This window comes from Neoarius graeffei, chromosome 26 (genome assembly GCF_027579695.1).
Source record: "Neoarius graeffei isolate fNeoGra1 chromosome 26, fNeoGra1.pri, whole genome shotgun sequence".
Taxonomy (NCBI): Eukaryota; Metazoa; Chordata; class Actinopteri; order Siluriformes; family Ariidae; genus Neoarius; species Neoarius graeffei.
Window position 1 is genome coordinate 225,476 of NC_083594.1, and position 114,525 is coordinate 340,000.

The following is a 114,525-nucleotide window of genomic DNA, read 5'->3' on the forward strand; positions in this document are numbered from 1 at the left end:
TGATATGTCATCTATGTTCTATTCTGAATAAAATATGGAATTTTGAAACTTCCACATCATTGCATTCTGTTTTTATTTACAATTTGTACTTTGTCCCAACTTTTTTGGAATCGGGGTTGTACCTTCATGATTGTTTATTTATGATGCAACACACAGTGTGAAGATTTTCTCCTGTTTGCTCGAAGGAGTTTTGGAAGTGTTCTTACATTCAGCTTCAGGAGCTCTTACAGACTACAATTACAACTGTAGTGAACAAACCCAAAGATAATGCAAAAGAGTTTGTACAAGAAGCTCATGAACTATAAACAGGATAAAGTTCACATTCGTGCTGCTGTTAATGAAAAGTATTCCATCAGAATTAAAGATCCTTAGTTCTGTCAGGTTTAGTGTCAGTTCGTGTGTTTGAGTGATGAGGACAGAAGGTGATGATGAGTTTTGTGACATTCCTCAGTTCCTCTGGGGCTCTGCAGTGGAAGCTGATTTCCCATAATCCTCTTCCTCCAGAGACATGGATGACGAACATAAAAAGATGTGAGAGGAGGAACAGGAGGGGTGTGAGTCGAAACTAAGAGCTGAATGAGAAATGTTGAAACTGAGTGCTGAAGTGGAACGACATCGTCACACTGTGAGTGTTTATTAGTGTTTATTACACACTTATTCCTCTTTACTCTGATTATGAGTCTGTAGAACTGTTTTGTGGTAAATCAGAATTAGACTGGTGTTTATACAGGGACAGTTTATGATAAATATGAGAATCTTCTGTGTGCTGAGTTTCATCATCTGTGATGTTTCTGTGCATGGCGTTTGTGGCATTCGCTCAGAATGATGGGGTTGAGTTCAGAGAGACAGCAACTTCACTGTGTTGAACTCCAGCATGAATAATAATTAATAATAAATAAAAATTAATAATTAATAATGACATAATAATTAATAATTTTACTGCAGCCAGTCCTGACTGTAACGCTCCATAATCACCATGGAAACACAACCTGATTTTACTAATTAATATTTAAAGGGGAGCAGAGGGCAATATATAGAGTAAATATAACAATAAAACACACATTAATGAACATTATTCAAGACTTACAAAAGTTTTTTGTTCTAAGGTTGGAAAGTTATAGACCCCTTTCACATGACGTCACCGCGCCGCGAGATTTTGTTAAGCGCCATATTGGAAGACCAAGTACATGCACTCACAATATAAAACAAAGTACGAGCGAGAGTAAAGTGACATGATGGATGATAATTCGGGTTATGTGAGTACATTACCAGTTGCAGAAAGGGCATGGTATGTGGAGAAACTGGCTGTGATTGATGGGTTTGACCCATATGATAAGACTCAGAAAAAATTATGTGAATCCAAGCACACAGTTTAACGCAAAAGTTCGTTTATATCCCGACCTTGTCAGCTGTCAGATTTATGTTAATGGACCCGGTAAGCTGGTAAATAATATATATTTTTTTTCTTTACCAAATTCTAAGAGAAAACGAGAGCGCCCGAAAGGGAAAACCGAGCTGAGCCGCCTCACAGCTGTAATGCAAATTGCTTTCCTCCTCGGTATACAAGTGCGCTTCCATGGCAGGGAAAAAGAAACTACATTCTGCCGCCTATGTCATCCCCTATTTAAACAAATAGGAGTCATTCAGGATTCAGCCATGTTTTTGCTCCGTGTTTTTACTCGACCAAAGTTATACAGTATTATGAGCTTTAAATTGCATAAATAAAACCATTTGGTGAAACTTTGAAGAAGAGATTGTACCGGTTTAAAGTTTTTACCTAACGTTTTCATGTCGACTCCAATTAATACACTAGTAGAATCGATGACTAGTTTAGTAGGCCAAAACTTTTTTCAATTTTTGACTGTACCAGCCTGAAAAAACTTGCGACAGTCAAATGGAAAAAAAGCAAGCTGGTCATGTTGTACTGGACTAATCTATGACTGATGAGTATAGTAAGTGATACTAGTACTGATACAATAAAACAGACGACTGTAATCTGGTAGGCAGCACGATTGATGTTATTTCTCCGTGTCAGATACATAAGGAGGACCGGACACCAATTCTGCCATCTGTTTGCTACCCAGACATTGTAAACTATTTGTTGTTTACACCCAGTGCCTACACTGCTGATGACTTGAAAGCCTACAAAGGCCTACAGGCTTACAATTATGTTGTTAGTGGCTTGGTTCGTGATATTACAGCTGTTATTAAGAATAACCTACACATAGTTATGGCCAAGGTAATCTTGTTGATATTTATCTTTTAATAATATATCTTTTCAGTTGAAAAATTAATACTTTTTGTTACTATTAAGGTATCCATAATTTAGGTTAATTTATCCAAATTATACATATGTATTTATGATATATGCCTACACAACAACTATGTTTTATTTATATAATAGGAGGGAGAGCAAGCCCCAAACCATCCTAAATTATTATTATTATTATTATTATTATTATTAAATTGTAGAAGTCTGGGAGGCTTGCTCCTCATACAGTTATCAACTTGAGGCCACTTTAGCATGTTTTAAATCTGAATTTCTTGCGTTTGCTTACCTCAAAGTGTCCGCAAATCATGCACAGACTTATCCATTATATCCACAGTTTTTTGCCAAGTCTCACACAGGTTTCTTTCAAGTCTACTGTTGGGCCAATAAATCATAAATAAAACAGCTCAGATTTGTTTGTTTAAGTCGTTTGCCACTCCACTTTATTCTCGTGGGTTCACATACCGCTGCCGTTATTTCCCCCTAATCACAAGTTTGTTGGTCTTCCAAAATGGCGCAGGGTCTGTTTACTTCCAGTTTTGGGTGACGTCAGTGAAAGGGGTCTATAGTGTTTTGAAAGTAGCTCGAGCAAACTATTTCCGCAGTTTGAACAGCCCGCCATGATATTAATTTTATCCAATCAGAATGCATGTTCATTTTCTCTGTGTAACACTCATGACGTATGTATGTGCCCAGTTGTGTTGGCTCATTGAGGTTGGGAATAGCACGTGTGAATCGGAAAGTAGGATGAATTGTAAGTGATCGGCTACACAATGCCACAGTGTGTTGCTTTCGGGTGTAATAACAGGACCGATGGAAAGCAGAACGATCCTCCAGACGTGTCTTTTCACTCGTTTCCGCTGAAAAACACCAAGCGAGTTCGAGCTTTCTTCTCTTCTTTCGTCATCACCGGAGTCGAGAGTACCTCTCCTAGGTTCAAACTGGTACCCTTCTAAGCCATAGCCTGCTTGCAGTGTGTCTTGCGGGATCTCTTCGTATGATTCGACAGAGCTGTCGCTTTCACTTGATGCGCCCGATGCCATGATTACACGCTTCTCTCCTAGTGCAGTGGGTAGGGCTGACGTCACGGTCTTTTAAAAATGGCGACTCTTGTGCCGTTTAGCGTACCGACTATTATATTTACAATTACCAAGATATTTCGTTGTTTTCTAGTATATAAATTTGATAGAATACTTAAGAATACGTTACTTTGTCACATCAGCAACTGTATATATTATATTTGGTAACCCTTTAAGTCCGATTTAAATCACATTAAACTATCAGTAAACTGATCAGTTCCAGCAGCGACACACCACGACGTTACACCATGAAACAGAAAGTTTTAGTTTTAATTTAAATTAAGTAAATAAACAAATAAATAAATAAAGGACATTTTATAGAAACGTGTGTGAGGTGAAGTTTCCCTGTGGTGATAATCAGCTCATGTCAGATCTGTCGTTTATTTCATCTCCTTGTGTGTGATATAAACTGGTGCAGCAAGTGAAGGTCACTTCTGGCTCCTGCGTGTCTCCAGAATTCACTGAACGTCAGTCTGCATAACAACAAACCACGCCCACAGGGACTTTGCTTCTCGATGGAGGAAGTCAGAGATATTTCCCAAAAAATTGTGTGAATCTCTGTGTGTGTGTGTGTGTGTGTGTGTGTTTTTCTTTCTTACTGCTGTATAAATGATAAAAACTGGAGATGTGGCTGCTGATAACATCACTGTAATGGTGCTGCTGTCCAATCACATGCTCCCTTTGACATCATACACTCTTGTTCTTTCACACCACACTCCTGAGCATCACACACTACTTTATTTTAGTGTGTGTGTGTTCCTCTTTAGAGACTCTGCTGACGCGGTGAGTGGAAAATAAAGTGTTTGTCCATTAGTTTGAAGGTCATCGGGGAGGAGACGCACCATGGCACCACAACACGGAAAAAAACTGAACACACACATCAGTGTGGACACATGGAGGTCCACCATCAAACTGTACGCGCGCACACACACACACACACACACACACACACACACACACACACACAACAGCATGATTTTTATGAGTCACAGTTTAGTACAGTACCCCTCCTGAAACACAATGGGTGTGCGCGTGTGTGTGTGTGTGTGAGAGAGAGAGAGAGAGAGAGAGAGAGAGAGAGAGACTCAAACACAGGACAGAAATCTTCTCTCTGCTCACTTTTTCTGAGTCTCTCCATTTGTCTCTCTCTGCCTCTCTCACGCTCTGTGTGCGTGCGTGCGTGTGTGTGTGTGTGTGTGTGTGTGTGTGTAAAATGGCTGAATTAGTGAATGTGAAAAAAAATCACTCCTGCACTCTCCCATCTGTAGGTAAGGTGCGCACACACACACACACACACACACACACACACACACACACACACACTATGTTTAGGCTATGTGTTTTGTGGTGTAGGCTGAAGCAGATGGTGCAGCAGTTGGAGGCCAGTGATGTGGACTTTGAGGAGCTGAAGAGGAACCTGGAGTTTACTGCCTCATTACTGCATGCACTTCACACTGACAGAACACAGTAACACACACACACACACGCACACACACACACACACACACACACACACACACACACACACACACACACACACACACCATTTATTATTACAGTGCACTTACTACAGGCTTCACACTCTATGTGTGTGTGTGTGTGTGTGTGTGTGTGAGGACTTCCTTCGATGCTGATGACGACCTGCAGCTTCGCTCTGATGTTGTTCCTGTGGAGGTTCGTGATTGGCTCGCAGCCACATTCACTCAAAGAGTCCAGCCAATCAGCCGGCAGCTGGAGGAAAAGCCAAGATTCCGCAGCATTGTTCGTGCAGTGCAGGCCGGAATATTCGTGGAAAGGTGAGACACAACAAGCACGCGGATGCACGCACACACACACACACACACACACACACACACACACACAATGTGTAAGTACATTTAAACAGCAGGTACAAATCAAACTCAGGAATAAAGATGTCAGGATTACAAATTCAGGATTGAGATTATTACATCACAAATTCTTCTTCAGAATGATTCCATCGTTTCCGGCAGCATCTCACCCGGATATCCACGTCCCGTCTGTTCACTCGTCTCTCTCCAGTCCCTTCACTGAGTGTCCCCTCTGTTCACTTGTCTCTCTCCAGTCTCATCACCGAGTGTCCCCTCTGTCCACTCATCTCTGTCCAGTCTTCACTGAGTGTCTCCTCTGGTTACTCGTCTCGCTCCAGTCCCTTCACTGAGTGTCCCCTCTGTTCACTCATCTCTCTCCAGTCCCTTCACTGAATGTCCCCTCTGTTCACTCATCTCTCTCCAGTCCATTCACTGAGTGTCTCCTCTGGTTACTCGTCTCGCTCCAGTCCCTTCACTGAGTGTCCCCTCTGTTCACTCATCTCTCTCCAGTACCTTCACTGAATGTCCCCTCTGTTCACTCATCTCTCTCCAGTCCATTCACTGAGTGTCTCCTCTGGTTACTCATCTCTCTCCAGTCCCTTCACTGAGTGTCCCCTCTGTTCACTTGTCTCTCTCCAGTCTCATCACAGAGTGTCCCCTCTGTCCACTCGTCTCTGTCCAGTCTCTTCACTGAATGTCCCCTCTGTTCATTCATCTCTCTCCAGTCTCTTCACTGAGTGTCTCCTCTGGTTACTCATCTCTGTCCAGTATCTTCACTGAATGTCCCCTCTGTTCACTCATCTCTCTCCAGTCCCTTCACTGAATGTCCCCTCTGTTCACTCATCTCTCTCCAGTCCATTCACTGAGTGTCTTCTCTGGTTACTCGTCTCTCTCCAGTCCCTTCACTGAGTGTCCCCTCTGTTCACTCATCTCTCTCCAGTCCATTCACTGAGTGTCCCCTCTGGTTACTCATCTCTCTCCAGTCTCTTCACAGAGTGCCCCCTCTGTCCACTCATCTCTCTTCAGTCTCTGCACCGAGTGTCCTCTCTGTTTACTCGTTTCTGTCTAGTCTCTTCACTGAGTGTCCCATCTGTTCAGTTGTCTCGCTCCAGTCTCTTCACTGAGTGTCTCCTCTGGTTACTCTTTTCTGTCCAGTCTCTTCACTGAATGTCCACTCTGTTCACTCGTTTCTGTACAGTCTCTTCACTGAGTGTCCCCTCTGTTTACTCATCTCTCTCCAGTCCCTTCACTGAGTGTCCCCTCTGTTCACTCATCTCTCTCCAGTCCATTCACTGAGTGTCCCCTCTGTTCACTCGTCTCCCAGCAGTTCCTTCATTGAGTGTCCCCTCTGTTCACTCATCTCTCTCCAATCACTTCACTGAGTGCTCCCTCTTTTCACTCGTGTCTCTCCAGTCTGTTCACTGAGTGTCTCCTCTGTTCACTCATCTCTCTCCAGTCCCTTCACTGAGTGTCTCCTTTGTTTACTCGTCTCTCTCCAGTCCCTTCACTGAGTGTCCCCTCTGTTCACTCGTCTCTCTGCAGTCCCTTCACTGAGTGTCTCCTTTGTTTACTCGTCTCTCTGCAGTCCCTTCACTGAGTGTCTCCTTTGTTTACTCGTCTCTCTCCAGTCCCTTCACTGAGTGTCTCCTTTGTTTACTCGTCTCTCTCCAGTCCCTTCACTGAGTGTCCCCTCTGTTCACTCATCTCTCTCCAGTCCCTTCACTGAGTGTCCCCTCTGTTCACTCATCTCTCTCCAGTCCCTTCACTGAGTGTCCCATCTGTTCACTCATCTCTCTCCAGTCCCTTCACTGAGTGTCCCCTCTGTTCACTCATCTCTCTCCAGTCCCTTCACTGAGTGTCCCCTCTGTTCACTCATCTCTCTCCAGTCCCTTCACTGAGTGTCCCATCTGTTCACTCATCTCTCTCCAGTCCCTTCACTGAGTGTCCCCTCTGTTCACTCATCTCTCTCCAGTCCCTTCACTGAGTGTCCCCTCTGTTCACTCATCTCTCTCCAGTCCCTTCACTGAGTGTCTCCTTTGTTTACTCGTCTCTCTCCAGTCCCTTCACTGAGTGTCTCCTCTGGTTACTCATCTCTCTCCAGTCTCTTCACAGAGTGCCCCCTCTGTCCACTCATCTCTCTTCAGTCTCTGCACTGAGTGTCCTCTCTGTTTACTCGTTTCTGTCTAGTCTCTTCACTGAGTGTCCCATCTGTTCAGTTGTCTCACTCCAGTCTCTTCACTGAGTGTCTCCTCTGGTTACTCTTTTCTGTCCAGTCTCTTCACTGAATGTCCACTCTCTTCACTTGTTTCTGTACAGTCCCTTCACTGAGTGTCCCGTCTGTTCACTCGTTTTGCTCCAGTCTCTTCACTGAGTATCTCCTCTGTTCACTCATCTCTCTCCAGTCCCTTCACTGAGTGTCCCCTCTGTTCACTCGTCTCCCAGCAGTTCCTTCATTGAGTGTCCCCTTTGTTCACTCATCTCTCTCCAATCACTTCACTGAGTGCTCCCTCTTTTCACTCATGTCTCTCCAGTCTGTTCACTGAGTGTCTCCTCTGTTCACTTGTCTCTCTCCAGTCCCTGCACTGAGTGTCCCCTCTGTTCACTCGTCTCTCTCCAGTCCATTCACTGAGTGTCCCATCTGTTCATGCATCTCTCTCCAGTCCCTTCACTGAATGTCCCCTCTGTTCACTCATCTCTCTCCAGTCTCTTCACAGAGTGTCCCCTCTGTTTACTCGCCTCTCTCCAGTCCATTCACTGAGTATCCCCTCTGTTCAGTTGTCTCACTCCAGTCTCTTCACTGAGTGTCTCCTCTGTTTAGTCTTCTCTGTCCAGTTTCTTCACTGAGTGTCCCCTCTGTTCACTCTTCTCTCTCCAGTCCATTCATTGAGTGTTCCCTCTGTTCACTCATCTCTCTCTCCAGTCCCTTCACGGAGTGTCACCTCTGTTCACTCATCTCTCTCTCCAGTCCCTTCACTGAGTGTCCCCCTGTTTACTCCATTCATTGAGTGTCCCCTCTGTTCATTCGTCTCTCTCCAGTCCCTTCACTGAGTGTTCTCTCTGTTCATTCGTCTCTCTCTCCAGTCTCTTCACTGATTGTCCCCTCTGTCTACTCATCTCTCTCCACTCCATTCACTGAGTGTCTCCTCTGGTTACTTGTCTCTGTCCAGTCTCTTCACTGAATGTCCCCTCTGTTCATTCATCTCTCTCCAGTCCCTTCACTGAGTGTCCTCTCTGTTCAATTGTCTCTCTCCAGTCTCTTCACTGAGTGTCCCCTCTGTCCACTCAGCTCTCTCCAGTCTCTTCACTAAGTGTCCTCTCTGTCCACTTGTCTCTCTCTAGTCCATTCACTAAGTGTCTTCTCTGGTTACTTGTCTCTGTCCATTCCCTTCACTGAGAGTCCCCTCTGGCCACTCATCTCTCTCCAGTCTCTTCACTGAATGTCCTCTCTGTCCACTTGTCTCTCTCCAGTCCATTCACTGAGTGTCCCCTCTGTCCACTCATCTCTCTTCAGTCTCTTCACTGAGTGTCCCCTCTGTTCACTTGTCTCCCTCCAGTCCATTCATTGAGTGTTCCCTCTTTTCACTCATCTCTCTCCAGTCCCTTCACTGACTGTTCTCTCTGTTCATTCATCTCTGTCCAGTCTCTTCACTGAGTGCCCCCTCTGTTCATTCATTTCTGTCCAGTCTCTTCACTGAGTGTCCTCTCTGTACACTCGTTTCTGTCCAGTCACTTCACTGAGTGTCCCCTTTGTTCACTCATCTCTCTCCAGTCCCTTCCTTCAGTGACCCCTCTTTTCACTCGTCTCTGTACAGTCTCCTCACTGACTGGACCCTTTGTTTACTCTTCTCTGTCCAGTCTCTTCACTGAGTGTCCCTTCTGTTCACTCATCTCTCTACACTTTTTTCACTGAGTGTCCACTCTGTCCACTCGTCTCTCTCCAGTCCCTTCATTGAGTGTCCCTTCTGTTCACTCGTCTCTCTCCAGTCTCTTCACTGAGTGTCCCTTCTGTTCACTCGTCTCTCTCCAGTCTCTTCACTGAGTGTCCCCTCTGTTCACTCATCTCTCTCCAGTCCCTTCACTGAGTGTCCCCTCTGTTCACTCATCTCTCTCCAGTCCCTTCACTGAGTGTCCCCTCTGTTCACTTGTCTCTCTCCAGTCCCTTCACTGAGTGTCCCCTCTGTTCACTTGTCTCTCTCCAGTCCCTTCACTGAGTGTCCCCTCTGTTCACTCGTCTCTCTCCAGTCTCTCCCCTCAGTGTCCCCTCTGTTCACTCATCTCTCTCCAGTCTCTTCACTGAGTGTCCCCTCTGTTCATTCATCTCTCTCCATCCGTTCCCTCAGTGTCCCTTCCCTCAGGGTCCCCATTGCTCATTTGTTTCTCTCCAGTCTCTTCCCTAAGTGTCCCTTCCCATGGTGTCCCCTCTGTTCTGTTGCTAATGTACATATAATACTTTTTAAGGGTAATTTTCCTCCCGTCAGTGGCTGTGTCCCAAACCACAATATGCTAAAGACAGGTCACAGTTGTGCATTTTATAGACTGCATAGATTCTTTTGGAAACGGTAATCTAAGTGGATACACTGTGTGCAGGAACTGTTGTTGGATTGGTTCCATTGGCGTTGTGGGCGGGTACTGTGTTATGATTGGTTACAGGAGTATGCTGTTACAGTAAACATTAAGTATGATGCAGTGTTGTAGATTATATTTTCTATATGTTGTATCTTATATGAAGATTATTAATGTGTGTAATGTTCTCTTGTTGTGTATGTGTAGGATGTTCCGGAAAGCATACTCAGCCGCGATCCCAGACCAACCTGCTGGCGTGCTCAACTTTTTAAGGGTAATGTTCCTCTTTACATCCAGAACGTTACACACAGTGCAGTGTCAAGTGTTGACTGTGTGTTAATAATGTGTTGATTGTGTGTGTTGATTGTGTGTGTTGATTGTGTTTTACTCCTCAGGATTTGGACAAGTGGAGTTTTGATGTGTTTGCTCTGGATGCTTGCAGTTCCGGCCACTCACTAAAAACGCTCTTCATTGAGCTGATCATCAAACACCAACTGAACAGCAGATTTAAGGTACAACACTAAACACACTAAACACACTAATCACTCAACACTGAACACATTAATCACCAAACACACTAATCACTAAAACACTGAACATACCAAATACTACACACTAAACACACTAATCACTACTAAACACTGAACAAACTAAATGTCAGGGTGCAGACACTTACGGATGCAGGTGCAAGGGAGAGCGGGTGCATCACAAACTGGAAACCAAATCCAAATCGGTAAAGAGAAGACATAGTCAGGGTCGGGCGATGTACGAAGAGTTTATTAGAGGTCAGGCGAGAGTGCAGAGTCAGAAAATTAATGGAATGCAGGGTCAAAGTCACAGGAAGTCAGGAACTATAATCCAAGCCTTGGTACGATCAGGCACAAGGACACAGAACGATCCTTCACACGCTGAGTGAGTGTTTGCTGAGGGGTGATTACTGGGAAGATGAGAAATGGGTGCACTTCCTAATATTCTGGAGAGCCCCTCCCTCACTGTGGCACTTGGGAAATGTAGTCCGAGTGAGTACGCAGGCACTTATGGATGGATGTACAGCGGAAGACAGCTTTAGAAAAGTGAACCAAGCCAAATTGAGAGACAGGAATCAAGGTCAGTAAACACGCTAGGGTCAGGCGATTGGCAAACAGAATATCAGAGGTAAACAGAGATCGAGGAAACGAGAAACACTAGCAAAGGTCAGAATGGTAGAAAGGCAGTCAGAGAGATAACAAGGCTTGGTATGATCGGTGAACCAGAACGATACTTTGCACTGAGTGCTTGTGTGACTGGTGTTTATATGCAGGGGCAGGTGATGAGGAAATGGATGTCAGCTGTGTGTTAGAAGGCGGGAGACAGAGGGCGCTGTGTGTTCTGGGAGTTGTAGTTTGAGCTGTCCATGTTTGTAGTCAGCTCTTCACCAGCGGGTTTACTGACAGTCTGGAGTGGCCATGTATGGATACGGCTCCAAACTCTGATTTTCTAACCCGCTGACACTAAACACACGAAACAATAAACACACTAATCACTAAACACTGAACACACTAATCACCCATCACTAAACCCTGAACACACTAATCACTCATTACTAAAACACTAAACACACTAAAACCTGTGTAAGTGTGTGTGTGTGTGTGTTTCCAGGTGCCAATCTCTTGTTTAATGTCATTCCTGTTTGAGTTGGAACGCGGTTACAGCAAACACACAAATGTGTATCACAATCACATACACGCTGCTGACGTCACACACACACTGCACTGTCTACTGCTGCGCACTGGAGTACTGGTACTTGTTTCTCTCTCTCTCTTTAAATTCAGAAAGTTTTAATTTCATGTGAACAGTGAATGCCCTATTGACCTGCTGTTTGTATGTAATTCCACAATGTGGGGGTTTATAAGTAAATAGTGTGTGTGTGTGTGTGTGTGTGCGCGCAGTACTGGTTGACAGAGTTGGAGGTGTTGGCCTGTCTGTTTGCAGCAGCAATTCATGATTATGAACACGCAGGAAACACCAACAACTTCCACATACACACGCGGTGCGTAACATGGTGTGTATCAGCTGCTAAAAGAAGTGTGATATTATAATCACACACTTTGTGTGTGTGTGTGTGTGTGTGTGTGTGTGTAGTTCTGAATTGGCAATGATCTATAACGATCGCTCGGTGCAGGAGAGTCACCACATCAGTGCCGCATTCCGCCTCCTGCAGGATGAAAACACAAATATCTTCACGAACCTGACACGCCCTGAATGGTTGTGAGTCTCTCTCTCTCTCACACACACACACACACACACACACACACACACACACACACACACACACCTCTGATTCTGAGCCAGACAGTTCTGTGTTGATTATGTTATCTGTATATTCTGTGTGTGTGTGTGTGTGTGTGTGTCAGTGAGCTGCGGTCTCTGGTGATAGAGATGGTGTTGGGTACAGACATGTCCTCTCATGTTCTGCAGGTCAAAGCCATGAGGACATGTTTACAGGAAAATGAGAGGTAAACACTCAGTAACACACATCAGTAATAATAATCACATGGCACTGCTGAGTTCTGGACTCTGATTGGTCAGAAGGTGTTAATTAATTCTCTCTAACAACAGCTCTGACAGTAGTGTAGGTTTATATTAACGCTCTTGTCCTGATACGTTATTGTTTCTATAGTAACGGCTCATTCAGGGCATGTCCAGCAGATGCTCTGTAATCGCTGATGTGGTGAAGTTCTGTGTCAGGAGAAATGTGTGTGTATATCACATCTCCGGAAGGAGTCTGCAGTGTCAGTGCTGTGTAACAGTCAGAGGTGAAGTCGGAACTGTAAGGTTTCTGACAGAGGAGTTTGCACTTCTTTACAGTTTCTCAGGAAAACGAAAAGCTGTGATTGTTTTTTTCTCTTATTAACTCTAAGAGAGAGTAAAGAGTTTAGAGGGGGAATGAGTGTTTATCGCTGCTATAACGTCAGTGACAAACTCATCTCACCAACGTTCCACAACATGAAACACACCCCTGTTGTTCTTGCCATCGTTAATGCATTTTGTAAATGCTACTATAGTCGAGATATCTCTCTGAATGATTTCTGGGAAGATTTTTGAGACATGATTAGACCATGTAGCAGATGATATGCCTTTACTCCTGTGACACTCAGCAGCCCTGAGACTTTCCTACCGTCTTCAGCGTGGTTATACAGGAAATACTGTTCGACTCATTCTGTGGAAGTGTCCCATTCTTCCACTGTCAAAGCATCCATGAGACCAACACTACAGGCCATGCTTTCATTTTCTTCATCGTCTCTTTTTCACGTTTTCCTTCACTGTAGCCTTCTCACTGCTCCACTGTTCCTGTCCTTCTGTTGAAGTTCTCCAGCTCGACTTCAGCACGTCCGGCCCATGTGGGAAAAGCAAACAGTCTTTGACTAATTTTTCACTGAAATTCAGTTCTCTTGTGTTTTTACACACACACACACACACACACACACACACACACACACACACACACACACAGAGGAATAAAGTTTACTGACTTTTCTGTGCTTCATTCATTCAATCATTATTTTTGAAGGTATCTTTGCTCTACATGCCTAAGATTTTACACACACACACACATACATACATACATACATACATACATGTGTGTGTGTGTGTTAATCAGCATTGATAAACCGAAGGCGTTGTCTCTGATTCTGCACGCGGCTGATATCAGTCATCCTGCTAAATCCTGGAGTTTACACTCACGCTGGACCTCCAGACTGATGGAGGAGTTTTTCACACAGGTATGTGTACACACACACACACACACACACACACACAGATTACAGCACAATCATCACACACAACAGCAACAACAACAATAATAATAATAATAATAATAATAATAATAAGTGCAGGTGTATCTCCACCATATCATCAAACATTAATATGTTTGTTTATCATCTAAAAGTTAATTTTGTTTATTCCTCAAATTAAAATATGGTTTTGTTTGTTTGTGTGTGTGTGTGTGTGTGTGTGTGTGTGTGTGTGTGTGTGTATTTTGCAGGGAGATAAAGAAGCTGAACTGGGTTTGATGATCTCACCTCTGTGTGACAGACAGAACACACCTGTGGTTCAGTCTCAGATCGGTGAGACACCTCACTACATTCTCACACATACACACACACACACACACACACACACAAAACATCTCAAATACAACAGGTGAACAAAGCAATTTAAACACACACACACACACACACACACACACACACACACACACACACACACACACAGGGTCAAAACACAACAGCTGAGCCAACAACCTGAGTGGCCATGTTGCAAATTCAAGGGTCGGGACTATATGTATTGGGGTGGAGTGTATGTTTAAGGAGTAGGATTGTAAGTTTAAAGGGTGGTACTGTACATCTTAGGGGTGGTGTGTATGTTTAAAGGGTGGGACTGTGTTCAGGGGTGGGGCAGTATATTCAAGGGCGGGGCTGTATAGGAAGAGAGATGATTAATATTAAATAGTAATGTTAATTGATTAATGTAATAAATTATATGCTAATTGATGATTAATGTTAAATACATAAGTGACTGCGATGTTTTTGCATCTTTAAGCCTTTATCGAGTTCATCGTGGAGCCGACGTTTTCATTAATCAGTGACATGTCAGAGAAAATCGTCATCCCTCTGATCCAGGACACAACTGATCCATCACCAACCTGCAGCAGATACCGGTGTGTGTTACTGCTTCTGTATCCACTCAACTAAGGTCATACCATGTGGGCTTTGAACCCTGGTTTCTCACGCTCAAGGTCGAGAACTCAACCCAGGGAGACAGGGAGGGACCCAAGTGCAGAGCAAGCAAAAGGCCCAAGGATTAACTAAAAGTCTGAACTGAGACTATAAAGAATAATCTCATCTCATTATCTGTAGCCGCTTTATCCTGTTCTACAGGGTCGCAGGCGAGCTGGAGCCTATCCCAGCTGACTACGGGCGAAAGGCGGGGTTCACCCTGGACAAGTCGCCAGGTCATCACAGGGCTGACACATAGACACAGACAACCATTCACACTCACATTCACACCTACGCTCAATTTAGAGTCACCAGTTAACCTAACCTGCATGTCTTTGGACTGTGGGGGAAACCGGAGCACCCGGAGGAAACCCACGCGGACACGGGGAGAACATGCAAACTCCACAGAGAAAGGCCCTCGCCGGCCACGGGGCTCGAACCCGGACCTTCTTGCTGTGAGGCGACAGCGCTAACCACTACACCACCATACTGCCCATAAAGAATAATATTTTAAAAAATATATATATATATATATATATATATATATATATATATATATATATATATATATATATATATTACATGGCCAAAATTATATGGACACCTGTCCATCACACCCAGATGTGTTTTTTTACCCAAACTGTTCCAACAAAGTCTGAAGCACACAGTCATGTAGAACGTCTCTGTAGCTTTACAGTTCACTGGAAAAAAAGAGACCCGAACCTGTTCCATCATGATGATGCTCCTGTGAACAAAGCAAGCTCCATGAAGATATGGTGTGTTAATCATAGGTGGTGCCAAGGAGGGGCTTGGGGGTACTGTAGTTACCCCGAGGATAGCCATAGCACCCCCTTAGTAACCCCAAGAAATTTATGTAGTTTATTTAGAATTTTTAATGTGTGAATACTATAATTTATAATTTGAAACATAAATAAATACATTAATAAAACAAACTGATTATTTTTAGACTAAAAATCATGAATCTAACAGATGATCTGATTCAACCAATGGGTGCAGCATTCAGTGAACATCTGACCTTTCATGGCTTGTTAGCTGGAGCACAAATTTTCTTTTTAAATTTAGCATTAGTGAAATCATAATGGTTCATTTTTTCTACTTCATAAACGTCCACACATGGAGACTTAATCAACAGATGTATTGTTTTGAAGATGTCAAATGGTAAGTGCATGATTTTTTTTCCCCTCTGTTCCCAATTATAAATTTAATGAATCTGATAGTTGAGGCACAAATTCTGACTCTATATAGTCATCTCTATGCAACTCTCATTCAGATAACTTTAGGGTTAGTTCACTTTGGAGTGAAACGTCATTGATTCATTGGTTGAGGTGTTGGTGACTGACAGCATGAGTTTGTGATTTCATAATCTGAGGCTGAAATGTGCACAAATCCTCGTACGTCTGCTGCCGGTGTGCATGCCCTGGCCGTGGATTAACTGTGTGAAATGGTTTATTCAGGGGTGTGTTTACGTTGACGGATTCACAAACCTTACAGCCATACCCCATGAGCCGAGTATCTCACCTTGTGTTTAATACAGACACAAATTTTAATGGGCTCTTTCTCGGCCCATGGTACAACTTTCCAACTAGTTTAATGAAAACTTGGCTGGTAGTTTTTGCATAAACTTGCTTACGGAAAGACAAACAAACAAAAACAATCCGAAGGCATAAGCTCCTCAGCTGAGGTAATTCAACTGTGGAAACCAGCATATTAACAGGAAATCTTAATTTTCAACTCACCCTCACTGAAAATTCAAGCAACCTCAAAGCACCAGCAAAAGAACATCTTTGGTGCTGCTCCTGGTGTGAAGGTTGGCGTGAAGAACTCGAGTGTCCTGCACAGACCCTGAATTTAACCGCACTGTACACCTTTGGGATGAACTGGAACACCGACTGCACCCCAGCCCTCCTCACCCAACATTAGTATCTGATCTCACTAATGCTCCTGTAGCTGAATGAACACATCCCCAGTCACGCCCCGAAATCTAGTGGAAAGCTTTCCCAGGAGCTCATTATAACAGGAAAAAGGAATAAATCTGGAATGAGACATATCAACAGTGGGTGTGATGGTCAGGGGTGCACATACTTTAGGTCACATAGTGCACTTAAGCTGAGAGATTAGGAGGCTCAAGAGCTGAATAGAGAAGCGAGAGAAATTACCAGGACACACCCAGGAGAACATTACCACAGTTTACTGAGAACTCAGCACCAACAAACAGCAGCGCTGCCTGAAGACTGAGCGCCTGCAGAGCTCACTTTACACGGATTCAGGTCCAGGTGGAGCTGATTACCACTAATTATAATTAATGGTGCTCTCTGTCTCCCTCTGGTGGCCAAAACCTGTCTAACAATGTATCTGGTTGCTCTCTGCCTCCCTCTAGTGACTGTACGAGGTTGAGCCAGCGTTCCTCTGAGACCCCGTTCACACTGAAAACCGCTTATTTTCAGTTATTATGCTGTAATGAGATCATGTGAGAATGGGAGCAAACCAGTAAAGTTGAAACGTCTATCCCCTGGTGACCGAGTAACATTAATTATCATTTCACACAAGTGGGAACTGGAACCATGGGATTGATGTGTTGTGATGGTTGTGATGTTGCTGGCGGTGATGGAAATGATGATGCAGTGATACTGACACCGACACAATCAGAATACTCATAAACTGACTGGTGGGAAAATTCCTTGATGCAGGGTGAATGAGGAAAGTGGGACCTGAGTGGCTGGTGAATGACTTTTGTTTCACTGCATTGTTTTGTCAGGGGAAAAAAAAAAAATCAGTATCCAAATTAGACAGCAGTTATCAACCCCAACCCTCAGCTTATTACTGTGTATGTGTTCTCTGAGATGAGCTTCCCAAATCAAAACTACGCGCTGAAACGGTAAGGCATTTGCCAGCCAACGAGATACCATTTTCCTCATGAATATTCATGTGTTTCCCTGAAACGCTATAAGAATTTTGCAACAAGCAGCAAATAAAAAAAAAGGCAATAAAACATTGGCAGATATGGCTTGAAATTGGAATGAATTATACATCATATCCGGTCTCGCATATTTTACACATTTCATGGAGGTTTGTGCTCCACAGCATCACATTAAATACAGTCAGGTGGGAAAACACCACACCCACTTTACTGTTACGGAAGAAAGACTGAGTGAATGAGAGTGAAACTGTTGTATTTCCCAGACAGCAAGCGACAACGTCTGAATGCCGACTTGTTGCACACACTAGCAGTGTTTCAGATAAATCCTCAGGGTTCTGTGTTGAAACGATGAGTCACAGCCGATAGTGTTAGCTGGATTAGCTAGACAGCGGCTAAGAGTCCATTCGCTTTTACGAACGAATGCTAGTAACACACTCTGAACTAGCTTACAAGCTAGCTAAACACGTGCACAACTTACAAAAGAAACTTTGAGTAGAAATGTCTCTCGTTGCTCGGGTTCCCTTTTGAGTCTGGTTCCTCTCGAGGTTTCTTCCTCATGTCGTCTGAGGGAGTTTTTCCTTGCCACCGTCGCCACAGGCTTGCTCATTGGGGATAGATTAGGGATAAAATTAGCTCATGTTTTAAGTCGCTCAAATTCTGTAAAGCTGCTTTGCGACAATGTTTATTGTTAAAAGCGCGATACAAATAAACTTGACTTATCTATAACATTGTTTTTACCTCAAACATTAACAGGTTTCATACGTGAGAAAGGCTTTTTTTCATTTATGTTCATTACAGAAATGTGCATATGTGTGTTTGCAGAGGACTACAGTGGACTGTGGCGGACCTCATTAGCTTTAGATCCATGTGGATGAGACACACTGAAGAGAACAAGAGCAGGTGGAGAAACAAAATGAAGAATGGTAACACTAATATATAAAAAGAATACAGTACACACACACAGTACAACCCCAATTCCAAAAAAGTTGGGACACTCTGTAAAACATCAGTAAAATCAGAATGCGATAATTTGCAAAATCATGGAAACCCTATATTGCATTGAAAATAGTACAAAGACAACATATCAAATATTGAAACAGAAATTTTATTGCTTTTTGAAAAATATATGCTCATTTTGAATTTGATGTCAGCAACACATTTCAGAAAACTTGGAACAGGGACAACAAAAGACTGGAAAAGTTGTGTAATGCTAAAAAAAAAAGTAATTAGGTTAATTGGCAACAGGTCAGTAAGATGATTGGGTATAAAAAGAGCATCCCAGAGAGCCGGAGTCTCTCAGAAGTAAAGATGGGGCGGGGTTCACCGCTCTGTAAAAGACTGCTTGGGCAAACAGTACAACAATTTAAGAATAATGTTCCTCAATGTAAAATTGCAAAGAATTTGGGGATCACATCATCTATGGTCCATAATATCATTAAAAGATTCAGAGAATCTGGAGAAATCTCTGTATGCAAGAGACAAGGCTGAAAACTGACGTTGGATGCCTGTGATCTTCAGGCCCTCAGGAGACACTGCATTAAAAGCAGACATGTGTCTGTAGTAGAAATCACTGTATGGGCTCAGGAACACTTCAGAAAACCATCGTCTGTGAAAACACTTCATTTCTGCATCCACACATGCAAGTTAAAACTAGATATAAACAATATCCAGAACCCCCGCCCCCTTCTCTGGGCCCGAGCTCTTTTACGATGGACTGAGGTGAAGTGGAAAATTGTCCCGAGGTCTGACGAATCAAAATCTGAAATTCTTTTTAGAAATCTTGGACATCACGTCCTTCAGGCTAAAGAGGAGAGGGACCATCCGGCTTGTTATCAGTGCACAGTTCAAAAGCAGCATCTGTGATGGTATGAGGGGGCGTTAATGTACGTGACATTGGGTAGCTTGCACATCTTGGAAGGCATCATGAATGCTGAATGATATAAACATGTTTCAGAGCAACATGCTGCCATCCAGACCAAATATTTTTCAGGGAAGGCCTTCCTTCTTTCAGCAAGACAACGCCAAACCGCTTTCTGCACATATTACAACTGCATGGTTCTGTAGTAAGAGAGTCCGGGTGCTAAACTGGCCTACTGCAATCCAGACCCGTCTCCCATTTAAAACATTTGGCGCATTATGAAGCTCAAAATATGGCAAAGGAGACCTGAACTGCTGAGCAACTGAATTTGTGTATCGTGCAAAAATGGGACAACATTTCTCTTTCAAAACTACAGCAATTGCTCTCCTCAGTTCCCAAATGTTTACAGAGTGTTGTTAAAAGTAGAGGTGATGCAACACAGTGGTAAACACGCCCCTGTCCCAGCTTTTCTGAAACGTGTTGCTGACATCAAATTCAAAATGAGCAGATATTTTTCAAAAAACAATAAAATTTCTCAATTTCAACATGTGATCTGCTGTCTTTGTACTATTTTCAAAGAAATATAGGGTTTCCATGATTTGCAAATTATCACATTTTTGTTTTTATTTACAGTTTACACAGTGTCCCAACTTTTTTTGGAATTGGGGTTGTATATAAACACTGATATAAAACAGAATTAGAAATCACTGATTTCTGATTTGGAACAGAAAAAAGAAATTAATTCTACAGATTTTGTACAGGGCGGCACGGTGGTGTAGTGGTTAGCGCTGTCGCCTCACAGCAAGAAGGTCCGGGTTCGAGCCCCGTGGCCGGCGAGGGCCTTTCTGTGTGGAGTTTGCATGTTCTCCCCGTGTCCGCGTGGGTTTCCTCCGGGTGCTCCGGTTTCCCCCACAGTCCAAAGACATGCAGGTTAGGTTAACTGGTGACTCTAAATTGAGCGTAGGTGTGAATGTGAGTGTGAATGGTTGTCTGTGTCTATGTGTCAGCCCTGTGATGACCTGGCGACTTGTCCAGGGTGAACCCCGCCTTTCGCCCGTAGTCAGCTGGGATAGGCTCCAGCTCGCCTGCGACCCTGTAGAACAGGATAAAGCGGCTACAGATAATGAGATGAGATGAGATTTTGTACATAATCTCTCTGTCTGTCTGCAGATGTGTTTGATTTCAGAGATGAGTCTGAAACACAGACAGAACAAGAAACTGCATGAAAAGAGCATTAAATGAGTGCAGGAAGGAAGATGAAGAAGAGGAGGAAGATGAAGAGGTTGATCTGTGACCTGAATGTGGTACTGCAGCTGTAATGCAGAATTAATTCTACACATTTTTGAGTTTATTATTTTAAATACACACCTCACTGTTTAATCCACACTGTATATAATTTATAACACTGCCATAAACACACACACACACAGGATTATGTTTCAACCAGGATGTAAAGGTTCATTAATAAAATAAAATTAAGTCTGTTATGTACGAAGCCGTTAATGTGATGAAGTCACACTGCAAACTCTCAGCATGTTTTGCGTTTTATGGTCGTGTGCAGTATTGATGAGGAGTTAATTATAATTATAAATATAATGACAGTGACCCTATGAGCTTAACTGCGTACTTTAGTAGTGTAGCAGGAGCAGAGCCTTTTTTTTTCTTCAAAATAATGTGACCTTCCCAGGAATGAGCTGCTTCTTTCAACCTCTATTATTTTATTAAGGTGTGTGTTTCAGTCAAACACATGCACTGTTGTTTCACACACGCACGCACGCACACACACACACACACACACACACACACACACACACACACACACACACCACAGAGGAAATGTGATTATTAAAGTGATTAACAAGTTTGGTGCTCAGAATGTGAACAGAGAAAAGAGATGAAAACGAGTGAAAGGAACAAGAGAAAGAAGTTTAGTTTAAAAGCTTCATCACAATTTGGCACTACAGGGAGGGTGATGTGGGTGGGCTGATACTCATGAAGTTATTACAGCTGTAGGTGACAGCCCCACCCACTCCAATAACCCCACCCCTTGTTTTTAATTCTCCTATTGTGTTTATTTAATTAACATTAATATTTAGTGAATAAAGTGGACAGAATGTCATCTGAATCCATCTGTTTATCCTTCGTCATCATCAGTGTTTTATTTCATTCTTCTGATCTGTTCCTGATGCAGACGAGGATGAACCTGAACACAGGGACAGGAACCGCTCTCAATTAAAAACTCCATATTAATAAAGGAATAATAATATTAATAATGTGCATGTGTGTTTACCTGTGTGTGTGTGCTGTGTTGATATCTGCGTGTCAGATTTGTCCTGAGAATTACAGGCTTCAATTTTTGCAGCGTCTGATAAACTCTCTTTTGAAAACGCTGTCAGGAAAAACAACCAACTGTCAGATAAGTTCTAATAAAAGTTAAATCACACAAATCAAACAGGAATCAAAATCCAATTTCTCTCTCACACACACACACACACACACACACACACACACACACACACACAATGTGCAAACCACACACAAATCATACGCTAATAACAAACACTAATCTCACATGTGAACAACACACCCTAATCACACACTAACACATGCAAATCACACCCTCAAAATACACACACTAATCACACACACTACTCATATTTTGATAACACACACTAATAACACTCTAAACACATACCAATATCCCATACTCATCACACACTGCATTACCCATCAGAATCTAAATACACTCCCCATGCTCTGTCACTAACCCTAACCTGTTGTTTCACACACACACACACACACACACACACACACACACACACACACACACAGATGAAATGTGCTAACCCATCACACACCATTATGCACTCATAACACACTGTTATACACTCATCACACACTGTCATACACTGTTATACACTCATCACACACCATTACACACTCATCACACAGTTATACACTCATAACACACTCATCACACACTGCTATACACTCATCACACACTGTTACACACTCATCACACACTGCTATACACTCATCACATACTGTTACACACTCATCACACACTGCTATACACTCATCACATACTGTTACACACTCATCACACCCTGTTACACACTCAAGACACTCATCACTGTTACGATCTGGCTCAGAATCACAACAAAACCAAGGAGGACACGGGACACAAGATTACCAAATACTAAAAGAATTTACTTAAGAAAAGGAAAATCATACAACATATACAACCCCGATTCCAAAAAAAGTTGGGACAAAGTACAAATTGTAAATAAAAACGGAATGCAATAATTTACAAATCTCAGAAACTGATATTGTATTCACAATAGAACATAGACAACATATCAAATGTCGAAAGTGAGACATTTTGAAATTTCATGCCAAATATTGGCTCATTTGAAATTTCATGACAGCAACACATCTCAAAAAAGTTGGGACAGGGGCAATAAGAGGCTGGAAAAGTTAAAGGTACAAAAAAGGAACAGCTGGAGGACCAAATTGCAACTCATTAGGTCAATTGGCAATAGGTCATTAACATGACTGGGTATAAAAAGAGCATCTTGGAGTGGCAGCGGCTCTCAGAAGTAAAGATGGGAAGAGGATCACCAATCCCCCTAATTCTGCGCCGACAAATAGTGGAGCAATATCAGAAAGGAGTTCGACAGTGTAAAATTGCAAAGAGTTTGAACATATCATCATCTACAGTGCATAATATCATCAAAAGATTCAGAGAATCTGGAAGAATCTCTGTGCGTAAGGGTCAAGGCCGGAAAACCATACTGGGTGCCCGTGATCTTCGGGCCCTTAGACGGCACTGCATCACATACAGGCATGCTTCTGTATTGGAAATCACAAAATGGGCTCAGGAATATTTCCGGAGAACATTATCTGTGAACACAATTCACCGTGCCATCCGCCGTTGCCAGCTAAAACTCTATAGTTCAAAGAAGAATCCGTATCTAAACGTGATCCAGAAGCGCAGACGTCTTCTCTGGGCCAAGGCTCATTTAAAATGGACTGTGGCAAAGTGGAAAACTGTTCTGTGGTCAGACGAATCAAAATTTGAAGTTCTTTATGGAAATCAGGGACGCCGTGTCATTCGGACTAAAGAGGAGAAGGACGACCCGAGTTGTTATCGGCGCTCAGTTCAGAAGCCTGCATCTCTGATGGTATGGGGTTGCATTAGTGCGTGTGGCATGGGCAGCTTACACATCTGGAAAGACACCATCAATGCTGAAAGGTATATCCAGGTTCTAGAGCAACATATGCTCCCATCCAGACGACGTCTCTTTCAGGGAAGACCTTGCATTTTCCAACATGACAATGCCGCCAAACCACATACTGCATCAATTACAGCATCATGGCTGCGTAGAAGAAGGGTCCGGGTACTGAACTGGCCAGCCTGCAGTCCAGATCTTTCACCCATAGAAAACATTTGGCGCATCATAAAACGGAAGATACGACAAAAAAGACCTAAGACAGTTGAGCAACTAGAATCCTACATTAGACAAGAATGGGTTAACATTCCTATCCCTAAACTTGAGCAACTTGTCTCCTCAGTCCCCAGACGTTTACAGACTGTTGTAAAGAGAAAAGGGGATGTCTCACAGTGGGAAACATGGCCTTGTCCCAACTTTTTTGAGATGTGTTGTTGTCATGAAATTTAAAATCACCTAATTTTTCTCTTTAAATGATACATTTTCTCAGTTTAAACATTTGATATGTCATCTATGTTCTATTCTGAATAAAATATGGAATTTTGAAACTTCCACATCATTGCATTCCGTTTTTATTTACAATTTGTACTTTGTCCCAACTTTTTTGGAATCGGGGTTGTACGTACAAAACCTGTTAATCAGTAAACCAATAATATTAAACATTTCAGACATGCAGTATTAGTGTGGTAAAACTAAATGCATGAAAAGAAAAATACAAAACAAAACCATAACAAAAAACAAAGCAAAACAGCAGACGTACACCCAGAAACACGAGCAGCCGAACAAAGGAGCAGCGTCAACAACAACACTGGCATCTTCTCCAAGACTGCCCTTTTAAAGGCAGCAAATCAGGCGCAGCCTTAACAAGCACCAGAGCCACGCCCATGAGCGCTCACAAAAAGAGCGGCAGCAGCAGCGCTCAGAGTCGTCACAATCACACACTGTTATACACTCAACGCACTCATCACAGACACGGTTATACACTCAACACACATCACACACGGTTATACACTCAACACACATCACATACTGCTATACACTCAACACACTCATCACACACTGTTATATACTCAAAGCACTCATCACACACTGTTATACACTCAACACACTCATCACACACACTGTTATACACTCAACACACATCACACACGGTTATACACTCAACACACATCACATACTGCTATACACTCAACACACTCATCACACACTGTTATATAGTCAAAGCACTCATCACACACTGTTATACACTCAACACACTCATCACACACACTGTTATACACTCAACACACTCATCACACACACTGTTATACACTCAACACACATCACACACGGTTATACACTCAACACACATCACATACTGCTATACATTCAACACACTCAGCACACACTGTTATATACTCAAAGCACTCATCACACACTGTTATACACTCAACACACTCAGCACACACTGTTATATACTCAAAGCACTCATCACACACTGTTATACACTCAACACACTCATCACACACACTGTTATACACTCAACACACATCACACACGGTTATACACTCAACACACATCACATACTGCTATACACTCAACACACTCAGCACACACTGTTATATACTCAAAGCACTCATCACACACTGTTATACACTCAACACACTCAGCACACACTGTTATATACTCAAAGCACTCATCACACACTGTTATACACTCAACACACATCGCACACAGTTATACACTCAACACACATCACATACTGCTATACACTCAACACACTCAGCACACACTGTTATATACTCAAAGCACTCATCACACACTGTTATACACTAAACACACTCATCACACACTGTTATACACTCAACACACATCACACACGGTTATACACTCAACACACATCACATACTGCTATACACTCAACACACTCAGCACACACTGTTATATACTCAAAGCACTCATCACACACTGTTATACACTCAACACACTCAGCACACACTGTTATATACTCAAAGCACTCATCACACACTGTTATACACTCAACACACATCACACACGGTTATACACTCAACACACATCACATACTGCTATACACTCAACGCACTCATCACACATTGTTATACACTCATCACACATTGTTATACACTCAACACACTCATCACACATTGTTATACACGCAACACACTCATCACACACAATGTTATATATCACATGCTGCTATACACTCAACACACTCATCACACATTGTTAAACACTCAACACACTTACCACACAGTGTTATACACTCATAACACACTCATCACACACTGTTACACACTCAACACACTCATCACAAACTGTTACACACTCATCACATACTGTTACACACTCATCACATACTGCTATACACTCAACGCACTCATCACACAGTTACACACATCACACACTGTTACACACTCAACACACTCATCACACACTGTTATACACTCAACACACATCACACACTGCTATACACTCAACATACTTATCACACACTGTTATACACTCATAGCACACTCATCGCATACTGTTACACACTCATCACATACTGTTACACACTCATCACATACTGCTATACACTCAACGCACTCATCACACAGTTACACACATCACACACTGTTACACACTCAACACACTCATCACACACTGTTATACACTCAACACACATCACACACTGCTATACACTCAACATACTTATCACACACTGTTATACACTCATAGCACACTCATCGCATACTGTTACACACTCATCACATACTGCTATACACTCAACGCACTCATCACACACAGTTACACACATCACACACTGTTACACACTCAACACACTCATCAAGGGATGTAGACGACCCACAGCCAAGCACCAGTGATGCCAGCGGTCACTAAGTTTTGTATTTTGCTATGTTTTACATTTGGATTTTGGTATGTTTCAAACTAAAATGTTTTCTATTTTTCACACCTGTATTTCGTATTTTTTGTTTTGCACATATTAAACGAATTGTACTGTACGCAGTGTAGTACGCAGTGTTTGACTTAAACCAAATAATGAGCCAAGGGAATGAAATAAGAAAATTTTGATAAAATAAGACTTTAAGATGATTACTATATCATTACACATCACAATATACTTATGTTCATTTAACATAGGCCGACTTACGACCAGATCGGTTTACGACCAGTCAGTCGCAACCAAACGCAGTCGTAAGTCGACGACTACCTGTACGCTCATCACACACTCATCACACATTGTTACACACTCAATGCACTTATCACATAATGTTATACACTCATAGCACACTGCATGACACTCACAACACACTGTTACACACTCAATACACTCATCACACTGTTACACACAACACTCATCACACGCTGTTATACACAACATAGTTATCACACATTTATACACTCATAACACACTCATCACATACAGCTACACACTCAACACATAGTTACACACTCAACACACACTGTTACACACTCAGTGTTATACACTCAACACACTCATCACATACTGTTACACACTCAACACATACATTTACACACTCAACACACTCATCACATACTGTTACACACTCAACACATACCCTCATAATACACTCATCACACACTGTATGACACTCACAACACACATCACCAACAGTTACACACTCATTACACACTGTTACACACTGTTGCACACTCATGACACACTGTTACACACTCGTTACACACTGTTACACACTCGTTACACACTGTTACACACTCGTTACACACTGTTACACACTCGTTACACAGTTTTAAACTCGTTACACACTGTTTTACACTCATTACACACGGTTACACACTCATGACACACTGTTACACACCTGTTACACACTGTTACACACTCGTTACACACTGTTACACACTCATGACACACTGTTACACACTCATGACACACTGTTACACACTCATGACACACTGTTTTACACTCATGACACACTGTTACACACTCATGACACACTGTTTTACACTCATGACACACTGTTACACACTCATGACACACTTACACACATGACACACTGTTACACACTCGTTACACACTGTTTTACACTCGTTACACACTGTTTTACACTCATGACACACTGTTACACACTCATGACACACTGTTTTACACTCATGACACACTGTTACACACTCATGACACACTGTTTTACACTCATGACACACTGTTACACACTCATGACACACTTACACACTCATGACACACTGTTACACACTCGTTACACACTGTTTTACACTCATGACACACTGTTACACACTCATGACACACTGTTTTACACTCATGACACACTGTTTTACACTCATGACACACTGTTACACACTCATGACACACTGTTACACACTCATGACACACTGTTTTACACTCATGACACACTGTTACACACTCATGACACACTGTTTTACACTCATGACACACTGTTACACACTCATGACACACTTACACACTCATGACACACTGTTACACACTCGTTACACACTGTTTTACACTCATGACACACTGTTACACACTCATGACACACTGTTTTACACTCATGACACACTGTTTTACACTCATGACACACTGTTACACACTCATGACACACTGTTACACACTCATGACACACTGTTTTACACTCATGACACACTGTTACACACTCATGACACACTGTTTTACACTCATGACACACTGTTACACACTCATGACACACTTACACACTCATGACACACTGTTACACACTCGTTACACACTGTTACACACTCATGACACACTGTTTTACACTCATGACACACTGTTACACACTCGTTACACACTGTTTTACACTCATGACACACTGTTACACACTCATGACACACTGTTTTACACTCATGACACAATGTTACACACTCATGACACACTGTTTTACACTCATGACACACTGTTACACACTCATGACACACTGTTTTACACTCATGACACACTGTTACACTCATGACACACTGTTACACACTCATGACACACTGTTTTACACTCATGACACACTGTTACACACTCATGACACACTGTTTTACACTCATGACACACTTACACTCATGACACACTTACACACTCATGACACACTGTTACACACTCGTTACACACTGTTACACACTCGTTACACACTGTTTTACACTCATGACACACTGTTACACACTCATGACACACTGTTACACACTCATTACACAGTTTTACACTCGTTACACACTGTTTTACACTCATGACACACTGTTACACACCTGTTACACACTGTTACACACTCGTTACACGCTGTTTTACACTCATGACACACTGTTACACACATGACACACTGTTACACACTCGTTACACACTGTTTTACACTCGTTACACACTGTTTTACACTCATGACACACTGTTACACACTCATGACACACTTACACACATGACACACTGTTACACAATCGTTACACACTGTTTTACACTCATGACACACACACACATGACACACTGTTACACACTCGTTACACACTGTTTTACACTCGTTACACACTGTTTTACACTCATGACACACTGTTACACACTCATGACACACTTACACACATGACACACTGTTACACACTCGTTACACACTGTTTTACACTCGTTACACACTGTTTTACACTCATGACACACTGTTACACACTCATGACACACTGTTTTACACTCATGACACACTGTTACACACTCATGACACACTGTTTTACACTCATGACACACTGTTACACACTCATGACACACACACTCATGACACACTGTTACACACTCGTTACACACTGTTTTACACTCATGACACACTGTTACACACTCATGACACACTGTTTTACACTCATGACACACTGTTTTACACTCATGACACACTGTTACACACTCATGACACACTGTTACACACTCATGACACACTGTTTTACACTCATGACACACTGTTACACACTCATGACACACTGTTTTACACTCATGACACACTGTTACACACTCATGACACACTTACACACTCATGACACACTGTTACACACTCGTTACACACTGTTTTACACTCATGACACACTGTTACACACTCATGACACACTGTTTTACACTCATGACACACTGTTACACACTCGTTACACACTGTTTTACACTCATGACACACTGTTACACACTCATGACACACTGTTTTACACTCATGACACAATGTTACACACTCATGACACACTGTTTTACACTCATGACACACTGTTACACACTCGTTACACACTGTTACACACTCGTTACACAGTTTTAAACTCGTTACACACTGTTTTACACTCATTACACACGGTTACACACTCATGACACACTGTTACACACCTGTTACACACTGTTACACACTCGTTACACACTGTTACACACTCGTTACACACTGTTTTACACTCATGACACACTGTTACACACTCATGACACACTGTTACACACTCATTACACAGTTTTACACTCGTTACACACTGTTTTACACTCATGACACACTGTTACACACCTGTTACACACTGTTACACACTCGTTACACGCTGTTTTACACTCATGACACACTGTTACACACTCGTTACACACTGTTTTACACTCGTTACACACTGTTTTACACTCATGACACACTGTTACACACTCATGACACACTGTTTTACACTCATGACACACTGTTTTACACTCATGACACACTGTTACACACTCATGACACACTGTTACACACTCATGACACACTGTTTTACACTCATGACACACTGTTTTACACTCATGACACACTGTTACACACTCATGACACACTGTTACACACTCATGACACACTGTTACACACTCATGACACACTGTTACACACTCATTACACAGTTTTACACTCGTTACACACTGTTTTACACTCATGACACACTGTTACACACTCATGACACACTGTTTTACACTCGTTACACACTGTTACACACTCGTTACACACTGTTTTACACTCATGACACAGTTACACACTCATGACACACTGTTTTACACTCGTTACACACTGTTACACACTCATGACACACTGTTACACACTCATGACACACTGTTACACACTCATGACACACTGTTACACACTCATGACACACTGTTACACACTCATGACACTTACACACTCATGACACACTGTTACACACTCATTACACAGTTTTACACTCGTTACACACTGTTTTACACTCATGACACACTGTTACACACTCATGACACACTGTTACACACCTGTTACACACCTGTTACACACTCGTTACACACTGTTTTACACTCATGACACAGTTACACACTCATGACACACTGTTTTACACTCGTTACACACTGTTTTACACTCATGACACACTGTTACACACTCATGACACACTGTTTTACACTCATGACACACTGTTACACACTCATGACACACTGTTACACACTCATGACACACTGTTTTACACTCATGACACACTGTTACACACTCATGACACTTACACACTCATGACACACTGTTACACACTCGTTACACACTGTTTTACACTCATGACACACTGTTACACACTCGTTACACACTGTTTTACACTCATGACACACTGTTACACACTCATGACACACTGTTTTACACTCGTTACACACTGTTTACACTCATGACACACTGTTACACACTCATGACACACTGTTACACACTCATGACACACTGTTACACACTCATTACACAGTTTTACACTCGTTACACACTGTTTTACACTCATGACACACTGTTACACACCTGTTACACACCTGTTACACACTCGTTACACACTCTTTTACACTCATGACACACTGTTACACACTCATGACACACTGTTACACACTCATGACACACTGTTTTACACTCATGACACACTGTTACACACTCATGACACACTGTTTTACACTCGTTACACACTGTTTACACTCATGACACACTGTTACACACTCATGACACACTGTTACACACTCATGACACACTGTTTTACACTCATGACACACTGTTACACACTCATGACACTTAGACACTCATGACACACTGTTACACACTCGTTACACACTGTTACACACTCGTTACACACTGTTTTACACTCATGACACACTGTTACACACTCATGACACACTGTTACACACTCATGACACACTGTTACACACATTACACAGTTTTACACTCGTTACACACTGTTTTACACTCATGACACACTGTTACACACTCATGACACACTGTTACACACCTGTTACACACTGTTACACACTCGTTACACACTGTTACACACTCGTTACACACTGTTTTACACTCGTTACACACTGTTTTACACTCATGACACACTGTTACACACTCATGACACACTGTTACACACTCATGACACACTGTTACACACCTGTTACACACTGTTACACACTCGTTACACACTGTTACACACTCGTTACACACTGTTTTACACTCGTTACACACTGTTTTACACTCGTTACACACTGTTTTACACTCATGACACACTGTTACACACTCATGACACACTGTTACACACTCATGACACACTGTTTTACACTCATGACACACTGTTACACACTCATGACACACTGTTTTACACTCATGTCACACTGTTACACACTCATGACACACTGTTACACACTCATGACACACTGTTTTACACTCGTTACACACTGTTTTACACTCATGACACACTGTTACACACCTGTTACACACTGTTACACACACGTTACACACTGTTTTACACTCGTTACACACTGTTTTACACACGTTACACACTGTTTTACACTCGTTACACACTGTTCGTTACACACTGTTTTACACTCATGACACACTGTTACACACTCATGACACACTGTTTTACACTCATGACACACTGTTTTACACTCATGACACACTGTTACACACTCATGACACACTGTTTTACACTCATGACACACTGTTACACACTCATGACACACTGTTTTACACTCATGACACACTGTTACACACTCATGACACACTGTTACACACTCATGACACACTGTTTTACACTCATGACACACTGTTACACACTCATGACACACTGTTTTACACTCATGACACACTGTTAAACACTCATGACACACTGTTACACACTCGTTACACAGTTTTACACTCGTTACACACTGTTTTACACTCATGACACACTGTTACACACTCATGACACACTGTTACACACTCATGACACACTGTTACACACTCGTTACACACTGTTTTACACTCGTTACACACTGTTTTACACTCATGACACACTGTTACACACTCATGACACTGTTTTACACTCATGACACACTGTTACACACTCATGACACACTGTTTTACACTCATGACACACTGTTACACACTCATGACACACTTACACACTCATGACACACTGTTTTACACTCGTTACACACTGTTTTACACTCATGACACACTGTTACACACTCATGACACACTGTTTTACACTCATGACACACTGTTACACACTCATGACACACTGTTACACACTCATGACACACTGTTTTACACTCATGACACACTGTTACACACTCATGACACACTGTTTTACACTCATGACACACTGTTACACACTCATGACACACTTACACACATGACACACTGTTACACACTCGTTACACACTGTTACACACTCGTTACACACTGTTTTACACTCATGACACACTGTTACACACTCATGACACACTGTTACACACTCATGACACACTGTTAAACACTCATTACACAGTTTTACACTCGTTACACACTGTTTGACACTCATGACACACTGTTACACACCTGTTACACACTGTTACACACTCGTTACACACTGTTTTACACTCATGACACACTGTTACACACTCATGACACACTGTTACACACTCATGACACACTGTTACACACTCATGACACACTGTTTTACACTCATGACACACTGTTTTACACTCATGACACACTGTTACACACTCATGACACACTGTTACACACTCATGACACACTGTTTTACACTCATGACACACTGTTACACACTCATGACACACTGTTTTACACTCATGACACACTGTTACACACTCATGACACACTGTTACACACTCGTTACACAGTTTTACACTCGTTACACACTGTTTTACACTCATGACACACTGTTACACACTCATGACACACTGTTACACACTCATGACACACTGTTACACACTCGTTACACACTGTTTTACACTCGTTACACACTGTTTTACACTCATGACACACTGTTACACACTCATGACACACTGTTTTACACTCATGACACACTGTTACACACTCATGACACACTGTTTTACACTCATGACACACTGTTACACACTCATGACACACTTACACACTCATGACACACTGTTTTACACTCGTTACACACTGTTTTACACTCATGACACACTGTTACACACTCATGACACACTGTTTTACACTCATGACACACTGTTACACACTCATGACACACTGTTACACACTCATGACACACTGTTTTACACTCATGACACACTGTTACACACTCATGACACACTGTTTTACACTCATGACACACTGTTACACACTCATGACACACTGTTTTACACTCATGACACACTGTTACACACTCATGACACACTGTTTTACACTCATGACACACTGTTACACACTCATGACACACTTACACACATGACACACTGTTACACACTCGTTACACACTGTTACACACTCGTTACACACTGTTTTACACTCATGACACACTGTTACACACTCATGACACACTGTTACACACTCATGACACACTGTTAAACACTCATTACACAGTTTTACACTCGTTACACACTGTTTGACACTCATGACACACTGTTTTACACTCATGACACACTGTTACACACTCATGACACACTGTTTTACACTCATGACACACTGTTACACACTCATGACACACTGTTACACACTCGTTACACAGTTTTACACTCGTTACACACTGTTTTACACTCATGACACACTGTTACACACTCATGACACACTGTTTTACACTCATGACACACTGTTACACACTCATGACACACTGTTTTACACTCATGACACACTGTTACACACTCATGACACACTTACACACTCATGACACACTGTTTTACACTCGTTACACACTGTTTTACACTCATGACACACTGTTACACACTCATGACACACTGTTTTACACTCATGACACACTGTTACACACTCATGACACACTGTTACACACTCATGACACACTGTTTTACACTCATGACACACTGTTACACACTCATGACACACTGTTTTACACTCATGACACACTGTTACACACTCATGACACACTTACACACATGACACACTGTTACACACTCGTTACACACTGTTACACACTCGTTACACACTGTTTTACACTCATGACACACTGTTACACACTCATGACACACTGTTACACACTCATGACACACTGTTAAACACTCATTACACAGTTTTACACTCGTTACACACTGTTTGACACTCATGACACACTGTTACACACCTGTTACACACTGTTACACACTCGTTACACACTGTTTTACACTCATGACACACTGTTACACACTCATGACACACTGTTACACACTCGTTACACACTGTTTTACACTCATGACACACTGTTACACACTCATGACACACTGTTTTACACTCGTTACACACTGTTTACACTCATGACACACTGTTACACACTCATGACACACTGTTACACACTCATGACACTGTTACACACTCGTTACACAGTTTTACACTCGTTACACACTGTTTTACACTCATGACACACTGTTACACACCTGTTACACACTGTTACACACTCGTTACACACTGTTTTACACTCATGACACACTGTTACACACTCATGACACACTGTTACACACTCATGACACACTGTTTTACACTCATGACACACTGTTACACACTCATGACACACTGTTTTACACTCGTTACACACTGTTTACCCTCATGACACACTGTTACACACTCATGACACACTGTTACACACTCATGACACACTGTTACACACTCATTACACAGTTTTACACTCGTTACACACTGTTTTACACTCATGACACACTGTTACACACTCATGACACACTGTTACACACCTGTTACACACTGTTACACACTCATGACACACTGTTACACACTCATGACACACTGTTTTACACTCGTTACACACTGTTTTACACTCATGACACACTGTTACACACTCATGACACACTGTTTTACACTCATGACACACTGTTACACACTCATGACACACTGTTTTACACTCATGACACACTGTTACACACACATGACACACTGTTTTACACTCATGACACACTGTTACACACTCATGACACTTACACACTCATGACACACTGTTACACACTCGTTACACACTGTTTTACACTCATGACACACTGTTACACACTCATGACACACTGTTTTACACTCGTTACACACTGTTTTACACTCGTTACACACTGTTTTACACTCGTTACACACTGTTTTACACTCGTTACACACTGTTTTACACTCATGACACACTGTTACACACTCATGACACACTGTTTTACACTCATGACACACTGTTACACACTCGACACACTGTTTTACACTCATGACACACTGTTACACACACATGACACACTGTTTTACACTCATGACACACTGTTACACACTCATGACACTTACACACTCATGACACACTGTTACACACTCGTTACACACTGTTTTACACTCATGACACACTGTTACACACTCATGACACACTGTTACACACACATGACACACTGTTTTACACTCATGACACACTGTTACACACACATGACACTGTTACACACTCATGACACACTGTTTTACACTCATGACACACTGTTACACACACATGACACTGTTACACACTCATGACACACTGTTTTACACTCATGACACACTGTTACACACTCATGACACTTACACACTCATGACACACTGTTACACACTCGTTACACACTGTTACACACTCGTTACACACTGTTTTACACTCATGACACACTGTTTTACACTCATGACACACTGTTTTACACTCATGACACACTGTTACACACTCATGACACACTGTTTTACACTCATGACACTGTTACACACTCGTTACACACTGTTACACACTCGTTACACACTGTTTTACACTCATGACACACTGTTACACACTCATGACACACTGTTACACACTCATGACACACTGTTTTACACTCGTTACACACTGTTTTACACTCATGACACACTGTTACACACTCATGACACACTGTTTTACACTCATGACACACTGTTACACACTCATGACACACTGTTACACACACATGACACACTGTTTTACACACATGACACACTGTTTTACACTCATGACACTGTTACACACTCATGACACACTGTTTTACACTCATGACACACTGTTACACACTCATGACACTTACACACTCATGACACACTGTTACACACTCGTTACACACTGTTTTACACTCATGACACACTGTTACACACTCATGACACAGTGTTACACACTCATTACACAGTTTTACACTCGTTACACACTGTTTTACACAATCATGACACACTGTTACACACTCATGACACACTGTTACACACTCATGACACACTGTTACACACTCATTACACAGTTTTACACTCGTTACACACTGTTTTACACTCATGACACACTGTTACACACTCATGACACACTGTTACACACTCATTACACAGTTTTACACTCGTTACACACTGTTTTACACTCATGACACACTGTTACACACTCATGACACACTGTTACACACCTGTTACACACTGTTACACACTCGTTACACACTGTTTTACACTCGTTACACACTGTTTTACACTCGTTACACACTGTTTTACACTCGTTACACACTGTTCGTTACACACTGTTTTACACTCATGACACACTGTTACACACTCATGACACACTTACACACTCATGACACACTGTTACACACTCATGACACTGTTTTACACTCATGACACTGTTTTACACTCATGACACACTGTTACACACTCATGACACACTGTTTTACACTCATGACACACTGTTACACACTCATGACACACTGTTTTACACTCATGACACACTGTTACACACTCATGACACACTGTTAGACACTCATGACACACTGTTTTACACTCATGACACACTGTTACACACTCATGACACACTGTTTTACACTCATGACACACTGTTACACACTCGTTACACACTGTTACACACTCATGACACACTGTTACACACTCATGACACACGGTTACACACCTGTTACACACTGTTACACACTCGTTACACACTGTTTTACACTCGTTACACACTGTTTTACACTCGTTACACACTGTTCGTTACACACTGTTTTACACTCATGACACTGTTACACACTCATGACACACTTACACACTCATGACACACTGTTACACACTCATGACACACTGTTACACACTCATGACACACTGTTACACACTCATGACACACTGTTTTACACTCATGACACACTGTTACACACTCATGACACACTGTTTTACACTCATGACACACTGTTACACACTCATGACACACTGTTACACACCTGTTACACACTCATGACACACTGTTACACACTCATGACACACTGTTACACACTCGTTACACACTGTTACACACTCATTACACACTGTTACACACTCATGACACACTGTTACACACTCATTACACAGTTTTACACTCGTTACACACTGTTTTACACTCATGACACACTAACACACTCATGACACACTGTTACACACCTGTTACACACTGTTACACACTCGTTACACACTGTTTTACACTCATGACACACTGTTACACACTCATGACACACTGTTACACACTCGTTACACACTGTTACACACTCATTACACACTGTTACACACTCATGACACACTGTTACACACTCATGACACACTGTTACACACTCATTACACAGTTTTACACTCATTACACACTGTTTTACACTCATGACACACTGTTACACACTCATGACACACTGTTACACACCTGTTACACACTCGTTACACACTGTTTTACACTCATGACACACTGTTACACACTCGTTACACACTGTTTTACACTCGTTACACACTGTTTTACACTCATGACACACTGTTACACACTCATGACACACTGTTACACACTCATGACACACTGTTACACACTCATGACACACTGTTTTACACTCATGACACACTGTTACACACTCATGACACACTGTTACACACTCGTTACACACTGTTTTACACTCATGACACACTAACACACTCATGACACACTGTTACACACTCATGACACACTGTTACACACTCATGACACACTGTTACACACATGACACACTGTTTTACACTCATGACACACTGTTACACACTCATGACACACTGTTTTACACTCATGACACACTGTTACACACTCATGACACACTGTTTTACACTCATGACACACTGTTACACACTCATGACACACTGTTACACACGTTACACACTGTTACACACTCATTACACACTGTTACACACTCATGACACACTGTTACACACTCATGACACACTTTTACACTCATGACACACTGTTACACACTCATGACACACTGTTACACACTCATGACACACTGTTACACACTAATGACACACTGTTTTACACTCATGACACACTGTTACACACTCATGACACACTGTTTTACACTCATGCCACACTGTTTTACACTTATGCCACACTGTTACACACTCATGACACACTTTTACACTCATGACACACTGTTACACACTCATGACACACTGTTTTACACTCATGACACACTGTTACACACTCATGACACACTGTTACACACTCATGACACACTGTTTTACACTCATGACACACTGTTTTACACTCATGACACACTGTTACACACTCATGACACACTGTTTTACACTCATGCCACACTGTTTTACACTCATGCCACACTGTTACACACTCATGCCACACTGTTACACACTCATGACACACTGTTACACACGTTACACACTGTTACACACTCATTACACACTGTTACACACTCATGACACACTGTTACACACTCATTACACAGTTTTACACTCGTTACACACTGTTTTACACTCATGACACACTGTTACACACTCATGACACACTGTTACACACCTGTTACACACTCATGACACACTGTTACACACTCCTTACACACTGTTTTACACTCATGACACACTGTTACACACTCATGACACACTGTTACACACTCGTTACACAGTTTTACACTCGTTACACACTGTTTTACACTCATGACACACTGTTACACACTCATGACACACTGTTACACACTCATGACACACTGTTTTACACTCATGACACACTGTTTTACACTCATGACACACTGTTACACACTCATGACACACTGTTACACACTCATGACACACTGTTTTACACTCATGACACACTGTTACACACCTGTTACACTGTTACACACTCATTACACACTGTTTTACACTCGTTACACACTGTTACACACTCATGACACACTGTTACACACTCATGACACACTGTTACACACTCATGACAGTTTTACACTCATGACACACTGTTACACACTCATGACACACTGTTTTACACTCATGACACACTGTTACACACTCATGACACACTTACACACTCATGACACACTTACACACTCATGACACTGTTACACACTCGTTACACACTGTTACACACTCGTTACACACTGTTACACACTCGTTACACACTGTTTTACACTCATGACACACTGTTACACACTCATGACACACTGTTACACACTCATGACACACTGTTTTACACTCGTTACACACTGTTTTACACTCATGACACACTGTTACACACTCATGACACACTGTTTTACACTCATGACACACTGTTACACACTCATGACACACTGTTACACACACATGACACACTGTTTTACACACATGACACACTGTTTTACACTCATGACACTGTTACACACTCATGACACACTGTTTTACACTCATGACACACTGTTACACACTCATGACACAGTGTTACACACTCATTACAAAGTTTTACACTCGTTACACACTGTTTTACACACTCATGACACACTGTTACACACTCATGACACACTGTTACACACCTGTTACACACTGTTACACACTCGTTACACAGTTTTACACTCGTTACACACTGTTTTACACTCATGACACACTGTTACACACTCATGACACACTGTTACACACTCATGACACACTGTTACACACCTGTTACACACTGTTACACACTCGTTACACACTGTTTTACACTCGTTACACACTGTTTTACACTCGTTACACACTGTTTTACACTCGTTACACACTGTTTTACACTCGTTACACACTGTTTTACACTCGTTACACACTGTTTTACACTCGTTACACACTGTTTTACACTCATGACACACTGTTACACACTCATGACACACTGTTACACACACATGACACACTGTTTTACACTCATGACACTGTTACACACTCATGACACACTGTTTTACACTCATGACACACTGTTACACACTCATGACACTTACACACTCATGACACACTGTTACACACTCGTTACACACTGTTACACACTCGTTACACACTGTTTTACACTCATGACACACTGTTACACACTCATTACACAGTTTTACACTCGTTACACACTGTTTTACACTCATGACACACTGTTACACACTCATGACACACTGTTACACACCTGTTACACACTGTTTTACACTCGTTACACACTGTTTTACACTCGTTACACACTGTTTTACACTCGTTACACACTGTTTTACACTCGTTACACACTGTTTTACACTCATGACACACTGTTACACACTCATGACACACTGTTACACACTCATGACACACTGTTTTACACTCATGACACACTGTTACACACTCATGACACACTGTTACACACTCATGACACACTGTTTTACACTCATGACACACTGTTACACACTCATGACACTTACACACTCATGACACTTACACACTCATGACACACTGTTACACACTCGTTACACACTGTTACACACTCGTTACACACTGTTTTACACTCGTTACACACTGTTTTACACTCGTTACACACTGTTACACACTCATGACACACTGTTACACACTCATGACACACTGTTTTACACTCATGACACACTGTTACACACTCATGACACACTGTTACACACTCATGACACACTGTTACACACTCATGACACACTGTTACACACTCATGACACACTGTTACACACTCGTTACACACTGTTACACACTCGTTACACACTGTTTTACACTCATGACACACTGTTACACACTCATGACACACTGTTACACACTCATTACACAGTTTTACACTCGTTACACACTGTTTTACACTCATGACACACTGTTACACACTCATGACACACTGTTACACACCTGTTACACACTGTTACACACTCGTTACACACTGTTTTACACTCATGACACACTGTTACACACTCATGACACACTGTTACACACTCGTTACACACTGTTTTACACTCATGACACACTGTTACACACTCATGACACACTGTTTTACACTCGTTACACACTGTTTACACTCATGACACACTGTTACACACTCGACACACTGTTACACACATGACACACTGTTACACACACGACACACTGTTTTACACTCATGACACACTGTTACACACTCATGATACACTGTTTTACACTCATGACACACTGTTACACACTCATGACACACTGTTTTACACTCATGACACACTGTTACACACTCATGACACACTGTCACACACTCATGACACACTGTTTTACACTCGTTACACACTGTTGCACACTCATGACACACTGTTTTACACTCATGACACACTGTTACACACTCATGACACACTGTTACACACCTGTTACACACTGTTACACACTCGTTACACACTGTTTTTACACTCATGACACACTGTTACACACTCATGACACACTGTTACACACTCGTTACACACTGTTTTACACTCGTTACACACTGTTTTACACTCGTTACACACTGTTCGTTACACACTGTTTTACACTCATGACACACTGTTACACACTCATGACACACTGTTACACACTCGTTACACACTGTTTTACACTCATGACACACTGTTACACACTCATGACACACTGTTTTACACTCGTTACACACTGTTTACACTCATGACACACTGTTACACACTCGACACACTGTTACACACATGACACACTGTTACACACACATGACACACTGTTTTACACTCATGACACACTGTTACACACTCATGATACACTGTTTTACACTCATGACACACTGTTACACACTCATGACACACTGTTACACACTCATGACACACTGTTTTACACTCATGACACACTGTTACACACTCATGACACACTGTTTTACACTCATGACACACTGTTACACACTCGTTACACACTGTTTTACATTCATGACACACTGTTACACACTCATGACACACTGTTTTACACTCATGACACACTGTTACACACTCATGACACACTGTTTTACACTCATGACACACTGTTACACACTCATGACACACTGTTTTACACTCATGACACACTGTTACACACTCATGACACACTTACACACTCATGACACACTGTTACACACTCATGACACACTTACACACTCATGACACACTGTTACACACTCGTTACACACTGTTACACACTGTTACACACTCGTTACACACTGTTTTACACTCGTTACACACTGTTTTACACTCGTTACACACTGTTTTACACTCATGACACACTGTTACACACTCATGACACACTGTTACACACTCATTACACAGTTTTACACTCGTTACACACTGTTTTACACTCATGACACACTGTTACACACTCATGACACACTGTTACACACTCATTACACAGTTTTACACTCGTTACACACTGTTTTACACTCATGACACACTGTTACACACTCATGACACACTGTTACACACCTGTTACACACTGTTACACACTCGTTACACACTGTTTTACACTCGTTACACACTGTTTTACACTCGTTACACACTGTTCGTTACACACTGTTTTACACTCATGACACACTGTTACACACTCATGACACACTTACACACTCATGACACACTGTTACACACTCATGACACACTGTTTTACACTCATGACACACTGTTACACACTCGTTACACACTGTTACACACTCATGACACACTGTTACACACTCATGACACACTGTTACACACCTGTTACACACTGTTACACACTCGTTACACACTGTTTTACACTGTTACACACTGTTTTACACTCGTTACACACTGTTTTACACTCGTTACACACTGTTCGTTACACACTGTTTTACACTCATGACACACTGTTACACACTCATGACACACTTACACACTCATGACACTGTTACACACTCATGACACACTGTTTTACACTCATGACACACTGTTACACACTCATGACACACTGTTTTACACTCATGACACACTGTTACACACTCATGACACACTGTTTTACACTCATGACACACTGTTACACACTCATGACACACTGTTACACACCTGTTACACACTCATGACACACTGTTACACACTCATGACACACTGTTACACACTCGTTACACACTGTTACACACTCATTACACACTGTTACACACTCATGACACACTGTTACACACTCATTACACAGTTTTACACTCGTTACACACTGTTTTACACTCATGACACACTAACACACTCATGACACACTGTTACACACCTGTTACACACTGTTACACACTCGTTACACACTGTTTTACACTCATGACACACTGTTACACACTCATGACACACTGTTACACACTCATGACACACTGTTACACACTCATGACACACTGTTACACACTCATGACACACTGTTTTACACTCATGACACACTGTTACACACTCATGACACACTGTTTTACACTCATGACACACTGTTACACACTCGTTACACACTGTTACACACTCATTACACACTGTTACACACTCATGACACACTGTTACACACTCATGACACACTGTTACACACTCATTACACAGTTTTACACTCGTTACACACTGTTTTACACTCATGACACACTGTTACACACTCATGACACACTGTTACACACCTGTTACACACTGTTACACACTCGTTACACACTGTTTTACACTCATGACACACTGTTACACACTCGTTACACACTGTTTTACACTCGTTACACACTGTTTTACACTCATGACACACTGTTACACACTCATGACACACTGTTACACACTCATGACACACTGTTTTACACTCATGACACACTGTTACACACTCATGACACACTGTTACACACTGTTTTACACTCATGACACACTAACACACTCATGACACACTGTTACACACTCATGACACACTGTTACACACTCATGACACACTTTTACACTCATGACACACTGTTACACACTCATGACACACTGTTTTACACTCATGACACACTGTTTTACACTCATGACACACTGTTACACACTCATGACACACTGTTACACACGTTACACACTGTTACACACGTTACACACTGTTACACACGTTACACACTGTTACACACTCATGACACACTGTTACACACTCATGACACACTTTTACACTCATGACACACTGTTACACACTCATGACACACTGTTACACACTCATGACACACTGTTTTACACTCATGACACACTGTTACACACTCATGACACACTGTTTTACACTCATGCCACACTGTTTTACACTCATGCCACACTGTTACACACTCATGACACACTTTTACACTCATGACACACTGTTACACACTCATGACACACTGTTTTACACTCATGACACACTGTTACACACTCATGACACACTGTTACACACTCATGACACACTGTTTTACACTCATGCCACACTGTTACACACTCATGCCACACTGTTACACACTCATGACACACTGTTACACACGTTACACACTGTTACACACTCATTACACACTGTTACACACTCATGACACACTGTTACACACTCATTACACAGTTTTACACTCGTTACACACTGTTTTACACTCATGACACACTGTTACACACTCATGACACACTGTTACACACCTGTTACACACCTGTTACACACTCGTTACACACTCATGACACACTGTTACACACTCGTTACACACTGTTTTACACTCATGACACACTGTTACACACTCATGACACACTGTTACACACTCATGACACACTGTTACACACTCGTTACACAGTTTTACACTCGTTACACACTGTTTTACACTCATGACACAGTTACACACTCATGACACACTGTTTTACACTCGTTACACACTGTTTTACACTCATGACACACTGTTACACACTCATGACACACTGTTTTACACTCATGACACACTGTTACACACTCATGACACACTGTTACACACTCATGACACACTGTTTTACACTCATGACACACTGTTACACACTCATGACACTTACACACTCATGACACACTGTTACACACTCGTTACACACTGTTTTACACTCATGACACACTGTTACACACTCGTTACACACTGTTTTACACTCATGACACACTGTTACACACTCATGACACACTGTTTTACACTCGTTACACACTGTTTACACTCATGACACACTGTTACACACTCATGACACACTGTTACACACTCATGACACACTGTTACACACTCATTACACAGTTTTACACTCGTTACACACTGTTTTACACTCATGACACACTGTTACACACCTGTTACACACCTGTTACACACTCGTTACACACTCTTTTACACTCATGACACACTGTTACACACTCATGACACACTGTTACACACTCATGACACACTGTTTTACACTCATGACACACTGTTACACACTCATGACACACTGTTTTACACTCGTTACACACTGTTTACACTCATGACACACTGTTACACACTCATGACACACTGTTACACACTCATGACACACTGTTTTACACTCATGACACACTGTTACACACTCATGACACTTAGACACTCATGACACACTGTTACACACTCGTTACACACTGTTACACACTCGTTACACACTGTTTTACACTCATGACACACTGTTACACACTCATGACACACTGTTACACACTCATGACACACTGTTACACACATTACACAGTTTTACACTCGTTACACACTGTTTTACACTCATGACACACTGTTACACACTCATGACACACTGTTACACACCTGTTACACACTGTTACACACTCGTTACACACTGTTACACACTCGTTACACACTGTTTTACACTCGCTACACACTGTTTTACACTCGTTACACACTGTTTTACACTCATGACACACTGTTACACACTCATGACACACTGTTACACACTCATGACACACTGTTACACACCTGTTACACACTGTTACACACTCGTTACACACTGTTACACACTCGTTACACACTGTTTTACACTCGTTACACACTGTTTTACACTCGTTACACACTGTTTTACACTCATGACACACTGTTACACACTCATGACACACTGTTACACACTCATGACACACTGTTTTACACTCATGACACACTGTTACACACTCATGACACACTGTTTTACACTCATGTCACACTGTTACACACTCATGACACACTGTTACACACTCATGACACACTGTTTTACACTCGTTACACACTGTTTTACACTCATGACACACTGTTACACACCTGTTACACACTGTTACACACACGTTACACACTGTTTTACACTCGTTACACACTGTTTTACACACGTTACACACTGTTTTACACTCGTTACACACTGTTCGTTACACACTGTTTTACACTCATGACACACTGTTACACACTCATGACACACTGTTTTACACTCATGACACACTGTTTTACACTCATGACACACTGTTACACACTCATGACACACTGTTTTACACTCATGACACACTGTTACACACTCATGACACACTGTTACACACTCATGACACACTGTTACACACTCATGACACACTGTTTTACACTCATGACACACTGTTACACACTCATGACACACTGTTTTACACTCATGACACACTGTTACACACTCATGACACACTGTTACACACTCGTTACACAGTTTTACACTCGTTACACACTGTTACACACTCATGACACACTGTTACACACTCATGACACACTGTTACACACTCATGACACACTGTTACACACTCGTTACACACTGTTTTACACTCGTTACACACTGTTTTACACTCATGACACACTGTTACACACTCATGACACTGTTTTACACTCATGACACACTGTTACACACTCATGACACACTGTTTTACACTCATGACACACTGTTACACACTCATGACACACTTACACACTCATGACACACTGTTTTACACTCGTTACACACTGTTTTACACTCATGACACACTGTTACACACTCATGACACACTGTTTTACACTCATGACACACTGTTACACACTCATGACACACTGTTACACACTCATGACACACTGTTTTACACTCATGACACACTGTTACACACTCATGACACACTGTTTTACACTCATGACACACTGTTACACACTCATGACACACTTACACACATGACACACTGTTACACACTCGTTACACACTGTTACACACTCGTTACACACTGTTTTACACTCATGACACACTGTTACACACTCATGACACACTGTTACACACTCATGACACACTGTTAAACACTCATTACACAGTTTTACACTCGTTACACACTGTTTGACACTCATGACACACTGTTACACACCTGTTACACACTGTTACACACTCGTTACACACTGTTTTACACTCATGACACACTGTTACACACTCATGACACACTGTTACACACTCATGACACACTGTTACACACTCATGACACACTGTTTTACACTCATGACACACTGTTTTACACTCATGACACACTGTTACACACTCATGACACACTGTTACACACTCATGACACACTGTTTTACACTCATGACACACTGTTACACACTCATGACACACTGTTTTACACTCATGACACACTGTTACACACTCATGACACACTGTTACACACTCGTTACACAGTTTTACACTCGTTACACACTGTTTTACACTCATGACACACTGTTACACACTCATGACACACTGTTACACACTCATGACACACTGTTACACACTCGTTACACACTGTTTTACACTCGTTACACACTGTTTTACACTCATGACACACTGTTACACACTCATGACACACTGTTTTACACTCATGACACACTGTTACACACTCATGACACACTGTTTTACACTCATGACACACTGTTACACACTCATGACACACTTACACACTCATGACACACGGTTTTACACTCGTTACACACTGTTTTACACTCATGACACACTGTTACACACTCATGACACACTGTTTTACACTCATGACACACTGTTACACACTCATGACACACTGTTACACACTCATGACACACTGTTTTACACTCATGACACACTGTTACACACTCATGACACACTGTTTTACACTCATGACACACTGTTACACACTCATGACACACTTACACACATGACACACTGTTACACACTCGTTACACACTGTTACACACTCGTTACACACTGTTTTACACTCATGACACACTGTTACACACTCATGACACACTGTTACACACTCATGACACACTGTTAAACACTCATTACACAGTTTTACACTCGTTACACACTGTTTGACACTCATGACACACTGTTACACACCTGTTACACACTGTTACACACTCGTTACACACTGTTTTACACTCATGACACACTGTTACACACTCATGACACACTGTTACACACTCATGACACACTGTTACACACTCATGACACACTGTTTTACACTCATGACACACTGTTTTACACTCATGACACACTGTTACACACATGACACACTGTTACACACTCATGACACACTGTTTTACACTCATGACACACTGTTACACACTCATGACACACTGTTTTACACTCATGACACACTGTTACACACTCATGACACACTGTTACACACTCGTTACACAGTTTTACACTCGTTACACACTGTTTTACACTCATGACACACTGTTACACACTCATGACACACTGTTACACACTCATGACACACTGTTACACACTCGTTACACACTGTTTTACACTCGTTACACACTGTTTTACACTCATGACACACTGTTACACACTCATGACACACTGTTTTACACTCATGACACACTGTTACACACTCATGACACACTGTTTTACACTCATGACACACTGTTACACACTCATGACACACTTACACACTCATGACACACTGTTTTACACTCGTTACACACTGTTTTACACTCATGACACACTGTTACACACTCATGACACACTGTTTTACACTCATGACACACTGTTACACACTCATGACACACTGTTACACACTCATGACACACTGTTTTACACTCATGACACACTGTTACACACTCATGACACTGTTTTACACTCATGACACACTGTTACACACTCATGACACACTGTTTTACACTCATGACACACTGTTACACACTCATGACACTGTTTTACACTCATGACACACTGTTACACACTCATGACACACTTACACACATGACACACTGTTACACACTCGTTACACACTGTTACACACTCGTTACACACTGTTTTACACTCATGACACACTGTTACACACTCATGACACACTGTTAAACACTCATTACACAGTTTTACACTCGTTACACACTGTTTGACACTCATGACACACTGTTACACACCTGTTACACACTGTTACACACTCGTTACACACTGTTTTACACTCATGACACACTGTTACACACTCATGACACACTGTTACACACTCATGACACACTGTTACACACTCATGACACTGTTTTACACTCATGACACACTGTTTTACACTCATGACACACTGTTACACACTCATGACACACTGTTTTACACTCATGACACACTGTTACACACTCATGACACACTGTTACACACTCATGACACACTGTTTTACACTCATGACACACTGTTACACACTCATGACACACTGTTTTACACTCATGACACACTGTTACACACTCATGACACACTGTTACACACTCGTTACACAGTTTTACACTCGTTACACACTGTTTTACACTCATGACACACTGTTACACACTCATGACACACTGTTTTACACTCATGACACACTGTTACACACTCATGACACACTGTTTTACACTCATGACACACTGTTACACACTCATGACACACTTACACACTCATGACACACTGTTTTACACTCGTTACACACTGTTTTACACTCATGACACACTGTTACACACTCATGACACACTGTTTTACACTCATGACACACTGTTACACACTCATGACACACTGTTACACACTCATGACACACTGTTTTACACTCATGACACACTGTTACACACTCATGACACACTGTTTTACACTCATGACACACTGTTACACACTCATGACACACTTACACACATGACACACTGTTACACACTCGTTACACACTGTTACACACTCGTTACACACTGTTTTACACTCATGACACACTGTTACACACTCATGACACACTGTTACACACTCATGACACACTGTTAAACACTCATTACACAGTTTTACACTCGTTACACACTGTTTGACACTCATGACACACTGTTACACACCTGTTACACACTGTTACACACTCGTTACACACTGTTTTACACTCATGACACACTGTTACACACTCATGACACACTGTTACACACTCGTTACACACTGTTTTACACTCATGACACACTGTTACACACTCATGACACACTGTTTTACACTCGTTACACACTGTTTACACTCATGACACACTGTTACACACTCATGACACACTGTTACACACTCATGACACTGTTACACACTCGTTACACAGTTTTACACTCGTTACACACTGTTTTACACTCATGACACACTGTTACACACCTGTTACACACTGTTACACACTCGTTACACACTGTTTTACACTCATGACACACTGTTACACACTCATGACACACTGTTACACACTCATGACACACTGTTTTACACTCATGACACACTGTTACACACTCATGACACACTGTTTTACACTCGTTACACACTGTTTACCCTCATGACACACTGTTACACACTCATGACACACTGTTACACACTCATGACACACTGTTACACACTCATTACACAGTTTTACACTCGTTACACACTGTTTTACACTCATGACACACTGTTACACACTCATGACACACTGTTACACACCTGTTACACACTGTTACACACTCATGACACACTGTTACACACTCATGACACACTGTTTTACACTCGTTACACACTGTTTTACACTCATGACACACTGTTACACACTCATGACACACTGTTTTACACTCATGACACACTGTTACACACTCATGACACACTGTTTTACACTCATGACACACTGTTACACACACATGACACACTGTTTTACACTCATGACACACTGTTACACACTCATGACACTTACACACTCATGACACACTGTTACACACTCGTTACACACTGTTTTACACTCATGACACACTGTTACACACTCATGACACACTGTTTTACACTCGTTACACACTGTTTTACACTCGTTACACACTGTTTTACACTCGTTACACACTGTTTTACACTCGTTACACACTGTTTTACACTCATGACACACTGTTACACACTCATGACACACTGTTTTACACTCATGACACACTGTTACACACTCATGACACACTGTTTTACACTCATGACACACTGTTACACACACATGACACACTGTTTTACACTCATGACACACTGTTACACACTCATGACACTTACACACTCATGACACACTGTTACACACTCGTTACACACTGTTTTACACTCATGACACACTGTTACACACACATGACACACTGTTTTACACTCATGACACACTGTTACACACACATGACACTGTTACACACTCATGACACACTGTTTTACACTCATGACACACTGTTACACACACATGACACTGTTACACACTCATGACACACTGTTTTACACTCATGACACACTGTTACACACTCATGACACTTACACACTCATGACACACTGTTACACACTCGTTACACACTGTTACACACTCGTTACACACTGTTTTACACTCATGACACACTGTTTTACACTCATGACACACTGTTTTACACTCATGACACACTGTTACACACTCATGACACACTGTTTTACACTCATGACACTGTTACACACTCGTTACACACTGTTACACACTCGTTACACACTGTTTTACACTCATGACACACTGTTACACACTCATGACACACTGTTACACACTCATGACACACTGTTTTACACTCGTTACACACTGTTTTACACTCATGACACACTGTTACACACTCATGACACACTGTTTTACACTCATGACACACTGTTACACACTCATGACACACTGTTACACACACATGACACACTGTTTTACACACATGACACACTGTTTTACACTCATGACACTGTTACACACTCATGACACACTGTTTTACACTCATGACACACTGTTACACACTCATGACACTTACACACTCATGACACACTGTTACACACTCGTTACACACTGTTTTACACTCATGACACACTGTTACACACTCATGACACAGTGTTACACACTCATTACACAGTTTTACACTCGTTACACACTGTTTTACACACTCATGACACACTGTTACACACTCATGACACACTGTTACACACATGACACACTGTTACACACTCATTACACAGTTTTACACTCGTTACACACTGTTTTACACTCATGACACACTGTTACACACTCATGACACACTGTTACACACTCATTACACAGTTTTACACTCGTTACACACTGTTTTACACTCATGACACACTGTTACACACTCATGACACACTGTTACACACCTGTTACACACTGTTACACACTCGTTACACACTGTTTTACACTCGTTACACACTGTTTTACACTCGTTACACACTGTTTTACACTCGTTACACACTGTTCGTTACACACTGTTTTACACTCATGACACACTGTTACACACTCATGACACACTTACACACTCATGACACACTGTTACACACTCATGACACTGTTTTACACTCATGACACTGTTTTACACTCATGACACACTGTTACACACTCATGACACACTGTTTTACACTCATGACACACTGTTACACACTCATGACACACTGTTTTACACTCATGACACACTGTTACACACTCATGACACACTGTTAGACACTCATGACACACTGTTTTACACTCATGACACACTGTTACACACTCATGACACACTGTTTTACACTCATGACACACTGTTACACACTCGTTACACACTGTTACACACTCATGACACACTGTTACACACTCATGACACACGGTTACACACCTGTTACACACTGTTACACACTCGTTACACACTGTTTTACACTCGTTACACACTGTTTTACACTCGTTACACACTGTTCGTTACACACTGTTCGTTACACACTGTTTTACACTCATGACACTGTTACACACTCATGACACACTTACACACTCATGACACACTGTTACACACTCATGACACACTGTTACACACTCATGACACACTGTTACACACTCATGACACACTGTTTTACACTCATGACACACTGTTACACACTCGTTACACACTGTTTTACACTCATGACACACTAACACACTCATGACACACTGTTACACACTCGTTACACACTGTTACACACTCATTACACACTGTTACACACTCATGACACACTGTTACACACTCATGACACACTGTTACACACTCATTACACAGTTTTACACTCATTACACACTGTTTTACACTCATGACACACTGTTACACACTCATGACACACTGTTACACACCTGTTACACACTCGTTACACACTGTTTTACACTCATGACACACTGTTACACACTCGTTACACACTGTTTTACACTCGTTACACACTGTTTTACACTCATGACACACTGTTACACACTCATGACACACTGTTACACACTCATGACACACTGTTACACACTCATGACACTGTTTTACACTCATGACACACTGTTACACACTCATGACACACTGTTACACACTCGTTACACACTGTTTTACACTCATGACACACTAACACACTCATGACACACTGTTACACACTCATGACACACTGTTACACACTCATGACACACTGTTACACACATGACACACTGTTTTACACTCATGACACACTGTTACACACTCATGACACACTGTTTTACACTCATGACACACTGTTACACACTCATGACACACTGTTTTACACTCATGACACACTGTTACACACTCATGACACACTGTTACACACGTTACACACTGTTACACACTCATTACACACTGTTACACACTCATGACACACTGTTACACACTCATGACACACTTTTACACTCATGACACACTGTTACACACTCATGACACACTGTTACACACTCATGACACACTGTTACACACTCATGACACACTGTTTTACACTCATGACACACTGTTACACACTCATGACACACTGTTTTACACTCATGCCACACTGTTTTACACTTATGCCACACTGTTACACACTCATGACACACTTTTACACTCATGACACACTGTTACACACTCATGACACACTGTTTTACACTCATGACACACTGTTACACACTCATGACACACTGTTACACACTCATGACACACTGTTTTACACTCATGACACACTGTTTTACACTCATGACACACTGTTACACACTCATGACACACTGTTTTACACTCATGCCACACTGTTTTACACTCATGCCACACTGTTACACACTCATGCCACACTGTTACACACTCATGACACACTGTTACACACGTTACACACTGTTACACACTCATTACACACTGTTACACACTCATGACACACTGTTACACACTCATTACACAGTTTTACACTCGTTACACACTGTTTTACACTCATGACACACTGTTACACACTCATGACACACTGTTACACACCTGTTACACACTGTTACACACTCGTTACACACTCATGACACACTGTTACACACTCCTTACACACTGTTTTACACTCATGACACACTGTTACACACTCATGACACACTGTTACACACTCGTTACACAGTTTTACACTCGTTACACACTGTTTTACACTCATGACACACTGTTACACACTCATGACACACTGTTACACACTCATGACACACTGTTACACACTCATGACACACTGTTTCACACTCATGACACACTGTTACACACTCATGACACACTGTTACACACTCGTTACACACTGTTTTACACTCATGACACACTAACACACTCATGACAACACTGTTACACACTCATGACACACTGTTACACACTCATGACACACTGTTACACACATGACACACTGTTTTACACTCATGACACACTGTTACACACTCATGACACACTGTTTTACACTCATGACACACTGTTACACACTCATGACACACTGTTTTACACTCATGACACACTGTTACACACTCATGACACACTGTTACACACGTTACACACTGTTACACACTCATTACACACTGTTACACACTCATGACACACTGTTACACACTCATGACACACTTTTACACTCATGACACACTGTTACACACTCATGACACACTGTTACACACTCATGACACACTGTTACACACTCATGACACACTGTTTTACACTCATGACACACTGTTACACACTCATGACACACTGTTTTACACTCATGCCACACTGTTTTACACTTATGCCACACTGTTACACACTCATGACACACTTTTACACTCATGACACACTGTTACACACTCATGACACACTGTTTTACACTCATGACACACTGTTACACACTCATGACACACTGTTACACACTCATGACACACTGTTTTACACTCATGACACACTGTTACACACTCATGACACACTGTTACACACTCATGACACACTGTTTTACACTCATGACACACTGTTACACACCTGTTACACTGTTACACACTCATTACACACTGTTTTACACTCGTTACACACTGTTACACACTCATGACACACTGTTACACACTCATGACACACTGTTACACACTCATGACACACTGTTACACACTCATGACAGTTTTACACTCATGACACACTGTTACACACTCATGACACACTGTTTTACACTCATGACACACTGTTACACACTCATGACACACTTACACACTCATGACACACTTACACACTCATGACACTGTTACACACTCGTTACACACTGTTACACACTCGTTACACACTGTTACACACTCGTTACACACTGTTTTACACTCATGACACACTGTTACACACTCATGACACACTGTTACACACTCATGACACACTGTTTTACACTCGTTACACACTGTTTTACACTCATGACACACTGTTACACACTCATGACACACTGTTTTACACTCATGACACACTGTTACACACTCATGACACACTGTTACACACACATGACACACTGTTTTACACACATGACACACTGTTTTACACTCATGACACTGTTACACACTCATGACACACTGTTTTACACTCATGACACACTGTTACACACTCATGACACAGTGTTACACACTCATTACACAGTTTTACACTCGTTACACACTGTTTTACACACTCATGACACACTGTTACACACTCATGACACACTGTTACACACCTGTTACACACTGTTACACACTCGTTACACAGTTTTACACTCGTTACACACTGTTTTACACTCATGACACACTGTTACACACTCATGACACACTGTTACACACTCATGACACACTGTTACACACCTGTTACACACTGTTACACACTCGTTACACACTGTTTTACACTCGTTACACACTGTTTTACACTCGTTACACACTGTTTTACACTCGTTACACACTGTTTTACACTCGTTACACACTGTTTTACACTCGTTACACACTGTTTTACACTCATGACACACTGTTACACACTCATGACACACTGTTACACACACATGACACACTGTTTTACACTCATGACACTGTTACACACTCATGACACACTGTTTTACACTCATGACACACTGTTACACACTCATGACACTTACACACTCATGACACACTGTTACACACTCGTTACACACTGTTACACACTCGTTACACACTGTTTTACACTCATGACACACTGTTACACACTCATTACACAGTTTTACACTCGTTACACACTGTTTTACACTCATGACACACTGTTACACACTCATGACACACTGTTACACACCTGTTACACACTGTTACACACTCGTTACACACTGTTTTACACTCGTTACACACTGTTTTACACTCGTTACACACTGTTTTACACTCGTTACACACTGTTTTACACTCGTTACACACTGTTTTACACTCATGACACACTGTTACACACTCATGACACACTGTTACACACTCATGACACACTGTTTTACACTCATGACACACTGTTACACACTCATGACACACTGTTACACACTCATGACACACTGTTTTACACTCATGACACACTGTTACACACTCATGACACTTACACACTCATGACACTTACACACTCATGACACACTGTTACACACTCGTTACACACTGTTACACACTCGTTACACACTGTTTTACACTCGTTACACACTGTTTTACACTCGTTACACACTGTTACACACTCATGACACACTGTTACACACTCATGACACACTGTTTTACACTCATGACACACTGTTACACACTCATGACACACTGTTACACACTCATGACACACTGTTACACACTCATGACACACTGTTACACACTCGTTACACACTGTTACACACTCGTTACACACTGTTTTACACTCATGACACACTGTTACACACTCATGACACACTGTTACACACTCATTACACAGTTTTACACTCGTTACACACTGTTTTACACTCATGACACACTGTTACACACTCATGACACACTGTTACACACCTGTTACACACTGTTACACACTCGTTACACACTGTTTTACACTCATGACACACTGTTACACACTCATGACACACTGTTACACACTCGTTACACACTGTTTTACACTCATGACACACTGTTACACACTCATGACACACTGTTTTACACTCGTTACACACTGTTTACACTCATGACACACTGTTACACACTCGACACACTGTTACACACATGACACACTGTTACACACACGACACACTGTTTTACACTCATGACACACTGTTACACACTCATGATACACTGTTTTACACTCATGACACACTGTTACACACTCATGACACACTGTTTTACACTCATGACACACTGTTACACACTCATGACACACTGTTACACACTCATGACACACTGTTTTACACTCGTTACACACTGTTGCACACTCATGACACACTGTTTTACACTCATGACACACTGTTACACACTCATGACACACTGTTACACACCTGTTACACACTGTTACACACTCGTTACACACTGTTTTACACTCATGACACACTGTTACACACTCATGACACACTGTTACACACTCGTTACACACTGTTTTACACTCGTTACACACTGTTTTACACTCGTTACACACTGTTCGTTACACACTGTTTTACACTCATGACACACTGTTACACACTCATGACACACTGTTACACACTCGTTACACACTGTTTTACACTCATGACACACTGTTACACACTCATGACACACTGTTTTACACTCGTTACACACTGTTTACACTCATGACACACTGTTACACACTCGACACACTGTTACACACATGACACACTGTTACACACACATGACACACTGTTTTACACTCATGACACACTGTTACACACTCATGATACACTGTTTTACACTCATGACACACTGTTACACACTCATGACACACTGTTACACACTCATGACACACTGTTTTACACTCATGACACACTGTTACACACTCATGACACACTGTTTTACACTCATGACACACTGTTACACACTCGTTACACACTGTTTTACATTCATGACACACTGTTACACACTCATGACACACTGTTTTACACTCATGACACACTGTTACACACTCATGACACACTGTTTTACACTCATGACACACTGTTACACACTCATGACACACTGTTTTACACTCATGACACACTGTTACACACTCATGACACACTTACACACTCATGACACACTGTTACACACTCATGACACACTTACACACTCATGACACACTGTTACACACTCGTTACACACTGTTACACACTGTTACACACTCGTTACACACTGTTTTACACTCGTTACACACTGTTTTACACTCGTTACACACTGTTTTACACTCATGACACACTGTTACACACTCATGACACACTGTTACACACTCATTACACAGTTTTACACTCGTTACACACTGTTTTACACTCATGACACACTGTTACACACTCATGACACACTGTTACACACTCATTACACAGTTTTACACTCGTTACACACTGTTTTACACTCATGACACACTGTTACACACTCATGACACACTGTTACACACCTGTTACACACTGTTACACACTCGTTACACACTGTTTTACACTCGTTACACACTGTTTTACACTCGTTACACACTGTTTTACACTCGTTACACACTGTTCGTTACACACTGTTTTACACTCATGACACACTGTTACACACTCATGACACACTTACACACTCATGACACACTGTTACACACTCATGACACACTGTTTTACACTCATGACACACTGTTACACACTCGTTACACACTGTTACACACTCATGACACACTGTTACACACTCATGACACACTGTTACACACCTGTTACACACTGTTACACACTCGTTACACACTGTTTTACACTGTTACACACTGTTTTACACTCGTTACACACTGTTTTACACTCGTTACACACTGTTCGTTACACACTGTTTTACACTCATGACACACTGTTACACACTCATGACACACTTACACACTCATGACACTGTTACACACTCATGACACACTGTTTTACACTCATGACACACTGTTACACACTCATGACACACTGTTTTACACTCATGACACACTGTTACACACTCATGACACACTGTTTTACACTCATGACACACTGTTACACACTCATGACACACTGTTACACACCTGTTACACACTCATGACACACTGTTACACACTCATGACACACTGTTACACACTCGTTACACACTGTTACACACTCATTACACACTGTTACACACTCATGACACACTGTTACACACTCATTACACAGTTTTACACTCGTTACACACTGTTTTACACTCATGACACACTAACACACTCATGACACACTGTTACACACCTGTTACACACTGTTACACACTCGTTACACACTGTTTTACACTCATGACACACTGTTACACACTCATGACACACTGTTACACACTCATGACACACTGTTACACACTCATGACACACTGTTACACACTCATGACACACTGTTTTACACTCATGACACACTGTTACACACTCATGACACACTGTTTTACACTCATGACACACTGTTACACACTCGTTACACACTGTTACACACTCATTACACACTGTTACACACTCATGACACACTGTTACACACTCATGACACACTGTTACACACTCATTACACAGTTTTACACTCGTTACACACTGTTTTACACTCATGACACACTGTTACACACTCATGACACACTGTTACACACCTGTTACACACTGTTACACACTCGTTACACACTGTTTTACACTCATGACACACTGTTACACACTCGTTACACACTGTTTTACACTCATGACACACTGTTACACACTCATGACACACTGTTACACACTCATGACACACTGTTTTACACTCATGACACACTGTTACACACTCATGACACACTGTTACACACTGTTTTACACTCATGACACACTAACACACTCATGACACACTGTTACACACTCATGACACACTGTTACACACTCATGACACACTTTTACACTCATGACACACTGTTACACACTCATGACACACTGTTTTACACTCATGACACACTGTTTTACACTCATGACACACTGTTACACACTCATGACACACTGTTACACACGTTACACACTGTTACACACGTTACACACTGTTACACACGTTACACACTGTTACACACTCATGACACACTGTTACACACTCATGACACACTTTTACACTCATGACACACTGTTACACACTCATGACACACTGTTACACACTCATGACACACTGTTTTACACTCATGACACACTGTTACACACTCATGACACACTGTTTTACACTCATGCCACACTGTTTTACACTCATGCCACACTGTTACACACTCATGACACACTTTTACACTCATGACACACTGTTACACACTCATGACACACTGTTTTACACTCATGACACACTGTTACACACTCATGACACACTGTTACACACTCATGACACACTGTTTTACACTCATGCCACACTGTTACACACTCATGCCACACTGTTACACACTCATGACACACTGTTACACACGTTACACACTGTTACACACTCATTACACACTGTTACACACTCATGACACACTGTTACACACTCATTACACAGTTTTACACTCGTTACACACTGTTTTACACTCATGACACACTGTTACACACTCATGACACACTGTTACACACCTGTTACACACTGTTACACACTCGTTACACACTCATGACACACTGTTACACACTCGTTACACACTGTTTTACACTCATGACACACTGTTACACACTCATGACACACTGTTACACACTCATGACACACTGTTACACACTCGTTACACAGTTTTACACTCGTTACACACTGTTTTACACTCATGACACACTGTTACACACTCGTTACACAGTTTTACACTCGTTACACACTGTTTTACACTCATGACACACTGTTACACACTCATGACACACTGTTACACACTCATGACACACTGTTTTACACTCATGACACACTGTTACACACCTGTTACACTGTTACACACTCATTACACACTGTTTTACACTCGTTACACACTGTTACACACTCATGACACACTGTTACACACTCATGACACACTGTTACACACTCATGACACACTGTTACACACTCATGACACAGTTTTACACTCATGACACACTTACACACGACACACTGTTACACACTCGTTACACACTGTTTTACACTCATGACACACTGTTACACACTCATGACACACTTACACACGACACACTGTTACACACTCGTTACACACTGTTACACACTCATGACACACTGTTACACACTCATGACACACTGTTACACACTCATGACACACTGTTACACACTCATGACACAGTTTTACACTCATGACACACTGTTACACACTCATGACACACTGTTTTACACTCATGACACACTGTAACACACTCATGACACACTGTTACACACTCATGACACACTGTTACACACTCGTTACACACTGTTTTACACTCGTTACACACTGTTGCACACTCGTGACACACTGTTGCACACTCGTGACACACTGTTGCACACTCGTGACACACTGTTGCACACTCGTGACACACTGTTGCACACTCGTGACACACTGTTGCACACTCGTGACACACTGTTGCACACTCGTGACACAATGTTTTACACTCATGACCCTGTTTTACACTCATGACACACTGTTACACACTCATGACACACTGTTACACACTCATGACACACTGTTACACACTCATGACACACTGTTACACACTCATGACACACATCACACACTGTTTTACACTCATGACACACTGTTACACACTAATGACACATCACACACTGTTACACACTCATGACACACATCACACTCATAACACACTGCATGACACTCATAACACACTTACCACATATAGCATCACACTCATAACAGACTCATAACACAGTTACACACTCATAATACACTCATCACACACTGTTACATACTCATAACACACTCATAACACACTGCGTCACATGCTCATCACATACTCATCACACACTGCGTCACACAGTCACACTCATCTCACACTGTTACACACTCATAACATACTGTGTCACACGCTCATCACACACTGTCACACTCATAACACACTCATCACACACTGCCTCACACACTCATTGTCTCCTCACCCTCCAGTTGACAGCGCAACTTTTCAAACTCCTGCAATGTGTCTGTGGAGTTCAAACTCCCATCATGCTCTGCCGTGTCCTCGTCTCCGCCCACATCCGACACACAGCTCTCTGATGACTCGTCTGCTGCTGATGCCGAATGCTGCTGATATACATGATGTTCTACCAGGAACTGGAGCTCTACACACAGACACACAACAAATTTACACACATCAGGACTAAAATATGACATTTAGTGTTTGTGATTCCAGTTAATGTTTATCTGCCTCTAAATTCATCTGTCTGTCTGCAGTCACTGTAATGTCAGTAAATTAGTGCACCCTTCATAGTTGGAGTTCCCTTCACACCTCTCCGTTTCTGCCGTGGTGAATTCAGCAAGGCCTGCTGGGAAATAATAAAATAATAATAATAATAATAATAATAATAATAATAATATCACCATCATATAGTAACGTTAAAGTTTATACCTTATACAGCTGGTGTGGGAGACGATCTTCATCTATTTCTGTGTATAGGTACACACACACACACACACACACACACACACACACACACACACACAGTATAGTGTGAGGAGGTGGTCTTACTTATGATTAGAAGGATCGGCATTTTACAGTCATGAACTCTGGATGTAAATAATAATAATAATAATAATAAAGTCTCTCCCACACCAGGACCTGCTCTTCCCAGACAATCTCCTGTCACAGTACCACTCAGCTCTTTGAGGTGCACTGGGAGGCACCGACCTCCGTTTCTATAGCCCTCGGGCTCCCACCTATTATACGGTTACAGTGGGTTAACTGGGAGAGTTTGACTCCCCACTCACATCTGTACTGCACTGTGTCTTGCCAGATGGTAGTAGGTACCATTTTTATGATGGTCTTTGGTATGACCTGACCACGAGAAGAACTCGTGATCTCCCAATCGAGAGTCGGACATGCTAACCACTCAGCCAGCTCGTGGTTTGAAAGCTAGATGTGGCGGACAAAATATAGAAACCACCTCGGTGTCTTTTTAACACCCAGATTTGTTGAGAAACAACCTGACTGCCTCCCTGGAGTTTACTATTCAGCAAAACTGCTCTGTCTGAAGTGTTCATCCCTCCACTATCACCGTGTCTGTAAGGTTTTCATTCAGCCGAATCTCTGCAAACACAAACACACAGCAGTCCTTCAAGCTACGCTGAGATGCTCATGAAAGTCTGATATGGTCCAGTTTGTTGCCCAGCATGAAAGTTATTACCTGCTGGCTCGTTTGGGTTAGCTGTTAGCCTAGCCTGCATTCCTCCTTGCTTGCTCTGCTTCCACGTCCTGTCGCGCCGCTTCTGATGATTTCTTTTCTGTGTAGTTCCACACAAGCTCTAGGTCTCCTCGGGGCCTCCTGGGCGTAGCACACCAAGCTCAGCAAGGTTGACTAAACTCTCCCTTCCACACTCTCTTATAATGAGAGACTTTGTTTCCAGTGTCCAGAAGAAACTGCCAATCATACACATATTTTACCTGCTTTCAGGTATTTACTCACATGAGAACTAAGACCTGGACATTAGACAAGGACAAATAAAATAAAGGCACTGTGTTATGGTAGTAGGAGAGGCCACTGGAAACATAGGCCACACCACCATCTTGCTCATGCAGATCAGTAATGTTTTGAAGTGTTATGAAATATAATAAAGTGTTATAAAGGGTTGCAATGTGGTTTAATATCAGTGGCACAGTGGTGTAGTGGTTATCACTGTTGTCTCACAGCAAGAAGGTTCTGGGTTTGAGCCTCACAGCCGACGAGGGCCTTTCTGTGCGGAGTTTGCATGTTCTCCCCGTGTCTGCATGGGTTTCCTCCGGGTGCTCTGGTTTCCCCCACAGTACAAAGACATGCAGGTTCGGTAAAATCCCCAGCCACTGGGATTGCACAAGTCAGTGCAGGCTGAGTGCCGGTCCCAAGCCCGGATAGATTGGGGAGGGTTGTGTCAGGAAGGGCATCCGATGTAAAACCTACACCAAATCAAATATGTGGAACAGATCTGCTGTGTCGACCCGCAATGGGAGCCAATTCAGATTCTATCTGAATCTTTTTAACTTTTTCCTAGGTTGTCTTTTTCTCTGAGTTTGTTTCTGAGCAACTACGGCGTCTCCAGACACTGTGTATGAAAATGTGTGTGTCTCTCTCTCTCTCTCTCACACACACACTCCACTACAACTCCATCACACACACATTCACATACCTCTCTCTTGTGCTCTCTGTCCCTCTCACACTCTCATTTTCTCAGTGTCTGTCTCGCTCTGTCTGTTTCTCTCTATATCTGTCTGTCTCCCCATCTTCCTTTCTGTCTGCCTCTCTTTCTTCTCAGGAGTTAAATCCGGCCCACAGCCTCGTTTCATCTGGCCTACAATAGGCCCACACTTCAGCTCAACATTTACGCACAATGCAGAATTCAGAGCAGATCTGGGAGCGCAGTGACCGCTGTGGTACAGTGTGCCAACTCGTCTCATGCTACGAAAACTGAAGAGTAACAGCCATTTTTCCACTTTTTAAAATATCTGTTGGATTGTGACCATAAACCACCCTGTGTACCTGTGCTCTGGTTTCTACTGCAGCAGACATTACTGCGGTCTGAATGTGGCCTGTGTAATGTGCAACACTGATTAAGGCTCTTCAGGGTCCGGGAAGGGTTTGAGTTTGAAACCCCTGAGTTAGCGTGTGTTCTGATTGGCTGAGAACAGTACAGTGTGTTCTGAGTGTTCATGCTCTTGTCTGATGGAGCATAAAGTTCACCTGGTGATGACTGATCACTGGATGCAACCAGCGTGGCGGGAGTTGGACGTCGCCTCCTGATCTGTAACACACACACATACACACACGCACACACATTTCAGTCAGAACTTTTTGAATTCAATTTTAAATCTAAATCTAATTTCTAACTGTTACACAAAGCTTAAAGTGAGCTGATTGCCTGCAGTTTTTTTTTTCACATCAAACATCAGTTTAAAAATCAATCAGTGTGAATTTACAACAATCACGAATATCTATCTATCTTTCTGAGAGCCTAATGTGTAATTCTGTGTGTGTGTGTGTGTGTGTGTGTGTGTGTTCAGTTCAGCTTGTTTAGGTCTTCAGATGTGCTGCTACACATTGGACAGTGTGTGAGACTATACAGAGAAACATTCCACCCCCCCACACACACAAGCTTGCAACCATCTATTGTCCATGGTCTAATTTTCTCTCTGTCTCATTCCACTCATCCCACAGAGAGCAGAGTCTCTCCATCAAGCTTTTATTTCACTCACACACACCATCACTGAATCAGTCTTCTTCTGTTCTTCTGTTCACACCATCTGCTTCAGTAAACGAACTGAGACTCTGATTCTGCAGCACACTGCTGAGATCCAAACTGATGTGATTAAAGTTTAACGCCCACACTCACTGGGGGCGTGGCTTCTGTCTGTACATGTCAGTCTCAGTGGTTAGGGTGGGTGGGGGTGTGGCTTATCAGTGAAGCAGCAACTGAAAAGTTTACAGAGAACGTCAGTATTCCCCTTCTGCCCAACTCACTAGTTCTTAATAAAGTGGAGTACTGACATGGAATAAGACACCTCTTCCTCCTGACATGGATTAATACACCTCCTCCTCCTCCTGACAGAGTAAGACACCTCCTCCTCCTGACAGAGTAATACACCTCCTCCTCCTGACAGAGTAATACACCTCCTCCTCCTGACAGAGTAAGACACCTCCTCCTCCTGACAGAGTAAGACAACTCCTCCTCCTGACAGAGTAAGACAACTCCTCCTCCTGACAGAGTAATACACCTCCTCCTCCTGACAGAGTAATACACCTCCTCCTCCTGACAGAGTAATACACCTCCTCCTCCTGACAGAGTAAGACACCTCCTCCTGACAGAGTAAGACAACTCCTCCTCCTGACATGGAATAAGACACAGCCTCCTCCTGACATGGAATAAGACACAGCCTCCTCCTGACATGAAGTAAGACACCTCCTCCTCCTGACAGAGTAATACACCTCCTCCTCCTGACGGAGTAATACACCTCGTCCTCCTGACGGAGTAATACACCTCGTCCTCCTGACGGAGTAATACACCTCGTCCTCCTGACGGAGTAATACACCTCGTCCTCCTGACGGAGTAATACACCTCCATCTGACGGAGTAATACACCTCCTCCTTCTGACAGAGTAATACACCTCCTCCATCTGACAGAGTAATACACCTCCTCCATCTGACAGAGTAATACACCTCCTCCATCTGACGGAGTAATACACCTCCATCTGACGGAGTAATACACCTCCTCCTTCTGACAGAGTAATACACCTCCTCCATCTGACGGAGTAATACACCTCCTCCTTCTGACAGAGTAATACACCTCCTCCATCTGACAGAGTAATACACCTCCTCCATCTGACGGAGTAATACACCTCCATCTGACGGAGTAATACACCTCCTCCATCTGACAGAGTAATACACCTCCTCCTTCTGACGGAGTAATACACCTCCTCCTTCTCACATGGAGTTACTTGTGATTTGTTCTCACTCCACTCATGTCACCTGTCCTGCAGCAGTTCAGAAGCTATTCTAGAGCCCATCAATAGAACGACATGTAAGAACTTTGTGAAAGACTGTAGCACAAACAGGATACACCATGATCCTTAGAACCACAGATCGATAGTTAAATCCTGCAGATTACTATACGAACCAGACCAGTGCTTTTCCACATCTTTTACTCATGCAGCCCACACACCATCAGACTCTGGAGAACCGTCTCAGACATGACAATATGACAATGTGTATAACATTCACAGCTACACACCAGCCTCATGGACTGACAGTCTCATCCTGGAAGTTAAGCTCTTGTTTTATTCAAAAATAAATTCTGTTCCCCTGGCGACTTGTCCAGAGATAATGAGATGATTCTGTTCCCTTCATCTACAAAGGAACCATGTGGTGGAGCTGACCTGTGCCCTGAGCTACAGCTGAAGGGCAGCACACACACACACACACACACACACATCTGATTTAGAAACAGTAAACACTGTTATGTGGATAATCAGCGTTACAGCATTATATTAAACCTGAAGCCACTTCACCTTCACCCTGGACTCATTACACACCACCGCCTCCATCACACCTCCGGGTCCAATCAGAACGGGTTATTTGGTCATATGACACGAAGGCATAAAAATGCAGTTTAACACAGAAATACAAGTTGGCTCACACTTACATTAACACACACACACACACACACACCTGCTAACCTGTTCCGCAGCTTCAGGGTCCAGGTGAGAGTCCAGCAGTGGAACCGTGAACTGGATTTTCCGAGGACTTCCCTCCATACCAGAGAGACAGACAGGTAGAAAGACAGACAGATAGAGAGGTGGAGGACAAATTAAGGAGGATGAAGTGAGAACAAGGGTGAGGATGATGATTATGATGACGAATAGCTGAAATCCCAATATTAATAATCCTTTTATTCCCTCTTTTCTTTTTTCCTCTAAAATCTTTTCTTCTTTCTCTTCTGTCCTCCTGCTGCTTGTTCTATTCTCTACTGCTCGCTGCGGTAAAACACACACACACACACACTCCTCCCTCCTCTCTCTGCCTTTTGCCTCTGCATCTTCAACACTTTCTGGCCCCTCCCACTGACTGGCTCCACCCACCAACACCATACTAATTTCCAATTGGCTGCTTCATCTGCCAGTCACTGCACCAATCAGCTCCACACTCGACACTGAAGGAGTCATTGTGGAGTAAAATGTCAAATTAAACAAGAACAACAACTCATGAAACATAATTATTAAAATAAAGTAAAAATACAGAGTAGTGCTTAAAAAATAGAAAATATGAGTGAAAATCAGCTGTGACAGTGATCATTAATTACAACATAAAATTATTTCATTTATTTTACACGACATTTACAGATAATATAATATAATATAATATAATATAATATAATATAATATAATATAATATAATATAATATAATATAGGCCCTGTGATGACCTGGCGACTTGTCCAGGGTGAACCCCTCCTCTCAACCATAGTCAGCTGGGATGGGCTCTAGCTTGCCTGCGATCCTGTAGAGCAGGGGTTATCAAACTATGGCCCGTGGGCCGACTCCGGCCCGCCACCCCCCTTTGACCGGCCCCCAGCCCCTCTGCCCCCCACCACTTGAATCAGCCCTATGAGGTAATCCACAAAAGTGGTCATGGCCTATTTTTTAAAAGTGCTTTTTAGCAAATAATAACATGTCTGCATCTTGTATTTTGTTGATTTTATCAATTAAAATTGATATTAAGTTATAAAATGAACTATTCATATTTTCCGAGTTTTCGTCATATGCTCACGATCAAGCAGTGACAGGCAGCGCACGCGCAGAGAACTGTCAGTGTTCAGGACAGCAAAATGGCGAGCGGTCAGCGAAAAGCTGACAGAGAGTGCAGAGTTTTTAAAGAACAGTGGACCACCGATTATTTTTTCGTTCAGTGTAAGGACCGTGCAGTTTGTCTTGTATGTAAAGAAAGTGTGTCAGTTTTCAAAGAATATAATCTGCGTCATCACTACGAAACCCGTCACAAAGAGTATGCAAGTTTGCAAGGGCAAACAAGAGAAGACAGGATTCGGAGGATGAAATGCGGACTGGCTGCACAACAGAATGTATTCCTTCACCAAACCCAGATCAACCAGGCTGCTGTCCGAGCTAGCTATAAGGTAGCTCACCTACTAGCTACCCATGGAAAGCCGTTTACTGATGGGGACTTTGTTAAAGTATGCATGCTTGCTGTGGCCGAGGAGGTGTGTCCCGACAAGAAGGATGCGCTCAACGCGGTGAGTCTCTCCGCACCTACTATGACCAGGCGAACCGAAGATTTGGGGGACGACGTGTATGACCAGCTGAATGAGAGAGCGTCAGAATTGGAGTTTTTTGCTTTGGCCATGGATGAGAGCAATGACGTGCAGGACGCAGCACAACTGCTGTGATCTATTGATCTATTGCTCATATTATTATAATTTCACTGTTTTTTAAAAATGTATTTATTTTATAGGCCTATTTATTTGACCTTTATTAAGTGCTGCACACAATTATTATCAATATCAACAGGCCTACCTACATTTTATAATTTTTCACTCACCTTTGCCAGTGTCAATCAACTCAACTAGGCAGATGTTTCTTACCTTGACAGCTTTGATGTTCTTTTGATTAGAAAATAAAGAAATGGAATATCTGTGGTATTTAAAATTAAAACAAAGTGTGAAGACTCGATTACTACTTTTGCAAACCACTAGTAAAGATAAACAAATATGTGCCAGGAATCAAATGGGGATATAATAGTGGGGATATAGTAGTGTGGATATAGTAGTGGGGATATAGTAGTGTGGATATAGTAGTGGGGATATAGTAGTGGGGATATAGTAGTGGGGATATAGTAGTGGGGATATAGTAGTGGGGATATAGTAGTGGGGATATAATAGTGTTGATATAGTAGTGGGGATATAGTAGTGGGGATATAGTAGTGGGGATATAGTGGTGGGGATAGAGTAGTGTGGATATTGTAGTGTTGATATAGTAGTGGGAATATAGTAGTGGGGATATAGTAGTGTTGATATAGTAGTGGGGATATAGTAGTGGGGATATAGTAGTGGGGATATAGTAGTGGGGATATAGTAGTGGGGATATAGTAGTGGGGATATAGTGGTGGGGATAGAGTAGTGTGGATATTGTAGTGTTGATATAGTAGTGGGAATATAGTAGTGGGGATATAGTAGTGTTGATATAGTAGTGGGGATATAGTAGTGGGGATATAGTAGTGGGGATATAGTAGTGTGGATATAGTAGTGTTGATATAGTAGTGGGGATATAGTAGTGGGGATATAGTAGTGTGGATATAGTAGTGTTGATATAGTAGTGGGGATATAGTAGTGGGGATATAGTGGTGGGGATAGAGTAGTGTGGATATTGTAGTGTTGATATAGTAGTGTGGATATAGTAGTGGGAATATAGTAGTGGGGATATAGTGGTGGGGATAGAGTAGTGTTGATATAGTAGTGTGGATATAGTAGTGTGGATATAGTAGTGGGAATATAGTAGTGGGGATATAGTAGTGTTGATATAGTAGTGGGGATATAGTAGTGGGGATATAGTAGTGGGGATATAGTAGTGTGGATATAGTAGTGTTGATATAGTAGTGGGGATATAGTAGTGGGGATATAGTGGTGGGGATAGAGTAGTGTGGATATTGTAGTGTTGATATAGTAGTGTGGATATAGTAGTGGGAATATAGTAGTGGGGATATAGTGGTGGGGATATAGTAGTGTGGATATAGTAGTGGGAATATAGTAGCGGGGGGGGGGGGGGGCACGGTGGTGTAGTGGTTAGCACTGTCGCCTCACAGCAAGAAGGTCCTGGGTTCGAGCCCCGGGGCCGGCGAGGGCCCTTCTGTGTGGAGTTTGCATGTTCTCCCCGTGTCCGCGTGGGTTTCCTCCGGGTGCTCCGGTTTCCCCCACAGTCCAAAGACATGCAGGTTAGGTTAACTGGTGACTCTAAATTGAGCGTAGGTGTGAATGTGAGTGTGAATGGTTGTCTGTGTCTATGTGTCAGCCCTGTGATGACCTGGCGACTTGTCCAGGGTGTACCCCGCCTTTCGCCCGTAGTCAGCTGGGATAGGCTCCAGCTTGCCTGCGACCCTGTAGAAGGATAAAGCGGCTAGAGATAATGAGATGAGATTAATATAGTAGTGGGGATATAGTAGTGGGGATATAGTAGAGTTGATATAGTAGTGTGGATATAGTAGTGGGGATATAGTAGTGGGGATATAGTAGTAGGGATATAGTAGTGGGGATATAGTAGTGGGGATATAGTAGTGGGGATATAGTAGTAGGGATATAGTAGTGTTGATATGGTAGTGGGAATATGGTAGTGGGGATATAGTAGTGGGGATATAGTAGTGTGGATATAGTAGTGTTGATATAGTAGTGGGGATATAGTAGTGGGGATATAGTAGTGTGGATATGGTAGTGGGGATATAGTAGTGGGAATATAGTAGTGGGGATATAGTAGTGTGGATATTGTAGTGTGGATATTGTAGTGGGGATATAGTAGTGTGGATATAGTAGTGTTGATATAGTAGTGTGGATATAGTAGTGGGAATATGGTAGTGTGGATATAGTAGTGTTGATATAGTAGTGGGGATATAGTAGAGGGGATATAGTAGTGGGGATATAGTAGTGGGGATATAGAAGTGTTGATATAGTAGTGTGGATATAGTAGTGTTGATATAGTAGTGTGGATATAGTAGTGTTGATATAGTAGTGTGGATATAGTAGTGGGAATATGGTAGTGTGGATATAGTAGTGTTGATATAGTAGTGTGGATATAGTAGCGGGGATATAGTAGTGGGGATATAGTAGTGGGGATATAGTAGTAGGGATATAGTAGTGTTGATATGGTAGTGGGAATATGGTAGTGGGGATATAGTAGTGGGGATATAGTAGTGTGGATATAGTAGTGTTGATATAGTAGTGGGGATATAGTAGTGGGGATATAGTAGTGTGGATATGGTAGTGGGGATATAGTAGTGGGAATATAGTAGTGGGGATATAGTAGTGTGGATATTGTAGTGTGGATATTGTAGTGGGGATATAGTAGTGTGGATATAGTAGTGTTGATATAGTAGTGTGGATATAGTAGTGGGAATATGGTAGTGTGGATATAGTAGTGTTGATATAGTAGTGGGGATATAGTAGAGGGGATATAGTAGTGGGGATATAGTAGTGGGGATATAGAAGTGTTGATATAGTAGTGTGGATATAGTAGTGTTGATATAGTAGTGGGGATATAGTAGTGTGGATATAGTAGTGGGGATATAGTAGTAGGGATATAGTAGTGGGGATATAGAAGTGGGGATATAGTAGTGTGGATACAGTAGTGGGGATACAGTAGTGGGGATACAGTAGTGTGGATATAGTAGTGGGGATATAGTAGTGTTGATATAGTAGTGTGGATATAGTAGTGTGGATATAGTAGTGGGGATATAGTAGTAGGGATATAGTAGTGGGAATATAGTTGTGGGGATATAGTAGTGTGGATATAGCAGTGTTGATACAGTAGTGTTGATATAGTAGTGGGGATATAATAGTGGGCATATAGTAGTGTTGATATAGTAGTGGGGATATAGTAGTGGGGATATAGTAGTGGGGATATAGTAGTGGGGATATAGAAGTGGGGATATAGTAGTGTGGATATAGTAGTGGGGATATAGTAGTGTGGATATAGTAGTAGGGATATAGTAGTGGGGATATAGTAGTGTTGATATAGTAGTGGGGATATAGTAGTGGGGATATAGTAGTGGGGATATAGTAGTGTGGATATAGTAGTGGGGATATAGTAGTGGGGATATAGTAGTAGGGATATAGTAGTGGGGATATAGTAGTGGGGATATAGTAGTGGGGATATAGTAGTGTTGATATAGAGGTGGGGATATAGTAGTGTGGATATAGTAGTGTTGATATAGTAGTGGGGATATAGTAGTGGGGATATAGTAGTGTTGATATAGTAGTGTGGATATAGTAGTGGGGATATAGTAGTGGGGATATAGTAGTGGGGATATAGTAGTGGGGATATAGTAGTGGGGATATAGTAGTGTGGATATAGTAGTGGGGATATAGTAGTGGGGATATAGTAGTGTGGATATAGTAGTAGGGATATAGTAGTGGGGATATAGTAGTGGGGATATAGTAGTGTGGATATAGTAGTGGGGATATAGTAGTGGGGATATAGTAGTGGGGATATAGTAGTGTGGATATAGTAGTGTGGATATAGTAGTGTTGATATAGTAGTGGGGATATAGTAGTGGGGATATAGTAGCGGGTATATAGTAGTGTGGATATAGTAGTGGGGATATAGTAGTGGGGATATAGTAGTAGGGATATAGTAGTGTGGATATAGTAGTGGGGATATTGTAGTGGGGATATAGTAGTGGGGATATAGTAGTGGGGATATAGTAGTAGGGATATAGTAGTGGGGATATAGTAGTGGGGATATAGTAGTGGGATATAGTAGTGGGGATATAATAGTGTTGATATAGTAGTGGGGATATAGTAGTGGGGATATAGTAGTGGGGATCAGAGGCGATTTTTCTCACCAGGCAAGCCAATCAGCTGCTTGGGGCCCCCACCAGGTGGCGACAGAGAGTCGAAATTTGCACAGCAGTTGATAGAGAAATTTGCGAGTCGAGAGTGAAGAAGAATCGAAATTTGCGTTTTGAAAAGTCATTCGCTGAGTCTGACTCTCACGGGTTTCCCGTTTACAATAAGCTGTTGGGAGGAACAAAATGCTAAGCAGCCAATTGTGTGACCACATTTTTGAGTGACAAAAGTCTTCAAGCAATCAGCGCTTGCAGTCTGCAGAGGGATCCCTTCCTGTGCGTGCAACCACATGTTTGCACAAATCGGAAACCCTGTAGGCTATTAACGTGCACATATTGCGTGTTGGTGCGTTTGTTTAAAAAAAAAAAAAAAAAGGTTGAGAACCGCTGCCTTACACAAAGGTTAAAAGCTAAAAGTTTAAAGGCTTTTCGTTTGTTTGTTTTAATATAATATTGAAATAATACATTTAATATAATATTATATTTAATATTGCACTCTCTGTTAAAATAAACAGAAACTTCACAATGTTCATGTTTGTTTATGTAATATTTCTAACTTGTGAAATAAAACAAAACTATACTTGCTACAATTTGTTGGTTATTTATTAAAATTACAAAGGTCCAGAGTTTGTCCTAGTGAAATTCTGTTGTGTGTGTGCGTGTGTGGTGGTGGTGGGGGGGGGGGGGGGGGGGGTCGGGCGGGCGGTGGTGGGGCCCCCCAATGAATTTCTAATTGGGGCCCCACTAGACCCTAGAATCGCCACTGGTGGGGATATACTAGTAGGGAAATAGTAGTGGGGATATAGTAGTAGGGATATAGTAGTGGGGATATAGTCGTGTGGATATAGTAGTGGGGATATAGTAGTGTTGATATAGTAGTGGGGATATAGTAGAAGGGATATAGTAGTGTTGATATAGTAGTGGGGATATAGTAGTGTGAATATATAGTAGTGGGGATATAGTAGTGTGGATGTAGTAGTGGCAATATAATAGTGTGGATATAGTAGAGGGATATAGTAGTGGGGATATAGTAGTGGTGATATAGTAGTAGGGATATAGTAGTGGGGATATAGTAGTGGGGATATAGTAGTGTGGATATAGTAGTGTGGATATAGTAGTGGGGATACAGTAGTGTGGATATAGTAGTGGGGATATAGTAGTGTTGATATAGTAGTGGGGATATAGAAGTGGGCATATAGTAGTGTTGATATAGTAGTGGGGATATAGTAGTGGGGATATAGTAGTGGGGATATAGAAGTGGGGATATAGTAGTGTGGATATAGTAGTGGGGATATAGTAGTGTGGATATAGTAGTAGGGATATAGTAGTGGGGATATAGTAGTGTTGATATAGTAGTGGGGATATAGTAGTGGGGATATAGTAGTGTGGATATAGTAGTGGGGATATAGTAGTGGGGATATAGTAGTAGGGATATAGTAGTGGGGATATAGTAGTGGGGATATAGTAGTGGGGATATAGTAGTGTTGATATAGAGGTGGGGATATAGTAGTGTGGATATAGTAGTGTTGATATAGTAGTGTGGATATAGTAGTGGGGATATAGTAGTGGGGATATAGTAATGTGGATATAGTAGTGGGGATATAGTAGTGGGGATATAGTAGTGTGGATATAGTAGTGGGGATATAGTAGTGGGGATATAGTAGTGTGGATATAGTAGTGTGGATATAGTAGTAGGGATATAGTAGTGGGGATATAGTAGTGTGGATATAGTAGTGTGGATATAGTAGTGTTGATATAGTAGTGGGGATATAGTAGTGGGGATATAGTAGCGGGTATATAGTAGTGTGGATATAGTAGTGGGGATATAGTAGTGGGGATATAGTAGTAGGGATATAGTAGTGTGGATATAGTAGTGGGGATATTGTAGTGGGGATATAGTAGTGGGGATATAGTAGTGGGGATATAGTAGTAGGGATATAGTAGTGGGGATATAGTAGTGGGGATATAGTAGTGGGATATAGTAGTGGGGATATAATAGTGTTGATATAGTAGTGGGGATATAGTAGTGGGGATATAGTAGTGGGATATAGTAGTGGGGATATAATAGTGTTGATATAGTAGTGGGGATATAGTAGTGGGGATATAGTAGTGGGGATCAGAGGCGATTTTTCTCACCAGGCAAGCCAATCAGCTGCTTGGGGCCCCCACCAGGTGGCGACAGAGAGTCGAAATTTGCACAGCAGTTGATAGAGAAATTTGCGAGTCGAGAGTGAAGAAGAATCGAAATTTGCGTTTTGAAAAGTCATTCGCTGAGTCTGACTCTCACGGGTTTCCCGTTTACAATAAGCTGTTGGGAGGAACAAAATGCTAAGCAGCCAATTGTGTGACCACATTTTTGAGTGACAAAAGTCTTCAAGCAATCAGCGCTTGCAGTCTGCAGAGGGATCCCTTCCTGTGCGTGCAACCACATGTTTGCACAAATCGGAAACCCTGTAGGCTATTAACGTGCACATATTGCGTGTTGGTGCGTTTGTTTAAAAAAAAAAAAAAAAAGGTTGAGAACCGCTGCCTTACACAAAGGTTAAAAGCTAAAAGTTTAAAGGCTTTTCGTTTGTTTGTTTGTTTGTTTGTTTGTTTTAATATAATATTGAAATAATACATTTAATATAATATTATATTTAATATTGCACTCTCTGTTAAAATAAACAGAAACTTCACAATGTTCATGTTTGTTTATGTAATATTTCTAACTTGTGAAATAAAACAAAACTATACTTGCTACAATTTGTTGGTTATTTATTAAAATTACAAAGGTCCAGAGTTTGTCCTAGTGAAATTCTGTTGTGTGTGTGCGTGTGTGGTGGTGGTGGTGGGGGGGGTCGGGCGGGCGGTGGTGGGGCCCCCCAATGAATTTCTAATTGGGGCCCCACTAGACCCTAGAATCGCCACTGGTGGGGATATACTAGTAGGGAAATAGTAGTGGGGATATAGTAGTAGGGATATAGTAGTGGGGATATAGTCGTGTGGATATAGTAGTGGGGATATAGTAGAAGGGATATAGTAGTGTTGATATAGTAGTGGGGATATAGTAGTGTGAATATATAGTAGTGGGGATATAGTAGTGTGGATGTAGTAGTGGCAATATAATAGTGTGGATATAGTAGAGGGATATAGTAGTGGGGATATAGTAGTGGTGATATAGTAGTAGGGATATAGTAGTGGGGATATAGTAGTGGGGATATAGTAGTGTGGATATAGTAGTGTGGATATAGTAGTGGGGATACAGTAGTGTGGATATAGTAGTGGGGATATAGTAGTGTTGATATAGTAGTGGGGATATAGTAGAAGGGATATAGTAGTGTTGATATAGTAGTGGGGATATAGTAGTGGGGATATAGTAGTAGGGATATAGTAGTGTTGATATAGAAGTGGGGATATAGTAGTGAGGATATAGTAGTGGGGATATAATAGTGTTGATATAGTAGTGGGGATATAGTAGTGGGGATATAGTAGTGGGGATATAGTAGTGGGGATATAGTAGTGGGGATCAGAGGCGATTTTTCTCACCAGGCAAGCCAATCAGCTGCTTGGGGCCCCCACCAGGTGGCGACAGAGAGTCGAAATTTGCACAGCAGTTGATAGAGAAATTTGCGAGTCGAGAGTGAAGAAGAATCGAAATTTGCGTTTTGAAAAGTCATTCGCTGAGTCTGACTCTCACGGGTTTCCCGTTTACAATAAGCTGTTGGGAGGAACAAAATGCTAAGCAGCCAATTGTGTGACCACATTTTTGAGTGACAAAAGTCTTCAAGCGATCAGCGCTTGCAGTCTGCAGAGGGATCCCTTCCTGCGCGTGCAACCACATGTTTGCACAAATCGGAAACCCTGTAGGCTATTAACGTGCACATATTGCGTGTTGGTGCGTTTGTTTAAAAAAAAAAAAAGGTTGAGACCCGCTGCCTTACACAAAGGTTAAAAGCTAAAAGTTTAAAGGCTTTTCGTTTGTTTGTTTGTTTGTTTGTTTGTTTGTTTTAATATAATATTAAAATAATACATTTAATATAATATTATGTTTAATATTGCACTCTCTGTTAAAATAAACAGAAACTTCACAATGTTCATGTTTGTTTATGTAATATTTCTAACTTGTGAAATAAAACAAAACTATACTTGCTACAATTTGTTGGTTATTTATTAAAATTACAAAGGTCCAGAGTTTGTCCTAGTGAAATTCTGTTGTGTGTGTGCATGTGTGGTGGTGGTGGTGGGGGGGTCGGGCAGGCGGTGGTGGGGCCCCCCAATGAATTTCTGATTGTGCCCCACTAGACCCTAGAATCGCCACTGGTGGGGATATACTAGTAGGGATATAGTAGTGGGGATATAGTAGTAGGGATATAGTAGTGGGGATATAGTCGTGTGGATATAGTAGTGGGGATATAGTAGTGGGGATATAGTAGTGTTGATATAGTAGTGGGGATATTGTAGTGTGGATATAGTAGTGTTGATATAGTAGTGGGGATATAGTAATGTGGATATAGTAGTGTTGATATTGTAGTGTGGATATAGTAGTGTGGATATAGTAGTGTGGATATAGTAGTGGGGATATAGTAGTGTGGATATAGTAGTGTTGATATAGGAGTGTGGATATAGTAGTGTTGATATCCCCACTACTATATCCCCACTACTATATCCCCACTACTATATCCCCACTACTATATCCCCACTACTATATCCCCACTACTATATCCCCACTACTATATTCCCACTACTATATCCACACTACTATATCCCCACTACTATATCCCCACTACTATATCCCCACGACTATATCCACACTACTATATCCCCACTACTATATCCCTACTACTATATCCCCACTACTATATCCCCACTACTATATCCCCACTACTATATCCCCACGACTATATCCCCCACTATATATATATGAAGTGGGGATATAGAAGTGGGGATATAGAAGTGGGGATATAGTAGTGGGGATATAGTAGTGGGGATATAGTAGTGGGGATATAGTAGTGGGGATATTGCAGTGGCGATATAGTAGTGTGGATATAGTAGTGGGGATATAGTAGTGTTGATATAGTAGTTGGGATATAGTAGTGTTGATATAGTAGTGTGGATATAGTAGCGGGGATATAGTAGTAGGGATTTAGTAGTGGGGATACAGTAGTGGGGATACAGTAGTGGGGATATAGTAGTGGGGATATAGTAGTGTGGATATAGTAGTGTTGATATAGTAGTGTGGATATAGTAGTGTGGATATTGCAGTGGCGATATAGTAGTGGGGATATAGTAGTGGGGATATAGTAGTGGGGATATAGTAGTGTGGATATAGTAGTGTGGATATAGTACTGTGGATATAGTAGTGTTGATATAGTAGTGGGGATATAGTAGTGGGGATATAGTAGTGGGGATATAGTAGTGTTGATATAGTAGTGTGGATATAGTAGTGTTGATATAGTAGTGGGGATATAGTAGTGGGGATATAGTAGTGTGGATATAGTAGTGTTGATTAGTAACAAAGTGTGAAGACTCGATTACTACTTTTGCAAACCACTAGTAAAGATAAACAAATATGTGCCAGGAATCAAATGGGGATATAATAGTGGGGATATAGTAGTGTTGATATAGTAGTGTGGATATAGTAGCGGGGATATAGTAGTAGGGATTTAGTAGTGGGGGTGTAGTAGTGTGGAGATAGTAGTGTCGATATAGTAGTGTGGATATAGTAGTGTGGATATAGTAGTGTGGATATAGTAGTGTGGATATAGTAGTGTTGATTAGTAGTGTGGATATAGTCGTTTGGATATAGTAGTGGGGATATAGTAGTGTTGATATAGTAGAGGGGATATAGTCTTGGGGATATAGTAGTGGGGATATTGTAGTGTGGATATAGTAGTGGGGATACAGTAGTGTGGATATGGTAGTGTGGATATAGTAGTGTTGATATAGTAGTGGGGATATAGTAGTGTTGATATAGTAGTTGGGATATAGTAGTGTGGATATAGTAGTGTGGATATAGTATTGTGGATATAGTAGTGGGGATATAGTAGTGGGGATATAGTAGTGGGGATATAGTAGTGTTGATATAGTAGTGGGGATATAGTAGTGTGGATATAGTAGTGTGGATATAGTAGTGGGGATATAGTAGTGTGGATATAGTAGTGGGGATATAGTAGTGGGGATATAGTAGTGGGGATATAGTAGTGTTGATATAGTAGTGTTGATATAGTAGTGTGGTTATAGTAGTGGCGATATAGTAGTAGGGATATAGTAGTGGGGATATAGTAGTAGGGATATAGTACTGGGGATATAGTAGTGTGGATGTTGTAGTTTGGATATAGTAGTTTTGATGTAGTAGTGTGGATATAGTAGTGGGGATATAGTAGTAGGGATATAGTAGTGGGGATACAGTAGTGGGGATACAGTAGTGGGGATATAGTAGTGGGGATATAGTAGTGTGGATATAGTAGTGTTGATATAGTAGTGTGGATATAGTAGTGTGGATATTGCAGTGGCGATATAGTAGTGGGGATATAGTAGTGGGGATATAGTAGTGGGGATATAGTAGTGTGGATATAGTAGTGTGGATATAGTACTGTGGATATAGTAGTGTTGATATAGTAGTGGGGATATAGTAGTGGGGATATAGTAGTGGGGATATAGTAGTGTTGATATAGTAGTGTGGATATAGTAGTGTTGATATAGTAGTGGGGATATAGTAGTGGGGATATAGTAGTGTGGATATAGTAGTGTTGATTAGTAACAAAGTGTGAAGACTCGATTACTACTTTTGCAAACCACTAGTAAAGATAAACAAATATGTGCCAGGAATCAAATGGGGATATAATAGTGGGGATATAGTAGTGTTGATATAGTAGTGTGGATATAGTAGCGGGGATATAGTAGTAGGGATTTAGTAGTGGGGGTGTAGTAGTGTGGATATGGTAGTGTGGATATAGTAGTGTTGATATAGTAGTGGGGATATAGTAGTGTTGATATAGTAGTTGGGATATAGTAGTGTGGATATAGTAGTGTGGATATAGTATTGTGGATATAGTAGTGGGGATATAGTAGTGGGGATATAGTAGTGGGGATATAGTAGTGTTGATATAGTAGTGGGGATATAGTAGTGTGGATATAGTAGTGTGGATATAGTAGTGGGGATATAGTAGTGTGGATATAGTAGTGGGGATATAGTAGTGGGGATATAGTAGTGGGGATATAGTAGTGTTGATATAGTAGTGTTGATATAGTAGTGTGGTTATAGTAGTGGCGATATAGTAGTAGGGATATAGTAGTGGGGATATAGTAGTAGGGATATAGTACTGGGGATATAGTAGTGTGGATGTTGTAGTTTGGATATAGTAGTTTTGATGTAGTAGTGTGGATATAGTAGTGGGGATATAGTAGTAGGGATATAGTAGTGGGGATATAGTAGTGTGGATATAGTAGTGTGGATATAGTCGTGGGGATATAGTAGTGGGGATATAATAGTGGGGATATAGTAGTAGGGATATAGTAGTGGGGATATAGTAGTGTGGATATAGTAGTGTGGATATAGTCGTGGGGATATAGTAGTGTTGATATAGTAGTGTGGATATAGTAGTGGGGATATAGTAGTGGGAATATAGTAGTTGGGATATAGTAGTGGGGATATAGTAGTGGGGATATAGTAGTGGGGATATAGTCGTGGGGATATAGTAGTGTTGATATAGTAGTGTGGATATTGTAGTGGGGATATAGTAGTGGGGATATAGCAGTAGGGATATAGTAGTGGGGATATAGTAGTAGGGATATAGTAGTGTTGATATAGTAGTGTTGATATAGTAGTGGGGATATAGTAGTGGGGATATAGTAGTGTGGATATAGTAGTGGGGTTATAGTAGTGTGGATATAGTAGTGGGGATATAGTAGTGTTGATATAGGACTGGGGATATAGTAGTGTGGATATAGTAGTGGGGATATAGTAGTGGGGATATAGAAGTGGGGATATAGAAGTGGGGATATAGAAGTGGGGATATAGTAGTGGGGATATAGTAGTGGGGATATAGTAGTGGGGATATAGTAGTGGGGATATTGCAGTGGCGATATAGTAGTGTGGATATAGTAGTGGGGATATAGTAGTGTTGATATAGTAGTTGGGATATAGTAGTGGAGATATAGTAGTGTTGATATAGTAGTGTGGATATAGTAGCGGGGATATAGTAGTAGGGATTTAGTAGTGGGGGTGTAGTAGTGTGGATATAGCAGTGTGGATATAGTAGTGGGGATATAGTAGCGGGGATATAGTAGTAGGGATTTAGTAGTGGGGGTGTAGTAGTGTGGATATAGCAGTGTGGATATAGTAGTGTGGATATAGTAGTGTTGATATGGTAGTGGGGATATAGTAGTGTGGATATAGTATTGTGGATATAGTAGTGGGGATATAGTAGTGGGGATATAGTAGTGGGGATATAGTAGTGGGGATACAGTAGTGTGGATATAGTAGTGTGGATATAGTAGTGTGGATATAGTAGTGTGGATATAGTAGTGTGGATATAGTAGTGTGGATATTGCAGTGGCGATATAGTAGTGGGGATATAGTAGTGGGGATATAGTAGTGGGGATATAGTAGTGTGGATATAGTAGTGTGGATATAGTACTGTGGATATAGTAGTGTTGATATAGTAGTGGGGATATAGTAGTGGGGATATAGTAGTGGGGATATAGTAGTGTTGATATAGTAGTGTGGATATAGTAGTGTTGATATAGTAGTGGGGATATAGTAGTGGGGATATAGTAGTGTGGATATAGTAGTGTGGATATAGTAGTGTTGATTAGTAACAAAGTGTGAAGACTCGATTACTACTTTTGCAAACCACTAGTAAAGATAAACAAATATGTGCCAGGAATCAAATGGGGATATAATAGTGGGGATATAGTAGTGTTGATATAGTAGTGTGGATATAGTAGCGGGGATATAGTAGTAGGGATTTAGTAGTGGGGGTGTAGTAGTGTGGAGATAGTAGTGTCGATATAGTAGTGTGGATATAGTAGTGTGGATATAGTAGTGTGGATATAGTAGTGTGGATATAGTAGTGTTGATTAGTAGTGTGGATATAGTCGTTTGGATATAGTAGTGGGGATATAGTAGTGTTGATATAGTAGAGGGGATATAGTCTTGGGGATATAGTAGTGGGGATATTGTAGTGTGGATATAGTAGTGGGGATACAGTAGTGTGGATATGGTAGTGTGGATATAGTAGTGTTGATATAGTAGTGGGGATATAGTAGTGTTGATATAGTAGTTGGGATATAGTAGTGTGGATATAGTAGTGTGGATATAGTATTGTGGATATAGTAGTGGGGATATAGTAGTGGGGATATAGTAGTGGGGATATAGTAGTGTTGATATAGTAGTGGGGATATAGTAGTGTGGATATAGTAGTGTGGATATAGTAGTGGGGATATAGTAGTGTGGATATAGTAGTGGGGATATAGTAGTGGGGATATAGTAGTGGGGATATAGTAGTGTTGATATAGTAGTGTTGATATAGTAGTGTGGTTATAGTAGTGGCGATATAGTAGTAGGGATATAGTAGTGGGGATATAGTAGTAGGGATATAGTACTGGGGATATAGTAGTGTGGATGTTGTAGTTTGGATATAGTAGTTTTGATGTAGTAGTGTGGATATAGTAGTGGGGATATAGTAGTAGGGATATAGTAGTGGGGATATAGTAGTGTGGATATAGTAGTGTGGATATAGTCGTGGGGATATAGTAGTGGGGATATAATAGTGGGGATATAGTAGTAGGGATATAGTAGTGGGGATATAGTAGTGTGGATATAGTAGTGTGGATATAGTCGTGGGGATATAGTAGTGTTGATATAGTAGTGTGGATATAGTAGTGGGGATATAGTAGTGGGAATATAGTAGTTGGGATATAGTAGTGGGGATATAGTAGTGGGGATATAGTAGTGGGGATATAGTCGTGGGGATATAGTAGTGTTGATATAGTAGTGTGGATATTGTAGTGGGGATATAGTAGTGGGGATATAGTAGTAGGGATATAGTAGTGGGGATATAGTAGTAGGGATATAGTAGTGTTGATATAGTAGTGTTGATATAGTAGTGGGGATATAGTAGTGGGGATATAGTAGTGTGGATATAGTAGTGGGGTTATAGTAGTGTGGATATAGTAGTGGGGATATAGTAGTGTTGATATAGGACTGGGGATATAGTAGTGTGGATATAGTAGTGGGGATATAGTAGTGGGGATATAGAAGTGGGGATATAGAAGTGGGGATATCGAAGTGGGGATATAGTAGTGGGGATATAGTAGTGGGGATATAGTAGTGGGGATATAGTAGTGGGGATATTGCAGTGGCGATATAGTAGTGTGGATATAGTAGTGGGGATATAGTAGTGTTGATATAGTAGTTGGGATATAGTAGTGGAGATATAGTAGTGTTGATATAGTAGTGTGGATATAGTAGCGGGGATATAGTAGTAGGGATTTAGTAGTGGGGGTGTAGTAGTGTGGATATAGCAGTGTGGATATAGTAGTGGGGATATAGTAGCCGGGATATAGTAGTAGGGATTTAGTAGTGGGGGTGTAGTAGTGTGGATATAGCAGTGTGGATATAGTAGTGTGGATATAGTAGTGTTGATATGGTAGTGGGGATATAGTAGTGTGGATATAGTATTGTGGATATAGTAGTGGGGATATAGTAGTGGGGATATAGTAGTGGGGATATAGTAGTGGGGATACAGTAGTGTGGATATAGTAGTGTGGATATAGTAGTGTGGATATAGTAGTGTGGATATAGTAGTGTGGATATAGTAGTGTGGATATAGTAGTGTGGATATAGTATTGTGGATATAGTAGTGGGGATATAGTAGTGGGGATATAGTAGTGGGGATATAGTATTGTGGATATAGTAGTGGGGATATAGTATTGTGGATATAGTAGTGGGGATATAGTATTGTGGATATAGTAGTGGGGATATAGTAGTGGGGATATAGTAGTGGGGATATAGTAGTGGGGATACAGTAGTGTTGATATAGTAGTGGGGATATAGTAGTGTGGATATAGTAGTGTGGATATAGTAGTGTGGATATAGTATTGTGGATATAGTAGTGGGGATATAGTAGTGTCGATATAGTAGTGTGGATATAGTAGTGGGGATATAGTAGTGGGGATATAGTAGTGTGGATATAGTAGTGGGGATATAGTAGTGTGGATATAGTATTGTGGATATAGTAGTGGGGATATAGTAGTGTGGATATAGTAGTGGGGATATAGTAGTGTTGATATAGTAGTGTTGATATAGTAGTGTTGATATAGTAGTGGGGATATAGTAGTGTGGTTATAGTAGTGTGGATGTTGTAGTTTGGATATAGTAGTTTTGATGTAGTAGTGTGGATATAGTAGTGGGGATATAGTAGTGGGGATATAATAGTGGGGATATAGTAGTAGGGATATAGTAGTTGGGATATAGTAGTGTGGATATAGTAGTGTGGATATAGTCGTGGGGATATAGTAGTGTTGATATAGTAGTGTGGATATAGTAGTGGGGATATAGTAGTGGGAATATAGTAGTTGGGATATAGTAGTTGGGATATAGTAGTGGGGACATAGTAGTGGGGATATAGTAGTGTGGATATAGTAGTGTGGATATAGTAGTGGGGATATAGTAGTGGGGATATAGTAGTGGGGATATAGTAGTAGGGATTGTTATGCCCACTTGGCTCAAATTGTGAAATAAAACAAAACTATACTTGCTACAATTTGTTGGTTATTTATTAAAATTACAAAGGTCCAGAGTTTGTCCTAGTGAAATTCTGTTGTGTGTGTGCATGTGTGGTGGTGGTGGTGGTGGGGGGGGGGGTCAGGCAGGCGGTGGTGGGGCCCCCCAATGAATTTCTGATTGTGCCCCACTAGACCCTAGAATCGCCACTGGTGGGGATATACTAGTAGGGATATAGTAGTGGGGATATAGTAGTAGGGATATAGTAGTGGGGATATAGTCGTGTGGATATAGTAGTGGGGATATAGTAGTGTTGATATAGTAGTGGGGATATTGTAGTGTGGATATAGTAGTGTTGATATAGTAGTGGGGATATAGTAGTGTGGATATAGTAGTGTGGATATAGTCGTGGGGATATAGTCGTGGGGATATAGTCGTGGGGATATAGTAGTGTTGATATCCCCACTACTATATCCCCACTACTATATCCCCACTACTATATCAACACTACTATATCCCCACTACTATATCCCCACTACTATATCCACACTACTATATCCACACTACTATATCCACACTACTATATCCCCACGACTATATCCCCCACTATATATATATGAAGTGGGGATATAGAAGTGGGGATATAGAAGTGGGGATATAGTAGTGGGGATATAGTAGTGGGGATATAGTAGTGTGGATATAGTAGTGTTGATATAGGAGTGTGGATATAGTAGTGTTGATATCCCCACTACTATATCCCCACTACTATATCCCCACTACTATATTCCCACTACTATATCCCCACTACTATATCCCCACGACTATATCCACACTACTATATCCACACTACTATATCCACACTACTATATCCCTACTACTATATCCCCACTACTATATCCCCACTACTATATCCCCACGACTATATCCCCCACTATATATATATGAAGTGGGGATATAGAAGTGGGGATATAGAAGTGGGGATATAGTAGTGGGGATATAGTAGTAGGGATATAGTAGTGGGGATATAGTAGTGGGGATATAGTAGTGGGGATATTGCAGTGGCGATATAGTAGTGTGGATATAGTAGTGGGGATATAGTAGTGTTGATATAGTAGTGTGGATATAGTAGCGGGGATATAGTAGTAGGGATTTAGTAGTGGGGATACAGTAGTGGGGATACAGTAGTGGGGATATAGTAGTGGGGATATAGTAGTGTGGATATAGTAGTGTTGATATAGTAGTGTGGATATAGTAGTGTGGATATAGTAGTGTGGATATTGCAGTGGCGATATAGTAGTGGGGATATAGTAGTGTTGATATAGTAGTGGGGATATAGTAGTGGGGATATAGTAGTGGGGATATAGTAGTGTGGATATAGTAGTGGGGATACAGTAGTGTGGATATAGTAGTGTTGATATAGTAGTGTGGATATAGTAGTGTGGACATAGTAGTGTGGATATAGTAGTGTGGATATAGTAGTGTGGATATAGTAGTGTGGATATAGTAGTGGGGATATAGTAGTGTGGATATAGTATTGTGGATATAGTAGTGGGGATATAGTAGTGTCGATATAGTAGTGTGGATATAGTAGTGTGGATATAGTAGTGGGGATATAGTAGTGGGGATATAGTCGTGTCGATATAGTAGTGTGGATATAGTAGTGTGGATATAGTAGTGGGGATATAGTAGTGTTGATATAGGAATAGGCCACAATTATAAATAAATCATAAAATGTTTCTAAGAACTTGTTCAAGTGTGTTCTGTTCCTTATAAATGTTAAAAGTTATGCCTCATTAGATAGCTTGACAAACATTAGGAGAGGTGCATTGTTGCATGCATTTTTATATCCTGTTGTACATAAAACAGGACGTAGCCTACGCACATTGATATAAATTAAGTTTCACTTTCATGGTTGAAGTATGCATGTGTGTGTTCATCCTAGGCAAGAGCCCCGATGCTTTATTGTTAGCTAGTTTAATTTAGCCTGTTTTGCTTAATTTGTAGCCTTCCTGTTGTACATAAAACAGGAAGTAAAGTTGGATGAATCATCGCCGAAAATTCAACTATAAATCGACCGAAATACGTAGTTGAATAAAGTGTGAAAGGGGGTCTATTCTCTGTCGACCACCAGCCACTTTTCAACGTCGTTTCAACGGAAACTCTGCTATCGGGGAGGCTCCAGTGACACTGCGGCCTACCCAAGCGCCGAAACGCTCTAGAATGGGGATGGCTAGGCTCTGCACGCTGATACCCTGTTACGGGATCACAAATACACTTTGCAAAAAAAGAAACAAAATAAACAAAACTGGTTGGACTAAATGCTCTATTCTGCTCAACTCTTCCCTGATCAAACATGTATAACGTTACACTTACGATGTAAATCCCCCCAAAACAAACATTGTGAGAAGCCGGCAGGCCAAACATACGTCTCCTTCATTCACAAAAACTTGAGACCAATGACATCGCTCTACACACCTCACGCTCTACCAATAGCAATGAGAGCAGCCTAGTCAAAACATATGCCGGTTCACAACTCTAGGGAACTACATACACTATCTTTTTAAACAACGAAAACGTCGGGAACAAAGACGGCTCGAGCCCCCATATGTTATGCCCACTTGGCTCAAAGCGGAGATAACATAGAGGAGACCACACCGAACGTAACGTTATACTATGATCATTTATTAAAAGAGATTCAAACCCAGTCAGTAAATGTAAGCTACCCAAATGTGTAGTGAAAGTCAGCTTCATGCAGTGTAGTGCGTAAAAAGATAAAAGGAGAGGGAGAGAGAGAGAGTCAAAGAAGAGGCTGCAGCCAGCCCTCGTAGCCACAGGGCCAGAGCAGCCAAGCCAGAGCAAGAATGAGACCCCCGACAGACCTGGAGGGGGTGCTTTTAAACCCCTCCACCCAACTACCAATCAGCTGGTCTATTGGCCACCATGGCCAGCCAGCCAAGTTGATCAGCTCCCCCTGCAGCCTGGGAGCTGGAAGACCGGGCAACTCCTACTAATATGTAGGAGGAATGAGGCAGCCATAGCACAGCAGAGCCGGGCGCAACAGGATATAGTAGTGGGGATATAGTAGTAGGGATATCGTAGTGGGGATATAGTAGTGTTGATATAGTAGTGTTGATATAGTAGTGGGGATATAGTAGTGGGGTTATAGTAGTGTTGATATAGTAGTGTGGATATAGTAGTGGGGATATAGTAGTGGGGATATAGTAGTGGGGATATTGTAGTGGGGATATAGTAGTGGGGATATAGTAGGGGGGATATAGTAGTGTTGATATAGTAGTGGGGATATAGTAGTGGGGATATAGTAGTGGGGATATAGTAGTGGGGATATAGTAGTAGGGATATAGTAGTGGGGATATAGTAGTTGGGATATTGTAGTGGGGATATAGTAGTGGAGATATAGTAGTGGGGATATAGTAGTGGGGATATAGTAGTGTGGATATAGTAGTGGGGATATCGAAGTGGGGATATAGTAGTGTGGATATAGTAGTGTGGATATAGCAGTGTGGATATAGTAGTGTGGATATAGTAGTGGGGATATAGTAGTGGGGATATAGTAGTGTGGATAGAGTAGTGTGGGATATAGTAGTGGGGATATAGTAGTGGGGATATAGTAGTGGGGATATTGTAGTGGGGATATAGTAGTGGGGATATAGTAGTGTTGATATAGTACTGGGGATATAGTAGTGTGGATATAGTAGTGTTGATATAGTAGTGGGGATATAGTAGTGGGGATATAGTAGTGGGGATATAGAAGTGGGGATATAGTAGTGTGGATATAGTAGTGGGGATATAGTAGTGGGGATATAGTAGTGGGGATATAGTAGTGTGGATATTGCAGTGGCGATATAGTAGTGTGGATATAGTAGTGGGGATATAGTAGTGGGGATATAGTAGTGTTGATATAGTAGTTGGGATATAGTAGTGGAGATATAGTAGTGTTGATATAGTAGTGTGGATATAGTAGCGGGGATATAGTAGTAGGGATTTAGGAGTGGGGGTGTAGTAGTGTGGAGATAGTAGTGTCGATATAGTAGTGGGGATATAGTAGTGTGGATATAGTAGTGTTGATATAGTAGTGTGGATATAGTAGTGTGGATATAGTAGTGTGGATATAGTAGTGTTGATATAGTAGTGTGGATATAGTCGTTTGGATATAGTAGTGGGGATATAGTAGTGTTGATATAGTAGAGGGGATATAGTCTTGGGGATATAGTAGTGGGGATATAGTAGTGTTGATATAGTAGTGGGGATATAGTAGTGGGGATATAGTAGTGGGGATATAGTAGTGTGGATATAGTAGTGGGGTTATAGTAGTGTGGATATAGTAGTGTTGATATAGTAGTGGGGATATAGTAGTGGGGATATAGTAGTGGGGATATAGTAGTGTTGATATAGTACTGGGGATATAGTAGTGTGGATATAGTAGTGTTGATATAGTAGTGGGGATATAGTAGTGGGGATATAGTAGTGGGGATATAGAAGTGGGGATATAGTAGTGTGGATATAGTAGTGGGGATATAGTAGTGTGGATATTGCAGTGGCGATATAGTAGTGTGGATATAGTAGTGGGGATATAGTAGTGGGGATATAGTAGTGTTGATATAGTAGTTGGGATATAGTAGTGTTGATATAGTAGTGTGGATATAGTAGTGTTGATATAGTAGTGTGGATATAGTAGTGTGGATATAGTAGTGTTGATATAGTAGTGTGGATATAGTAGTGTGGATATAGTAGTGGGGATATAGTAGTGGGGATATAGTAGTGTGGATATAGTAGTGTTGATATAGTAGTGTGGATATAGTCGTTTGGATATAGTAGTGGGGATATAGTAGTAGGGATACAGTAGTGTGGATATAGTAGTGGGGATATAGTAGTGTTGATATAGTAGTGGGGATATAGTAGTGGGGACATAGTAGTGGGGATATAGTAGTGCAGATATAGTAGTGGGGATATAGTAGTGGGGATATAGTAGTAGGGATATAGTAGTAGGGATATAGTAGTGGGGATATAGTAGTGGGGATATAGTAGTAGGGATATAGTAGTGGGGATATAGTAGTGGGGATATAGTAGTGTGGATATAGTAGTGGGGATATAGTAGTGGGGATATAGTAGTGTTGATATAGTAGTTGGGATATAGTAGTGTTGATATAGTAGTGTGCAGATAGTAGTGTCGATATAGTAGTGGGGATATAGTAGTGTGGATATAGTAGTGTTGATATAGTAGTGTGGATATAGTAGTGGGGATATAGTAGTGTGGATATAGTAGTGTGGATATAGTCGTTTGGATATAGTAGTGGGGATATAGTAGTAGGGATACAGTAGTGTGGATATAGTAGTGGGGATATAGTAGTGTTGATATAGTAGTGGGGATATAGTAGTGGGGACATAGTAGTGGGGATATAGTAGTGCAGATATAGTAGTGGGGATATAGTAGTGGGGATATAGTAGTGGGGATATAGTAGTAGGGATATAGTAGTGGGGATATAGTAGTGGGGATATAGTAGTAGGGATATAGTAGGGGGGATATAGTAGTAGGGATATAGTTGTGGGGATATAGTAGTGTGGATATAGTAGTGTGGATATAGTAGTGGGGATATAGTAGTAGGGATATAGTACTGGGGATATAGTAGTGTGGATGTAGTAGTTTGGATATAGTAGTTTTGATGTAGTAGTGTGGATATAGTAGTGGGGATATAGTAGTGGGGATATAATAGTGGGGATATAGTAGTAGGGATATAGTAGTGGGGATATAGTAGTGTGGATATAGTAGTGTGGATATAGTCGTGGGGATATAGTAGTGTTGATATAGTAGTGTGGATATAGTAGTGTGGATATAGTAGTGGGAATATAGTAGTTGGGATATAGTAGTGGGGATATAGTAGTGGGGATATAGTAGTGTGGATATAGTAGTGTGGATATCGTAGTGTTGATATAGTAGTGGGGATATAGTAGTGGGGATATAGTAGTGTTGATATAGTAGTGGGGATATAGTAGTGTGGATATAGTAGTGGGGATATAGTAGTGGGGATATAGTAGTAGGGATATAGTAGTGGGGATATAGTAGTGGGGATATAGTAGTAGGGATATAGTAGGGGGGATATAGTAGTAGGGATATAGTTGTGGGGATATAGTAGTGTGGATATAGTAGTGTGGATATAGTAGTGGGGATATAGTAGTAGGGATATAGTACTGGGGATATAGTAGTGTGGATGTAGTAGTTTGGATATAGTAGTTTTGATGTAGTAGTGTGGATATAGTAGTGGGGATATAGTAGTGGGGATATAATAGTGGGGATATAGTAGTAGGGATATAGTAGTGGGGATATAGTAGTGTGGATATAGTAGTGTGGATATAGTCGTGGGGATATAGTAGTGTTGATATAGTAGTGTGGATATAGTAGTGTGGATATAGTAGTGGGAATATAGTAGTTGGGATATAGTAGTGGGGATATAGTAGTGGGGATATAGTAGTGTGGATATAGTAGTGTGGATATCGTAGTGTTGATATAGTAGTGGGGATATAGTAGTGGGGATATAGTAGTGTTGATATAGTAGTGGGGATATAGTAGTGTGGATATAGTAGTGGGGATATAGTAGTGGGGATATAGTAGTGTTGATATAGTAGTTGGGATATAGTAGTGGAGATATAGTAGTGTTGATATAGTAGTGTGGATATAGTAGCGGGGATATAGTAGTAGGGATTTAGTAGTGGGGGTGTAGTAGTGTGGAGATAGTAGTGTCGATATAGTAGTGGGGATATAGTAGTGTGGATATAGTAGTGTTGATATAGTAGTGTGGATATAGTAGTGGGGATATAGTAGTGTGGATATAGTAGTGTTGATATAGTAGTGTGGATATAGTCGTTTGGATATAGTAGTGGGGATATAGTAGTAGGGATACAGTAGTGTGGATATAGTAGTGGGGATATAGTAGTGGGGATATAGTAGTGGGGATATAGTAGTGGGGATATAGTAGTGGGGATATAGTAGTGGGGATATAGTAGTGCAGATATAGTAGTGGGGATATAGTAGTGGGGATATAGTAGTGGGGATATAGTAGTAGGGATATAGTAGTGGGGATATAGTAGTGGGGATATAGTAGTAGGGATATAGTAGGGGGGATATAGTAGTAGGGATATAGTTGTGGGGATATAGTAGTGTGGATATAGTAGTGGGGATATAGTAGTGGGGATATAGTAGTAGGGATATAGTACTGGGGATATAGTAGTGTGGACGTTGTAGTTTGGATATAGTAGTTTTGATGTAGTAGTGTGGATATAGTAGTGGGGATATAGTAGTGGGGATATACTAGTGGGGATATAGTAGTAGGGATATAGTAGTGTGGATATAGTAGTGTGGATATAGTAGTGTGGATATAGTCGTGGGGATATAGTAGTGTTGATATAGTAGTGTGGATATAGTAGTGGGGATATAGTAGTGGGAATATAGTAGTTGGGATATAGTAGTGGGGATATAGTAGTGGGGATATAGTAGTGGGAATATAGTAGTGGGGATATAGTAGTGTGGATATAGTAGTGTGGATATCGTAGTGTGGATATAGTAGTGGGGATATAGTAGTGGGGATATAGTAGTGTTGATATAGTAGTGGGGATATAGTAGTGGGGATATAGTAGTGGGGATATCGTAGTGTGGATATAGTAGTGGGGATATAGTAGTAGGGATATAGTAGTGGGGATATAGTAGTAGGGATATCGTAGTGGGGATATAGTAGTGTTGATATAGTAGTGTTGATATAGTAGTTGGGATATAGTAGTGGGGATATAGTATTGGGGTTATAGTAGTGTTGATATAGTAGTGTGGATATAGTAGTGGCGATATAGTAGTGGGGATATAGTAGTAGGGATATAGTAGTGTGGATATAGTAGTGTGGATATAGTAGTGTGGATATAGTAGTGGGGATATAGTAGTGGGGATATAGTAGTAGGGATATAGTAGTGGGGATATAGTAGTGGGGATATTGTAGTGGGGATATAGTAGTGGAGATATAGTAGTGGGGATATAGTAGTGGGGATATAGTAGTGGGGATATAGTAGTGGGGATATAGTAGTGTTGATATAGTAGTGGGGATATAGTAGTGGGATATAGTAGTGTGGATATAGTAGTGGGGATATAGTAGTGTGGATATAGTAGTGGGGATATAGTAGTGGGGATATAGTAGTAGGGATATAGTAGTGGGGATATAGTAGTGGGGATATTGTAGTGGGGATATAGTAGTGGAGATATAGTAGTGGGGATATAGTAGTGGGGATATAGTAGTAGGGATATAGTAGTGTTGATATATTAGTGGGGATATAGTAGTGGAGATATAGTAGTGGGGATATAGTAGTGGGGATATAGTAGTAGGGATATAGTAGTGTTCATATATTAGTGGGGATATAGTAGTGGGATTTAGTTGTGGGGATATTATAGTGTTGATATAGTAGTGGGGATATAGTAGTGGGGATATAGTAGTGTGGATATAGTAGTGGGGATATAGTAGTGGGGATATAGCAGTAGGGATATAGTAGTGGGGATATAGTAGTAGGGATATAGTAGTGGGGATATAGTTGTGTGGATATAGTAGTGGGGATATAGTAGTGTTGATATAGTAGTGGGGATATTGTAGTGTGGATATAGTAGTGTTGATATAGTAGTGGAGATATAGTAGTGGGGATGTAGGAGTGGGAATATAGTAGTCTGGATATAGTAGTGGGGATATAGTAGTGGGGATATAGTAGTAGGGATACAGTAGTGTGGATATAGTAGTGTGGATATAGTAGTGGGGATATAGTAGTGCAGATATAGTAGTGGGGATATAGTAGTGGGGATACAGTAGTGGGGATATAGTAGTAGGGATATAGTAGTGGGGATATAGTAGTAGGGATATAGTAGGGGGGATATAGTAGTAGGGATATAGTTGTGGGGATATAGTAGTGTGGATATAGTAGTGTGGATATAGTAGTGGGGATATAGTAGTGGGGATATAGTAGTAGGGATATAGTAGTGTTGATATAGTAGTGGGGATATAGTAGTGTTGATATAGTAGTGGGATTATAGTAGTGGGGATATAGTAGTGGGGATATAGTAGTGTTGATATAGTAGTGGGGATATAGTAGTGTTGATATAGTAGTGGGGATATAGTAGTGGGGATATAGTAGTGTTGATATAGTAGTGGGGATATAGTAGTGGGGATATAGTAGTGGGTATATTGTAGTGGGGATATTGTAGTGGGGATATAGTAGTGGGGATATAGTAGTGGGGATATAGTAGTGGGGATATAGTAGTGGGGATATAGTAGTAGGGATATAGTAGTGGGGATATAGTAGTGGGGATATAGTAGTGGGGATATAGTAGTGGGGATATAGTAGTGTGGATATAGTAGTGTGGATATAGTAGTGGGGATATAGTAGTGTGGATATAGTAGTGGGGATATAGTAGCACGGATATAGTAGTGGGGATATAGTAGTGGGGATATAGTAGTGGGGATATAGTAGTGGGGATGGCTGTGCCAGGCTTTTAGTTATGCTTTCATTGTTAGTTGCCGGAGTCCCTGCTTGTACTCGGTGCAATATGTATACTGCTCCTACTTATTCAGGTGACATTGGGCATACCTAACAACCTGTGTTCCCCCCCCCCCCCCCCCCCCAAATCTGTCCCTCTGAGTTACATGGAGTCAACAGGAAATCTTTTGTTCGAGAGGGTGGAGACCTCGACTGGCTATCGTAGCCTGCAGGGAATCGGCCGTCAGACATTCTGTCGCATGTCCCAGACCCGGTGAAATGTTACTGAATTGTCTTTGCCTGCCCTAAGGGTCCCATCTGCATCTCATCATTGCTGAGGAGTGTGCTCCCATCACCCAATTAAGCATCCAGCCAGAGCAGGTCATGATATATTTTTTACCATATTAACATGCCATTGTTGTGTGTTATGCCTGATGTAAAGACTCTCGTTTCTGCGAGCCTACCACACAGATTTAATACTTGTCATTTTTAGGGCATACCTAACAACCTGTGTTTTCTTTCTCTCTCCCCCCCCCCCCCAAATCTGTCCCTCTGAGTTACATGTTGATCCTGGGATTGAGATGCTGGCCTCTTCTGCCCCTCGGACCTGCTTGATCCATCCTGGTGCCCTGTGTCTGGTCGGAGTTTTATCGCACCGCTCCTGTGAAGGACGGCCCCATGAGGATAGTTGAGTGCTATACCTGTTAAAACTGTTAATATTATAGTCAGGCTGTCTGTTGTTGCCCAAATGAGGATGGGTTCCCTTTTGAGTCTGGTTCCTCTCGAGGTTTCTTCCTCATGTCGTCTGCGGGAGTTTTTCCTTGCCACCGTCGCCACAGGCTTGCTCACTCGGGATAGATTAGGGATAAAATTAGCTCATGTTTTAAGTCTTTCAAATTCTGTAAAGCTGCTTTGTGACAATGTTTATTGTTAAAAGCGCTATACAAATAAACTTGATTTGATTTGATTTAGTAGTGGGGATATAGTAGTGGGGATATAGTAGTGGGGATATAGTCGTGGGGATATAGTAGTGGGGATATCGAAGTGGGGATATAGTAGTGTGGATATAGCAGTGTGGATATAGTAGTGTGGATATAGTAGTGTGGATATAGTAGTGGGGATATAGTAGTGTGGATAGAGTAGTGTGGGATATAGTAGTGGGGATATAGTAGTGGGGATATAGTAGTGTGGATAGAGTAGTGTGGGATATAGTAGTGGGGATATAGAAGTGGGGATATAGTAGTGTGGATATAGTAGTGTGGGATATAGTAGTGTGGGATATAGTAGTGGGGATATAGTAGTGGGGATATAGTAGTGTGGGATATTGTAGTGGGGATATAGTAGTGGAGATATAGTAGTGGGGATATAGTAGTGGGGATATAGTAGTAGGGATATAGTAGTGGGGATATAGTAGTGGGGATATAGTAGTAGGGATATAGTAGGGGGGATATAGTAGTAGGGATATAGTTGTGGGGATATAGTAGTGTGGATATAGTAGTGTGGATATAGTAGTGGGGATATAGTAGTGGGGATATAGTAGTAGGGATATAGTACTGGGGATATAGTAGTGTGGACGTTGTAGTTTGGATATAGTAGTTTTGATGTAGTAGTGTGGATATAGTAGTGGGGATATAGTAGTGGGGATATACTAGTGGGGATATAGTAGTAGGGATATAGTAGTGTGGATATAGTAGTGTGGATATAGTAGTGTGGATATAGTCGTGGGGATATAGTAGTGTTGATATAGTAGTGTGGATATAGTAGTGGGGATATAGTAGTGGGAATATAGTAGTTGGGATATAGTAGTGGGGATATAGTAGTGGGGATATAGTAGTGGGAATATAGTAGTGGGGATATAGTAGTGTGGATATAGTAGTGTGGATATCGTAGTGTGGATATAGTAGTGGGGATATAGTAGTGGGGATATAGTAGTGTTGATATAGTAGTGGGGATATAGTAGTGGGGATATAGTAGTGGGGATATCGTAGTGTGGATATAGTAGTGGGGATATAGTAGTAGGGATATAGTAGTGGGGATATAGTAGTGTTGATATAGTAGTGTTGATATAGTAGTTGGGATATAGTAGTGGGGATATAGTATTGGGGTTATAGTAGTGTTGATATAGTAGTGTGGATATAGTAGTGGCGATATAGTAGTGGGGATATAGTAGTAGGGATATAGTAGTGTGGATATAGTAGTGTGGATATAGTAGTGTGGATATAGTAGTGGGGATATAGTAGTGGGGATATAGTAGTAGGGATATAGTAGTGGGGATATAGTAGTGGGGATATTGTAGTGGGGATATAGTAGTGGAGATATAGTAGTGGGGATATAGTAGTGGGGATATAGTAGTGGGGATATAGTAGTGTTGATATAGTACTGGGGATATAGTAGTGTGGATATAGTAGTGTTGATATAGTAGTGGGGATATAGTAGTGGGGATATAGTAGTGGGGATATAGAAGTGGGGATATAGTAGTGTGGATATAGTAGTGGGGATATAGTAGTGTGGATATTGCAGTGGCGATATAGTAGTGTGGATATAGTAGTGGGGATATAGTAGTGGGGATATAGTAGTGTTGATATAGTAGTTGGGATATAGTAGTGTTGATATAGTAGTGTGGATATAGTAGTGTTGATATAGTAGTGTGGATATAGTAGTGTGGATATAGTAGTGTTGATATAGTAGTGTGGATATAGTAGTGTGGATATAGTAGTGGGGATATAGTAGTGGGGATATAGTAGTGTGGATATAGTAGTGTTGATATAGTAGTGTGGATATAGTCGTTTGGATATAGTAGTGGGGATATAGTAGTAGGGATACAGTAGTGTGGATATAGTAGTGGGGATATAGTAGTGTTGATATAGTAGTGGGGATATAGTAGTGGGGACATAGTAGTGGGGATATAGTAGTGCAGATATAGTAGTGGGGATATAGTAGTGGGGATATAGTAGTAGGGATATAGTAGTAGGGATATAGTAGTGGGGATATAGTAGTGGGGATATAGTAGTAGGGATATAGTAGTGGGGATATAGTAGTGGGGATATAGTAGTGTGGATATAGTAGTGGGGATATAGTAGTGGGGATATAGTAGTGTTGATATAGTAGTTGGGATATAGTAGTGTTGATATAGTAGTGTGCAGATAGTAGTGTCGATATAGTAGTGGGGATATAGTAGTGTGGATATAGTAGTGTTGATATAGTAGTGTGGATATAGTAGTGGGGATATAGTAGTGTGGATATAGTAGTGTGGATATAGTCGTTTGGATATAGTAGTGGGGATATAGTAGTAGGGATACAGTAGTGTGGATATAGTAGTGGGGATATAGTAGTGTTGATATAGTAGTGGGGATATAGTAGTGGGGACATAGTAGTGGGGATATAGTAGTGCAGATATAGTAGTGGGGATATAGTAGTGGGGATATAGTAGTGGGGATATAGTAGTAGGGATATAGTAGTGGGGATATAGTAGTGGGGATATAGTAGTAGGGATATAGTAGGGGGGATATAGTAGTAGGGATATAGTTGTGGGGATATAGTAGTGTGGATATAGTAGTGTGGATATAGTAGTGGGGATATAGTAGTAGGGATATAGTACTGGGGATATAGTAGTGTGGATGTAGTAGTTTGGATATAGTAGTTTTGATGTAGTAGTGTGGATATAGTAGTGGGGATATAGTAGTGGGGATATAATAGTGGGGATATAGTAGTAGGGATATAGTAGTGGGGATATAGTAGTGTGGATATAGTAGTGTGGATATAGTCGTGGGGATATAGTAGTGTTGATATAGTAGTGTGGATATAGTAGTGTGGATATAGTAGTGGGAATATAGTAGTTGGGATATAGTAGTGGGGATATAGTAGTGGGGATATAGTAGTGTGGATATAGTAGTGTGGATATCGTAGTGTTGATATAGTAGTGGGGATATAGTAGTGGGGATATAGTAGTGTTGATATAGTAGTGGGGATATAGTAGTGTGGATATAGTAGTGGGGATATAGTAGTGGGGATATAGTAGTAGGGATATAGTAGTGGGGATATAGTAGTGGGGATATAGTAGTAGGGATATAGTAGGGGGGATATAGTAGTAGGGATATAGTTGTGGGGATATAGTAGTGTGGATATAGTAGTGTGGATATAGTAGTGGGGATATAGTAGTAGGGATATAGTACTGGGGATATAGTAGTGTGGATGTAGTAGTTTGGATATAGTAGTTTTGATGTAGTAGTGTGGATATAGTAGTGGGGATATAGTAGTGGGGATATAATAGTGGGGATATAGTAGTAGGGATATAGTAGTGGGGATATAGTAGTGTGGATATAGTAGTGTGGATATAGTCGTGGGGATATAGTAGTGTTGATATAGTAGTGTGGATATAGTAGTGTGGATATAGTAGTGGGAATATAGTAGTTGGGATATAGTAGTGGGGATATAGTAGTGGGGATATAGTAGTGTGGATATAGTAGTGTGGATATCGTAGTGTTGATATAGTAGTGGGGATATAGTAGTGGGGATATAGTAGTGTTGATATAGTAGTGGGGATATAGTAGTGTGGATATAGTAGTGGGGATATAGTAGTGGGGATATAGTAGTGTTGATATAGTAGTTGGGATATAGTAGTGGAGATATAGTAGTGTTGATATAGTAGTGTGGATATAGTAGCGGGGATATAGTAGTAGGGATTTAGTAGTGGGGGTGTAGTAGTGTGGAGATAGTAGTGTCGATATAGTAGTGGGGATATAGTAGTGTGGATATAGTAGTGTTGATATAGTAGTGTGGATATAGTAGTGGGGATATAGTAGTGTGGATATAGTAGTGTTGATATAGTAGTGTGGATATAGTCGTTTGGATATAGTAGTGGGGATATAGTAGTAGGGATACAGTAGTGTGGATATAGTAGTGGGGATATAGTAGTGGGGATATAGTAGTGGGGATATAGTAGTGGGGATATAGTAGTGGGGATATAGTAGTGGGGATATAGTAGTGCAGATATAGTAGTGGGGATATAGTAGTGGGGATATAGTAGTGGGGATATAGTAGTAGGGATATAGTAGTGGGGATATAGTAGTGGGGATATAGTAGTAGGGATATAGTAGGGGGGATATAGTAGTAGGGATATAGTTGTGGGGATATAGTAGTGTGGATATAGTAGTGGGGATATAGTAGTGGGGATATAGTAGTAGGGATATAGTACTGGGGATATAGTAGTGTGGACGTTGTAGTTTGGATATAGTAGTTTTGATGTAGTAGTGTGGATATAGTAGTGGGGATATAGTAGTGGGGATATACTAGTGGGGATATAGTAGTAGGGATATAGTAGTGTGGATATAGTAGTGTGGATATAGTAGTGTGGATATAGTCGTGGGGATATAGTAGTGTTGATATAGTAGTGTGGATATAGTAGTGGGGATATAGTAGTGGGAATATAGTAGTTGGGATATAGTAGTGGGGATATAGTAGTGGGGATATAGTAGTGGGAATATAGTAGTGGGGATATAGTAGTGTGGATATAGTAGTGTGGATATCGTAGTGTGGATATAGTAGTGGGGATATAGTAGTGGGGATATAGTAGTGTTGATATAGTAGTGGGGATATAGTAGTGGGGATATAGTAGTGGGGATATCGTAGTGTGGATATAGTAGTGGGGATATAGTAGTAGGGATATAGTAGTGGGGATATAGTAGTAGGGATATCGTAGTGGGGATATAGTAGTGTTGATATAGTAGTGTTGATATAGTAGTTGGGATATAGTAGTGGGGATATAGTATTGGGGTTATAGTAGTGTTGATATAGTAGTGTGGATATAGTAGTGGCGATATAGTAGTGGGGATATAGTAGTAGGGATATAGTAGTGTGGATATAGTAGTGTGGATATAGTAGTGTGGATATAGTAGTGGGGATATAGTAGTGGGGATATAGTAGTAGGGATATAGTAGTGGGGATATAGTAGTGGGGATATTGTAGTGGGGATATAGTAGTGGAGATATAGTAGTGGGGATATAGTAGTGGGGATATAGTAGTGGGGATATAGTAGTGGGGATATAGTAGTGTTGATATAGTAGTGGGGATATAGTAGTGGGATATAGTAGTGTGGATATAGTAGTGGGGATATAGTAGTGTGGATATAGTAGTGGGGATATAGTAGTGGGGATATAGTAGTAGGGATATAGTAGTGGGGATATAGTAGTGGGGATATTGTAGTGGGGATATAGTAGTGGAGATATAGTAGTGGGGATATAGTAGTGGGGATATAGTAGTAGGGATATAGTAGTGTTGATATATTAGTGGGGATATAGTAGTGGAGATATAGTAGTGGGGATATAGTAGTGGGGATATAGTAGTAGGGATATAGTAGTGTTCATATATTAGTGGGGATATAGTAGTGGGATTTAGTTGTGGGGATATTATAGTGTTGATATAGTAGTGGGGATATAGTAGTGGGGATATAGTAGTGTGGATATAGTAGTGGGGATATAGTAGTGGGGATATAGCAGTAGGGATATAGTAGTGGGGATATAGTAGTAGGGATATAGTAGTGGGGATATAGTTGTGTGGATATAGTAGTGGGGATATAGTAGTGTTGATATAGTAGTGGGGATATTGTAGTGTGGATATAGTAGTGTTGATATAGTAGTGGAGATATAGTAGTGGGGATGTAGGAGTGGGAATATAGTAGTCTGGATATAGTAGTGGGGATATAGTAGTGGGGATATAGTAGTAGGGATACAGTAGTGTGGATATAGTAGTGTGGATATAGTAGTGGGGATATAGTAGTGCAGATATAGTAGTGGGGATATAGTAGTGGGGATACAGTAGTGGGGATATAGTAGTAGGGATATAGTAGTGGGGATATAGTAGTAGGGATATAGTAGGGGGGATATAGTAGTAGGGATATAGTTGTGGGGATATAGTAGTGTGGATATAGTAGTGTGGATATAGTAGTGGGGATATAGTAGTGGGGATATAGTAGTAGGGATATAGTAGTGTTGATATAGTAGTGGGGATATAGTAGTGTTGATATAGTAGTGGGATTATAGTAGTGGGGATATAGTAGTGGGGATATAGTAGTGTTGATATAGTAGTGGGGATATAGTAGTGTTGATATAGTAGTGGGGATATAGTAGTGGGGATATAGTAGTGTTGATATAGTAGTGGGGATATAGTAGTGGGGATATAGTAGTGGGTATATTGTAGTGGGGATATTGTAGTGGGGATATAGTAGTGGGGATATAGTAGTGGGGATATAGTAGTGGGGATATAGTAGTGGGGATATAGTAGTAGGGATATAGTAGTGGGGATATAGTAGTGGGGATATAGTAGTGGGGATATAGTAGTGGGGATATAGTAGTGTGGATATAGTAGTGTGGATATAGTAGTGGGGATATAGTAGTGTGGATATAGTAGTGGGGATATAGTAGCACGGATATAGTAGTGGGGATATAGTAGTGGGGATATAGTAGTGGGGATATAGTAGTGGGGATGGCTGTGCCAGGCTTTTAGTTATGCTTTCATTGTTAGTTGCCGGAGTCCCTGCTTGTACTCGGTGCAATATGTATACTGCTCCTACTTATTCAGGTGACATTGGGCATACCTAACAACCTGTGTTCCCCCCCCCCCCCCCCCAAATCTGTCCCTCTGAGTTACATGGAGTCAACAGGAAATCTTTTGTTCGAGAGGGTGGAGACCTCGACTGGCTATCGTAGCCTGCAGGGAATCGGCCGTCAGACATTCTGTCGCATGTCCCAGACCCGGTGAAATGTTACTGAATTGTCTTTGCCTGCCCTAAGGGTCCCATCTGCATCTCATCATTGCTGAGGAGTGTGCTCCCATCACCCAATTAAGCATCCAGCCAGAGCAGGTCATGATATATTTTTTACCATATTAACATGCCATTGTTGTGTGTTATGCCTGATGTAAAGACTCTCGTTTCTGCGAGCCTACCACACAGATTTAATACTTGTCATTTTTAGGGCATACCTAACAACCTGTGTTTTCTTTCTCTCTCCCCCCCCCCCCCAAATCTGTCCCTCTGAGTTACATGTTGATCCTGGGATTGAGATGCTGGCCTCTTCTGCCCCTCGGACCTGCTTGATCCATCCTGGTGCCCTGTGTCTGGTCGGAGTTTTATCGCACCGCTCCTGTGAAGGACGGCCCCATGAGGATAGTTGAGTGCTATACCTGTTAAAACTGTTAATATTATAGTCAGGCTGTCTGTTGTTGCCCAAATGAGGATGGGTTCCCTTTTGAGTCTGGTTCCTCTCGAGGTTTCTTCCTCATGTCGTCTGCGGGAGTTTTTCCTTGCCACCGTCGCCACAGGCTTGCTCACTCGGGATAGATTAGGGATAAAATTAGCTCATGTTTTAAGTCTTTCAAATTCTGTAAAGCTGCTTTGTGACAATGTTTATTGTTAAAAGCGCTATACAAATAAACTTGATTTGATTTGATTTAGTAGTGGGGATATAGTAGTGGGGATATAGTAGTGGGGATATAGTCGTGGGGATATAGTAGTGGGGATATCGAAGTGGGGATATAGTAGTGTGGATATAGCAGTGTGGATATAGTAGTGTGGATATAGTAGTGTGGATATAGTAGTGGGGATATAGTAGTGTGGATAGAGTAGTGTGGGATATAGTAGTGGGGATATAGTAGTGGGGATATAGTAGTGTGGATAGAGTAGTGTGGGATATAGTAGTGGGGATATAGAAGTGGGGATATAGTAGTGTGGATATAGTAGTGTGGGATATAGTAGTGTGGGATATAGTAGTGGGGATATAGTAGTGGGGATATAGTAGTGTGGGATATTGTAGTGGGGATATAGTAGTGGAGATATAGTAGTGGGGATATAGTAGTGGGGATATAGTAGTAGGGATATAGTAGTGGGGATATAGTAGTGGGGATATAGTAGTAGGGATATAGTAGGGGGGATATAGTAGTAGGGATATAGTTGTGGGGATATAGTAGTGTGGATATAGTAGTGTGGATATAGTAGTGGGGATATAGTAGTGGGGATATAGTAGTAGGGATATAGTACTGGGGATATAGTAGTGTGGACGTTGTAGTTTGGATATAGTAGTTTTGATGTAGTAGTGTGGATATAGTAGTGGGGATATAGTAGTGGGGATATACTAGTGGGGATATAGTAGTAGGGATATAGTAGTGTGGATATAGTAGTGTGGATATAGTAGTGTGGATATAGTCGTGGGGATATAGTAGTGTTGATATAGTAGTGTGGATATAGTAGTGGGGATATAGTAGTGGGAATATAGTAGTTGGGATATAGTAGTGGGGATATAGTAGTGGGGATATAGTAGTGGGAATATAGTAGTGGGGATATAGTAGTGTGGATATAGTAGTGTGGATATCGTAGTGTGGATATAGTAGTGGGGATATAGTAGTGGGGATATAGTAGTGTTGATATAGTAGTGGGGATATAGTAGTGGGGATATAGTAGTGGGGATATCGTAGTGTGGATATAGTAGTGGGGATATAGTAGTAGGGATATAGTAGTGGGGATATAGTAGTGTTGATATAGTAGTGTTGATATAGTAGTTGGGATATAGTAGTGGGGATATAGTATTGGGGTTATAGTAGTGTTGATATAGTAGTGTGGATATAGTAGTGGCGATATAGTAGTGGGGATATAGTAGTAGGGATATAGTAGTGTGGATATAGTAGTGTGGATATAGTAGTGTGGATATAGTAGTGGGGATATAGTAGTGGGGATATAGTAGTAGGGATATAGTAGTGGGGATATAGTAGTGGGGATATTGTAGTGGGGATATAGTAGTGGAGATATAGTAGTGGGGATATAGTAGTGGGGATATAGTAGTGGGGATATAGTAGTGGGGATATAGTAGTGTTGATATAGTAGTGGGGATATAGTAGTGGGATATAGTAGTGTGGATATAGTAGTGTGGATATAGTAGTGGGGATATAGTAGTGGGGATATAGTAGTAGGGATATAGTAGTGGGGATATAGTAGTGGGGATATTGTAGTGGGGATATAGTAGTGGAGATATAGTAGTGGGGATATAGTAGTGGGGATATAGTAGTAGGGATATAGTAGTGTTGATATATTAGTGGGGATATAGTAGTGGAGATATAGTAGTGGGGATATAGTAGTGGGGATATAGTAGTAGGGATATAGTAGTGTTCATATATTAGTGGGGATATAGTAGTGGGATTTAGTTGTGGGGATATTATAGTTTTGATATAGTAGTGGGGATATAGTAGTGGGGATATAGTAGTGGGGATATAGCAGTAGGGATATAGTAGTGGGGATATAGTAGTAGGGATATAGTAGTGGGGATATAGTCGTGTGGATATAGTAGTGGGGATATAGTAGTGTTGATATAGTAGTGGGGATATTGTAGTGTGGATATAGTAGTGTTGATATAGTAGTGGAGATATAGTAGTGGGGATGTAGGAGTGGGAATATAGTAGTCTGGATATAGTAGTGGGGATATAGTAGTGGGGATATAGTAGTAGGGATACAGTAGTGTTGATATAGTAGTGGGGATATAGTAGTGGGGATATAGTAGTGGGGATATAGTAGTGCAGATATAGTAGTGGGGATATAGTAGTGGGGATATAGTAGTGGGGATATAGTAGTGGGGATATAGTAGTAGGGATATAGTAGGGGGGATATAGTAGTAGGGATATAGTTGTGGGGATATAGTAGTGTGGATATAGTAGTGGGGATATAGTAGTGGGGATATAGTAGTAGGGATATAGTAGTGTTGATATAGTAGTGGGGATATAGTAGTGTTGATATAGTAGTGGGATTATAGTAGTGGGGATATAGTAGTGGGGATATAGTAGTGTTGATATAGTAGTGGGGATATAGTAGTGTTGATATAGTAGTGGGGATATAGTAGTGGGGATATAGTAGTGTTGATATAGTAGTGGGGATATAGTAGTGGGGATATAGTAGTGGGGATATTGTAGTGGGGATATTGTAGTGGGGATATAGTAGTGGGGATATAGTAGTGGGGATATAGTAGTGGGGATATAGTAGTGGGGATATAGTAGTAGGGATATAGTAGTGGGGATATAGTAGTGGGGATATAGTAGTGGGGATATAGTAGTGTTGATATAGTAGTGTGGATATAGTAGTGGGGATATAGTAGTGTGGATATAGTAGTGGGGATATAGTAGCACGGATATAGTAGTGGGGATATAGTAGTGGGGATATAGTAGTGGGGATATAGTAGTGGGGATATAGTAGTGGGGATATAGTAGTGGGGATGGCTGTGCCAGGCTTTTAGTTATGCTTTCATAGTTAGTTGCCGGAGTCCCTGCTTGTACTCGGTGCAATATGTATACTGCTCCTACTTATTCAGGTGACATTGGGCATACCTAACAACCTGTGTTTCCCCCCCCCCCCCCCCCCCCCAAATCTGTCCCTCTGAGTTACATGGAGTCAACAGGAAATCTTTTGGTCGAGAGGGTGGAGACCTCGACTGGCTATCGTAGCCTGCAGGGAATCGGCCGTCAGACATTCTGTCGCATGTCCCAGACCCGGTGAAATGTTACTGAATTGTCTTTGCCTGCCCTAAGGGTCCCATCTGCATCTCATCATTGCTGAGGAGTGTGCTCCCATCACCCAATTAAGCATCCAGCCAGAGCAGGTCATGATATATTTTTTACCATATTAACATGCCATTGTTGTGTGTTATGCCTGATGTAAAGACTCTCGTTTCTGCGAGCCTACCACACAGATTTAATACTTGTCATTTTTAGGGCATACCTAACAACCTGTGTTTTCTTTCTCTCTCCCCCCCCCCCCCCCCCAAAATCTGTCCCTCTGAGTTACATGTTGATCCTGGGATTGAGATGCTGGCCTCTTCTGCCCCTCGGACCTGCTTGATCCATCCTGGTGCCCTGTGTCTGGTCGGAGTTTTATCGCACCGCTCCTGTGAAGGACGGCCCCATGAGGATAGTTGAGTGCTATACCTGTTAAAACTGTTAATATTATAGTCAGGCTGTCTGTTGTTGCCCAAATGAGGATGGGTTCCCTTTTGAGTCTGGTTCCTCTCGAGGTTTCTTCCTCATGTCGTCTGCGGGAGTTTTTCCTTGCCACCGTCGCCACAGGCTTGCTCACTCGGGATAGATTAGGGATAAAATTAGCTCATGTTTTAAGTCTTTCAAATTCTGTAAAGCTGCTTTGCGACAATGTTTATTGTTAAAAGCGCTATACAAATAAACTTGATTTGATTTGATTTAGTAGTGGGGATATAGTAGTGGGGATATAGTAGTGGGGATATAGTCGTGGGGATATAGTAGTGGGGATATCGAAGTGGGGATATAGTAGTGTGGATATAGCAGTGTGGATATAGTAGTGTGGATATAGTAGTGTGGATATAGTAGTGGGGATATAGTAGTGTGGATAGAGTAGTGTGGGATATAGTAGTGGGGATATAGTAGTGGGGATATAGTAGTGTGGATAGAGTAGTGTGGGATATAGTAGTGGGGATATAGAAGTGGGGATATAGTAGTGTGGATATAGTAGTGTGGGATATAGTAGTGTGGGATATAGTAGTGGGGATATAGTAGTGGGGATATAGTAGTGTGGGATATTGTAGTGGGGATATAGTAGTGGAGATATAGTAGTGGGGATATAGTAGTGGGGATATAGTAGTAGGGATATAGTAGTGGGGATATAGTAGTGGGGATATAGTAGTAGGGATATAGTAGGGGGGATATAGTAGTAGGGATATAGTTGTGGGGATATAGTAGTGTGGATATAGTAGTGGGGATATAGTAGTGGGGATATAGTAGTAGGGATATAGTACTGGGGATATAGTAGTGTGGATGTTGTAGTTTGGATATAGTAGTTTTGATGTAGTAGTGTGGATATAGTAGTGGGGATATAGTAGTGGGGATATAGTAGTAGGGATATAGTAGTGGGGATATAGTAGTGTGGATATAGTAGTGTGGATATAGTCGTGGGGATATAGTAGTGTTGATATAGTAGTGTGGATATAGTAGTGGGGATATAGTAGTGGGAATATAGTAGTTGGGATGTAGTAGTGGGGATATAGTAGTGGGGATATAGTAGTGGGAATATAGTAGTGGGGATATAGTAGTGTGGATATAGTAGTGGGGATATAGTAGTGGGAATATAGTAGTGGGGATATAGTAGTGTGGATATCGTGGTGTGGATATAGTAGTGTTGATATAGTAGTGGGGATATAGTAGTGTGGATATAGTAGTGTGGATATCGTAGTGTGGATATAGTAGTGTTGATATAGTAGTGGGGATATAGTAGTGGGGATATAGTAGTGTTGATATAGTAGTGGGGATATAGTAGTGGGGATATAGTAGTGGGGATATAGTAGTAGGGATATAGTAGTGGGGATATAGTAGTAGGGATATCGTAGTGGGGATATAGTAGTGTTGATATAGTAGTGTTGATATAGTAGTTGGGATATAGTAGTAGGGATATAGTATTGGGGTTATAGTAGTGTTGATATAGTAGTGTGGATATAGTAGTGGCGATATAGTAGTGGGGATATAGTAGTAGGGATATAGTAGTGTGGATATAGTAGTGTGGATATAGTAGTGTGGATATAGTAGTGGGGATATAGTAGTGGGGATATAGTAGTAGGGATATAGTAGTGGGGATATAGTAGTGGGGATATTGTAGTGGGGATATAGTAGTGGAGATATAGTAGTGGGGATATCGTAGTGGGGATATAGTAGTGGGGATATAGTAGTGTTGATATAGTAGTGGGGATATAGTAGTGGGATATAGTAGTGTGGATATAGTAGTGGGGATATAGTAGTGGGGATATAGTAGTGGGGATATAGTAGTGGGGATATTGTAGTGGGGATATAGTAGTGGAGATATAGTAGTGGGGATATAGTAGTGGGGATATAGTAGTAGGGATATAGTAGTGTTGATATATTAGTGGGGATATAGTAGTGGAGATATAGTAGTGGGGATATAGTAGTGGGGATATAGTAGTAGGGATATAGTAGTGTTGATATATTAGTGGGGATATAGTAGTGGGATTTAGTAGTGGGGATATAATAGTGTTGATATAGTAGTGGGGATATAGTAGTGGGGATATAGTAGTGTGGATATAGTAGTGGGGATATAGTAGTGGGGATATAGCAGTAGGGATATAGTAGTGGGGATATAGTAGTAGGGATATAGTAGTGGGGATATAGTCGTGTGGATATAGTAGTGGGGATATAGTAGTGTTGATATAGTAGTGGGGATATTGTAGTGTGGATATAGTAGTGTTGATATAGTAGTGGAGATATAGTAGTGGGGATATAGGAGTGGGAATATAGTAGTCTGGATATAGTAGTGGGGATATAGTAGTGGGGATATAGTAGTAGGGATACAGTAGTGTGGATATAGTAGTGTGGATATAGTAGTGGGGATATAGTAGTGCAGATATAGTAGTGGGGATATAGTAGTGGGGATACAGTAGTGGGGATATAGTAGTAGGGATATAGTAGTGGGGATATAGTAGTGGGGATATAGTAGTAGGGATATAGTAGGGGGGATATAGTAGTAGGGATATAGTTGTGGGGATATAGTAGTGTGGATATAGTAGTGGGGATATAGTAGTGGGGATATAGTAGTAGGGATATAGTAGTGTTGATATAGTAGTGGGGATATAGTAGTTTTGATATAGTAGTGGGATTATAGTAGTGGGGATATAGTAGTGGGGATATAGTAGTGTTGATATAGTAGTGGGGATATAGTAGTGTTGATATAGTAGTGGGGATATAGTAGTGGGGATATAGTAGTGTTGATATAGTAGTGGGGATATAGTAGTGGGGATATAGTAGTGGGGATATTGTAGTGGGGATATTGTAGTGGGGATATAGTAGTGGGGATATAGTAGTGGGGATATAGTAGTGGGGATATAGTAGTGGGGATATAGTAGTAGGGATATAGTAGTGGGGATATAGTAGTGGGGATATAGTAGTGTTGATATAGTAGTGTGGATATAGTAGTGTGGATATAGTAGTGGGGATATAGTAGTGTGGATATAGTAGTGGGGATATAGTAGCACGGATATAGTAGTGGGGATATAGTAGTGGGGATATAGTAGTGGGGATATAGTAGTGGGGATGGCTGTGCCAGGCTTTTAGTTATGCTTTCATAGTTAGTTGCCGGAGTCCCTGCTTGTACTCGGTGCAATATGTATACTGCTCCTACTTATTCAGGTGACATTGGGCATACCTAACAACCTGTGTTCCCCCCCCCCCCCCAAATCTGTCCCTCTGAGTTACATGGAGTCAACAGGAAATCTTTTGGTCGAGAGGGTGGAGACCTCGACTGGCTATCGTAGCCTGCAGGGAATCGGCCGTCAGACATTCTGTCGCATGTCCCAGACCCGGTGAAATGTTACTGAATTGTCTTTGCCTGCCCTAAGGGTCCCATCTGCATCTCATCATTGCTGAGGAGTGTGCTCCCATCACCCAATTAAGCATCCAGCCAGAGCAGGTCATGATATATTTTTTACCATATTAACATGCCATTGTTGTGTGTTATGCCTGATGTAAAGACTCTCGTTTCTGCGAGCCTACCACACAGATTTAATACTTGTCATTTTTAGGGCATACCTAACAACCTGTGTTTTCTTTCTCTCCCCCCCCCCAAATCTGTCCCTCTGAGTTACATGTTGATCCTGGGATTGAGATGCTGGCCTCTTCTGCCCCTCGGACCTGCTTGATCCATCCTGGTGCCCTGTGTCTGGTCGGAGTTTTATCGCACCGCTCCTGTGAAGGACGGCCCCATGAGGATAGTTGAGTGCTATACCTGTTAAAACTGTTAATATTATAGTCAGGCTGTCTGTTGTTGCCCAAATGAGGATGGGTTCCCTTTTGAGTCTGGTTCCTCTCGAGGTTTCTTCCTCATGTCGTCTGCGGGAGTTTTTCCTTGCCACCGTCGCCACAGGCTTGCTCACTCGGGATAGATTAGGGATAAAATTAGCTCATGTTTTAAGTCTTTCAAATTCTGTAAAGCTGCTTTGCGACAATGTTTATTGTTAAAAGCGCTATACAAATAAACTTGATTTGATTTGATTTAGTAGTGGGGATATAGTAGTGGGGATATAGTAGTGGGGATATAGTCGTGGGGATATAGTAGTGGGGATATCGAAGTGGGGATATAGTAGTGTGGATATAGCAGTGTGGATATAGTAGTGTGGATATAGTAGTGTGGATATAGTAGTGGGGATATAGTAGTGTGGATAGAGTAGTGTGGGATATAGTAGTGGGGATATAGTAGTGGGGATATAGTAGTGTGGATAGAGTAGTGTGGGATATCGTAGTGGGGATATAGAAGTGGGGATATAGTAGTGTGGATATAGTAGTGGGGATATAGTAGTGGGTATATAGTAGTGTGGGATATAGTAGTGGGGATATAGTAGTGGGGATATAGTAGTGGGGATATAGTAGTGTGGATATAGCAGTGTGGATATAGTAGTGGAGATATAGTAGTGTGGGATATAGTAGTGGGGATATAGTAGTGGGGATATAGTAGTGGGGATATAGTAGTGTGGGATATAGTAGTGGGGATATAGTAGTGGGGATATAGTAGTGGGGATATAGTAGTGTGGATATAGAAGTGGGGATATAGTAGTGTGGATATAGTAGTGTGGATATAGCAGTGTGGATATAGTAGTGGGGATATAGTAGTGGGGATATAGTAGTAGGGATATAGTAGTGGGGATATAGTAGTGGGGATATAGTGGTGGGGATATAGTAGTGTGGATATTGTAGTGGAGATATAGTAGTGTGGATATAGTAGTGTGGATATAGTAGTGTGGATATAGTAGTGGGGATCTAGTAGTGGGGATATAGTAGTAGGGATAGTAGGGATATAGTAGTGGGGATATAGTAGTGTGGATATAGTAGTGGGGATATAGTAGTGTGGATATAGTAGTGGGGATATAGTAGTGGGGATATAGTAGTGGGGATATAGTAGTAGGGATATAGTAGTTGGGATATAGTAGTAGGGATATAGTAGTGGGGATATAGTAGTGTGGATATAGTAGTGTTGATATAGTAGTGTGGATATAGTAGTGTGGATATAGTAGTAGGGATATAGTCGTGGGTATATAGTAGTGGGGATATAGTAGTGGGGATATAGTAGTGTGGATATAGTAGTGTGGGATATAGTAGTGTGGGATATAGTAGTAGGGATATAGTAGTGGGGATATAGTAGTAGGGATATAGTAGTGGGGATATAGTAGTGGGGATCTAGTAGTGTGGGATATAGTAGTGGGGATATAGTAGTGGGGATATAGTAGTGTGGATATAGTAGTGGGGATATAGTAGTGTGGATAGAGTAGTGTGGGATATAGTAGTGGGGATATAGTAGTGGGGATATAGTAGTGTGGATAGAGTAGTGTGGGATATCGTAGTGGGGATATAGAAGTGGGGATATAGTAGTGTGGATATAGTAGTGTGGGATATAGTAGTGTGGGATATAGTAGTGGGGATATAGTAGTGGGTATATAGTAGTGTGGGATATAGTAGTGGGGATATAGTAGTGGGGATATAGTAGTGGGGATATAGTAGTGTGGATATAGCAGTGTGGATATAGTAGTGGAGATATAGTAGTGTGGGATATAGTAGTGGGGATATAGTAGTGGGGATATAGTAGTGGGGATATAGTAGTGTGGGATATAGTAGTGGGGATATAGTAGTGGGGATATAGTAGTGGGGATATAGTAGTGTGGATATAGAAGTGGGGATATAGTAGTGTGGATATAGTAGTGTGGATATAGCAGTGTGGATATAGTAGTGGGGATATAGTAGTGGGGATATAGTAGTAGGGATATAGTAGTGGGGATATAGTAGTGGGGATATAGTGGTGGGGATATAGTAGTGTGGATATTGTAGTGGAGATATAGTAGTGTGGATATAGTAGTGTGTATATAGTAGTGTGGATATAGTAGTGGGGATCTAGTAGTGGGGATATAGTAGTAGGGATAGTAGGGATATAGTAGTGGGGATATAGTAGTGTGGATATAGTAGTGGGGATATAGTAGTGTGGATATAGTAGTGGGGATATAGTAGTGGGGATATAGTAGTGGGGATATAGTAGTAGGGATATAGTAGTTGGGATATAGTAGTAGGGATATAGTAGTGGGGATATAGTAGTGTGGATATAGTAGTGTTGATATAGTAGTGTGGATATAGTAGTGTGGATATAGTAGTAGGGATATAGTCGTGGGTATATAGTAGTGGGGATATAGTAGTGGGGATATAGTAGTGTGGATATAGTAGTGTGGGATATAGTAGTGTGGGATATAGTAGTAGGGATATAGTAGTGGGGATATAGTAGTAGGGATATAGTAGTGGGGATATAGTAGTGGGGATCTAGTA

The 114,525-nt window shown here is 41.3% G+C and overlaps 2 protein-coding genes across 2 annotated transcripts; one reads left to right on the plus strand and one right to left on the minus strand.

The window, feature by feature from the left end:
• The first annotated feature begins 4,191 nt into the window (after positions 1-4,191).
• Positions 4,192-20,800, plus strand: LOC132874411 (dual specificity calcium/calmodulin-dependent 3',5'-cyclic nucleotide phosphodiesterase 1B-like). The gene is made up of 14 exons (XM_060910576.1): positions 4,192-4,262; positions 4,702-4,815; positions 4,965-5,144; positions 9,948-10,014; positions 10,136-10,252; positions 11,379-11,519; positions 11,669-11,769; positions 11,862-11,987; positions 12,134-12,235; positions 13,381-13,501; positions 13,765-13,846; positions 14,322-14,439; positions 18,258-18,358; positions 20,464-20,800. The coding sequence occupies exons 1-14, from the start codon at positions 4,192-4,194 to the stop codon at positions 20,517-20,519; spliced, it is 1,497 nt and encodes a 498-aa protein (XP_060766559.1). The 3' UTR covers positions 20,520-20,800.
• LOC132874412 (protein phosphatase 1 regulatory subunit 1A-like) lies at positions 20,342-69,377 on the minus strand. The gene is made up of 7 exons (XM_060910577.1): positions 69,054-69,377; positions 66,565-66,625; positions 64,263-64,300; positions 64,116-64,179; positions 63,796-63,975; positions 21,584-21,682; positions 20,342-21,496 (listed from the first exon to the last, which is right to left on the minus strand). Exons 1-7 carry the CDS (start codon positions 69,129-69,131, stop codon positions 21,444-21,446), a joined length of 573 nt encoding a protein of 190 aa, XP_060766560.1. The 5' UTR covers positions 69,132-69,377; the 3' UTR covers positions 20,342-21,443.
• Between the last annotated feature and the right edge of the window lie 45,148 nt (positions 69,378-114,525).

What these genes read in the sequence shown, in the direction of transcription:
- LOC132874411 (XM_060910576.1), top strand. Translation starts at nt 4,192, where the DNA reads ATGGCACCACAACACGGAAAAAAACTGAACACACACATCAGTGTGGAC. An exon ending in TGTTTACAGGAAAATGAGAG is followed by an intron (nt 12,236 to 13,380) that starts GTAAACACTCAG and finishes TGTGTTAATCAG; the next exon opens with CATTGATAAACCGAAGGCGT. An exon ending in TGTGGTTCAGTCTCAGATCG is followed by an intron (nt 13,847 to 14,321) that starts GTGAGACACCTC and finishes TGCATCTTTAAG; the next exon opens with CCTTTATCGAGTTCATCGTG.
- LOC132874412 (XM_060910577.1), bottom strand. Translation starts at nt 69,131, where the DNA reads ATGGAGGGAAGTCCTCGGAAAATCCAGTTCACGGTTCCACTGCTGGAC. An exon ending in ACCCTGAAGCTGCGGAACAG is followed by an intron (nt 66,626 to 69,053) that starts GTTAGCAGGTGT and finishes TGTGTGTTACAG; the next exon opens with ATCAGGAGGCGACGTCCAAC. An exon ending in GTTGCGCTGTCAACTGGAGG is followed by an intron (nt 21,683 to 63,795) that starts GTGAGGAGACAA and finishes TTTTCCTGACAG; the next exon opens with CGTTTTCAAAAGAGAGTTTA.